Below are 144,179 nucleotides of genomic sequence, written 5' to 3' on the forward strand. Positions count from 1 at the left end.
TTCACTCTGAGATTCTTTCATTTTCAGGATATACTAAAGAGCGTTTCCAAATGTTTTTTTCTCAGATTCCACAGAAACAGTGATTTGAAACTCCTCATTCTGAAGAATGATTATCTCTATGAGATGAATACAAACATCACAAAATAGTTGCACAGAAAGCTTCTCTCCAATTTTCGATGGAAGAAATTTCCTTGCTTGACACAGGCCTCCGGTTGCCACTTAGTATCTCTTCGCAGAACCGTCAAACACCAACTTTCAAACTGGGAAATGTAGAGGAAACTTTAACTCTGTGAAAAGAATGGACAGGTCAGAGAGCAGTTTCTTCGAGTGCTTCTTTCTGTTTTTTATTGGACAACATTCCACTTTTTGCCATAATCTTCAATGTCCTCTGAATGTCACTGTTTTGGTTTTACAGGAACAGTGTTCAATCTGTGCCTTATGAGGACAAAGTTACAACTCCCTGAGTGGAATGTTCACATCATGAATCAGTTTCTCAGAAAACTTCTCTCCAATTTTTATCTGACTATATTTTCTATTTCTCCATAGGCCCAAATGTGATCCGACGTATCTCTTCATGGATGAATCCGTGAGGGAGTTTACAAGCTGCGTAATGTAAAGAAAGCTTCATCTATGTGAGATGAATAATCATAGCACAAAGGAGATTCACAGAAAGCTTCTTACCAGTTTTTATCTGAAGATGTATCCTTTTACACCCTAGTCTTGTATGTGTTCCCAAAGGTCCCTTTGTGGATCTGTCCATGACAGTCTCCAGGCTGCATAATGTAAAGAAACCTTTACCTATGTGAGATGATTACACATACCACTGAGTAGTTTCCAGGAAAGCTTCTTTCCTGTTTTTGTCTGAGGCTATTTCCCTTTTCACCATCAGCATCAACATGCTCCCGAATATCACTTGGTACCAGTTTCTCCAAAAGGGTTTGCCGACACTGTATGAGAAGAGACTTATAACACTCTGGGTGGAATGCACACGCCACAAAGCATTTCCTCAGAAAGCTTCTCTCCAGTTTCGGTCTGAACATATTTCCTTTTTCAGCATAAGCCTCAAAGTGCTCCCGAATAACCCATCACACGCTAACCACACACAGGGTTAGAAAACTGCTCAATGAAATGAGAGGCTTAACTGAGTGAGAGCAATTAAGACGACACAGAAGTGTTTCACAGAAAGCATCCTACTGGATTTTTCTTGAGGATATTTCTTTCTCCTTATTCTAAGTATCGTTCCCAAATGTCCTTCCTCAGATTCCACAAAAACAGTGATTTCAAGCTGCTCAATCCAAAGAATGGTTTATTGCTATGAGACGACGACACACATCACAAAGAAGTTGCTCAGAACGTTTCTCTGCAGGTTTCATCGGAACATGTTTCCACACTCACGGCGAGCCTCCCGGCGTCACTAAATATCCCTTCACAGATTCTTCAAACACAGAGTTTTGAAACTGGGCAGCATAGAGTAAGCATTGACTCTGTGAAGTGAATGCATATATCAGAGAGCAGATTCTTGGAAGGCTTCTTCCTTGATTTTATTTCAGTATATTTAACTGTTCACCAAAGTCCTCAATGCTTTCTGAAATATAACTTTTTCAGTTTCAGAGGAACAGTGTTCAAACACTGACTTGTGAGAAAACAGGTATAACTCCCTGAGTGGAATGCATACATCACAAAGTAGTTTCTCAGAAAGTTTCCATCAAGTTTTTATCTGAAGATATTTCCTCTTTCACCATAGGCCCGAATGTGCTCCCGAATGTCCCTTCGCGCATCTGTGCATGACGGAGTTTCCAAACTGAGTAATATAATTAAAGTTTTAACTATGCGAGACCAATAAATATATGTAACACAAAGCAGTTTCACAGAAATCTTCTTTCCAGTTTTTGTCTGAGGATATTTCCTTTTTCACCATAGTCGTCGCTATACTCCCAAATATCCCTCGCTAGCTTTTTCTCCAAAAGGGATCCCAGAATCCCCTAGGAGAAGAAGAGGTATATTTCTGTGTGTGGAATGCGCACATCACAAAGCAACTCCTCGGCAGCTTCTCTCCAGTTTCTATTTAAGGACGTTTCCTTTCTCACCGTAAGCCTCAAAGGGTTCCAGAATATTCCTTTGCAGACTAAACAAAAAAGTGTTATGATACTGCTCTATGAAAAGTTTAGCTTAACTGTGTGAGCAGAAGTCACATGACACAGACCAGTTTCAGAGAAAGCTTCCTTCTTGTTTTCTCTGAGGTGACTCCTTTTTCAGGATGTTCTAAAGAGTGTTTCCCAGATGTCCTTTCTCAGATTCCACAGAAACAGTGATTTTAAACAGCTCAATCCAAAGAATCATATAACGCTATGAGATGAATACAAACATCACAAAAGAGTTGCACGGAAAGCTTCTCTCCGATTTTTGATGGAAGACTTTTCCTTACTTCACACAGGCCTCCTGTCACCACTTAGTATCCCTTCACAGAAACCTCAAAGACCGACGTTGAAACTGGGAAATGTAGAGTAAGCTTTAACCCCTTCAAAAGAAAGGACATGTCAGAGAGCAGGTTCTTTGAGTACTTCTTTCTTTTATTTATTGGACGACATTTCACTTTTTGCCCTAGTCTTCAATGTGCTCCGAATATCACTCTTTTGGTTTTACTGGAACAGTGTTCAAACTGTGTCTTATGAGAAGAAAGTTATAACTCCCTGAGTGGAATGCACACATCACCAAGCAATTTCTCAGAATGCTTCTCTCCAGTTTTTATCTGACTATATTACCTTATTCACCGTAGACCTGAATGTGATCCCAAACATCCATTCACAGATCCATACACAAGGGAGCTTCCAAGCTGCGTAATGTAAAGAAAGCTTCATCTATGTGAGATGAATAAACATAGGAAAAATCAGATTCACAGGAACCTTCTTTCCAGTTTTTATCTGAAGATATTTCCTCTTTCACCCAAGTCCAGAATATGCTCCCGAAGGTCCCTTCATGGATCCGTCCATGACAGTTTCCAAGCTGCGTAATGTAAAGAAAGCTTTATCTATGTGAGATGATTACACATATCACAGAGTTGTTTCCTAGAAAGCTTCTTTCCACTTTTCCTCTGAGGCTATTTCCCTTTTCATCATCGGCATCAACATGCTCCCCAATATGACTTGGTACCTGTTTCTCCAAAAGGGTTTCCACAATGCTCAATGAGAAGAGAGGTATAACACTGTGACTGGAATGCACACGGCACAAAGCCATTCCTCGGAAAGCTTCTCATCAGGTTCGGTCTGAACATATTTCCTTTTTCACCGTAAGCCTCAAAGTGCTCCCGAATATCCCATCACACCCTAAACGTAGACAGGGCTAGAAAATTGTGCAATGAAAAGAGAGTCTTAAATGAGTGAGAGGAATTAAGACGAAACATAGCAATTTCACAGAAAGCTTCCTTCTGGATTTTACCTGAGAATATTTCTTTCTCCATATTCTAAGGATCGTTCCCAAATATTCTTCCTCAGATTCCACAAAAACAGTGATTTCAAGTTGCTTAATCCAAACAATTGTTTAACTCTAGGAGGCAAATACACACATCGCAAAGCAGTTGCTCAGAACGTTTCTCTTTCTCTGCAGGTTTCATCGGAAGACGTTTCCTTGTTCACTACAAGCCTCTGGTCGTCACTAAATATCCCTTCACAGGTTCTTCAAACACAGAGTTTTGAAACTGGGCAACATAGAGTAAGCATTAACTGTGTGAAGTGAATGCACATATCAGAGAGCAGATTCTTGGAATGCTTCTTCCTCGATTTCATTTCAGTATATTTCACTATTCGCCATAGTCCTCAACTCCTTCCAAAATATCACTTTTTTGGTTTCACAAGAACAGTGTTCAAACACTGGCTTGTGGGAAAAGAGGTGTAACTCCCTGATTGGAATGCATACATCACAAAGTAATTTCTCAGAAAGCTTCTATCCGGTTTTTATCTGAAGATATCTCCTCTTTCACCGTAGGCCTGAATGTGCTCCCGAAAGTCCCTTCACGTGTCTTTGCATGATGGAGTTTCCAAACTCTGTAATATAGTTAAAGTTTTAACTATGTGAGATGAATAAATATATCTAACACAAAGCAGTTTCACAGAAATGTTCCTTCCAGTTTTTGTCTGATTATATTTCCTTTTTCACCATAGTCGTCGCTATACTCCCGAATATCTCTTGGTAGCTTTTTCTCCAAAAGAGATTCCAGCATCCTCTAGGAGTAGAAAGGTATATTTCTTTCAGTGGAATGCACACGTCAGAAAGCAGCTCCTCAGAAAGCTTCTCTCCGGTTTCTATCTGAAGAGGTTTCCTTTCTCACCGTAAGCCTCAAAGCCCTATAGAGTATCCCTTTGGGGACTAAACAAAAACAGTGTTATGATACACTTCAATGAAAAGAGAAGCTTAACTGTGTGAGTTGAATTCACGTGACACAGTGCAGATTCACAGAAAGCTTCCTTCTTCTTTCTCTCTGAGGTTATTTCTTTTTCAGGATATTCTAAAGAGCGTTTCCAAATGTCCTTTCTCGGATTCCACAGAAACAGTGATTTCAAACTGCTCTATCCAAAGAATGATTTATCACTATGAGATGAATACAAACATCACAATAGAGTTGCGCAGAAATCTTCTCTCCGATTTTTGATGGAAGACATTTGCTTGCCTCACACAGGCCTCCGGTTGCCACTTACTATCACTTTGCAGAACCCTCAAAGACCGACTTTCAAACTGGGAAATGTAGAGTAAATTTTAACCCTATGAACAGAATGGACATGCCAGATAGCAGTTTTTTCAAGTGCTTCTTTCTGTTTTGCATTAGACGACATTTCACTTTTTGCCATAGTCTTCAATGTGCTCTGAATATCACTGTTTTGGTTTTACAGGAACAGTTTTTAAACTGTGCCTTATGAGAAGACAGTTAAAACTCCCTGATATGACTGCTCACATCACCAAGCAGTTTCTCAGAAAGCTTCTCTCCAGTTTTTATCTGACTATATTTCCTATTTCACCATAGGCCCGAAGGTGATCCTAAATATCCCTTCGCGGACCCATCCACGAGGGTGTTTCCAACCTGTGTAATGTAAAGAAAGCTTCATCTATCTGAGTTGAATAAACATGGCAAAAACAGATTCACAGGAATCTTCTTTCAAGTTTTTATCTGAAGATATTTCCTTTTTCACTATAGTCCTGAATGTGCTCCCGAAGGTCCCTTCATCAATCTGTCCATGAGAATTCCCAAGCTGCATAATATAAAGAAAGCTTTAGGTATGTGAGATGATTACACATATCAGAGAGTAGTTTCCTGGAAAACATTTTTCCAGGTTTTGACTGAGGCTATTTCCCTTTTCACCTTCGGCATCATCATGCTCCCAAATATCACTTGGTACCTATTTCTTCAAAAGGGTTTCCCCAGCGCTGCATGAGAAGAGAGATATATCAGTGTGAGTGGAATGTACACGTCACAAAGCAGTTCCACTGAAAGCTTCTCTCCGGTTTTGCTCTGAAGATATTTCCTTTTTCACCGTAAGCGTCAAAGTGCTCCTGAATAACCCATCACACGCTAAACATACACAGGGCTGGTCAATTGAAAAGAGTGGCTTAACTGAGTGAGAGGAATTTCATGACACAGAGTAGTTTCACAGAAAGCTTCGTAATGGATTTTTCCTGAGGATATTTCTTTCTCCATAATCTAAGGATCATTTCAAATGTCCTTCCTCAGATTACACAAAGAAGTGACCTCAAGCTGCTCGGTCCAAGGAATGGTTTAACTCTATTTAAGGAATATACACATCACAAAGCAGTTGCTCAGAAATTTCTCTGCAGGATTCATCAAAAGACGTTTCCTTATTCACCAGAAGTCTCTGGGCGTCACTAAATATCCCTTCACCGATTCTTGAAAGACAGAGTTTCGAAACTGGGCAACATTAATTCTATTAAGTGAATGCACATATGAGAGAGAAGATTCTTGGAATGCTTCCTCCTCGATTTTATTTCAGTATATTTCACTATTTGCCATAGTCCTCAATGCGCTGTGAAATATCACTTTTTCGGTTTCACAGGAACAGTGTTCAAACGCTGCCTTGTGAGAAAAGAGGTATAACTTCCTGATTGGAATGCATACATCACAAAGTAGTTTCTCAGAAAGCTTCTATCCTTTTTTATATGAAGATATCTCCTCTTTCACCGTAGGGCTGAAAATGCTCGCGTATTTCCCTTCCCGGATACTTGCATGATGGAGTTTCCAATCTGCGTAATGTAATTAAAGTTTTAACTATCCGAGATTTATAAATATATCTAACACAAAGCAGCTTCACAGAAATCTTCTTTCCAGTTTTTGTCTGAGGATATTGTTTTTTTTCACCATAGCCCTCCCTGTACTTCCGAATGTCTCTTGGTAGCTCTTTCTCCAACAGGGATTCCGTAATCCTGTAGGAGAAGGAAGGTATATTTCTGTTTGTGGAATGCACACGTCACAAAGCAGCTCCTCAGAAAGCTTCTCTCCAGTTTCTATCGGAAGATGTTTCCTTTCTCACCGTAAGCCTCAAAGCGCTCCTGATTATCTCTTCTTACACTAATCAAAAAACAGTGTTATGACACAGCTCAATGGAAAGAGAAGCTTAACTGTGTGAGGTGAATTCACGTGACACAGAGCAGTTTCACAGAAAGCTTCCTTCTGGTTTCTCTCTGAGATTATTTCTTTTTCAGGATATTCTAAGGAGCATTTCCAAATGTGCTTTCTCAGAGTCCACAGAAACAGTGGTTTCAATCTCCTCAGTCCAAAGAATGATTTAACTCTATGAGATGAATGCAAATATCACAAAAGAGTTGCACAGAAAGCTTCTCTCCAATTTTCGATGGAAGACATTTCCTTGGTCGACACAGTCCTCTGTTTGCCACTTACTATCCCTTCGCAGAAACCTCAAAAACCAACTTTCAATCTGGGAAATGTAGAGACTGCTTTAACCCTTTCAAAAGAATGGAAATGAGAGAAAGCAGTTTCTTCGAGGGCTTCTTTCTCTTTTTTTTAGACGACATTTCAGTTTTTGCCATAATCTTCAATGTGCTCGAATATCACTCTTTTGGTTTTACAAAAAAAAAGTGTTCAAACTGTGCCTTAGGAGAAGAAAGTTAAAAGTCCCTGAGTGGAATGCACACATCACCAAGCAGTTTCTCAGAAAGATACTTTCAAATTTTTATATGACTACCTTTCCTATTTCACCATAGGCCCAAATGTAATCTCAACTTTCCCTTTGCGAATTCATCCACGAGGGAATTTCCAAGCTTCATCTATTTGAGATGAATAAACATAGCAAAAAGCAGATTGACAGAAAGCTTCTTTCCAGTTTTTATCTGAAGATATTTCCTTTTTCACCATAGTCTGGAATGTGCTATGGAAGGTCCCTTCGTGGATCCGTACATGAGAGTTTCCAAACTGTGTAATGTAAAGAAAGTTTATCTATTTCAGATGATTACACATATCACAGAGTAGTTTCCTAGAAAGCTTCTTTTCAGTTTTTGTCTGAGGCCAGTTCCCTTTACACCATCAGCATCAACATGCTACCGAATGTCACTTGGTACCTGTTTCTCCAAAAGGGTTTCCCCGACGCTGTATGAGAAGAGAGATATAACACAGTGACTGGAATTCACACGTCACAAAGCAGTTCCTCGGACAGCTTCTCTCCTGTTTCGGTCTGAACATATTTTCTTTTTCGCCGTTAGCCTCAAAGGGCTCCCGAATATCCCATCACACGCTAAACATACACAGGCCTAGAAAACTGTTCAATGAAAAGGGAGGCTTGCCCATGCCTATGTCCTGAATGGTACTACCTAGATTTTCTTCTAGGGTTTTTATGATATTAGGTCTAACATTTAAGTCTCTAATCCATCTTGAATTAATCTTCACATAAGGAGTAAGGAAAGGATCCAGTTTCAGCTTTCTACTTATGGCTGGCCAATTTTTCCAGCACCATTTATTAAATAGGGAATCCTTTCCCCATTTCTTGTTTCTCTCAGGTTTGTCAAAGATCAGATGGTTTTAGATGTGTGGCATTATTTCTGAGGGCTCCATGTCTAAAACACCAAAAGCAACGGCAGCAAAAGCCAAAGTTGACAAATGGGATCTAATTAAACTAAAGAGCTTCTGCACAGCAAAAGAAACTACCATCAGAGTGAACAGGCAACCTACAGAATGGGAGAACATTTTTGCAATCTACTCATCTGACAAAGGGCTCATTTCCAGAATCTACAAAGAACTCAAACAAATATACAAGAAGAAAACAAACAACCCCATCCAAAAGTGGGCAAAGGATATGAACAGACATTTCTCAAAAGAAGACATTCATACAGCCAACAGACACATGAAAAAATGCTCATCATCACTGGCCATCAAAGAAATGCAAATCAAAACCACAATGAGATACCATCTCACACCAGTTAGAATGGCAATCATTAAAAAATCAGGAAACAACAGGTGTTGGAGAGGATGTGGAGAAATAGGAACACTTTTACACTGTTGGTGGGATTGTAAACTAGTTCAACCATTATGGAAAACAGTATGGCGATTCCTCAAGGATCTAGAACTAGATGTACCATATGACCCAGCCATCCCACTACTGGGTATATAACCAAAGGATTATAAATTATGCTACTACAAAGACACATGCACACGTATGTTTATTGTGGCACTATTCACAATAGCAAAGACTTGGAATCAACCCAAATGTCCATCTGTGACAGACTGGATTAAGAAAATGTGGCACATATACACCATGGAATACTATGCAGCCATAAAAAAGGATGAGTTTGCCTCCTTTGTAGGGACATGGATGCAGCTGGAAACCATCATTCTTAGCAAACTATCACAAGAAGAGAAAACCAAACACCGCATGTTCTCACTCATAGGTGGGAACTGAACAATGAGCTCACTTGGACTCGGGAAGGGGAACATCACACAATGGGGCCTATCATGGGGAGGGGGGAGCGGGTGGGCTTTCATTGGGGAGTTATACCTGATATAAATGATGAATTGATGGGTGCTGACGAGTTGATGGGTGCAGCACACCAACATGGCACATGTATACATATGTAACAAACCTGCACGTTATGCACATGTACCCTAGAACTTAAAGTATAATTAAAAAATAATAATAATAAATAAAAAGAGAGGCTTATCTGAGTGAGTGGAATTAAGACGACAGAGAGCAGTTTCACAGAAAGCTTCCTTCTGGATTTTACCTGAGGGTATTTCTTTCTCCATATTATAAGGATCGTTCCCAAATGCCCTGCCTCAGATTCCACAAAAACAGTGATTTCAAGCTGCTCAAGGCAAGGAATGGTTTAACACTATGAGACAAACACACACATCACAAATCAGTTGCCAGAAAGTTTCTCTGCAGCTTTCATTGGAAGGCGTTTCCTCACTCACCACAAGCCTCTGGGTGACACTAAATATCCCTTTCCAGATTCTCCAAAGGCAGAGTTTCGAAACTGGGCAACATAGGGTAAGCATTAGCACTGTGAAGTGAATGCACATATCAGTGAGTAGATTCTTCGAACACTTCTTCGTCGATTTTATTTCAGTATATTTCACTATTTGACATAGTCCTCAATGCGTTCTGAAATATCACATTTTTGGTTTCACAAGAACAGTGTTCTAACACTGCCTTTTGAGAAAAGAGGTAAATCTCCTTGAGTGGAATGCATACATCACAAAGTAGTTTCTCAGAAAGGTTCTATCCAGGTTTTATCTGAAGATATCTCCTCTTTCTCTGTAGGCCTGAATGTGCTCCCAAATGTCCCTTCGCGGATCTATGCATGACCGAGTTTACAAACTCCATAAAATAATTAAAGTTTTAGCTACACGAGACGAATAAATACATCTAACACAAAGCAGTTTCACAGAAATCTTTCCAGTTTTTGTCTAGGATATCTCCTCTTTCACCATAGTCGTCGCTATACTCCCGAATATTTCTTGGTAGCTTCTTCTACAAAAGGGATTCCAGAATCCTCCAGAAGAAAGGTATATTTCTGTGAGTGGGGTGCACATGTCACAAAGCAGCTCCTCAGAAAGCTTCTCTCCAGTTTCTATCTGAAGATGTTTCCTTTCTCAAGGTAAGCCTCAAAGCCCTCCAGAATATCCCTTAGCAGACTAAACATAAACAGTGTTATGATACAGCTCAATGGAAAGAGAAGCTTATCTGTGTGAGTGGAATTCTAGAGACACAGAGCAGGTTCACAGAAAGCTTCCATCTTGTTTGTCTCTGAGGTTATTTCTTTTTCAGGATATTCTAAAGAGCGTTTCCAAATGTCCTTTCCCAGATTCCACAGAAACAATGATTTCAAACTGCTCAATTCAAAGAATGATTTAATGCTATGAGATGAATACAAGCATCTCAAAAGAGTTGCGCAGAAAGCTTCTCTCCGATTCTCGATGGAAGACATTTCATTGCCTCAAACGGGCCTGCGGTCACCACTTACTATCTCTTCACAGAACCCTCAAAGACCGACATTCAAACTCGAAATGTAGAGTAAGCTTTTACGCTGTGAAAATAATGGACATGTCAGAGAGCAGTTTCTTCAATTCTTCTTTCTGTGTTTTGTTGGACGACATTTAACTTTTTGCCATAGTCTTCAATGTGCTCCGAATATCACTCTTTTGGTTTTACAATAACAGTGCTCAAACTCTGCCTTATGAGAAGAAAGTTACAGCTGCCAGAGTGGAATGCATACATCACCAAGCAGTTTCTCAGAAAGCTTCTCTCCAGTTTTTATCTGACTATATTTCCTCTTTCACCATAGGCCCGAAGGTGATCCCAAATATCCCTTCACAGATCCATCCTCGAGGGAGTTTCAAAGCTGTGTAATGTAAAGAATGCTTCATCTATGGGAGATGAATAAACATAGCAACAATCAGATTCACAGAAAGCTTCCTTCAAGTTTTAATCTGAAGATATTTCATTTTTCAGCACAGTCCAGAATGTGCTCCCGAATGTCCCTTCGTGAATCTGTCAATGACAGTTTCCATGCTGTGTAATGTAAAGAAAGCTTTATTTATGTGACATGATTACAAATATCACAGAGTAGTTTCCTTGAAAGTTTCTTTCCAGTTTTTGCCTGACTCTATTTCCCTTTTCACCATCGGCATTGACATGTTCCCAAATATCACTTGTTACCTGATTCTCCAAAAGGGTTTCCCCGATGGTGTATGAGAAGAGAGGTGTAGCACTGTGACTGGAATGTACACGTCACAAAGCAGTTCCTGGAAAACTTCTCTCCAGTTTCGGTCTGAACATATTTCCTTTTTCAACGTTAGCCTCAATGTGCTCCCGAATATCCCATCACACGCTAAACATACACAGGGCTAGAAAACTGCTCAATGAAAAGAGAGGCTTATCTGAGTGAGAGGAATTTAGATGACACAGAGCAGTTTCATAGAAAGCTTCCTTCTGGATTTTACCTGAGGATATTTCTTTCTCCATATTCTAAGGATCGTTCCCAAATGTCCTTCCTCAGATTCCATAAAAACAGTGATTTCAAGCTCTTCCATCCAAAAATGGTTTTACTTGATAGGACGAATACACACATCACAAAGCACTTCCTCAGAACGTTACTCTGCAGATTTCATCAGAAGACGTTTGCTCGTTCACCACAAGACTCTGGGCATCACAAAATATCCCTTCACAGATTCTTCAAAGACAGAGTTTCAAAACTGGGCAACATAGAGTAAGCATTAACTCTGTGAAGTGAATGCACATATCAGATAGCAGATTCTTGGAGTGCTTCTTCCTCGATTTTATTTCAGTATATTTCACTATTCGCCATAGTCCTCAATGCGTTCTGAAATATGACTTTTTCCGTTTCACAGGAACAGTGTCCCACTGCCTTTTGAGAAAAGAGATATAACTCCCTGAGTATAATGCATACATCACAAAGTAGTTTCTCAGAAAGCTTCTATCCAGTTTTATTCTGAAGATGTCTCCTCTTTCACCGTAGGCCTGAATGTGCTCCCGAATGTCCCTTTGTGGATCCTTGCATGACAGCGCTTCCAAACTGTGTAATATAAGAAAAGTTTTAACTACCCGAGATTAATACATATATCTAACACAAAGCAGCCTCACAGAAATACTCTTTCCAGTTTTTATTCTGAGGATATTTCCTTTTTCACCATAGCCCTCCCTGTACTTCCAAATATCTCTTGGTAGCTCTTTCTCCAACAGACATTCCGGAATCCTTTAGGAGAAGAGAGGTATATTTCTGTGAGTGGAATGTACACATCACAAAGTGGCTCCTCAGAAAGCTTCTCTCCAGTTTCTATCTGAAGACATTTCCTTCAACCCAGTAAGCCTCAAAGCCCTGCTGATTATCCTTTCACAGACTAAACAAAAACATCGTTATGATACAGCTTAATGAAAAGAGAAGCTTAACTGTGTGAGAGGAATTCACGTGACACAGAGCACTTTCACAGAAAGTTTCCTTCTGGTTCTCTCTGAGATTATTTCTTTTTCAGGATATTCTAAAGAGCGTTTCCAAATGTCCATTCTTAGATTCCACAGAAACAGTGCTTTCAAACCGCTCAATCCAAAGAATGAATTACGATATGAGATGAAGACAAACATCAAAAAAGAGTTGCGTACATATCTTCTCTCCAATTTTCGATGGAAGACCTTTCCTTGCATCACATGGGCCTCCAGTCACCACCTGCTATCTGTTCGCAGAACCCTCAAAGACCGACTTTCAACCTGGGAAATGTAGAGCAAGCCTTAACCCTGTGAAAAGAATGGACATGTCAGAGAGCAGTTTCTTCGAGTGCTTCCTTCTGTTTTTTATAGGACAACATTTCACTTTTTGCCGTAGTCTTCAATGTGCTCCGAATATCACTCTTTCGGTTTTACAGGAGCAGTGTTCAAACAGTCCCTTATGAGAAGAAAGTTACAGCTGCCGGAGTGGAATGCACACATCACCAAGCAGTTTCTCTGAAAGCTTTACATTATGCTTTACATTATGCAGCTTGGAAACTCCCTCATGGATGTATCTGCGATGGGATATTTGGGATCACATTCGGGCCTATGGTGAAACAGGAAGTATAGTCAGATAAAAACAGGAGAGAAGCTTTCTGAGAAACTGCTTGGTGATGTATGCATTCCACTCTGGCAGCTGTAACTTTCTTCTCATAAGGCACTGTTTGAAATCTGTTCTTTTAAAACCAAAAGAGTGATATTCGGAGCACATTGAAGACTATGGCAAAAAGTCAAATGTCGCCCAATAAGAAACAGTAAGAAGCACTTGAAAAAACTGCTCTCTGACATGTCCATTCTTTTCAGAGGATTAAAGATTCCTCTACATTCCCCAGTTTGTAAGTCGGTCTTTGAGGTTCCTGCGAAGGCATAGTAAGTGGCAACTGGAATCATGTGTCAAGCAAGGAAATGTGTTCCATCGAAAATCAGAGAGAATCTTTCTGTGCAACTCTTTTGTGATGTTTGTATTCATCTCATAGTGTTATATGATTCTTTGGATTGAGCAGTTTGAAATCTCTGTTTTTGTGGAATCTGAGATAGGACATCTGGAAACGCTCTTTAGAATATCCTGAAAAAGAAGTAACCTCAGAGAAAACAAGAAGGAAGCTTTCTGGGAAACTCCTCTGTGTCACGTGAATTCTGCTCACACCGTTAAACTTCCCTTTTCATAGAGCAGTATCATAACAGTGCTTTTGTTTAGTCTGCAAGGTGTTATTCTGGAACCCTTTGAGGCTTATGGTGAGAAAGGAAATGTCTTTAAATAGAAACTGGAGAGAAGTTTTCTGAGGAGCTGCTTTCTGACATGAGCATTCCACTCACAGAAATATACCCTTCTTCTCATATAGGATTCCAGAATCCCTTTTGGAGAAAAAGCTACCAAGAAACATTTGCGAGTATAGGGACAACTACGATGAAAAAGGAAATATCCTCAGAGAAAAACTGGAAAGAAGATTTCTGTGAAACTGTTTTGTGGTAGATATATTTATTCATCTTGCATAGTTAAAGCTTTTCTTATATTATGCAGTTTGGAAATTCCTTAAGACACGGATCCACGAAGGGATATTCGGGAGCACATTCAGGCTTATTGTGAAAGAGGAGGTATTTTCAGATAAAAACTGGATAGAAGCTTTCTTAGAAACTACTTTGTGATGTATGGATTCCACTCAGGGAGTGATACCTCTTTACTCACAAGGCAGTGTTTGAACACTGTACCTGTGAAACTGAAAAAGTGATATTTCGGTTCACATTGAGGACTATGGCAAATAGTGAAATATACTGAAATAAAATGAGGAAGAAGCGTTCCAATAATCTACTCTCATATATGTGCATTCACTTCACAGTGTTAATGCTTCCTCTGTGTTGCCCAGTTTCGAAACTCTGTCTTTGAAAAATGTGTGAAAGGATATTTAGTGACGCCCAGAGGCTTGTGGTGAACAAGGTAACGTCTTCCGATGAAACTGGCAGAGAAACTTTCCAAGCAATTGCTTTGTGATGTGTGCATTTGTCTCAAAGAATTAAACCATTCTTTGGATTGAGCAGCTTGAAATCACTCTTTTTATGGCATCTGAGGAAGGACATTTGGGAACGATCCCCAAATATGGAGAAAGAAATATCCTCCGGAAATGTCCAGTAGGAAGCTTTCTGTGAAACTGCCTCGTGTCATCTTAATTTCTCACGCTCAGTTAAGCCTCTCCTTTCATTGAGCAGTTTTCTAACGCTAATCTGAGTGAGAGGAATTAAGACGACACAGAGCAGTTTCACAGAAAGCTTCCTTCTGGATTTTACCTGAGGATATTTCTTTCTCCATATTTTAAGGATCGTTCCCAAATGTCCTCCCTCAGATTCCACAAAAACAGTGATTTCAACCTGCTCAATCCAATGAATTGTTTAACTCGATGAGGCGAATACACACATTGCAAACAGTTGCTCAGAACGGTTCTCTGCAGGTTTCATCGGAAGGTGTTTCCTCGCTCACCACAACCCTCCGGGCTTCACTAAATATCCCTTCACAGATTCTTGAAAGACAGAGTTTCGAAACTGGGCAACATGGAGTAAGCATTAACTCTGTGAGGTGAATGAACATATCAGATAGACGATTCGTGAAACGCTTCTTCCTGGATTTTATTTCAGTGTATTTCACTATTCGCCATAGTCCTCAATGCGTTCTGAAATATGACTTTTTCGATTTCACAGGAACAGTGTTCAAACACTGCCTTGTGAGAAAAGAGATATAACTCCCTGAGTGGAATGCATACATCACAAAGTAGTTTTTCAGAAAGCCTCTATCCAGTTTTTATCTGAAGATATCTCCTCTTACACCATATGCATGAATGGGCTCACGAATGTCTCTTCGCGGATCCTTGCATGACAGTGTTTCCAAACTGTGTAATATAAGAAAAGTTTTTACTATTCGAGATTAATAAATATACCTAACACAAAGCAGCTTCACAGAAATTTTGTTTCCAGTCTTTGTATGAGAATATTTCATTTTTCACCATAGCCCTCCCTGTACTTCCGAATATCTCTTGCTAGCTCTTTCTCCAAGAGGGATTCCGGAATCCTCTAGGAGAAGAAATGTATATTTCTGTTAGTGGAATGCACACGTCACAAAGCAGCTCCTCATAAATCTTCTCTCCAGTTTCTATCTGAAGACATTTCCTTTCGCACCGTAAGCTTCCAAGCTGTCCAGAATATCCCGTCGCCAACTAAACAAAAACAGTGCTATGATACAGCTCAATGAAAAGAGAAGCTTAACTGGGTCAGTGGAAATCACGTGACACAGAGCAGTTTCACAGAAAACTTCCTTCTGGTTTGTCCTTCAGGTTATTTCTTTTTCAGGATATTCTAAAGAGCGTTTCCAAATGTCCTTTCTCAGATTCCACAGAAAGAGTGATTTCAAACTGCTCAGTACAAAGAATGTTTTAACTCTATATAATGAATAGACACCTCACAAAAGAATTGTGCAGAAAGCTTCTCTCTGATTTTCAATGGAAGACATTTCCTTGCCTTACACAGGCCTCCGGTCGCCACTTAATATCCCTTCACAGAAACCTCAAAGATCGTCTTTCAAACTCGGAAATGTAGAGTATGCTTTAACCCTGCGAAAAAAATGGACATGTCATAGAGCCGTTTCTTCAACTGCTTCTTTCTGTTTTTTATTGGACTACATTTCACTTTTTGCCACAGTTTTCAACGTGCTCCGAATATTACTCTCTTGGTTTTACAGGATCAGTGTTCAAACTGTGCCTTATGAGGAGAAAGTTATAAATCCCTGAGTGGAATGCACACATCACCAAGCAGTTTCTCATAAAGCTTTTCTCCAGTTTTTATCTGACTATATTTCGTCTTTCACCATAGGTCTGAATGTGATGCCAAATATCCCTTCGCAGATCCATCCACGAGACAGTTTCCAAGCTGCGTAATGTAAAGAGAGCTTCATCTATCTGAGATGAATAAACATAACAAAAAGCAGATTCACAGAAAGCTTCTTTCCAGTTTTTATCTGAAGATATTTCCATTTTCACCTTAGTCCAGGATGTGCTCTCGAAGGTTCCTTTGTGGATCCGTCCATGAGAGTTTCCATGCTGCGTAATGTAAAGAAAACTTTATCTATGTGAGATGATTACACATATCACAGTGTAGTTTCCCAGAAAGCTTCTTTCCAGTTTTTTGTCTGAGGCTATTTCCCTTTTCACCATCAGCATCAACATGCTCCCAAATATCACTTGGTATCTGTTTCTCCAAAAGGATTTCCTCGACACTGTATGAGAAGAGAGGTATAACACAGTGACTGGAATGCACACATCACAAAGCAGTTTCTCGGAAGTTTCTCTCCTCTTTTGGTCTGGACATATTTCCTTTTTCACCATCAGCCTCAATGTGCTCCCGGATATCCCATCACGTGCTAAACATACACAGGGCTAGAAAAGTGTTCAATGGAAAGTGAAGCTTATCTGAGTGAGAGGAATTAAGGCGACACAGAGCAGTTTCACAGAAAGCTTCCTTCTGGATTTTACCTGAGGATATTTCTTTCTCCATATTCTAAGGATGGTTCCCAAATGTCCTTCCTCAGATTCCACAAACACAGTGATTTCAACCTGCTCAATCGAAATAATAGTTTAACTCTATGAGATGAATACACACATCACAAAGCAGTTGCTCAGAACATTTCTCTGCAGGTTTCATCCGAAGAGATTTCCTCGCTCACCACAAGCCAATGGGCATCATTAAATATCCCTTCACAGATTCTTGAAAAACAGAGTTTTGAAACTGGGCAACATAGAGTAAGCATTAACTCTGTGAAGTGAATTCACATATCAGAGAGCAAATTGTGGAAAGCTTCTTCCTCGATTTTATTTTGGTATATTTCACTATTCGTCCCAGTACTCAATGCGTTATGAAATATCACATTTTCGGTTTCACAGGAACAGAGTTCAAACACTGCCTTGTGAGAAAAGAGGTATAATTCCCTGAGTGGAATGCATACATCACAAAGTAGTTTCTCAGAAAGCTTCTATCGAGTTTTTATCTGAAGTTATCTCCTCTTTAACAGTAGGCCTGAATGTGCTCCCGAATGTCCCTTCGCCGATCTGTGCATGACGCAGATTCCAAACTGTGTAATATAATTAAAGTTTTTTCTATGCGAGATGAATAAATATATCTAACACAAAGCAGTTTCACAGAAGTCTTATTTTCAGTTTTTCTCTGAGGATATTTTCTTTTTCACCATATTCATGGCTATACTCCCGAATATCTCTTCATAGCTTTTCTCCAAAAGGGATTCCGGAATCCTTTAGAAAAAGAAAGGTATATTTATTTTTTTCTTTCTTTTTATTATTATACATTAAGTTCTAGGGTACGTGTGCACAATGTGCAGGTTTGTTACGTATTTATACCTGTGCCATATTGTTGTGCTGCACCCATCAACTCGTCAGCTCCCACCAATTTGTCATTTATATCAGGTAGAACTCCCAATGCAATCCCTCCTCCCACTCCCCTCACTATGATAGGCCCTGATGTGTGATGTTCCCCTTCCTGAGTACAAGTGATCTCATTGTTCACTTCCCACCTATGAGTGAGAACATGTGCTCTTTGGTTTTCTGTTCTTGTGATAGTTTGCTAAGAATGATGGTTTCCAGCTGTATCCATGTCCCTACAAAGGATGCAAACTCATCCTTTTTATGGCTGCATAGGATTCCATGGTGTATACGTGCCACATTTTCCTAATCCAGTCTGTCACTTATGGACATTTGGGTTGGTTCCAAGTCTTTGCTATTGTGATTAGTGCCACAATAAACATACGTGTGCATGTGTCTTTAGAGCAGCATGATTGAGAACAAAGCTGAAGGCATCACGCTACCTGACTTCAAACTATACTACAAGGCTACAATAACCAAAACAGCATGGTACTTGTACCAAAACAGAGATATAGACCAATGGAACACAACAGAGTCCTCAGAAATAATACCACGCACATCTACAGCCATCTGATCTTTGACAAACCTGGGAGAAAGAAGAAATGGGGAAAGGATTCCCTATTTAATAAGTGGTGCTGGGAAAATTGGCTAGCCATAAGTAGAAAGCTGAAAATGGATCCTTTGCTTACTCCTTATATGAAAATTAATTCAAGATGGATTAGACACTTAAATGTTCGACCTAATACCATAACAACTCTAGAAGAAAATCTAGGTAGTACCATTCAGGACATAGGCATGGGCGAGGAATTCGTGTCTAAAACATCAGAAGAAAAATATATTTTTGTGAGTGAAATGCACACGTCACAAAGCAGCTTTTCAGAAAGCTTCTCTCCAGTTTCTATCTGAAGACGTTTTCTTTCTCATTATAAGCCTCAAAGCCCTCCAGAATATCCCTTCACAGACTAAACAAAAACAGTGTTAGGATACAACTCAATGAAAAGAGAAGCTTAACTGTGTGAGTGGTATGCAAATGACACAGAGCAGGTTCACAGAAAGCTTCTTTCTGCTTCTCTCTGAGGGTAGTTCTTTTTTAGGATATTCTAAAGAGCATTTCCAAATGTTCTTTCTCAGATTCCACAGAAACAGTGATTTCAAACTGCTCAATCCAAAGTATGATTTAACCCTATGAGAAGAATACAAACATCACAGAAGAGTTGCGCAGAAAGCTTCTCTCTGATTTTCGATGGAAGTCAATTCCTTGCCTCACACAGGCCCCCAGTCGCCAATTAATATGACTTCACAGAACCCTCAAAGACCGACGTTCAAACTGGGTAGTGTAGAGTAAGCTTTAAGACTGTGAAAAGTATGGGCCTGCCAGAGAGCAGTTTTTTCCAGTGCTTCTCTCTGTATTTTATTGGATGACATTTCACTTTTTGCCCTAATCTTCAATGTGCTCTGAATATCACTCTTTTGGTTTTACAGGAAGAGTGTACAAACTGTGTCTTATGAGAAGAAAGTTATAACCCCTTGAATGGAATACACACATCACGAAGCAGTTTCTCAGAAAGCTTCTCTCCAGTTTTTATCTGACTCTATTTCCTATTTCAGCATAGGCCTGAATGTGTTCCCAAATATACTTTCGAGGATCCATACATGAGGGAGTTTCCAAGCTGCGTAATGTAAAGAAAGATTCATCTATGTGAGATGAATAAACATACCAAAAGCAGAATCACAAAAATCTTCTTTCCAGTTTTTATCTGCAGATATTTCCTTTTTCAACATAGCCCAGAATGTGCTGACTATCCAGATCCAGAAGGTCCCTTCGAGGATCCATCCATGACAGTTTCCAAGCTGCGTAATATAAAGAAAGCTTTATCTATTTGTGATGATTACACATATCACAGAGAAGTTTCCTAGAAAGATTATTTCCAGTTTGTATCTGAGGCTATTTCCTTTTCACCATCGGCATCAACATGCTCCGGAATATCACCTGGTACCTGTTTCTCCAAAAGGTTTTCACTGACGCTGTATGAGAAGAGAGGTATGAAATTGAGACTGGAAAGCACACGTCACAAAGGAGTTCCTCGGAAAGCTTCTGTCCAGTTTCGGTCTGAACATATTTCCTTTTTCACCGTTAGCCTCAATGTGCTCATGAATGTCCCATCACACGCTAAACATACACAGGGCTAGAAAACTGCTCAATGAAAAGAGAGGCTTATCTGAGTGAGAGGAATTAAGACGACACAGAGCAGTTTAACAGAAAGCTTCTTTCCAGATTTTACGTGAGGATATTTCCTTCTCTATATTCTTAGGTTCATTCCCAAATGTCCTTCCTCTGATTCCACAAAAACAGGGATTCCAAGCTCCTCAATCCAAAGAATTGTTTAACTCTATGAGACGAATACACACATCGCAAAGCAGTTGCTCAGAACGTTTCTTTGCAGGATTCATGGGAAGACATTTCCTCGCTCACCACAAGCCTCCAGGAGTCACTGAATATCCCTTCACAGATTCTCCAAAGACAGAGTTTAGAAACTGGGCAACAAAGAGTAAGCATTAACTCTGTGAAGTGAATGCACATAGCAGAGAGCAGATTATTGGAACGCTTCTTCCTCAATTTCCTTTCAGTATATTACCCTATTCGCCATAGTCCTCAATCGTTACAAAATGTGACTTTTTCAATTTCACAGGAACAGTGTTCAAACAATGCCTTGTGAGAAAAGAGGTATGATTCCCTGAGTATAATGTATACATCACAAAGTAGTTTCTCGAAAACCTTCTATCCAGTTTTTATCTGAAGATATCTCCTCTTTCACCATAGGCCTGAATGTGCTCCCGAATGTCCATTCACGGAGCAGTGCATGACGGAGTTTACAAACTGCATAATAAATTTAAAGTTTTAACTATGCGAGACGAATACATATATCTAACACAAAGCAGTTTCACAGAAATCCTCTTTCCATGTTTGTCTGAGGATATTTCTATTTCCCCATAGTTGTCGCTATCTCCCGAATATCTCTTGGTAGCTTTTTCTCCAAAAGGGATTCCAGAATCCTCTAGGAGAAGAAAGCTGTATTTCTCTGAGTGGAATGCACACATCACAAAGCTGCTCCTCAGAAGCTTCTCTCCAGTTTCTTTCTGAAGACATTTCCATTCTCACCGTAAGCCTCAAAGACCTCCGGAGTATACCTTAGAAGACTATACAAAAGCAGTGTAATGATACAGCTCAATGAATAGAGAAGCTTATCTGTCTGAGCAGAATTCACGTGACACAGAGCAGTTTCACAGAAAGATTCCTTCTGGTTTCTCTCTGAGGTTATTTCTTTTTCAGGATATTCTAAAGATTGTTTCCAAGTGTCCTTTCTTAGATTCCACAGAAACAGTGATTTCAAACTGCTCAATCCAAAGAATGATTTAACTCTATGAGATGAATACAAACATCACAAAAGAGTTGCGCAGAAAGCTTCTCTCTGATTTTCGATGGAAGACATTTCCTTGCCTCACACAGGCCTCCGGACATCACTTACTATCCCTTCACCGAACCCTCAAAGACCAACATTCAAACTGGGAAATGTAGAGTAAGCTTTATCCCTGTGAAAAGAATGGACATGTCAGAGAGCATTTTCTTCGAGTGCTTCCTTCTCTTTTTTATTGGACAACATTTCACGTTTTGCCGTAGACTTCAATATGCTCTGAGTATCACTCTTTTGGTTTTACAGGAACAGTCTTCAAACTGTGCCTTATTAGGAGAAGGTTACAACTCCCTGAGTGGAATGCACACATCACCAAGCAGTTCCTCAGAAAGCTTCTCTCCCGTTTTTATCTGACTGTATTTACTATTTCACCATAGCCCCAAATGTGATTCCAAATATCCCTTCGCAGATCTCACCAAGTGGGAGTTTCCAACCTGTGTAATGTAAAGAAAGCTTCATCTATGTGAAACGAATGAACATAGCAAAAAGCAGATTCACAGAAAGCTTCCTTCCAGTTTTTATCTGAAGATATTTCCTTTCTCACCATAGTCCAGAATGTGCTACCGAAGTTCCATTCATGGATCCGTCCATGACATTTTCCAAGCTGCGCAATGTTAAGAAAGCTTTATCTATTTGAGATGATTACATTTATCACAGAGTAGTTTCCTAGAAAGCTTCCTTCCAGTTTTTGTCTGAGACTTTCTCTTTTCATCTTCGGCATCAACATGCTCCCGAATATCACTTGGTATCTGTTTCTCCAAAAGGGTTTCCCTGATGCTGTACGAGAAGAGAGGTATAACACTGTGAGTGTCACAAACACTTTGTAACACTGTCACAAAGCCGTTCCTCGGAAAGCTTCTCTCCAGTTTCGGTCTGAACATAATTCCTTCTCCACCGTTATCCTCAGAGTGAACCGAAATATCCCATCACACGCTAAACATACAGAAGGCTAGAAAGCTGCTCAATGAATAGAGAGGCTTATCTGAGTGAGAGGAATTTAGACAACATGGAACAGTTTCACAGAAACCTTCCTTCTGGATTTTACCTGAGGATATTTCTTTCTCCGTATTCTAAGGAGAATGTCCTTCCTCAGATTCCACAAAAACAGGGATTTCAAGCTGCTCAATCCAAAGAATGGTTGAACTCTAGGAGACGAAGACACACATCGCAAAGCAGTTGCTCAGAATGGTTCTCTGCAGGTTTGAACGGAAGCCATTTCCTCGGTCACCAGAAGCATCCGGGCGTCGCTAAATAATCCTTCACAGATACTTCAAAGACAGAGTTTTGAAACTGAGCAACATAGAGTAAGCATTAAATCTGTGAAATGAATGCACATATCAGAGAGCACATTCTTCGAACGCTTCTTCCTCGATTTTATTTCCGTATATTTCACTATTCACCATAGTCCTCAATGCGTTCCGAAATATCACTTTTTCGGTTTCACAAGAACAGTGTTCAAACGCTGCCTTGTGAGAAAAGAGGAATAACACCCTGAATGGAATGCATACATCACAAAGTAGTTTCTCAGAAAGCTTGTATCCAGTTTTTATCTGAAGATATCTCCTCTTTCACCGTAGGCTTGAATGTGCTCTCGAACGTCCCTATGTGAATCTGTGCATGACGGAGTTTCCAAATTGTGTAATAGAATTAAAGTTTTAACTATGCTACACAAAGAAATATATCTAACACAAACCAGTTTCAAAGCAATCTTCTTTGCAGTTTTTGTCTGAAGATATTTCCTTTTTCACCACAGTCATTGCTATACACCCGAATAACTCTTGTAAGCTTTCTCTCCAAAAGGGATTCCAGAATCCTCTAGGAGAAGAAAGGTATATCTCTGTGAGTGGAATGCACACGTCACAATGTAGCTCCTCAGAAAGCTTCTCTCCAGTTTCTATCTGAAGACATTTCCTTTCTCACGGTAAGCCTCAAAACCCTCCAAAATATCCCTTCGCAGACTAAACAAAAACAGTGTTATGATACAGCTCAAATTAAAGAGAAGCTTAACTGTGTGAGTGGAATTCAGGTGACAGAGAGCAGTTTCACAGAAAGCTTCCTTCTGGATTTTACCTCAGGATATTTCTTTCTCCATATTCTAAGGATTGTTCCCAAATGTCCTTCCTGAGATTCCACAAAAACAGTGATTTCCAGCTGCTCAATCCAAAGAATGGTTTAACGCCATGAGATGAATACACACATCGCAAAGCAGTTGCTCAGAATGTATCTCTGCAGGTTTCATCGGAAGACGTTTGCTCGCTCACCACAAGCCTCCAGGCGTCACTAAATATCCCTTCACAGATTCTTCAAAGACAGAGTTTCGAAAGTGGGCAACATAGAGTAAGCATGAACCCTGTGAAGTGAATGCACAAATCAGAGAGCTGATTCCTGCACAGATTCTTCAAAGACAGAGTTTCAAAACTGGGTAACACAGAGTAAGCATTAACTCTGTGAAATGAATGCACATATCAGAGACCAGATTCTTGGAATGCTTCTCCCTCGATTTTATTTCAGTACAATTCACTATTCGCCAGAGTCCTCAATGCGTTCTGAAATGTCACTTTTTCGGTATCACAGGAACAGTAATCAAACACTGCATTGTGAGAAAAAAGGTATAACTCACTCAGTGGAATGCATACATAACAAAGTTGTGTCTCAGAAAGCTTCTATCCAGTTTTTATATAAATATATCTCCTTTTTCACTGTAGACCTGAATGTGCTCCCGAATGTCCCTTTGTGGATCTGTGCATGACGGAGTTTCCAAACTGCGTAATATAATGGAATTTTTTACTATGCGAGACGAATAAATATATTTAACACAAAGCAGTTTCACAGAAATTTTCTTTCCAGTTTTTGTCTGAGGGTATTTCCTGTTTCACCACAGTCGTCACTATTCTCCCGAATATCTCTTGGTAGCTTTTTCTCCAAAAGCGATTCTGGAATCCTCTAGGAGAAGAAAGGTATATTTCTGTGAGCTAAGTGCACACTTCACAAAGCAGCTCCTTCAAAAGCTTCTCTCCACTTTCTATCTGAAGATATTTCCTTTCTCACCATAAGCCTCAAAGCCCTCCAGAATTTGCCTTCACAGACTAAACAAAAACAGAGTTGTGATACAGCTCAATGAAAAGAGAAGCTTAACTGTGTGAGCGGAATTCATGTGACACAGAGTAGTTTCACAGAATGCTTCCTTATGGTTTCTCTCTGAGGTTATTTCTTTTTCAGGATATTCTAAAGAGCGTTTCCAAATGTCCTTTCTCAGATTCCACTTGAACAGTGATTTCAAACTGCTCAATCCAAAGAATGATTTAACTCTATTAGATGAATACTAACATCACTAAAGTGTTGCACAGAAAGCTTCTCTCCGATTTTTGATGGAAGACTTTTCCTTGCCTCACACAGGCCTCCGGTCGTCACTTACTATCCCTTCACACAACCCTCAAAGACTGACTTTCAAACTTGTAAATATAGAATAAGCTTTAACCCTGTGAAGAGAATTGACAAGTCAGAGAGCAGTTTCTTGGAGTACTTCCTTCTGGTTTTTATTGGACGACATTTCACTTTTTGCCATAGTCTTCAATGTGCTCCTAATATCACTCTTTTGCTTTTACAGGAACAGTTTTCAAACTTTGCCTTATGAGAAGAAACTGATAACTCCGAGATTGGAATGCACACATCATCAAGCAGTTTCTCAGAAAGCTTCTGTCCAATTTTTATCTGACTATATTTCCTATTTCACCATAGGCCCAAATGTGATCCCAAATACCCCTTCGCAGATACATCCACGGGGGAGTTTCCAAGATGCTTAATGAAAAGAAAGCTTCATCTATGTGAGATGAATAAACGTATCAAAATGTATATTCACAGAAATCTTCTTTCCAGTTTTTATCTGAAGATATTTCCTTTTTCACCATAGTCTAGAATGTGCTCCCGAAGGTCCCTTTTTCTATCCCTCCATGACAGTTTGCAAGCTATGTAATTTAAGAAAGCTTTATCTATGTGAGATGATTACTCATATCACAGAGTAGTTTCCTACAAAGTTTCTTTCCAGTTTTTGTCTGAGGCTATTTCCCTTTCCACCATCGGCATCAACATGCTCCCGAATATCACTTGGTACCTGTTTCTCCAAAAGGGTTTCCCCAACGCTGTATGAGAAGAGAGGTATAACACTGTGAGTGGAATGCACACGTCACAAAGCATTTCCTTGGAAAGCTTCTCTCCATTTTCCGTCTGAACATATTTCCTATTTCAACGTTAGCCTCAAAATGCTCCTGAATATCCTATCACATGCTAAACATGCACAGTGCTAGAAAGCTGCTCAATGATCAGAGAGGCTTATCTGGGTGAGAGGAACTAAGACAACACAGAGCATTATCACAGAAAGCTTCCTTCTGGATTTTACCTCAGGATATTTCTTTCTCCATATTCTAAGGATTGTTCCCAAATGTCCTTCTTCAGATTCCACAAAAACAGTGATTTCCAGCTGCTCAATCCACAGAATGGTTTAACGTGATGAGATGAGTACGCACATTGCAAAGCAGTTGCTCAGAATGTTTCTCTGCTGGTTTCACCGGAAGACGTTTCCTCGCTCACCACAAGCCTCCGGGCATCACTAAATATCCCTTCACAGATTCTTCAAAGACAGATTTTCAAAACTGGACAACATAGAGTAAGCATTAACCCTGTGAAGAAAATGCACAAATCAGAGAGCTGATTCCTGCACAGATTCTTCAAAATAGAGTTTCGAAACGGGGCACCATAGAGTAAGCATTAACCAGGGAAATGAATGCACATGTCAGAGAACAGATTCTTCGAACGCTTCTTCCTCGATTTTATTTCAGCATATTTCACTATTCGCCATAGTCTTCAATGCGTTCCGAAATATCACTTTTTCGATGTCAGAGGAACAGTGTTCAAACACTGCATTGTGAGAAAAGAGGTGTAACACCCGGAGTGGAATGCTTATATCACAGAGTAGCTTCTAAGAAAGATTCTATCCAGGTTTTATCTGAAGATATCTCCTCTTTCACCACAGGCCTGAATATTCTCCTGAATGTCCCTTCGCAGATCTGTGCATGACGGAGTTTCCAAACTGCATATTATAAGAAAAGTTTTAACTGTGCAAGATGAATAAATACATCTAACACAAACCAGTTTCACAGAAATCTTATTTCCAGTTTTTCTCTGAGGATATTTCCTTTTTCACCATAGCCCTCCCTATATTCCCGGATGTCTCTTGGTAGCTATTTCTCCTAAAGGGATTCCGGAATCCTATAGAAGAAGACAGGTATATTTCTGTGAGTGGAACACACATGTCCCAAAGCAGCTCCCCAAAAAACTTCTCTCCATTTTCTATTTAAAGACATTTCCTTTCTCACCATAAGCTTCAAAGGGTTCCAGAATATCCCTCTTCAGACTATACAAAAACAGTGTTATGATACTGCTCTATGAAAAGTGAAGCTTAACTGTGTGAGCGGAATTCACATGACACAGAGACGTTTCACAGAATGCTTCCTTCTGGTTTTCTCTGAGGTTACTCCTTTTTCAGGATATTCTAAAGAGCGTTTCCAGATGTCGTTTCTCAGATTGCACAGAAACAGTGATTTCAAACTGCTCAATCCAAAGAATCTTATAACGCTATGAGATGAATATAAACATCACAAAAGAGTTGCACAGAAAGATTCTCTCCTATTTTCAATGGAAGACATTTTGTTGCTTGACACAGGATTCCGGTTGCCACATACTGTCCCTTCGCAAGAACCTAAAAGACCAACTTTCAACCTGGAGAATGTAGAGGAAGCTTTAACCTTGTGAAAAGAATGGACATGACAGAGAGCAGCTTCTTCGAGTGCTTCTTTCTGTTTTTTATTGGGTGACATTTGACTTTTTGCCATAGTCTTCAATGTGCTCCGAATATCACTCTTTTGGTTTTACCAGAACAGAGTTCAAACTCTGCCTTATGAGAGGAAATTTAGAGCTGCCTCAGTGGAATGCACACATCACCAACCAGTTTCTCAGAAACCTTCTCTTCATTTTTTATCTGACTATATTTCCTATTTCACTGTAGGCCCGAATGTGATCCCAAATATCCCAATGTGGATCCATCCACGAGGGAGTTTCCAAGCTGTGTAATGTAAAGAAAGCTTCAACTATGTGAGATGATTAAACATAGCAAAAAGAAGATTTACAGAAAGCTTCTTTCCACTTTTTTTCTGAAGATATTTTCATTTTCACCATATTCCTGAATGTGCTCTCGATGGTGCCTTCGTGGATCCGTCCATGACAGTTTCCAAGCTGCGTAATTTAAAGAAAGCTTTATCTATGTGAGACGAATACACGTATCACAGAGTACTTTCCTAGAAAGTTTCTTTCCAATTTTTGTCTGAGGCTATTTCCCTTTTCACCATCGGCATCAACATACTCTCGAATATCACTTGGTACCTGTTCCTCCAAAATGGTATCACCAACGCTGTATGAGAAGGGAGGTATAACACTGTGAGTGAAATGCCCATGTCACAAAGCAGTTCCTCGGAAAGCTTATCTCCAGTTTCGTTCTGAACATATTTCCTAGTTCACCGTAATCTTCAAAGTGCTCCCGAATATGACATCACACGATAAATATACACAGAGCTAGGAAACTGATCAATGGAAAGAGAGGCTGAACTGACTGATAGGAATTAAGATGACACAAAGCAGTTTCACAGAAAGCTTCCTTCTGGATTTTACCTGAGGATATTTCTTTCTCCATATTCTAAGGATCGTTCAGAAATGTCCTTTCTCAGATCCCACAAAAACAGTGATTTCAACCTGCTCAATCCAAAGAATGGTTTACCTCCTTGAAACGAATACACACCTCAAAAGCAGTTGCTCAGAAAGATTATCTGCAGGTTTCACCAGAAGACATTTCCTCGCACACCACAAGCCTCTGGGAGTCACTAAGTATCACTTCACAGATTCTTCAAAGACAGAGATTCGAAACTGAGCAACATAGAGTAAGCATTAACTCTTTGAAGTGAATGCACATATCAGAGAGCAGATTCCTGGAACGCTTCTTCCTCAATTTTATTTCAGTATATTTCACTATTCGCAATAGTCCTCAATGCGTTCCAAAATATCACTTTTTTGGTTTCACAGTAACAGTGTTCAAACACTGCATTGGAGAAAAGAGGTATAATTCCCTGAGTAGAATGTATAAATCACAAAGTAGTTTCTCAGAAAGTTTCTATCTAGTTTTTATCTGAAGATATCCCTTCTTTCACTGTAGGCCTGAATGTGCTCCCGATTGTCCCTTTGCGGGTCTGTGCAAGACAGAATTTCCAAACTGCGTAACATAATTAAAGTTTTAAATACGTGAGATGAATAAATATATCTAACACAAAGCAGTTTCACAGAAATCTTTCCAGGTTTTGTCTGAGGATATTTCCTTTTTCATCATAGTCGTCGCTATACTCCCAAATATCTCTTGGTAGAATTTTCTCCAAAAGAGACTCCGAAATCCTCTAGGAGAAGAAAGGTATATTTCTGTGAGAAGAATGCAAACTTCACAAAGCAGCTCCTCAGAAAGCTTCTCTCCAGTTTCTATCTGAAGACGTTTTCTTTCTCACCATAAGCCTCAAAGCCCTCCAGAATATCCCTTCACAGCCTAAACAAAAACAGAGCTATGATACAGCTCAATGAAAAGAGAAGCTTAACTTGTGAGTGGAATTCATGTGTCACAGAGTAGTTTCGCAGAAATCTTCCTTCTGGTTTCTCTCTGAGGTTATTTCTTTTTCAGGATATTCTAAAGAGCGTTTCCAAATGTCCTTTCTCAGATTCCACTTGAACAGTGATTTCAAACTGCTCAATCCAAAGAATGATTTAACTCTATGAGATGAATACTAACATCACAAAAGAGTTGCGCAGAAAGCTTCTCTCTGATTTTCGATGGAAGACTTTTCCTTGCCTCACACAGGCCTCCAGTCTCCACTTACTATCCCTTTGCAGAAATCTCAAAGAGTGACTTTGAAACTGGGAAATATAGAGTAAGCTTTAACCCTGTGAAGAGAATGGACATATCAGAGAGCAGATTCTTCTAGTGCTTCTTTCTGTTTTTTATTGGACGACATTTCACTTTTTGCCATAGTCTTCAATGTGCTCCGAACATCACTTTTTGGTTTTACAGGAACAGTGTTCAAACTTTGCCTTATGAGAAGAAAGTTATAACTCCCTGATTGGAATGCGGACATCACCAAGCAGTTTCTCAGAAAGCTTCTGTACAGTTTTTACCTGACTATATTTCCTATTTCACCATAGGCCCGAATGTGATCCCAAATATGCCTTTGAGATCAATCCACGAGGGAGTTTCCAAGCTGCGTAATCTAAAGATTGCTTCATCTATGTGAGATGAATAAACCTATCAAAATGTATATTCACAGAAATCTTCTTTCCGTTTTTATCTGAAGATACTTCCTTTTTCACCATAGTCCAGAATGTGCTCCCGAAGGTCCCTTCCTCGATCCTTCTATGACAGTTTCCAAGCTGCGTAATGTAAAGAAAGCTTTATCTATGTGACATGATTACTCATATCATAGAGTAGTTTTCTACAAAGTTTCCTTCCAGTTTTTGTCTGAGGCTATTTCCCTTTCCACCATCGGCATCAACATGCTCCCGAATATCACTTGGTACATGTTTCTCCAAAAGGGTTTCCCCAACGCTGTATGAGAAGAGAGGTATAACACTGTGAGTGGAATGCACAACTCACAAAGCATTTCCTCGGAAAGCTTCTCTCCATTTTCCGTCTGAACATATTTCCTATTTCAACATTAGCCTCAAAGTGCTCCCGAATATCCCATCACACACTAAACATGCACAGGGTTAGAAAACTGCTCAATGAAAAGAGAGGCTTATTTGGGTGAGAGTAAATAAGACGACACCCAGCAGTTTCACAGAAAGCTTCCTTCTGAATTTTACCTGAGGATATTTCTTTCTCTATATTCTAAAGGTCATTCCCACATGTCCTTCCTCACATTCTACAAAAACAGTGATTTCAAGCTGCTCAATCCAAAGTATGGTTTAATGCGATGAGATGTATACACATATTGCAAATCAGTTGCTCTGAATGTTTCTCTGCAGGTTTCATCGGAAGACGTTTCCTCGCTCACCACAAGCCTTCAGGCGTCACTACATATCCCTTCACAGATTCTTCAAAAACATAGTTTCGGAAGTGGGCAACACAGAGTAAGCATTAACACTGTGAAGTGAATGCACAAATAAGAGAGCTGATTCCTGCATTGATTATTCAAAGACAGAGTTTCAACACGGGGCAAAGCCCTCCAGAATAAGCCTCAAAGCCCTCCAGAATATCCCTTCACAGACTAAACAAAAACTGTGTTATGATGCAACTGAATGAAAAGAGAAGCTTAAATGTGTGAGCGGAATTCACAGGACACAGAGCAGTTTCACAGAAAGATTCCTTCTGCTTTCTCTGTGAGTAATTTCTTTTTCAGGATATTCTAAAGAGTGTTTCCAAATATCCTTTCTCAGATTCCACAGAAACAGTGATTTCAAACTACTCAATCCAAAGAATGATTTGATGATATGAGATGAATAGAAACATCACAGAAGAGTTGCGTGGAAAGCTTCTTTGCAATTTTCGATGGAAGAAATTTCCTTGCCTCACTCAGGCCTCCGGTCTCCACTTACTATCCCTTCGCAGAACCCTCAAAGACCGACTTTCAAATTGGGAAATGCAGAGTAAGCTTTAAACCTGTGAAAAGAATGGGCATGTGAGAGAGCATTTTCTTTGAGTGCTTCTTTCTGTTTTTTGTTGGACAACATTTCACTTTTTGCCATAGTCTTCAATGTGCTCTGAATATCATTCTTTTGGTTTTACAGGAACAGTGTTCAAAATGTGCCTTATGAGAAGAAAGTTATAACTCCCTGAGTGGAATGCACACATCACCAAGCAGTTTCTGAGAGAGCTTCTCACCATTTTCTATCTGACTATATTTACTATTTCACCATAGACCTGAATGTGATCCCAAATATCCCTTTGCGCATCCATCCACGAGGGAGGTTGCAAGCTGTGTAATGTAAAGAAAGCTTCATCTATGTGAGATGAATAAACGTAGCAAAAAGCAGATTGACGGTAAACTTCCTGGCAGTTTTTATATGAAGATATTTCCTTTTTCACCATAGTCCAGAATGTGCTCCCCAAGGTCCCTTCGTGGATCCGTCCATGACTGTTTCCAAGCTGTGTAATGTAAAGAAAGCTTTATCTATGTGAGATGATTACAGATATCACAGAGTAGTTTCCTGGAAAGTTTCTTTCCAGATTTTGTCTGAGGCTATTTCTCTTTTCACCATCAGCGTCAACACGCTCCCGAATGTCACTTTGTATCTGTTTCTCCTAAAGGGTTTCCCTGACGCTGTATGAGAAGAGAGGTATAACATGGTGACTGGAATGCACATGTCACAAAGCAGTTACTCGGAAAGCTTCTCTCCATTTTCGATCTGAACATATTTCCTTTTTCACTGTTAGCTTCAAAATGCTCCCAAATATCTCATCACACAAAAAACATACACAGGGCTAGAAAACTGCTCAATGAAAAGAGAGGCTTATCTGAGTGAGAGGAATTAAGACGACACAGAGCAGTTTCACAGAATGATTCCTTCTGGATTTTACCTCAGGATATTTCTTTCTCCATATTCTAAGGATCAATCCCAAATGCCCTTCCTCAGATTCCACAAAAACAGTGACTTCAAGCTGCTCAATCCAAAGAATGGTTTAACTCTATGAGAAGAATACACACATCACAAAGCAGATGCTCAGAATGTTTCTCTGCAGGTTTCATGGAAAGACGTTTCCTTGCTCACCACAAGCCTCCTGGTGTCACTAAATATCCCTTCACAGATTCTTCAAAGACAGAGTTTTGAAACTGGCAACATAGAGTAAGCATTAACTCTGTGAAGTGAATGCACGTATCAGAGAACAGATTCTTGGAACGCTTCTCCCTCGATTTTATTTCAGTATATTTCACTATTTGCCATAGTCCTCAATGCATTCTGAAATATCACATTTCCGTTTTCTGAGGAACAAAATTCAAAAAAAAACTGCATTGTGAGTAAAGAGGCATAATTCCTTTAGTGGAATGCATACATCACAAGGTAGTTTCTCAGAAAGCTTATATCCAGTTGTTATCTGAAGATATTTCCTCTTTCGCCATAGGCCTGAATGTGCTCCACATTGTCCCTTTGCTGATCCGTGCATGACGGAGTTTCCAAACAGTGTAATATAAGAAAAGTTTCAACTGTGTGAGATGAATAAATATATCTAACACAAAGCAGTTTCACAGAAATATTCTTTCCAGTTTTTGTCTGAGGATATTTCCTTTTTCATCATAATCATCGTTATACTCCTGAATATCTCTTGGTAGCTTTTTCTCCAAAAGGGAATCCTCTAGGTGAAGAAAGGTATATTTCTGTTTGTGGAATGCACACGTCACAAAGCAGCTCATCTGAAAGCTTCTTCCACTCTCTATCTGCAGGCGTTTTCTTTCTCATCGTAAGCCTCAAAGCCTTCCAGAATAGGCCTTCGCAGACTAAACAAAACGAGTGTTATGATACGGCTCAATGGAAAAAGAAGCTTCACTGTGCTAGTGGAAATCACGTGACACAGAGTAGTTTCACAGAAAGCTTTCTTCTAGTTTCTCTCTGAGGTTGTTTCTTTTTCAGGATATTCTAAAGAATGTTTCCAAATGTCCTTTCTCAGATTCCACAGAAAGAGTGATTTCAAACTGCTCAATCCAAAGAAAGATTTAACTCTATGGGATGAATACAAACATCACAAAAGGGTTGCTCAGAAAGCTTCCCTCCAATATTCGATGGAAGGGATTTCCTTGCCTCACACAGGCCTCCGGTCTCCATTTACTATCCCTTCCCAGAATGCTCAAACCCCCACTTTCAAACTGGAAAATGTGGAGTAAGCTTTAACCATGTGAAAAGAATGGACATATCAGAGAGCAGGTTCTTCGAGTGTTTCTTTCTGTTTTTTATTGGACGACATTTCACTTTTTGACATAGTCTTCAATGTGCTCCCAATATCACTCTTTTGGTTTTACACGAACAGTGTTCAAACTGTGCCTTATGAGAAGAAAATTATAACTCCCTGAGTATAATGCACACATCACCAAGCAGTTTCTCAGAATGCTTCTCTGCAGTATTTATCTGAGTGTATTTCCTCTTTTACCATAGTTCCGAATGTGATCCCAAATATCCCTTAGTGGATCCATCAACGAGGGAGTTTCCAAGCTGCGTAATGTAAAGAAAGCTTCATCTATGTGAGATGAATAAACATAGCAAAAAGAAGATTTACAGAGAGCTTCTTTCTAGTTTTTCCTGAACATATTTTCTTCTTCACCAAAGTCCAGAATGTGCTCCCAAAGGTGCCTTCGTCGATCCGTCCATGACAGTTTTCAAGCTGTGTAATGTAAAGAAAGCTTTATCTATGTGAGATGATTACACATATCACAGAGTACTTTCCTAGAAATCTACTTTCCAGTTTTTGTCTGAGGCTATTTCCCTTTCCACCATTGGCATCAACATGCTCCCGAATATCACTTGGTATCTGTTTCTCCAAAAGGGTTTCCCCGACGCTGTATGAGAAGAGAGGTATAACACTGTGAGTGGAATGCACAACTCACAAAGCATTTCCTCGGAAAGCTTCTCTCCATTTTCCGTCTGAACATATTTCCTATTTCAACATTAGCCTCAAAGTGCTCCCGAATATCCCATCACACACAAAACATGCACAGGGTTAGAAAACTGCTCAATGACAAGAGAGGCTTAACTGTGCAAGAGTAATTAAGACAGCACAGAGCAGTTTCACAGAAAGCTTCCTTCTGGATTTTGCCCGAGGATATTTCTTTCTCCATATTCTAAGGATCGTTCCCAAATATACTTCCTCAGATTCCACAAAAACAGTGATTTCAAGCTGTTCAATCAACAGAAGGGTTTAACTGTATAAGATAAATACACAGATCCCAGAGCAGTTGCTCAGAAAGTTTCTCTGCAGGTTTCATCAGAAGACGTTTCCTTGCTCACCACAAGCCTCTGGGCGTCACTAAATAACCCTTCACAGATATTTTTAAGACAGAGTTTCTAAACTGGGCAACAAAGAGCAAGCATTAACACTGTGAAGTGAATGCACATATCTGAGAGCAGATTCTTGAAATGTTTCTTCCTCGATTTTATTTCAGTATATTTCACTATTCGCCATAGTCCTCCATGCGTTCCGAAATATCACTTTTTCGGTTTCACAGGAACAGTGTTCAAACGCTGCCTTTTGAGAAAAGAGGCATAACTCCTAGAGTGGAATGCATACATCACAGAGTAGTTTCTCAGAAAGCTTCTATCCAGTTTTTATCTGAAGATATCTCCTCTTTCACCATAGGCCTGACTGTGCTCCTGAGCATCCTTTTGCAGATCCGTGCATGATGGAGTTTCCAAACTGCGTATTATAATAAAAGTTTCAACTATGCGAAATGAATAAATATATCTAACACAAAGCAGTTTCACAGAAATCAGCTTACCAGTTTTTGTCTGATGATATTTCCTTTTCACCATAGCCTTCCGTATACTCCCGAATGTCTCTTGATACCTTTTTCCTGAAAAGGGATTCCAGAATCGTGTATGAGAAGAAAGGTGTACCTCTGTGAGTGGAATGCACATGTCACAAAGTAGCTCCTCAAAAAGCTCTCTCCAGTTTCTATTTAAAGACGTTTCCTTTCTCACTGTAAGCCTCAAAGGTTTACAGAATATCCCTTTGCAGACTAAACAAAAAACAGTGTTATATGATACAGCTCAATGAAAAGAGAAGCTTAACTGTGTGAGCGGAATTCACGTGACACCGAGCATTTTCACAGAAAGCTTCCTTCTGGTGTTCTCTGAGGTTACTCCTTTTTCAGGATATTCTAAAGAGCATTTCCAGATGTCCTTTCTCAGATTCCACACAAACGGTGATTTCAAACTGCTCAATCCAAAGAATGATTTAACTCTATGAGATGAATACAAACATCACAAAAGAGTTGTGCAGAATGTTTCTCTCCAACTTTCAATGGAAGACATTTCCTTGCCTCACACAGGCCTCCGGGTGCCACTTACTATCCCTTCCCAGAACCCTCTAAAACCGACTTTGAAACTGGTAAATGTAGAGTAAGCTTTAACCTGTGAAAATAATGGACATGTCAGAGAGCAGTTTCTTCGAGTGCTTCTTCCTGTTTTTTATTGGACGACATTTCACTTTTTGCCACAGTCTTCAATATGCGCTGAATATCAGTCTTTGGATTTTACAGGAACAGTGATTAAACTGTGCCTTATCATAAGAAATGTATAACTCCCTGAGTGGAATGCATACTTCAACAAGCCGTTTCTAAGAAAGCTTCTCTCCACTTTTTATCTATGTTTCCTATTTCACCATAGGGCGAATGTGATCCCAAACATCCATGAGGGAGTTTCCAAGCTGCGTAATGTAAAGAAAGCTTCATCTATGTGAGATGAATAAATGTAGCAAAAAGCAGATTCAGAGAAAGCTTCTTTCCAATTTTTATCTGAAGAAGTTTCCTTTTGCACCATTGTCCAGAATGTGCTACAAAAGATCCATTCGTGAATCCGTCCATCACAGTTTCCAAGCTGTGTAATGTAAAGAAAGTTTTATCTATGTGAGATTATTACACATATCACAGAATATTTTCCTAGAAAGCTTATATCCAGTTTTTGTCTGAGGCTATTTCCCTTTTCACCATCAGCATCAACATGCTCCTGAATATCACTTGGTAGCTATTTCTCAAAAAGGCCTTCCCGATGCTGTATGAAGAAAGAGATATGCCACTGTGACTGGAATGCACACGGCACAGAGCAGTGACTCAGAAAACTTCGCTCCAGTTTCGTTCTGAATATATTTCCTTTTTCACCGTTAGCTTCAAAGTGCTCCCGAATATCTCATCACACGCTAAACATACACAGGGCTAGAAAACTGCTCAATGAAAAGAGAGGCTTATCTGAGTGAGAGGAATTAAGACGACACAGAGTAGTTTCACAGAAAGCTTCCTTCTGGATTTTACCTGAGGATATTTCATTCTCCATATTCTAAGGATCGTTCCCAAATGTACTTCCTCAGATTCCACAAAAACAGTGATTTCAAGCTGCTCAATCCAAAGAATGGTTTATCCCTAGGAGATGCAAGAACACATCACAAAGCAGTTTCTCCAAACGTTTCTGTGCATTTTTCATCGAAAGACGTTTCCTCGCTCACCACAAGCCTCCGGGCATCACTAAATATACCTTCACAGAGTTTTCAAAGACAGAGTTTCGAAACTGGACAACATAGAGTAAGCATTAACTCTATTAAGTGAATGCACATATCAGAGAGTAGATTGTTGGAATGCTTCTTCCTCGATTTTACTTCAGTATATTTCCCTGCTCGCCATAGTCCTCAAGGCATTTTGAAATATCACTTTTTCGATTTCACAGGAATGGTTTTCAAACACTGCCTTGTGAGAAGAGAGGTATAACTCCCTGAATGGAATGCGTACATCACAAAGTAGTTTCTCAGAGAGCTTCTATCCAGTTTTTATCAGAAGATATCTCCTCTTTCACCATTGGCCTGAATGTGCTCCCGAACGCCCCTTTGCGGATCTATGTGTGACGGAGGTTCCAAACTGCGTAATATAACTAAAGTTTTAACTATGTGAGATGAATAAATATATCTAACACAAAGCAGTTTCACAGAAATCTTTCCAGTTTTTGTCTCAAGATATTTCCTTTTTCACCATAGTTGACTCCCGAATATATCTTGGTAGCTTTTTCTCCAAAAGAGATTCCCCAATGCTCTAGGAGAAGAAAGGTATATTTCTGCCAATGGAATGCACACGTCACAAAGCAGCTCCTCAGAAAGCTTCTTTTCAGTTTCTATGAAGAAGTTTCTTTTCTCAACATAAGCGTCAAAGTCCTCTAGAATATCACTTCGCAGACGAAACAAAAACAGTGTTATGATACAGCTCAATGAAAAGAGAAGCTTAACTGTGTGAGTGGAATTCACATGTCACAGAGCAGTTTCACAGAAAGCTTCCTTCTGGTTTCTTTCTGAGGTTATTTCTTTTTCATGATATTCTAAAGAGCGTTTCCAAATGTCCTTTCTCAGATTCCACAGAAGTAGTGATTTCAAATGCTCAATCCAAAGAATGATTTAACTCTCTGAGATGAATACAAGCATCACAAAATTGTAGCCCAGAAAGCTTCTCTCCGATTTTCGATGGAAAACATTTCCATTCCTCACACAGGCCTCCAGTCGCCCCTTACTATCCCTTTGCAGAACCCTCAAAGTCCGACTTAAAAACTGGAAAATGTAGAGTAAGATTTAACCCTGTGAAAAGAATGGACATGTCAGAGAACAGCTTCTTTGAGTGCTTTTTCTGTTTTTTATTGGGCGACATTTGACTTTTTGCCCTAGTGTTCAATGTGCTCTGAATATCAGTCTTTTGGTTTTACAGGAACAGAGTTCAAACTGTGCCATATGAGAAGAAAGTTATAGCTGCCTGAGTGGAATGCACACATCATCAAGCAGTTTCTCAGGAAGCTTCTCTCCAGTTTTTATCTGACTCTATTTCCTATTTCACTGTAGGTCCGAACGTGATCCCAAATATTCCATCGCGGATCCATCCACGAGGGAGATTCCAAGCTGTGTAATGTAAAGAAAGCTTCAGCTATGTTAGATGATTAAACATAGTAAAGAGCTGATATACAGAAAGCTTCTTTCCAGTTTTTTTCTGAAGATATTTCCAGTTTCACCATAGTCCTGAATGTGCTTTCGATGGTCTCTTCGTGGATCCGTCCTTGAGAGTTTCCAAGCTGCATAATCGAAAGAAAGTTTATCTATGTGAGATGAATACACATATCATAGAGGAGTTTCCTAGAAAGCTTCTTTCCAATTTTTGTCTGAGGCTATTTCCCTTTTCACCATCGGCATCAACATGCTCTCGAATATCACTTGGTACCTGTTCCTCCAAAAGGTTTCACCGATGCTGTATGAGAAGGGAGGTATAACACTGTGAGTGGAATGCACATGTCACAAAACAGTTCCTCGGAAAGCTTCTCTCCAGTTTCTCTCTGAACGTATTTCCTATTTCACAAAAAGCTTCAACGTGATCCCGAATATGGCATCACACGCTAAACATACACAGGGTTAGAAAACCAATCAATGTAAAGAGAGGCTGAACTGACTGATAGGAATTAAGAAGACACAAAGCAGTTTCACAGAAAGCTTTCTTATGGATTTTACCTGAGGATATTTTTTCTCCATATTCTAAGGATCGTTCCCAAATGTCCTTTCTCAGATTTCTCAAAAACAGTGAGTTCAAGCTGCTGAATCCAAAGAATGGTTTAACTCCTTGATGCGAATACACACATTGAAAGCAGTTGCTCAGAAAGATTCTCTGCAGGTTTCATCGGAAGACGTTTCCTCGCTCACCACAAGCCTCCAGGTGTAACTGAATATCCCTTCATAGATTCTACACAGACAGAGTTTCAAAACTGGGCAACATAGAGTAAGCATTAACTGTCTGAAGTGAATGCACATATCAGGGAGCAGATTCCTGAAACGCCTCTTCCTCGATTTTATTTCAGTATATATCACTACTGGCCTTGGTACTCAATGCATTCATAAATATCCCTTTTTCGGTTTCGCAGGAACAGTGTTCAATCACTGCCTTGTGAGAAAAGAGGTATAACTCCGTGAGAGGAATGCATGCATCACAAAGTAATTTCTCAGAAAGCTTCTATCTAGTTTTTATCTGAAGATATCTCCTCTTTAATCATAGGCCTGAATGTGCTCCCGAATGTCCCTTCATGGATCTCTGCACGATGGAGTTTCCAAATTGCATAATTATAATTAAAGTTATAACTATGTGAGCCGAATAAATATATCTAACACAGAGCAGTTTAACAGAAATCTTTTTCCAGTTTTTGTCTGAGGATATTTCCTTTTTCACCATAGCTGTCGTTATACCCCAGAATATCTCTTGGTAGCTTTTTCTCCAAAAGGGATTCCGGAATCCTCTAGGAGGATAAAGGTATATTTCTGTGAGTGGAATGCACACGTCATGAAGCAGCTCCTCAGAAATTTTCTCTCCAGATTCTATCTGAAGATGATTCCTTTCTCACCGTAAGCCTCAAAGCCCTCCAGAATATCCCTTCGTGGATTAAACACAAACAGTGTTATGATACAGCTGAATGAAAAGAGAAGCTTACCTTTGTGAGCGGAATTCTCGTGACACAGAGCAGTTTCACAGAAAGCTTACTTCTGTTTCTCTCTGAGGATTTTTTTTTCCAGGATATTCCAAAGAGCGTTTCCAAATGTCCTTTCTCAGATTCCACAGAAACACTGATTTCAAACTGCTCAATTCAAAGAATGATTTAATGCTATGAGATGAATAAAAACATCACAAAAGAGTTACGCAGAATGCTTCTCTCTGATTTTCAATGAAAGACATTTTCTTGCCTCACACAGACTTCAGGTTGCCACTTATTATCTCTTTGCAGAACCATCAAAGACCAACGTTCAAACTGGGAAATGTAGAGAAAGCTTTAACCCTGTGAAAATAAGGGACATGTAAAAGAGCAGTTTCTTCGAGTGCTTCATTCTGTTTTTTATTGGACGATATTTCACTTTTTGCCATTGTCTTCAATGTGCTCTCAATATCACTCTTTTGGTTTTACAGGAACAGTGTTCAAACTGTGCCTTATGAGAAGAAAGTTATAACTCCCTGAGTGGAAGGCACACGACCCCAAGCAGTTTCTTAGAAAGCTTCTCTCCAGTTTTAATCTGACTATATTTCCTTTCACCATAGGCCCGAGTGTGATCCCAAATATCCCTCCGTGCATCCATCTAAGAGGGAGTTTCCAAGCTGCATAATTTAAAGTCAGCTTCATTTATGAGAGATGAATAAACATAGTAAAAAGCAGATTCACAGAAAGCTTCTTTACAGCTTTTATATGAAGATGTTTCCTTATTCGCATAGTCCTGATTGTGCTCCCGATGGTCCCTTTGTGGATCTGTGCATGACAGTCTCCAAGCTGCATAATGTAAAGAAAGCTTTATCTATGTGAGATGATTACACATATCACAGAGTAGTTTCCTAGAAAGCTTCTTTTCAGTTTTTGTATGAGGCTATTTCCCTTTTCACCATCAGCATCAACATGCTTCTGAGTATCACCTGGTACCTGTTTCTCCAATAGGGTTTCCCCCACGCTGTATGAGAAGAGAGGTATAACACTATGACTGGAATATTCAGGAGCCATTTGAGGCTTATGGTGAGAAAGAAACGTCTTTAGATAGAAAGTGGAGAGAAGTTTTCTGAGGAGCTGCTTTGTGACATGTGGGTCCCACTCAAAGAAATACACCTTTGTTCTCATAAAGGATTATGGAATGTCTTTTGGAGAAAAAGCTACCAGGAGATATTTGGGAGTATAGCAATGACTATGGGGAAAAAGAAATATCCTCAGACAAAAACTGGAAAGGAAATTTCTGTGAAACTCCTTTGTGTTAGATATATATATTTTTTTATCTCGCATACTTAAAACTTTACTTATATTGTGCAGTTTGGAAACTCCCTCATGCACGGATCCACGAAGGGACTTGTGGGAGCACATTCAGGCCTACGATAAAGAGGAGATATCTTCAGATAAAAACAGGGGGAGTTATACCTCTTTTCTCACAAGGCCGTGTTTGAACACTGTTCCTTTGAAACCGAAAAAGTGATATTTTGGAACGCATTGAGGACTATGGCAAATGGTGAAATATACTGAAATAAAATCGAGGAAGAAGCGTTCCAAGAATCTGCTCTCTGATATGTGCATTCACTTCACAGAGTTAATGCTTACTCTATGTTGCCCAGTTTTGAAACTCTGTTTTTGAAAAATCTGTGAAGGGATATTTAGTGACTCCTGGAGGCTTGTGCTGAGCAAGGAAACGTGTTCCAATGAAACCTGCAGAGAAACGTTCTGAGCAACTGCTTTGTGATGTGTGTATTCGTCTCCTAGAGTTAAACCATTATTTGGATTGAGTAGCTCGAAATCACTGTTTTTGTGGAATCTGAGGAAGGACATTTGGGAATGATCTTTAGAATATGGAGAAAGAAATATCCTCGCATAAAATCCAGAAGGAAGCCGATTTGTTTTTCTAAGACAAACAGAGAGAGGACAAAAGAACCAGCGAGTAGGCAAGGCTAAAAGCAAAACCGAAAATTTATTCTTTGGTCATCTAGCTTCAGGGAAGAAGGTGTGCAAAGCGATGTCTGTCAGCCTTGGCAAAGGAGGCCAAGAGTGTCACCTGGTAGAGCTCTTGGGCAGAGTTCCTGATGCAGTCCCAACAAGAATGGGGCCTGAGGAAGCCCGCGCCATGTGTCTGCCAGGAGCGGCTTTTCTAGGAGTGAAAGGGCAATAGGTGTGGCACGGACGTGTCGGGGAGGGTGAGGGGCAACACAGGTGCCACCAGGTAAATTTTGGTCTCTTCGGATTGACATCACCTGGCGCATGCCTGATTGGTCTGCACCTTCCTGGGCGCCAGCTACATTTTAGCACTCACAGGAAAAGTTGATGATGTAGAACCCGGAACTGTGCCATCTTGCCTCCATTCGTCAAAACAGTCCAACCTTTTATTGATAATAGTGATAAGGGGACGCCGTGATCTGTCTGGTTACATCCTGCTGTTAAGGGGCGTCGTTAAGGTCAGAACATATGGTTGGTATTTGGACGTACGGATGAAGAAGCATTTGGTTGAAGGTGATGCAAGTGATTTCTTGGATCTTGGTGTGGCAATCAGACATCCAGTGTCCTTCCTGTTGGCAGAGAGAAATTTGATCAAAATGGAGGCAAAACATAAAATAAGGCACAGTATTACTGTAAGAATGAGGAACGGAAGCATTCATTGGAAGGATAGTCCTGCTTTAAGGTTTTTAAATTGGCTAGGAGGCACCCTAAAGGGGTGCTATTTAGAAATTTGAACTGGGGGTTTTGCATTTGTTTCCTCTTTACTTACACAACGGAGACCTCTGCCTGACTTCAAAGCGTCCTTTGAAATCACCAGAGACAGACTGGAGGCTCTTGGAGCCAAGGTGGAGATTGCCTTCAGGCGACAGACGTCTCTGTCTTGAATGGGTCTCCCGAGCCAATTGGTGGCTCAAAAGTAGGCCTCGGACATGTGCAGGATTTTTGGCTGATGGAGGTAAAGAGGAGACAAGGACACTTACCCCAGAGAGGCCGTGAGAGTGAGGAAAACGGATCTCAGGTCCTGGTCCATCTGCGGTGTGGAAGCAGGAGGAGGTTCCTCAACCCTTAGCGACCTGAGGAGGGGTTTCCTCCCGGGTTCGGCACCAACTGATGTGTTTTTCTAAGGTCACCAGAGAGAGCACAAAAGAACCAGCGAGTAGGCAAAGCTAAAGGCAAAATTGCAAATTTAATCTTTGGTCATCTAGCTTCAGAGAAGAAGGTGTGCAAGGTGAGGTCTGTTGGCCTCCGGCAAAGGAGGCCGAGAGAGTCGCCAGATAGAGCGCTCAGGCGGAGTTCCTGATTCAGTCCCAACAAGAATGTGGGCTGAGGAAGCCCGTGCCAAGTGTCTACCAGGAGTGGCTTTTCTAGGAGTGGAAGGGCAATAGGTGGGGCACGGACATGTCAGGGAGGAGGAGAGGCTCCACAGGTGCCACCGGGTAAATCTTGGTCTCTTCAGACTGACATCACCTGGCACATGCCTGATTGTTCTGCACCTTCCTGGGTGCCAGCTACATTTTTGCGCACACGGGAAAAGTTGATGATGAAGAACCTGGAAGTGCACCATCTTGCCTCCGTTCATCCAAACAGAAGCTTTCTGTGAAACTGCTCTGTGTCGTCTTAATTCCTCTCGTTCAGTTAAGCTTATCTTGTCACTGAGCACTTTTCTGTTTCTCTTTTCAGAGAACAGTATCATAACACTGTTTTTGTTTAGTCCGCAAAGGGATATTCAGAAGATATGTGTTCCCGAATATCACTTGGTACATGTTGCTGCAAAATAATTTCCCCAATGCTGTATGAGACGAGAGGTATAACACTGTGAATGGAATGCACACGTCACAAAGCAGTTTCTCAGAAACCTTCTCTCCAGTTTATATCTGTCTATATTTGCTACTTCACCATAGGCCTCAATGTGATCCCAAATATCCCTTCACGAATCCATCCACGAGGGAGTTTCCAATATGGGTAACGTAAAGAAAGCTTCATCTATGTGAGATGAATAAACACAACAAAAAACAGATTCACAGGAAACTTCTTTCCAGTTTTTATCTGAAGATATTTCCTTTTTCACCATAGACTTGAATGTGCTCCCGAAGGTCCCTTCGTGGAGCCATCCATGACAGTTTCCAACCTGCATAATGTAAAGAAAGCTTTAGGTATGTGAGATGATTACCGATATCACAGAGTAGTTGCCTAGAAAGCTTCTTTCCAGTTTTTGTCTGAAGCTATTTCGCTTTTCACCATCGGCACCAACATGCTCCCGAATATCACTTGTTACCTGTTTCTCCAAAAGGTTTTACCTGACACTGTATGAGAAGAGAGGTATAACACTGTGACTGGAATGCACATGTCACAAAGCAGTTCCTCGGAAAGCTTCTCTCCACTTTCGGTCTGAACATATTTCCTTTTTCACCATAAGCCTCAAAGTGCTCCCGAATATCCCATCACACCCTAAACGTACACAGGGCTAGAAAGCTGCTCAATGAAAAGTTAGGCTTAACTGAGCAATAGGAATTAAGACGACACAGAGCAGTTTCACAGAATGCTTCCCTCTGGATTTTACCTGAGGATATTTCTTTCCCCATATTCTAAGGATCGTTCCCAAATGTCCTTCCTCAGATTCCACAAAAACAGTGATTTCAAGCTGCTCAAACCAAAGAATGGTTTAACTCTATGAGACGAATACACACATCGCAAAGCAGTTGCTCAGAATGTTTCTCTGCAGGTTTCATCGGAAGACGTATCATCGCTCACCAACAGCCTTCAGGCATCACTAAATATCCCTTCACAGATTCTTCAAAGACAGAGTTTCGAAACTGGGCAGCATAGAGCAAGCACTAACCCTGTGAAGTGAATGCACATATCAGAGAGCAGATTCTTGGAATGCTTCCTCCTCGATTTTATTTCAGTGTATCACTATTCATCATAGTCCTGAATGCGTTCCAAAATATCACTCTTTCAGTTTCACAGAAACAGTATTAAAACACTGCCTGGTGAGAAAAGAAGTATAACTACCTGAATGTAATGCATACATCACAAAGTAGTTTCTCAGAATGCTTCTTTGCATGGTTATCTGAAGATATCTCCTGTTTCAGTGTTGGCCTGAATGTGCTCCTGAAATTTCCTTCGTGGATCTGTGCATGACGGAGTTTCCAAACTGTGTAATATAATTAAAGTTTTAACTATGCCAGACGAATAAATATATGTAACACAAAGCAGTTTCACAGAAATCTTCTTTCCAGTTTTTGTCTGAGAATATTTCCTTTTTCACCATAGTCGTCGCTGTACTCCCGAATAATTCTTGGTAGCTTTTTCTCCAAAAGGGATTCAGGAATCCTATCAGAGAAAAAAGATATATTTCTGTGAGTGGAATGCACCCATCACAAAGCAGCTCCTCAGAAAGCTTCTCTCCAGTTTCCAACTGAATTCGTTTCCTATCTCACCGTAAGCCTCAAAGCGCTCCTGAATATCCCTGCGTACACTAAAAAAAAAAAAAAAAAAAAAAAACAGTATTAAGATACTGATCAATGAAATGGGAAGCTTAACTGTGTGAGCGGAATTCATGTGACACAAAGTAGTTTCACAGAAAGCTTCCTTCTGAATTCTCTTTGAGATTATTTCTTTTTCAGGGTATTCTAAGAAGTTTTCCAAATGTTCTTTTCAGATTCCACAGAAGCAGTGATTTCAAACTGCTCAATCGAAAGAATGATTTAACTCTCTGAGATGAATGCAAACATCACAAAAGATTTGCCCAGAAAGCTTCTCTTCGATTTTCGATGGAAGATATTTCCTTGCCTCACTCAGTCCTCTGGTTACCACTGACAATCCCTACGCAGAACCCTCAAAGACCGAATTTCAAACTGGGAAATATAGGGTAAGCTTTAACCCAGTGAAAAGAATGGACATGACAGAGAGCAGTTTCTTTGAGTGCTTCTTTCTGTTTTTTATTGGACGTCACTTCACCTTTTGCCATAGTCTTCAATGTGGTCTGATTATCAGTCTTTTGGTTTTACAAGAACAGTGTTCAAACTGTGCCTTATGAGAAGAAAGTTATAACTTGCTGTGTGGAATGCACGTGACACCAAGCATTTTCTCAGAAAGCTTCTCTCCAGTTTTTATTTGACTATATTTGCTATTTCACCATAGGCCTCAATGTGATGCCAAATAACCCTTCGCGAATCCATCCACGAGGGTGTTTCCAACATGTGTAATGTAAAGAAAGCTTAATCTATGTGAGATGAATAAACATAGCAAAAAGCAGATTCAAAGAAAGCTTCTTTCCAGTTTTTATCTGAAGATATTTCCTCTTTCACCATAGGACCGAATGTGCTCCTGAACGTCCCTTTGCGGATCTGTGCATGAAGGAGTTTCCAAACTGTGCTAAATACTTAGAGTTTTAACTATGCGAGATGAATGAATCTATCTCACACAAAGCAGTTTCACAGAAATCTTCTTTCCAGTTTTTGTCTGTGGATATTTCCTTTTTCACCATAGTCGTCGTTATACTCCCGAATATCTCTTGATAGCTCTTTCTCAAAAAGGGATTCCATAATCCTCTAGGTGAAGAAAGGTATATTTCTGTGAGTGGAATGCACACGTCACAAAGCAACTCCTTAGAAAGCTTATCTCCAGTTTCTATCTGAAGACGTTTCCTCTCTCACTGTAAGCCTCAAAACCCTACAGAATATCCCTTCGCAGATGAAACAAAAACAGTGTTATGATACAGCTCATTGAAAAGAGAAGCTTGACTGTGCGAGTGGAATTCACGTGACACAGAGCAGTTTCACAGAAAGCTTCCTTCTGGTTTCTCTCTGAGGTTATTTCTGTTTTCAGGATATTCTAAACAGCATTTCCAAACGACCTTTCTCAGATTCTACAGAAGCATTTATTTCAAACTGCTCAATCCAAAGAATCATTTAACTCTATGAGATGAATACAAACATCACAAAAGAGTTGGATAGAAAGCTTCTCTGCGATTTTTGATGGAAGATATTTCCTTGTCTCACACAGGCCTCTGATCGTCACTTTCTATCGCTTCGCAGAAACCTCAAAGACCGACTTTCAAACTGGGAAATATAGAGTAAGCTTTAACACTGTGAAAACAATGGACATGTGAGAGAGCAGTTTTTTCGAGTGCTTCTTTCTGTTTTTATTGGACGACATTTCACTTTTTGCCATAGTCTTCATTGTGCTCCGAATATCACTCTTTCGATGTTACAGGAACCGTGCTCTAACTGTGCCTTATGGAAAGAAAGTTATAATTCCCTGAGTGGAATACACACATCACCAAGCAGTTTCTCAGAAAGCTCTTCTCCTGTTTTTATCTGACTATATTTCCTATTTCACCAGAGATCCTAAAGTGATCGCAAATATCCCTTCGTGGATCCTTCCACGAGGGAGTTTCCAAGCTGCATAATGTAAAGAAACCTTCATCTATGTGAGATAAATAAACATAACAAAAAGCACATCCACAGAAATCTTCTTTCCCGTTTTTATCTGAAGATATTTCTTTTTTCACCATAGTCCAGAATGTGCTCCCGAAGGTCCCTTCGTGGATCCGTCCATGACAGTTTCCAAGCTGCATAATATAAGGAAAGCTCTATCTATGTGAGATGATTACACATATCACAGAATAGTTTCCTAGAAAGCTTCTTTCCAGTTTTTGTCTGAGGCTATTTCCCTTTTCACCATCAGCATCAACATGCTCCCAAATATCACTTGGTACCTGTTTCTCCAAAAGGGTTTCCCCGACGCTGTATGAGAAGAGAGGTATAACACTGTGACTGGAATGCACACATCACAAAGCAGTTCCTTGGAAAGCTTCTCTCCAGTTTTTGTCTGAACATATTTCCTTTTTCACCATAAGCCTCAAAGTGCTCCTGAATGTCCCATCACACGCAAGACATACACAGGGTTAGAGAACTGCTCAATGAAAAGAGAGGCTTAACTGAGCAAGAGCAATTAGGACGACACAGAGGAGTTTCACAGAAAGCTTCCTTCTGGATTTTACCAAAGGATATTTCTTTCTCTGTATTCTAAGAATCGTTCCCAAATATCCTTCCTCAGATGCCACAAAAACAGTGATTTCAAGCTGCTCAATTCAAAGAATGGTTTGACTCTAGGAGATGAATACACACATCGCAAAGCAGTTGCTCAGAACGTTTCTCTGAAGGTTTCATCGGAGGACGTTTCCTCGCTCAACACAAACCTCTGGGTGTCATTAAATATCCCTTCACAGATTCTTCAAAGAAAGAGTTTGAATACTGGGCAACATATAGTAAGAATTAACTCTGTGAAGTGAATGCACTTATCAGAGAGCAGATTATTGGAACGATTCTTCCTCGATTTTATTTCAGTATATTTCACTACTCGCCATAGTCTTCAATGGGTTCCAAAATATAACTTTTTCGGTTTCACAGGAACACCTTTCAAACACTGCCTTGTGGGAAAAGAGGTATAAATCCCTGAGTGGAATGCATACACCAAAAAAGATATTCTCAGAAAGCTTTTATCCAGTTTTTATCTGAAGTTACTTCCATTTTCACCGTAGGCCTGAATATTATCCTGAATATCCCTTCGTGGATCCATTCATGATGGAGTTTCCACATTGCGTAATATAAGAAAAGTTTTAACTAGGCAAGATGAATAAGTATATCTAACACAACGCAGTTTCACAGAAATCTTCTTTCCAGTTTTTGTCTGAGGATGTTTCCTTTTTCACCATATCCATCCCTATACTCCTGAATGTCTCTTGGTAGCTTTTTCTCCAAAAAGGAATTCCGGAATCCTCTATGATAAGAAGGGTATATTTCGGTGAGTGGAATGCACATGACACAAGGCAGCTCCACAGAAAGCTGCTCTCCAGTTTCTGTCTAAAGTTGTTTGTTTTCTCACCATAAGCCTCGAAATGATCCAGAATATCCCATTGCAGACTAAACAAAAACAGTGTTATGATACTGATCAATGAAAAGAGAAGCTTAACTGTGTGAGCGGAATTTACATGACACAGAGTAGTTTCACAGAAAGTTTCCTGCTGAACTCTCTTTGAGGTTATTTCTTTTTCAGGGTATTCTGAAGAAGGTTTTCAAATGTTCTTTCTCAGATTCCACAGAAGCAGTGATTTCAAACTGCTCAATCCAAAGAATGATTTAACTCTCTCAGATGAATGCAAATATCACAAAAGAGTTGCCCAGAAACCTTCTCTCCAATTTTCGATGAAAGATATTTCCTTGCCTCACTGAGTCCTCCGATTACCACTGACAATCCATTCACAGAACCCTAAAAGACTGACTTTCAAACGTGGAAATGTAGAGAAAGCTTTAACCCAGTGAAAGAAGGGACATGTACGAGAGCAGTTTCTTTGAGTGCTTCTTTCTGTTTTTCATTGGACGACATTTCACTTTTTGCCATAGTCTTCAATGTGCTCTGAATATCAGCCTTTTGGTTTTACAGGAACAGTGTTCAAACTGTGCCTTTTGAGAAGAAAGTTATAACACACTGAGTGGAATGCACATGACACCAAGCAGTTTCTCAGAAAGCTTCTCTCCAGTTTTTATCTGACTATATTTTCTATTTCACCATAGGCCCGAATATGATCCCAAATATCCCTTCATGGGTCTATCCACAAGGGAGTTTCCAAGCTGCATAATGTAAAGAAAGCTTCATCTCTGTGAGATGAATAAACATAGCAAAATTAGATTCACAGAAATCTTATTTCCAGTTTTTATCTGAAGATATTTCCTTCTTCACCATAGTCCTGAATGTGCTCCCTAAGGTCCCTTCATGGATCTGTCCATGACAGTTTCCAAGCTGAGTAATATAAAGAAAGCTTTATCTATCTGAGATGATTACACATATCACTGTGTAGTTTCCTAGAAAGCTTTTTTAAAGTTTTTGTCTGAGGCTATTTCCCTTTTCATCATCGGCATCAACATGCTCCCGAATATCACTTGGTACCTGTTGTTCCAAAACAATTTCCCCGACGCTGTATGAGATGAGAGGTATAACAATGTGAGTGGAATGCACACGTCACAAAGCAGTTTCTCAGAAACCTTCTCTCCAGTTTTTATCTGACTATTTTTCTTTTTCACCATAGGCCTCAATGTGATCCAAAATATCCCTTCGGGAATCCATCCACGAGGGAGTTTCCAAGATGCAAAATGTAAAGAAAGCTTCATGTCTGCGTGATGAATAAACAAAGCAAAAAGCAGATTCACAGAAAGCTTCTTTCCGGTTGTTATCTGAAGATATTTCCTTTATCACCATAGTCCTGAATGTGCTTCCGATGGTCCCTTCGTGGATCCATCCATTACAGTTTCCAAGCTGCATAATGTAAAGAAAGCTTAATCTATGTGAGATGATTACAGATATCATAGAGTAGTTTCCTAGAAAGCTTCTTTCCAGGTTTGTCTGAGGCTATTTCTCTTTTCACCCTCGGCATCAACATGCTCCCGAATATCACTTGGTACCTGTTTCTCCAAAAGGGTTTCCCCGACGCTGTATGAGAAGAGAGGTATAACACTGTGAATTGAATGCACACGTCACAAAGCAGTTCCTCGGAAAGCTTCTCTCCAGTTTCGGTCTGATCATATTTCCTTTTTCACCGTAAGCATCAAAGTGCTCCCGAATATCTCATCACATGCTAAATATACACAGGGCTAGAAAACAGCAAAATGAAAAGGGAGGCTTAACTGAGTGAGAGCAATTAAGATGACAGAAAGCAGTTTCACAGAAAGCTTCCTTCTGGATTTTACCTGAGGATATTTCTTTCTCCATAAGCTAAGGATCGTTCCCAAATGTACTTCCTCAGATTCCACAAAAACAGTGACTTCAAGCTGCTCAATCAAAGGAATGGTTTAACTCTATCAGACGAATACACACATCGCAAAGCAGTTGCTCAGAACGTTTCTCTGCTAGTTTCATCGGAAGACGCTTTTGTGCTAGCCACAAGCCTCCGGGCGTCAATAAATATCCCTTCACAGAATCTACGAAGACAGAGTTTTCAAACTGGGCAACACAGAGTAAACATTAACTCTGTGCAATGAATGCACATATCAGAGAGCAGATTCTTGGAAGGCTTCTTCCTCGATTGTATTTCAGTATATTTCACTATTCACCATAGTCATCAATGCGTTTGAAATATCAGTTTTTCGGTTGCAAAGGAACAGTGTTCCAACGCTGCTTTGTGAGAAAAGAGGTAAAATTCCCTGAGTGGAATACGTACATCACAAAGTAGTTTCTGAGAAGGCTTCTATCCAGTTTTTATCTGAACATATCTCCTCTTTCCCTGTAGGCCTGAATGTGCTCCCGAATGTCCCTTCACAGATCTGTGCATGACAGAGTTTCCAAATTGTGCAATGTAATTAAAGTTTTAAGTATGTGAGACGAATAAATATATCTAACACAGAGCAGTTTCACAGAAATCTTTCCATTTTTGTCTGAGGATATTTCCGTTTTCACCATAGTCATCCCTCTACTCCCGAATATCTCTTGGTAGCTTTTTCTCCAAAAGGGATTCTGGAATCCTCTAGGAGAAGGAAGGTATATTTCTGTGAGCGGAATGCACACGTGACAAAGCAGCTCCTCAGAAAGCTTCTCTCCAGTTTCTATCTGAAGACGTTTCCTTTCTCACTGTAAGCCTCAAGGGCTCCATAGTATCCCTTCGCAGACTAAACAAAAACAGTGTTATGACACAGCTCAATGGAAAGAGAAGCTTAACTGTGTCAGTGGAAATCACTAGACACAGAGCAGTTACACAGAAAGCTTCCTTCTGGTTTCTCTCTGAGGTTATTCCTTTTTCAAGATGTTCTAAAGAGCGTTTCCACATGTCCTTTCTCAGATTCCACCGAAACAGTGCTTTCAAACTGCTCAGTCCAAAGAATGATTTAACTCTATGAAATGAATACAAACATCACAAAAGCGTTGCGCAGAAAGCTTCTCTCCGATTTTCAATGAAAGACATTTCCTCGCCTCACACAGGCCTCCGGTCGCCACCTACTCTCCCTTCACAGAAACCTGAAAGACTGACCTTCAAACTGGGAAATGTAGAGTAAGCTTTAACCCTGTGAAAAGAATGGACATGTCAGAGAGCACTTTCTTTGAGTGTTTCTTTCTATGTTTTATTGGACGACATTTCACTTTTTGCCATAGTCTTCAACGTGCTCCGAATATCACTCTTTTGGGTTTACAGGAACAGTGTTCAAACTGTACCTTATGAGAAGAAAGTTATAAATTCCTGAGTAGAATGCACACATCATCAAGCAGTTTCTCAGAAAGTTTCTCTCCAGTTTCTATCAGACTATATTTCTTCTTTCACTGTAGGACTGAATGTCATCCCAAATATCCCTTCGCAGATCCATCCACGAGGGAGTTTCCAAGCTGTGTAATGTAAAGAAAACTTCATATGTGTGAGAGGAATAAACATAGCAAAAAGCAGATTCACAGAAAGCTTCTTTCCAGTTTTTATCTGAAAATATTTCCTTTTTCACCATAGTCAAGAATGTGCTCCTGAAGGTCCCTTCATGGATCTGTCCATGACACTTTTCAAGCTGTGTAATGTAAAGAAAACTTTACCCGTGTGAGATGATTACAGACATCACAGAGTAGTTTCCCAAAAAGCTTCTTCCCAGTTTTTGTCTGAGGCTATTTCCCTTTTCATCATCTGAATCAACATGTTCCCGAATATCATTTGGTACCTCTTTCTCCAAAGGGGTTTCCCTGAGGCTGTATGAGAAGAGAGGTATAACACTGTGAATGGAATGCACACATCACAAAGCAGTTCCTCAGAAAGCTTCTCTCCAGTTTCAGTCTGAACAAATTTCCTTTTTCACTGTTAGCCTCAAAGTGCTCCCAAATATCCCATCACACGCTAAACATACACAGGGCTAGAAAACTGCTCAATGAAAAGAGAGGCTTATCTGAATGAGAGGAATTAAGACGACACAGAGCAGTTTCACAGAAAGCTTCCTTCTGGATTTTACTTGAGGATATTTCTTTCTCCATTTTCTAAGGATCGTTCCCAAATGGCCTTCCTCAGATTCCACAAAGACAGTGATTTCAAGCTGCTCAATCCAAAGTATGGTTTATCTGTATGAGACAAATATTCACATTGCAAAGCAGTTTCTCAGAACGTTTCTGTGCAGGTTTCATCAGAGGATGTTTTCTCGCTCACCAGAAGCCTCCGGGCGTCTCTAAATATCCCTTCACAGATTCTTCAAAACAGAGTTTCGAAACTGAGCAACATAAAGTAAGCATTAACTCTGTGAAGTGAATGCACATATCAGAGAGCAGATTCTTGGAGCGCTTCTTCCTCGATTTTATTTCATTATATTTCACTACTCGCCATAGTCCTCAATTCATTCCGAAATATCACTTTTTCGGTTTCACAGGAAGATTGTTCAAACACTGTCTTGTGAGAAAAGAGGTATGACTCCCTGAATGGAATGCATAAATCACAAAGTTGTTTCTCAGAAAGCTTCTAACCAGTTTTTATCTGAAGATATCTCCTCTTTCACCATTGGCCTCAGTGTGCTCTGGAACATCCCTTCATGGACATGTGCATGACAGAGTTTCCAAACGGCATAATAAAATTAAAGATTTAACTATGCGAGATGAATGAATATATCTAACACAAAGCAGTTTCACAGAAATCTGCTTTCCAGTTTCTATCTGTGGATATTTCCTTTTTCACCATAGCCTTCCATATACTCCCGAATGTCTGTTTTGTAGCTTTTTCTAGAAAATGTTTTCCGGAATCCTCTAGGAGAAGAAAGGTATATTTCTGTGAGTGGAATGCACACGTCACAAGCAGCTCCTCAGAAAGCTTCTCTTCTGTATCTATCTGAAGATGTTTCCTTTCTCACCATAAGCCTCAAAGCCTTCCAGATTATCCCTTTGCAGGCTAAACAAAATCATTGTTATGATACAGCTAAATGAAAAAAGAAGCTTAACTGTGTGACTGGTATTCACATGACACAGAGCAGTTTCACAGAAAGCTTCCTTCTGGTTTCTCTCTGAGGTTATTTCTTTTTCAGGATATTCTAAGAAGCTTTTCCAAATGTCCTTTCTCAGATTCCACAGAAACATTGATTTCAAACTGCTCAATCCAAACAATAACTTAATGCTGTGAGATGAATACAAACATCACAAAAGAGTTGCTCAGAAAGCTTCTCTCCGATTTTCAATGGAAGACATTTCCTTGCCTCCAACAGGCCTTCGGATGCCAATTAATATCCCTTCGCAGAAACCTCAAAGACCGACATTCAAACTGGGAAATGTAGAGTAAGCTTTAACCCTTTGAAAATAATGGACATATCAGAGAGCAGTTTACTGGAGTGCTTCTTTCTGTTTTTTATTGGACGACATTTCACTTTTTGCCATAGTCTTCAATGTGCTCCGAATATCACTCTTTTGGTTTTACAATAACAGTGTTCAAACTGTGCTCTATGAGAAGAAAGTTATAATTCCCTGAGTAGAATGCACACATCACCAAGCAGTTTTGAAGAAAGCTTCTCTCCAGTTTTTATCTGACTATATTTGCTATTTCACCATAGGCCAAAATGTGATCCCAAATATCCATTCGCGCATCAATCCCCCGAGGCAGTTTTCAAGCTGCGTAATGTAAAGAAATCTTCATCTACGTGAGATGAATAAACAACACAAAAAGCACATTCACAGAAAGGTTCTTTAAAGTTTTTATCTGAGGATATTTCCTTTTTCACCATAGTCCTGAATGTGCTCCCGAAGGTCTCTTCTTGGATCCGACCATGACAGTTTCCAAGCTGAGTAATGCAAAGAAAGCTTTATCTATGTGAGATGATTACACATATCACAGAATAGTTTCCTAGAAAGCATATTTCCAGTTTTTGTCTGAGGGTATTTCCCTTTTCACCAATGGCATCAACATGCTCTTGAATATCACTTGGTACCTGTTTCTCTGAAAAGGTTTCCTGACGCCGTATGGGAAGAGAGGTATAAGACTGTGAGTGGAATGCACACGTCACAAAGCAGCTCCTCGGAAAGCTTCTCTCCAGTTTCGGTCAGAACATATTTCCTTTTTCACCATTAGCCTCAAAGTGCTCCCAAATATCCCATCACACGATAAACATACACGAGGTTAGAGAACTGCTCAATGAAATGAGAGGCTTAACTGAGTGAGAGGAACTAAGAGAATGGAGACCAGTTTCACAAAAAGCTTCCTACTGGATTTTTCCTGAGGATATTTCTTTTTCCATAGTCTAAGGATCATTCCAAAATGTCCTTGCTCAGATGCCACAAAAACAGTGATTTCAAGCTGCTCAATTCAAAGAATGGTTTTAATCTAGGAGACAAATGCACACATCGCAAATCAGTTGCTCAGAACGTTTCTCTGCAGGCTTCATCGCCATAGTCCTCAATGCGTTCCGAAATATCACTTTTTCGGTTTCAGAGGAAAAGTGTTCAAACACTACCATGTGAGAAAAGAGGTATAACTCCCTGAGTGGAATGCATATATCACAAATTAGTTTCTCAGAAAACTTCTATCCAGTTTTTATCTGAAGACATCTCCTCTTTCACCGTAGGCCTGAATGTGCTCCAGAACATCCCTTCGCAGTTCCCTGCATGACAGAGTTTCCAAACTGCTTAATATAAGAAAAATTTCAGCTATGCGAGATAAAAAAATAAATCTAACACAAAGGAGTTTCACAGAAAACATTTTTCCACTTTTTGTCCGAGTATATTTCCTTTTTCTCCATAGCAGTCCCTATACTCGTGAATGTCTCTTGGTAGCTTTTTCTCTAAAAGACATTCCGGAATCCTCTATGAGAAGAAAGGTATATATCTGTGAGTGAAACGCACATGTGACAAAGCAGCTCCTCAAAAAGCTTCTCTCCACTTTCAGTCTAAAGATGTTTCCTTTCTCACCATGAGCCTCAAAGGGCTCTAGAATATCCCTTTGCAGACTAAACAAAAACTGTGTTATGATACTGCTCTATGAAAAGAGAAGCTTAACTGTGTGAGCGGAATTCACGTGACACAGAGCAGTTTCACAGAAGGCTTCCTTCTGTTTTCTCTCTGAGGTTATTTCTTTTTTAGGATATTCTAAAGAGCGTTTCCAAATGTCCTTTGTCAGATACCACAGAAAGAGTGATTTCAAACTGCTCAATCCAAAGAATCATTTAACGCTATGAGATGAATACAAACATCACAAAAGAGTTGCGCAGAAAGCTTCCTTCCAATTTTCGATGTAAGACATTTCTTTGCCTCACACAGGCCTCCAGTCGCCACTTACTATCCCTTCGCAGAAGCCTCAAAGACAGACTTTCAAACTGGGAAGAGTAGAGTAAGCTTAAACCCTGTGGAAAGAAAGAACATGTGAGAGAGTAGTTTCTTTGAGTGCCTCTTTCTGTTTTTTATTGGATGACATTTCACTATTCGCCATATTCTTCATTGTGCTCTGAATATCACTCTTTCGGTTTTACAGGAACAGTGTTCTAACTGTGGCTTATGGGAATAAAGTTACAATTCCCTGAGTGGAATGCACACATCACCAAGCAGTTTCTCAGAAAGCTTCTCTCCAGTTTTTATCTGACTATAATTCCTATTTCACCATAGGCCCAAATGTGATCCCAAATATCCCTTCACGGATCCATCCACGAGGGAGATTCCAAGCTGCATAATGTAAAGAAAGCTTCATGTATGTGAGATGAATAAACATAGCAAAAAGCAGATTCACGGAAAGCTTCTTTCCAGTTTTTATCTGAAGATATTTCCTTTCTCATCATAGTCCAAAATGTGCTCCCGAAGGTCTCTTTGTGGATCCGTCCATGAGAGTTTCCAAGCTGTGTAATGTAAAGAAAGCTTTATCTATGTGAGATTTTTACACATATCACAGAGTAGTTTCCTAGAAAGCTTCTTTCCTGTTTTTGTCTGAGGCTATTTCCCTTTTCACCATCGGCATCAACATGCTCCCAAATATCACTTGGTACCTGTTTCTCCAAAAGAGTTTCCCTGACGCTGCATGAGAAGAGAGGAATAACACAGTGACTGGAATGCACACGTCACAAAGCAGTTCCTCAGAAAGCTTCTCTCCAGTTTTGGTCTGAACATATTTCCTTTTTCACCATTAGCCTCAAAGTGCTACCAAATTTCCCATCACAGGCTAAACATACAAGGGCTAAAAAACTGCTCAATGAAAAGAGAGGCTTAACTGAGTGAGAGAAATTAAGACGACACAGAGCAGTTTCAAGGAAAGCTTCCTTCTGAATATTACCTGAGGATAATTCTTTCCCCATATTCTAAGGCTCGTTCCCAAATGTCCTTCCTCAGATTCCTCTAAAAAAGTGGTTTCAAGCTGCTCAACCCAAAGCTCATTTACCTCTATGAGACGAATGCACACATTGCAAAGCAGTTGCTCAGAACGTTTCTCTGCAGGTTTCATCGGAAGGCGTTTCGTCGCTCACCACAAGCCTCTGGGCATCACTAAATATCCCTTCACAGATCCATCAAAGACAGAGTTTCTAAACTTGGCAACATAGAGTAAGCATTAACACTGTGAAGTGAATGCATGTATCAGAGAGCAGATTCCAGGAACGTTTCTTCCTCGATTTTATTTCAGTATATTTCACTATTCGCCATAGTCCTCATTGTGTAACTAAATATCACTTTTTTGGTTTCACAGGAACAGTGTTCTAACACTGCCTTGTGAGAAAAGAGGTAAAACTCATTGAATGGAATGCATACATCACAAAGTATTTTCTCAGAAAGCTTCTATCCTGTTTTTATCTGAAGATATCTCCTCTTTCACTGCAGGCTAGAATGTGCTCCTGAACGTCCCTTCGCAGATCTGTGCATGTTGGAGTTTCCAAACTGTGTAATATAATTAGAGTTTTAACTGTGCGAGACGAATGAATGTATCTAACAGAAAGCAGTTTCACAGAAATGTTCTTTTCAGTATTTGTCTGAGGATATTTCTTTTTTCACCATAGTCGTCACTATACTCCCGAATATCTCTTGGTAGCTTTTTCTCCAAAAGGGATTCCATAATCTTCTAGGAGAAGACAGGTGTACTTCTGTGAGTGGATTGCACACGTCACAAAGCAGCTCTTCAGAAAGCATCTCTCCAGTCTGTATCTGAAGAAATTTCCTTTCTCACCATAAGCCTCAAAGCCCTTCAGAATATCCCTTCGCAGACTAAATAAAAACAGTGTTATCATACAGCGCAATGAAAAGAGAAGCTTAACTGTGTGAGCGGAATTCACGTGACACAGAGCAGTTTCACAGAAAGCTTCCTTCTGGTTTCTCTCTGAGGTTATTTCGTTTTCTGGATATTCTAAAGAGTATTTCCAAATGTCATTTCTCAGATTCCACAGAAAGAGTGATTTCAAACCACGCAATCCAAAGAATGACTTAACGATATGAGATGAATACAAACATCACAAAAGAGTTGCGTAGAAATCTTCTCTCCAACTTTCGATGGAAGATATTTCCTTGCCTCACACAGGCATCCGGTGGCCACCTGCTATCCCTTCGCAGAACCCTCAAAGACTGACTTTCAAACTGGGAAATGTATGGTAAGCTTTAAAACTGTGATAAGAATGGATCTGCCAGAGAGCAGTTTTTTTGACTGCTTCTCTCTGTTTTTTATTGGACGATATTTCACTTTTTACCATACTCTTCAATGTGCTCTGAATATCACTGTTTTGGTTTTAAAGGAACAGTGTTCAAACTCTGCCTTATGAGAAGAAAGTTATAACTCCCTGGGTGGAATGTGCACATCACAAAGCAGTTTCTCAGAGAGCTTCTCTCCAGTTTCTATCTGACTTTATTTCCTCTTTCACCATAGGCCCAAATGTGATTCCAAATATTGCTTTGTGGAGCGATCCGCGAGCGAGTTTCCAAGCTGTGTAATGTAAAGAAAGCTTCATCTATACGAGATGAATAAACGTAGCAAAAAGCAGGTTCACTGAAAGCTATTTTCCGGATTTTATCTGAAGATATTTGCTTTTCACCATAGTCCAGAATGTACTCCTGAAGGTCCCTTCGTGGATCCGTCCATGACAGTTTCCAAGCTGTGTAATGTAAAGAAAGCTTTATCTATGTGAGATGATTACACATATCACAAAGCAGTTTCCTAGAAAGTTTCTTTCCAGTTTTTGTCTGAGGTGATTTCCCTTTTCACCATCGGCATCAACATGCTCCTGAATATCTCTTGGTATCTGTTTCTCCAGAAAAGTTTCGCGGACCTTGTATGAGAAGAGAGGTATAACATTGTGACTGGAAAGCACATGTCACAAAGCAGTTCCTCCGAAAGCTTCTCTCCAGTTTCGGTCTGATCATATTTCCTTTTTCACCGTAAGCCTCAAAGTGTTCCCGAATATCCCATCACAAGCTAAACATACACAGGGCTAGAAGACTGCTCAATGAAAAGGGAGGCTTAACTGAGTGATAGGAATGAAGACGACACAGAGCAGTTTCACAGAAAGCTTCCTGTTGGATTTTTCCTGAGGATATTTCTTTCCCCATATTCTAAGGATTGTTCCTGAATGTCCTTCCTCAGATTCCACAAAAACAGTGATTTCAACCTGCTCAATCTAAAGAATGGTTTAACTCTAGGAGACGAATACACACATCACAAAGCAGTTGCTCAGAACGTTTCTCTGCTAGCTTCATCGGAAGACGCTTTTTGCTAACCAAAAGCCTCCAGTCCTCAATAAGTATCCCTTCACAGATTCTTCAAACACAGATTTTTGAACCTGGACAACACAGAGTAGAAATTAACTCTGTGCAATGAATGCAGATATCAGAGAGCAGATTCTTGGAACGATTCTTCCTCAATGTTATTTCAGTATATTTCACTTTTGGCCATATTCCTCAATTCGTTCTGAAATACACATTTTCTGTTTCACAGGAAACGTGTTCAAACGATGCCTTGTGAGAAAAGAGGTATAACTCCCTGAGTGGAATGCATATTCACAAAGTAGTTTCTCAGAAAGCTTCTATCCACTTTTTATCTGAAGATATCACCTCTTTCACCATAGGCCTGAATGTGCTCCCGAATGTCCCTTCGCAGATGTGTGCGTGACGGAGATTCCAAACTGCATAATATAACTAAAGTTTTAACTATGCTAGATGAATAAAGATATCTAACACAAAACAGTTTCACAGAAATCTTTCCAGATTTTGTCTGAAGATATTTCATTTTTCACCATAGTCGTTGCTATACTCCAGAATATTTCTTGGTAGCTTTTTCTCCAAAAGGGATTCCAGAATCCTCTAGGAGAAGAAAGGTATATTTCTGTGAGTGGAATGCACATGTCACAAAGCAGCTCCTCAGAAAGCTTCTCTCCAGTTTCTATCTGAAGACGTTTCCTTTCACACCGTAAGCCTCAAAGTTCTCCAGAATATTCCTTCACAGACTAAACAAAAACAGTGTTATGATACATCTCAATGAAAAGAGAAGCTTATCTATTCGAGCAGAATTAACGAGACACAGAGAAGTTACACAGAAAGCTTACTTCTGATTTCTCTCTGAGGTTATTTCTTTTTCAAGATATTCTAAAGAGCACTTCCAAATGTCCTTTCTCAGATTCCACAGAAACAGTGATTTCAAACTGCTCAACCCAAAGAATGATTTACCTCTATGAGATGAATAGCAACATCACAAAACTGTTGTGCAGAAAGATTCTCTCCAATTTTCGATGGAAGACATTTCCTTGCCTCACACAGGCCTCCTGTCTCCACTTACTATTCCTTGGCAGAAACCTGAAAGACCGACTTTCAAACTATGAAATGGAGAGTAAGCTTTAACCCTGTGAAAAGAATGGACATGTCGAAGAGCAGTTTCTTCGAGTGCTTCTTTCTGTTTTGTATTTGATGACATTTCACTCTTTGCCATAGTCTTCAATGTGCGCCGAATATCACTCTTTTGGTTTTACAGGAACAGTGTTCAAACTGTGCCTTATGAGAAGAAAGTTATAACTCCCTGAGTGGAATGCCCACATCACCAAGCAGTTTGTCAGAAAGCTTCACTCCATCTTTTATCTGACTATATTTCCTATTTCACCATAGTCCCGAATGGGATCCCACATATCCCTTCACGAATCCCTTCACGAGGGAGTTTCCAAGCTGCATAATGTAAAGAAAGCTTCATCGATGTAAGATGAATAAACATAGGAAAAAGCAGATTCACAGTAAGCTTCTTTCCAGTTTTTATCTGAAGATATTTCCCTCTTCACCATAGTCCCGAATGTGCTCCCGAAGGTCCCTTCGTGGATCCGTCCATGACAGTTTCCAAGCTGCGTAATGTAAAGAAAGCTTTATCTATGTGAGATGATTACACATATCACAGAGTAGTTTCCTAGAAAGTTTCTTTCCAGTTTTTGTCTGAGGCTATTTCCCTTTTCACCATAGGCATGAACAGGCTCCCGAATATCACTTGGTACCTGTTTCTCCAAAAGGGTTTCCCCGACACTGGAGGAGAAGAGAGGTATAAAACTGTGACTGAAATGCACATGTCTCAAAGCAGTTCCTTCAAATGCTTCTCTCCAGTTTTGATCTGAACATATCCCCTTTTTCACCATTAGCCTTCAAGTGCTCGCGAATATCCCAGCACACGCTAAACATACACAGGGCTAGAAAACTGCTCACTGAAAAGAGACGCTGAGAGGAATTAAGACAACACAGAGCAGTTTCACAGGAAGCTTCCGCAGATTCCACAAAAACAGTGATTTCAAGCTGCTGAATCCAAAGAATGGTTTAACTCTATGAGACGAATACACACATTGCAAAGCAGTTGCTCAGAACGTTTCTCTGCAGGTTTCATCGGAAGACGTTTCCTCACTCACCACAAGCCTCCGGGCATCACTAAATATCCCTTCACAGAATTTTCAAAGACAGAGTTTTGCAATATGGCAAGACGGAGTAAGCATTAACTCTGTGAAGTGAATGCACATATCAAAGATCAGATTATTGAAATGCTTCTTCCTCGATTTTATTTCAGTATATTTCACTATTCGCCATAGTCCTCAATGCATTCCGAAATATCACTTTTTCAGTTTCACTGGAACAGTGTTCAAACACTGCCTTGTGAGAAGAGAGGTATAACTCCCTGAGTGGAATGCATACATCACAAATCAGTTTTCAGAAAGCTTCTATCTAGTTTTTATCTGAAGATAGCTCCTCTTTCACTGTAGGCCTGAATGTGTTCCAGAAAGTCCCTTCGTGAGTTTCTACATGACGGATTACAATTAAAGTTTTAACTAGGTGAGACGAACGAATATACCTAAACAAACTAGTTTCACAGAAATCTTCTTTCCAGTTTTTGTCTGAGGATATTTCCTTTTTCACCATAGCCTTCCCTATACTATAGAATATCTGCTTTGTAGCTTTTACTCCAAAAGATTTCCGGAATCCTACAGGAGACGAAAGGTATATTTCTGTGAGTGGAATGCATACGTCACAAAGCAGCTCCTCAGACAGCTTCTCTCCAGTTTCTATCTGAAGACGTTTCCTTTCTCACCGCAAGCCTCAAAGCCCTCCAGAATATCCCTTCGGGGACTAAACAAAAACATGTTATGATTCAGCTCAATGAATAAAGGAGCTTAACTGTGGGAGCAGAATTCATGTGAAACAGAGCAGTCTCACAAAAGCTTCCTTCTGGTTTCTCTCTGAGGTTACTTCTTTTTCAGGATATTCTAAAGAGCATTTCCAAATGTCCTTTCTCAGATTCCACAAAAACAGTGATTTCAAACTGCTCAATCCAAAGAATGGTTTAACGCTATGAGATGAATACAAACATCACAAAATTGTTGTGCAGAAAGCTTCTCTCCGAGTTTCGATGGAAGACATTTCCTTCCCTCACACAGGCCTCTGGTCACCACTTACTATCCTTTCGCAGAACCCTGAAAGACCCACTTTCAAACTGGGAAATGTAGAGTAAACTTTAACTCTGTGAAAAGAATGGACATGTCAGAGAGCACTTTCTTCAAGTGCTTCTTTCTATTTTTTATTGGACGACATTTCACTTTTTGCCATAGTCTTCAATGTACACTGAATATCACTCTTTTGGTTTTACAGGAACAGTGTTCAAACTGTGCCTTATGAGAAGAAAGTTATAACTGCCTGAGTGGAATGCGCACATCACCAAGCAGTTTCTCAGAAAGCTTCTCTCCAGTTTTTAATCTGACTATATTTCCTCTTTCACCATAGGCCCGAATGTGAACCCAAATATTCCTTCCCAGATCTATCCACGAGGGAGGTTCCAAGCTGTGTAATGTAAAGAAAGCTTCATGTATGTGAAATGAATAAATACAGCAAAAAGTAGATTCACAGAAAGCTTCTTTCCAGTTTTTATCTGAAGATATTTCCTTTTTCCCCATAGTCCAGAATGTGCTCCCGAAGGTCCCTTCATGGATCCATCCATGACAGTTTCCAAGCTGCGTAATGTAAAGAAAGCTTTATCTATGTGAGATGATTACAGATATCAGAGAGTAGTTTCCTAGGAAGCTTCTTTCCAGTTTTTGTCTGAGGCTATTTCCCTTTCGACCATCAGCATCAACATGCTCCCGAATATCAACTGGTACCTGTTTCTCCAAATGGGTTTCCCCGAGGCTGTATGAAAAGAGAGGTATAACATTGTGACTGGAATGCACATGTCACAAAGCAGTTCCTCGGAAAGCTTCTCTCCAGTTTCGGTCTGCACATATTTTATTTTTTTTTCACCGTTAGCCTCAAAGTACTCTGAAATATCCCATCACATGCCAAACAAACACAAGGCTAGAAAACTCCTCAATGAAAACAGAGGCTTATTTGAGTGAGAGGAATTAAGATGACCCAGAGCAGTTTCGCACAAAGCTCCCTTCTGGATTTTAACTGAGGATACTTCTTTCTCCATATTCTAAGGATCATTCCCAAATGTCCTTCCTCAGATTCCACAAAAGCAGTGATTTCAAGCTGCTCAACCCAAAGAATGGTTTAACTCTAGCAGACGAATACACACATTGCAAAGCAGTTGCTCGGAACGTTTCTCTGCAGGTTTCATCGGAAGGCGTTTCCTTGCTCACCACAAGCCTCTGGGCATCACTACATATCCCTTCACAGATTCTTCAAAGACAGAGTTTCGAAACTGGGCCACATAAAGTAAGCATTAACTCTGTGAAGTGAATGCACATATCAGAGAGCAGATTCTTGGAACGCTTCTTCTTCGATATTTTTCATTATATTTCACTGTTCGTCATAGTCCTCAATGCGTTCCAAAATAGCAATTTTTCGGTTTCACAGGAACAGTGTTCAAACAGTGCATTGTGAGAAACAGGTATAACTCCCTGAGTGGAATGCATACATCACAAAGTAGTTTCGCAGAAAGCTTCTATGCAGTTTTATCTGAAGATTTTTCCTCTTTCATCTTTGGCCTCTATGTGCTCCCGAATGACCATTCGTGAATCTGTGCATGACGGAGTTTCCATACCGCATAATAAAAGAAAGGTTTATCTATGCAAGATGAATATATATAGCTAACACAAAGCAGTTTTATAGAAATCTTCTTCCAGTTTTTGTCTGAGGATATTTCCGTTTTCACCATTGCCCTCCCTATACTCCCAAATGCCTTTTGGTAGCTTTTTCTGCAAACAGGATTCTGGAATCCTCTAGGAAAAGACAAGTATATTTCTGTGAGTGGAATGCACACGTCATAAAGCAGCTCCTCAGAAAGCTTCTCTCCAGTTTCTATCTGAAGACGTTTCCTTTCTCACCGTAAGCCTCAAAGCACTCCTGAATATCCCTTCGCAGACTAAACAAAAACAGTGTTATGATACAGCTGAATAAAAAGAGAAGCTTAACTGTGTAAGTGCAATTTACCTGACACCGAGCAGTTTCACAGAAAGCTTCCCTCTGGGTTCTCTCTGAGGTTATTTCTTTTTCAGAATATTCTAAGGAGCATTTCCAAATGTCCTTTCTCAGATGCCACAGAAACAGTGATTTCAAACTGCTCAATTCAAAGAATGTTTTATCTCTACAAGATGAATACAAACATCACAAAATTGTTGCACAGAAAGCTTCTCTGCGATTTTTGATGGAAGACAAATCCTTGCTCGACATAGGCCTCCGGTTGTCACTTATTATCCCTTTGCAGAAACCTCAAAGATGGACTTTCAAACTGGGAAATGTAGAGGAAGCTTTCACCCTGTGAAAAGAAAGGATGTGTCAGAAAGCAGTTTCTTTGAGTGTTTCCTTCTGTTTTTTATTGGACGACATTCCACTTTTTGCCATAGTCTTCAATGTGCTCCGAATATCATACATTTGGTTTTACAGGAACAGTGTTCAAACTGTGCCTAATGAGAAGAAAGTAACAACTCCCTAAGTGGAATGCACACATCACCAGGCAGTTTCTCAGAAAGCTTCTCTCCAGTTTTTATCTGACTATATTTCTTATTTCACCATAGGCCCGAATGTGATCTCTAATATCCCTTCATGGATCCATCCACGAGGGAGTTTCCAAGCTGCGTAATGTAAAGACAGCTTCATCTATGTGAGATGAATAAGCATAACAAAAAGCAAACTCACAGAAAACTTCTTTCCATTTTTTATCTGAAGATATTTCCTTTCTCACCCTAGTCCAGAATGTGCTCCCGATGGTCCCTTTGTGGATCCGTCCGTGACAGTTTCCAAGCTGTGTACTGTAAAGAAAGCTTTATGTATGTAAGATGATTACAGATATAACAGAGTAGTTTCCTAGAAAGCTTCTTTCCAGTTTTTGTCTGAGGCTCTTTGTCTTTTCACCATCAGCATCAACATGCTCCTGAATATCACTTGCTACCTGTTTCTCCAAAAGTGTTTCCCCAATGCTGTATGGGAAGACAGGTATAACACCATGAGTGGAATGCACACGTCACAAAGCAGTTCCTCGGAAAGCTTCTCTCCAGTTTCAGTCAGAACATATTTCCTTTTTTACCGTAAGCCTCAAAGTGCTCCCGAATATCCCATCACACGCTGAACATACACAGGGATAGAAAACTGCTCAATGGAAAGAGAGGCTTATCTGTGTGAGAGGAATTAACACGACACAGAACACAGAGTAGTTTCACAGAAATCTTCCTTCTGGATTTTACCTGAGGATATTTCTTTCTCCATATTCTAAGGATCATTCCCAAATGTCCTTCCTCAGATACCACAAAAACAGTGGTATCACACTGCTTAATCCAAAGGATGGTTTAACTCTAGGAGACAAATACACACATCGCAAAGCAGTTGCTCACAAGGATTCTCTGCAGATTTCATCGGAAGACGTTTCCTCGCTCACCACAAGCCTCCAGAAGTCACTAAATATCCCTTCACAGATTCTTCAAAGACAGAACTTCGAAACTGGGCAGCATTGAGTTAGCATTAACTCTGTGAAGTGAATGCAAATATCAGAGAGCAGATTCTTGGAACGCTTATTCCTCGATTTTACTTCAGTGTAGTTCACTATTCGCCACAGTCTTCAATGCATTCCGAAATATCACTTTTTCAGTTTCACAGGAACAGTGATCAAACACTGCTTTGTGGGCAAAGATGTATAACTCTCTGAGTGGAATACATATATCACAAAGTAGTTTTTCAGAAAGCTTCTATTCAGTTTTTATCTGAAGATATCTCCTCTTTCAGCGTAGGCCTGAATGTGCTCTCGAAGATCCCTATGTGAATCTGTGCATGGCGGAGTTTCCAAACTGCGTAATATAATTAAGGTTTTAATTATGCGAGATGAATAAATATATCTAACACAAAGCAATTTCACAGAAATCTTCCTTCCAGGTTTTTCCTGAGGACATTTCCTTTTTCACCATTGTCGTTGCTACACTCCCAAATATCTCTTGGTAACGTTGCCTCCAAAAGGGATTCCGGAATCCTCTAGGAGAAAAAAGTTATATTTCTGTGAGCAGAATGCACACGTCACAAAGCAGCTCATCAGAAATCTTCTTTCCAGTTTCTATCTGATGACGTTTCCTTTCTCACCATAAGCCTTAAAGCCTTCCAGAATATCCCTTTCCTCAATAAACAAAAACAGTGTTATGATACAGCTCAATGAAAAGAGAAGCTTAACTGTGTGATTGGAATTCACGTGACATAGTGCAGTTTCACAGAAAGCTTCCTTCTGTGTTCTATCTGAGGTTATTTCTTTTTCAGGATATTCTAAAGAGCGTTTCCAAATGTCCTTTCTCAGATTCCACAGAAAAAGTGATTGCAAACTGCTCAATCCAAAGAATGATTTAACTCTATTAGATGAATACAAACATAACAAAATAGTTGTGCAGAAATCTTCTCTCCGTTTATCGATGGAAGACATTTCCTTGCCTCACACAGGTCTCCTGTCATCACTTAGTATCCCTTTGCAAAACCCTCAAAGACCGACATTCAAACTGGAAAATGTAGTGTAAGATTTAACCCTGTGAAAAGAATATACATGTCAGAGAGCAGTTTCTTTGAGTACTTCTTTCTGATTTTTATTGGACGACATTTCACTTTTTGTTGTAGTCTTCAATGTACTCCGAATATCACTCTTTTGGTTTTATAGGAACAGTGTTCACACTGTTCCTTATGAGAATAAAGTATAAACTCCTGAGTGGAATGTACACATCACCAAGCAGTTTCTCAGAAAGTTTCTCTTCAGTTTTTATCTGACTATATTTTCTATTTCACCATATACCCAAATGTGATCTAAATTTTCCCTTCACAGTTCCAACCACGAGGGAGATTCCAAGCTGTGTAAGTAAAGAAAGCTTCATCTATGTGAGATGAATAAACATAGCAAAAAGCAGATTCACAGAAAGCTTCTTTCCCGTTTTTATCTGAAGATATTTCCTTTTTCACCATAGTCCTGAATGTGCTCCCGAGGTCCCTTCGTGGATCCGTCCATGACAGTTTCCAAGGTGCGTAAAGTAAAGTAAGCTTTATCTATGTGAGATGATTACACATATCACAGAGTAGTTTCCTAGAAAGCTTCTTTCCAGTTTTTCTTTGAGGCTCTTTCCCTCTTCACCATCGGCATCAACATGCTCCTGAATATCACTTGGTAGCTGTTTCTCCAAAAGGGTTTCCTGGACGCTTTATGAGTAGAGAGGAATAACACTGTGACTGGAATGCACACGTCACAAAAGAGTTCCTCAGAATGCTTCTCTACAGTTTCAGGCTGATTGTATTTCCTTTTTCACCATAAGCATCATAGTGCTCCCGAATATCCCATCACATGCTAAACATACACAGGGCTAGAAAACTGCACAACGAAAAGGGAGGCATAACTGAGTGAGAGGAATTAAGACGACACAGAGCAGTTTCACAGAAAGCTTCCTTCTGGAATTTACATAAGGATATTTCTTTCCCATATTCTAAGGTTCGTTCAAAAATGTCCTTCCTCAGATTCCACAAAAACAGTGATTTCAAGCTCCTCATTCCAAAGAATGGTTTAACTGTAGGAGACGAATAGACACGTCACAAAGCAGTTGCTCAGAACGTTTCTGTGCAGGTTTCAACAGAAGACGTTTCCTCTCTCACAACTGGCCTCCGGGCATCACTAAATATCCCTTCACAGATTCTTCAAAGACAGAGCTTCGAAACTGGGCAACATAGAGTAAGCATTAACTCTGTGAAGTGAATGAACATTTCAGAGAGCAGATTCTTGGAACGCTTCTTCCTCGATTTTATTTCAGTATATTTCACTATTCGCATTGTCCTCAATGCGTTCTGAAATATCACATTTTCACTTTCACAGGAACAGTGTTTAACCACTGCCTTGTGAGAAAAGAGGTATAACTCCCTCAGTGGAATGCATGTATCACAAAGTATTTTCTTAGAATTCTTCTATCCAGTTTTTATCTGAAGATATCTCCTCTTTCACGGTAGGCCTGAATGTGCCCCCGAACGTCCCTTTGCGGCTATGTGCATGATGGCATTTCCAAGCTGCGTAATATAATTAAAGTTTTAACTATGTGAGACGAATGAATATATCTAACACAAAGCAGTTTCACAGAAATCTTCTTTCCAGTTTTTGTCTGAGGATATTTCCTTTTTCACCATAGCCTTCCCTATACTCCTGAATATCTGTTTTGTACCTCTTTCTCCAAGAGAGATTCCGGAATCCTCTAGGAGAAGGAAGGTATATTTCTGTGAGTGAAATGCACATGTCACAAAGCAGCACCTCAGAAAGCTTCTCTCCAGTTTCTATCTGAAGACGTTTCCTTTCTCACCGTAAGCCTCAAAGCCCTCGAGAATAACCCTTCACAGTCTAAACAAAAACAGTGTTATGATACAGCTCAATGAAAATAGGCTTAACTGTGTGAATGGAATTCACATGACACAGAGCAGTTTCACACAAAGCTTTCTTTTGGTTTCTCTCTGACGTTATTTCTTTTTCAGGATATTCTAAAGAGCGTTTCGAAATGACCTTTCTCAGATTCCACTTAAACAGAGATTTGAATCTGCTCAATCCAAAGAATGATTTAACTCTATTAGATGAAACATCACAAAAGAGGTGCGCAGAACACTTCTCTCCGATTTTCGGTGGAGGACTTTTCCTTGCCTCACACAGGCCTCCTGTTGCCACTTACTATCCCTTCGCAGAACCCTCAAAGACCGAATTTCAAACTGGGAAATGTAGATTAAGCTTTAACTCTGTGAAAAGAATGGACATGTCTGAGAGTAGTTTCTTCGAGTGCTTCTTTCTGGTTTTTATTGTACTCCATTTCACTTTTTGCCATAGTCTTCAAAGTGCCCTGAATATCACTCTTTTGGATATACAGGAACAGTGTTCAAACTGTGCCTTATGAGAAGACACTTATAACTCCTTGAGTGTAATGCACACATCACCAAGCAGTTTCTCAGGAAACATCTCTCCGGTTTTTATCTGACTATATTTCCTTTTTCACCATTGGCCAAAATGTGATCCCAAATATCCCTTCGTGGATCCTTCCACTGGGGAGTTTCCAAGCTGCGTAATGTAAACAAAGCTTCATCTATGTGAGAGGAAGAAACATAGCAAAAAGCAGACTCACAGGAACCTTTTTTCCAGTTTCTATCAGAAGATATTTCCTTTTTCACCATCCTCCAGAATGTGCTCCTGAAGGTCCCTTTGTGCTTCCGTCCATGACAGTTTCCAAGCTGCGTAAGATAAAGAAACTCCTTTGTGTTAGATATATTTTTTATCTCGCATAGTTAAAACTTTACTTATATTACACAGTTTGGAAACTCCCTCATGCACGGATCCACGAAGGAACATTCCGGAGCACATTCACACCTATGAGTAAAGAGGAGATGTCTTCAGATAAAAACTGGATAGAAGCTTGCTGAGTAACTACATTGTGATGTATGCATTCCAATCAGGGAGTTATATCTCTTTTCTCACAAGGCCGTGTTTGAACACTGTTCCTCTGAAACCGAAAAGTGATATTTCGGAATGCATTGAGGACTATGGCGAATAGTGAAATATACTGAAATAAAATCGAGGAAGAAGCGTTCCAAGAATCAGCTCTCTGATATGTGCATTCACTTCACAGTGTTAATGCTTACTCTGTGTTGCCCAGTTTTGAAACTCTGTTTTTGAAGAATCTGTGATGGGATATTTACCTGGAGGCTTGTGGTGATCCAGGAAACGTGTTCCAATGAAACCTGCAGAGAAACGTTCTGAGCAACTGCTTTGTGATGTGTGTATTCGTCTCATAGAGTTAAACCATTCTTTGGATTGAGCAGCTTGAAATCACTGTTTTTGTGGAATATGAGGAAGGACATTTGGGAACGATACTTAGAATATGGAGAAAGAAATACCCTCAGGTAAAATCCAGAAGGAAGCTAATTTGTTTTTCTAAGACCACCAGAGAGAGCACAAAAGAACCAGCGAGTAGGCAAGGCTAAAAGCAAATCTGCAAATTTATTCTTTAGTCATCTAGCTTCAGGGAAGAAGGTGTGCAAGTTGAGGTCTGTTGGCCTCCATCAAAGGAGGCTGAGAGCGTCTCCCGGTAGAGCTCTCGAGCGGAATTTCTGTTGCAGTCTCAACAAGAATGGGGGCTGAGGAAGCCCACACTGCGCGTCTGCCGGGAGTGGCTTTTCTAGGAGTGAAAGGGCAATAGTTGAGACACGGACGTGACAGGGAGGGTGAGGGGCTCCACAGGAGCCACCAGGTAATTCTTGGTCTCTTCGGATTGACATCACCTGGCGCATGCATGTTTGGTCTGCACCGTCCTGGATGCCAGCTATATTTTCGCACACACGGGAACAGTTGATGATGAAGAACCTAGAAGTGTGTCATCTTGACTCCGTTCATCCAAACAGTCCAACCTTTTATTGATAATAGTGATAAAGGGTTGCCATGATCTATCTGGCTACCTCCTGCTGTTAAGGGGCATTGTTAAATTCAGAACATATGGTTGGTATTTGGACGTACGGATGAAGAAGCACTTGGTTGAAGGTGACGAGAGTGATTTCTTGAAACTTGGCACAGAGAAATTTGATCAAAATGGGGGCAAAACATAAAATAAGGCACAGTATTACTATAAGAAAGAGGAATGGAAGCATTCGTTGGAAGGATAGTCCTGGCAAGGCTGGGGAGTATGAGATAGTTAAGAAAATTTAGTAAGTTTGAGGCGAGTGGGGGAAAGCCAAACTGATTTCCACTGATTGCTTTTGGTAGGGGCCCTTTTAGGCTGGGAATGAGGAACGAGTGTGCAAAGTAGTTGTTGGCCAGGCAGCAATTAAGGAGTGGAGTTTTTCATAGAGTAGATGGCTTTCCATCCACTCCTACTACAGAGATATTGGATGGAAGGCCAGGTCCAGAGAAGGGCGGCAAAACAGAATAAGTACCCCCGCTGTGGGTTAAAAAAATTGTCTTACCCACTCCCAGGAGAGTTACCCGCGGCTCGGTGAGGGTGTTGGAGGTCCCTGAGTCTCAGCACCTTCAGTTGTCATCGTCCAAATGTAGGAGCTGGAAGGATCTCCCAGAATCCTGGGAAAGGGGTTCACGTTGAGACATGGCACCTGTTCTCAGGGTGGGGCAATCAGACTTCCAGTGTCCTTCCTGTTGGCAAGCAGGGCAGGGGGTTGCTAGTGGACGAGGATTAGGACATTCACTGGTGCAATGTCCTGATGCCTTGCACTTATAGCAAGGCTGCGTTGGGGCTCGGGGACCTTGTGGACACTTGCTGGCATAGTGTCCTGCCTTGCCGCACTTGTAGCAGGCTCATTTTGTAGCCTTGGAATCTGCGGGGTGTGTACTCTCTGGTCTGGGGTTACGACTGGGCTGTAAAGCCGCTGCTAGGAGCTGCAGCTTCTGTTCAAGGCGAGCCTGCGACTGTGCCTCAGGTGTCTCCTCTCGGGAGTTATAGACCTTAAAGGCTAATTTAACTAGGTCTTGTATAGATGTCTGAGGACCATCCTCTACCTTCTGAAGTTTTTTACGAATGTCAGGAGCTGATTGAGAAATGAAATAAGACCCCAAAATGGTGGCCCCTGTGGGGGAGGCCGGATCTAACCTGATATATTGGGTTAGAACCTCAGTCACCCTATTTAAGAATGCGACTGGATTTTCTTCCAGTTCTTTAAATTTGTTAAAATTTACAGTTTTGTTTGAGGCTGCTCGCATACCAGCCAACAAACACTGGACCATTATTTCTCGTCTATGGCGCCCAGGCTGGCTTACTTGATAGTCCCAGTCTGGGTCTACCGAGGGGACTGCTTACTCCTCTAGTGGAATGGCAGCATCAGTTAAATGTACTTTTTTGCCGTGCTGCCTGGCGGCCGCTAAGAGGCGCTCTTGCTCCTCAGGGTTTCGGGTAGAAGTTAGGATCACCTGGAGGTCATGCCAAGTTAAGTCATAGGCCTGACAAAGATATCTAATTTCCTTTATGTATATGGTAGAATTAGCTGAGAAATCACCTAAATGCTTCTCAATTTTGGAAAGGTCGGCCAGTGAAAAACAGACATGTAATGTGACTACCCCCTCTGCCCCAGCTACCTCTTGCAAAGGTGCTAACACTGTAGGAGGGTGTGGGGCAGGAATGGGGGCATCAGCAGGGTAGTTAGAGCGGGTGTGGGCAGAAACAGGGGACTCAAGACAGCCAATTGGGGGCCCCGAAGGAGGCATGGGACTGAATGGATTACTAGTAGATAAAGAAGAGGAAGGAAGAGTCTTGGCGGGGGAAGAAGGAGGAGTGTAGGGCGTGGGTGAGTGTACAGAAACAGAAGGAAACCCTAGGTCCTCTGGCTGAACAGAAAGGAATAAAGACTCCTCTTTTTCAGGTTCCTGTGAGCCGGCGTCCTTGACCAGCATAACCTGGACCAAAGAACACTGGCTACACAAGTCGGAACGAGAGCGTAAGGCCCAAAAGCCTTGTATGTAACTAATTTCGGACGACTTGCCTAGCAGCTGGCAGAAATTGCTGAGGTTGATCAGAACATTACAGTCTAAGGTGCCCTCTGGTGGCCACTGAGACTGATTGTCTAGTTTGTATTGGGCCCACTCCACAGTGGAAAGAAAAATTAACCACTGTAAGGTTTTTAAATTTGCTAGGAGGCACTGTAAAGGAGTGCTCTTTAGAAATTTGATCTGGGGGGTTCCCATTTGTTTCCTCTTTATTTACACAATGGAGATCTCTGCCTGGCTTCAAAGAGTTCTTTGAAATCACCAGAGACAGACCTGAGGCTCTTGGAGCCGAGGTGGAGATTACTTTCAGGTGACAGACGTCTCTGTACTGAACTGGTCTCCCGAGCCACTTGGTGGCCCAAAAGTAGGCCTCGGAACTGCACAGGATTATTGGCCGAGGGAGGTAAAGAGGAGACAAGGGCACATACCCCAGAGAGGCCGTGAGAGTGAGGAAAGCGGGTCTCAGGTCCTGGTCCGTTAGTGGCGTGGGAGCAGGAGGAGGTTCCTCAACCCTTAGAGGCCTGAGGAGGGGTCTCCTCCCGGGTTCGGCACCAAATGATTTGTTTTTCTAAGACCACCAGAGAGAGCACAAAAGAACCAGTGTGTAGGCAAGGCTAAAAGCAAAATTGCAAATTTAATCTTTGGTCATCTAACTTCAGAGAAGAAGGTGTGCAAGGTGAGGTCTGTCAGCCTCCGGCAAAGGAGGCCGAGAGAGTCGCCCGATAGAGCACTGGGGCGGAGTTCCTGATGCAGTCCCAACAAGAATGGGGGTTGAGGAAGCCCACGCAACACGTCTACCGGGAGTGGCTTTTCTAGGAGTGGAAGGGCAATAGGTGGGGCACGGACGTGTCGGAGAGGAGGAGGGGCTCCACAGGTGCCACTGGGTAATTTTGATCTCTTCGGATTGACATCACCTGGGGCATTCCTGATTGGTCTGCACATTCCAGGGCGCGGACAACATTTTCGTGCACACGCGAAAAGATGATGATGAAGAACCCGGGAGTGTGCCATCTTGCCTCCATTCGTCCAAACAGAAGCTTTCTGTGAAACTGCTCTGTGTCCTCTTAATTCCTCTTGCTCAGTTAAGTCTATCTTTTCATTGAGCAGTTTTCTGCTTTTCTTTTCAGAGCACAGTATCATAACACTCTTTTTGTTCATTCCGCAAAGGGATATTCAGAAGATATATGCTCCCGAATATCACTTGGTACATGTTGCTTCAAAATGATTTCCCCGATGCTGTATGAGACGAGAGGTATAACACTGTGAATGGAATGCACACGTCACAAAGCAGTTTCTCAGAAACTTTCTCTTCAGTTTTTATCTGACTATATTTACTATTTCACCATAGGCCTCAATGTGATCCCAAATATCCGTTCGCGGATCTATCCACGAGGTAGTTTCCAAGATGCGTAATGTAAAGAAAGCTTCATCTATGTGAGATGAATAAACATAGCACAAAGCAGATTCACAGAAAGCTTCTTTCCAGTTTTTATCTGAAGATATTTCCTTTTTCACCATAGTCCTGAATATGCTCCTGAAAGTCCCTTCATGTATCCGTCCATGACAGTGTCCAACCTGCATAATGTAAAGAAAGCTTTATCTATCTGAGATGCTTACACCTATCACAGAGTAGTTTCCTTGAATGCATCTTTCCAATTTTTGTCTGTGGCTATTTTCCTTTTCATCATCAGCATCAACATGCTCCCGAATATCACTTGGTACCTGTTGTTCCAAAACGATTTCCCAACGCTGTATGAGACGAGAGGTATAACACTGTGACTGGAATGCATACGTCACAAAGCAGTTTCTCAGAAACCTTCTCTCCAGTTTTTATCTGACTATCTTGGCTTTTTCATCATAGTCTTCAATGTGATCAAAAATATCCCTTCGCGAATCCATCCACGAGGGAGTTTCCAAGCTGCGTAATATAAGGAAAGCTTTATCTATGTGAAATGATTACAGATATCACAGAGTAGTTTCCTAGAAAGCTTCTTTCCAGGTTTGTCTGAGGCTATTTCTCTTTTCACCCTTGGCATCAACATGCTCCCGAATATCACTTAGTACCTGTTTCTTCTAAAGGATTTCCCCGATGCTGTATGGGAAGAGAGTTATAACACTGTGACTGGAATGCACACATCACAAAGCAGTCCCGTGGAAAGCTTCTCTCAAGTTTTGGTCTGATCATATTTCCTTTTTCACCGTAAGCATCAAAGTGCTCCCGAATATCCCATCACACGCTAAATATACACAGGGCCAGAAAACTGCAAAATGAAAAGGAAGGCTTAACTTAGTGAGAGCAATTAAGACAACACAGAGCAGTTTCACAGAAAGCTTCCTTCTGGATTTTACCTGAGTATATTTCTTTCTCCATAATCTAAGGATCGTTCCCAACTTCCTCAGATTCCACAAAAATAGTGATTTCAAGCTGCTCAATCAAAAGAATGGTTTAACTCTATCAGACGAACACACACATCGCAAAGCAGTTGCTCAGAACGTTTCCCTGCTAGTTTCATCAGAAGACGCTTTCTTGCTAGCCACAAGCCTACGGCGTCAATAAGTATCCCTTCACAGAATCTACGAAGACAGAGTTTTCAAACTGGGCAACACAGAGTAAACATTAACTCTGTGCAATGAATGCACATATCAGAGAGCAGATTCTTGGAACACTTCTTCCTCCATTTTATTTCAGTATATTTCACAATTCGCCATAGTCATCAATGCGTTCCAAAATATCACTTTTTCGGTTTCAAAGAAACAGTGCTCCAACATTGCCTTGTGAGAAAACAGGTAAAATTCCCTGAGTGGAATGCATACATCACAAAGTAGTTTCTGAGAAGGCTTCTATCCAGTTTTTATCTGAACATATCTCCTCTTTCCCTGTAGTCCTGAATGTGCTCCTGAATGTCCCTTGGCAGATCTGTGCATGACGGAGTTTCCAAATTGCACAATGCAATTAAAGTTTTAAGTATGTGAGACGAATAAATCTATCTAACACAAAGCAGTTTCACAGAAATCTTTCCAGTTTTTGTCTGAGGATCTTTCCTTTTTCACCATGGTTTTCACTATACTCCCGAATATCTCTTGGTACCCTTTTCTCCAAAAGGGATTCCGGAATCCTCTAGGAGAAGAAAGGTATATTTCTGTGAGTGGAATGCACACGTCCCAAAGCAGCTCCTCAGTAAGCTTCTCTCCAGTTTCGATATGAAGACGTTTCCTTTCTCACCGTAAGCCTCAAAGTGCTCCATAATATCCCTTCACAGACTAAACAAAAACAGTGTTATGATACAGCTCAATGGAAAGAGAAGCTTAACTGTGTCAGTGGAATTCACAAGACACAGAACAGTTACACAGAAAGCTTCCTTCTGATTTCTGTCTGAGGTTATTCCTTTTTCAAGATGTTCTAAAGATTGTTTCCACAAGTCCTTTCTCAGATTCCACCGAAACAGTGCTTTCAAACTGCTCAGTCCAAAGAATGATTTAACTTTGTGAGATGAATACAAACATCACAAAACAGTTGCGCAGAAAACTTCTCTCCAATATTCGATGAAAGACATTTCCTTGCCTCACATATGCCTCCGGTCGCCACTTACCTTCCCATCACTGAAACCTGAAAGACCAACTTTCAACCTGGGAAATGTAGAGTAAGGGTTAACCTGTGAAAAGAATGGACGTGTCAGAGAGCACATACTTCGAGTGCTTCTTTCTGTGTTTCATTGGACGACATTTCACTTTTTGCCGTAGTCTTCAATGTGCTCCAAATATCACTCTTTTGCTTTTAAAGGAATAGTGTTCAAACAATGCCTTATGAGAAGAAAGTTATAAATCCCTGAGTGGAATGCACACATCATCAAGCAGTTTCTCAGAAAGCTTCTCTCCAGTTTTTATCTGACTATATTTCCTCTTTCTCCATAGGCCTGAATGTGATCCAAATATCCCTTAGCGGATCCATCCCCGGGGAGTTTCCAAGCTGTGTAATGTAAAGAAAACTTCATCTATGTGAGATGAATAAACATAGCAAAAAGCAGATTGACAGAATGCTTCTTTCCAGTTTTTATCTGAAGATATTTCCTTTTTCACCAGAGTCCAGAATGTGCTCCTGAAGGTCCCTTCGTGGGTCCATCCATGACAGTTTCCAAGCTGCGTAATGTAAAGAAAGCTTTAACTATCTGAGATGATTACAAATATCACAGAGTAGTTTCCTAGAAAGTTTCTTTCCAATTGTTTTCTGAGGCTATTTCCGTTTACACCATTGGCATCAACAGGGTCCCGAATATCTCCTGGTACCTGTTTCTCCAAAAGGGTTTCCCTGAGGCTGTATGAGAAGAGAGGTATAACACTGTGACTGAAATGCCCACGTCACAAAGCAGTTCCTCGGAAAGCTTCTCTCTAGTTTCTCTCTGAACATATGTTCTTTTTCACTGTAAGCCTCAAAGTCCTCCCGAATATCACATCACACGCTAAACATACACATTGTTAGAAAACTGCTCAATGAAAAGAGAGGCTTAACTGAGCGAGAGGAATTAAGACGACACAGAGCAGTTTCACAGAAAGCTTCCTTCTGGATTTTACCTGAGGATATTTTGTTCTCCATATTCTAAGTATCGTTCCCAAATGTCCTTCCTCAGATTCCACAAAAACAGTGATTTCAAGCTGCTCAATCCAAAGAATGGTTTAACTCTATAAGACGAATACACACATCGCAAAGCAGTTGCTCAGAACGTTTCTCTGCAGGTTTCATCGGAAGACATTTCCTCGCTCACCACAAGCCTCTGGGCCTCACTGAATATCCCTTCACAGATTCTTCAAAGACAGAGTTTCGAAACTGGGCAACATAGAGTAAGCATTAACTTTGTGAAGTGAATGCACATATCAGAGAGCAGATTCTTGGAACACTTCTTCCTCGATTTTATTTCAGTATATTTCACTATTGTCTGTAGTCCACAAAGTGTTCTGAAGTATCACATTTTCGGTTTCACAGGAACAGTGTTCAAACACTGCCTTGTAAGAAAAGAGATATAACTCCCTGAGTGGGATGCATACATCACAAAGCAGTTTCTCAGAAAGCTCCTATCCAGTTTTTCTCTGAAGATATCTCCTCTTTCATCGTAGTCCTGAACGTGCTCCCAAATGTCCCTTCATGTATCCGTGCATGACGGAGTTTCCAAACTGTGTAATATAATTAAAGATTTAACTATGTGAGATGAATAAATATATCTAACACAAAGCAGTTTCACAGAAATCTTCTTTCCTGTTTTTGTCTTAGGATATTTCGTTTTTCACCATAGTTGTCGCTATACTCCCAAATATCTCTTGGTAGCTTTTCCTCCAAAAGGGATTCCGGAATCCTCTAGGAGAAGAAAGGTATATTTCTATTTTTTTATTTTTATTTATTTATTTTTTTTTGAGATGAAGTCTTGCTCTGCCACCCAGGCTGGAGTGCAGTGGCCGGGTCTCAGCTCACTGCAAGCTCTGCCTCCTGGGTTCCCACCATTCTCCTGCCTCAGCCTCCCAAGCAGCTGGGACTACAGGCGCCCGCCAAGTCGCCCAGCTAGTTTCTTGTATTTTTTAGTAGAGATGGGGTTTCACCGTGTTAGCCAGGATGGTCTCGATCTCCTGACCTCGTGATCCGCCCGTCTTGGCCTCCCAAAGTGCTGGGATTACAGGCTTGAGCCACCGCGTCTGGCCAGAAAGGTATATTTCTATGAGAGGAATGCACACATCACAAAGCAGCCTCTCAGAAAGCTTCTCTCCAGTTTCTATGTGAAGACGTTCCCTTTCTCACGGTAAGCCTCAAAGCCCTCTGGAGTATCCCTTCGCAGACTAAACAAAAACTGTGTTATGATACAGCTCAATGAAAAGAGAAGGTTAACTATGTGAGCAGAATTGACGTGACACAAAGCAGTTTCACAGAAAGCTTCCTTCTGGTTTCTCTCTGAGGTTATTTCTTTTTCCGGATATTCTAAACAGCGTTTCCAAATGTCCTTTCTCAGATTCCACAGAAACAGTGCTTTCAAACTGCTCAATCCAAAGAATGATTTAACTCTATGAGATGAATACAAACATCAGAACAGAGTTGTGCAGAAAGCTTCTCTCCAATTTTCGATGGAAGACCTTTCCTTGCCTCACACAGGCCTCTGGTTGCCACTTACTCTTCCTTCGCAGAAATCTCAAAGATCGACTTTCAAACTGGGAAAAGTAGAGTAAGCTTTAACCTGTAAAAAGAATGGACATGTCAGAGAGCAGTTTCTTCGAGTGCTTCTTTCTGATTTTTGTTGGACGACATTTCACTTTTTACCATAGTCTTCAATGTGCTCCGAATATCACTCTTTTGGTTTTATAGGAACAGTGTTCAAACTGCCTTATGAGAAGAACGTTATAACTCCCTGAGCGGAATGCACACATCACCAAGCAGTTTCTCAGAAAGCTTCTCTCAGGTTTATATCTGACTATATTTGCTATTTCACCATAGGTCCGAATGTGATCCCAAGTATCCCTTCACGGATCCATCTATGAGGGAGTTTCCAAGCTGCATAATGTAAAGAAATCTTCTTCTATATGAGATGAATAAACATAGCAAAAACAGATTCAGAGAAAGCTTCTTACCAGTTTTTATCTGAAGATATTTCCCTATTAACGGTAGTCCAGAATGTGCTCCCGAAGGTCCCTTCGTGGATCTGTCCATGACAGTATTCAGGCTGCATAAAAATGTAAACTAGTTCAACCATTATGGAAAACAGTATGGCAATTCCTCAAAGATCTAGAACTAGATGTACCATATGAGCCAGCCATCCCACTACTGGGTATATACCCAAAGGATTATAAATTATGCTACTACAAAGACACATACACATGCACACGTATGTTTATTGTGGCACTATTCACAATAGCAAAGACTTGGAATCAACCCAAATGTCCATCTGTGACAGACTGGATTAAGAAAATGTGGCACATATACACCATGGAATACTATGCAGCCATCAAAAAGGATGAGTTTGCGTCCTTTGTAGGGACATGGATGCAGCTGGAAACCATCATTCTTAGCAAACTATCACAAGAACAGAAAACCAAACACCACATGTTCTCACTCATAGGTGAGAACTGAACAATGAGCTCACTTGGACTCGGGAAGGGGAACGTCATACAATGGGGCCTATCATGGGGAGGGGGGAGGGGGGAGGGATTGCATTGGGGAGTTATACCTGATATAAATGATGAATTTATGGGTGCTGACAAGTTGATGGGTGCAGCACACCAACATGGCACAAGTATACATATGTAACAAACCTGCACGTTATGCACATGTACCCTAGAACTTAAAGTATAATAAAAAATAAAAAATAAATAAATAAATAAATAAATAAATAAAATGTAAAGAAAGCTTTATCTATGTGAGATGATTACACGTATCACTGAGCAGCTTCCTAGAAAGCTTCTTTCCAGTTTTTGTCTGAGGCTATTTCCGTTTTCACCATCGGCATCAACATCCTCCCAAATATCTCCTGGTACCTGTTTCTCCAAAAGGTTTTCTCAGACACTGTATGAGAAGAGAGGTATAACACTGTGACTGGAACACACACATCACAAAGCTGTTCCTCAGAAAGCTTCTCTCCAGTTTCGGTCTGAACTTATTTCCTTTTTCACCGTAAGCCTCAAAGTGTTTCCGAATATCCCATCACACGGTAAACATACACAGGGCTAGAACACTGCTCAATGGAAAGAGAGGCTTATCTGAGTGAGAGAAATTGAGACGACACAGAGCAGTTTCACAGAAAGCTTCCTTCTGGATTTTTCCTGAGGATATTTCTTTCCCCATATTCTAAGGATTGTTCCTGAATGTTCTTCCTCAGATTCCACAAAAACAGTGATTTCAAGCTGCTCAATCCAAAGAATGGTTTAACACTAGGTGACAAATACACACATCTCAAAGCAGTTGCTCAGAATGTTTCTCTGCAGGTTTCATCAGAAGACGTTTACTCACTCACCACAAGCCTCCGGGTGTCACTAAATATCCCTTCATAGATTCTTCAAAGACAGAGTTTCGAAACTGGTCAGCATAGAGTAAGATTTACCTCTGTGAAGCGAATGCACATATCAGAGAGCAGATACTTGGAACGCTTCTTCCTCGATTTTATTTCAGTATATTTCACTACTCACCATAGTCCTCAAGGCATTCTGTAATATCACTTTTTTGGTTTCACAGGACAGTGTTCAAACACTGCCTTATGAGAAAAGAGGTATAACTCCCTGAATGAATGCATACATCGCAAAGTAGTTTCTCAGAAACTTCTACCCAGTTTTTATCTGAAGATATCTCTTCTTTCACCGTAGGCCTGAATGTGCTGCCGAATGTCCCCTCGTGGATCTATGCATGATGGAGTTTCCAAACAGCATAATATAATTAAACTTTTAACTATGTGGGATGAATAAATATATCTAACACAAAGCAGTTTCTCAGAAATCTTCTTTCCAGTTTTGTCTGAGAATATTTTATTTTTCACCATTGCCATCGCTATACTCCCGAATATCTCTTGGCAGCTTTTTCTCCAAAAGGGATTCTGGAATCCTCTAGGAGAAGAAAGGTATATTTCTGTGAGAGGAATGCACACGTAACAAAGCAACTCCTCAGAAAGACTCCAGTTTCTATCTGAAGAGGATTCCTTTCTCACCGTAAGCCTCAAAGCCCTCCACAGTATCCCTTCGCAGACTAAGCAAAAACAGTGTTATGATACAGCTCAATGAAAAGAGAAGCTTAAGTGTGTGAGTGGAATTGACATGTCACAGAGCAGTTTCATAGAAAGGTTCCTTCTGGTTTTTCTGAGATTATATATTTTTCAGGATATTCTAAAGAGCGTTTCCAAATGTCCTTTCTCACATTCCACACAAACAGTGATTTCAAACTGCTCAATCCAAAGAATGATTTAAAGCTATGAGATGAATACAAACATTACAAAACAGTTGCACAGAAAGCTTCTCTCTGATTTTCGATGGAAGATATTTCCATGCCTCACACAGGCCTCCGGTCGCCACATACTATTCCTTCACAGAACCCTCCAAGACGGACTTTCAAACTGAGAAATGTAGAGTAAGCTTTAACCCTGTGAAAAAAATGGACACTTCAGAGAGCACTTTCTTCGAGTGCTTCTTTCTGTTTTCTATTGGACGACATTTCACTTTTTGTCTTCAATGTGCTCCGAATATCACTCTTTTGTTTTACAGGAACAGTGTTCAAACTGTGCCTTATGAGAGGAAAGTTATAACTCCCTGAGTGGAATGCACAAATTACCAAGTAGTTTCTCAGAAGGCATCTCTCCCTTTTGTATCTGTCTATATTTCCTATTTCACCATAGGCTTGAATGTGATCTCAAATATCCCTTCGTGGATCCATCCACGAGGGAGTTTCCCAGCTGCATAATATAAAGAAAGCTTCTCTATGTAAGATGAATAAACATAACCAAAAGCAGATTCACAGAAAGCTTCTTTCCAGTTTTTATCTGAAGATGTTTTCTTTTTCTCCATATTCCAGAATGTGCTACAGAAGATCCCTTCATGGATCTGTCCATGACAGTTTCCAAGTTGCATAATGTAAAGAAAGCTTTATCTATGTGAGATGATTACACATATCACAGAGTAGTTTCCTTGAAAGCTTCTTTCCATTTTTTGTCTGAGGCTATTTCCCTTTTCACCATCGGCATCAACATGCTCCCGAATATCACTTGGTATCTGTTTCTCCAAAATGGTTTCCCCGAAGCTGTATGAGAAGAGAGGTATAACACGGTGACTGAAATGTACATGTCACAGAGCAGTTCCTCGGAAAGCATCTCTCCAGTTTTGGTCTGAATATATTTTCTTTTTCACCGTTAGTCTCAAAGTGCTCGCGAATATCCCATCACATGCTAAACACACACAGGGCTAGAAAACTGCTCAATGAAAAGAGAGGCTTGTCTGAGTGAGAGGAATTAAGAAGACACAGAGCAGTTTCACAGAAAGCTTCCTTCTGGATTTTACCTGAAGATATTTCTTACTCCATATTCTAAGGATCGTTCCCAAATGTCCTTCCTCAGATTCCACAAAAACTGTGATTTCAAGATGCTCAATCCAAAGAATGGCTTAACTCTAGGAGACGAATACACACATTGCAAAGCAGTTGCTCAGAACGTTTCTCTGCAGGTTTCATCAGAAGGCGTTTCCTCACTCATCACAAGCCTCTGGGCTTCACTAAATATACCATTCCAGATTCTTCAAAGACAGAGATTTGACACTGGGCAACATAGAGAAAGCATTAACTCTATGAAGTGAATGCACATATCAGAGAGCAGATTCTTGGAACGCTTCTTCCTCGATTTTATTTCCATATATTTCACTATTCGCCATAGTCCTCAATGCATTCTGATATATCACTTTTTTCGGTTTCACAGGAACAGTGTTCAAACTCTGCCTTGTGAGAAAAGAGATATAACTCCCTGAGTAGAATGCATACATCACAAAGTAGTTTCTCAGAAAGCTTCTATCCAGTTTTAACCTGAAGATATCTCCTCTTTCACCATAGGCCTGAATGTGCTCCCGAATGTCCCTTTGCAGATCTGTGCATGACGGAGTTTCCAAACTGTGTAATATAATTAAAGTGTTAAGTCTGTGAGACGAATAAATATGTCTAACACAAAGCAGTTTCACAGAAGTCTTCTTTCCAGTTTTTGTCTGAGGATATTTCCTTTTTCACCATAGTCGTTGCTATACTCCCAAATATCTCTTGGTACCTTTTTCTCCAAAAGGGATTAAGGAATCCTCTAGGAGAAGAAAGCTATATTTCTGTGAGTGGGATGCACACGTCACACAATAGGTCCTCAGAAAGCTTCTCTCCAGTTTCTATCTAAAGACGTTTCCTTTCTCTCCATAAGACTCAAAGCACTCCTGAATATCCCTTCACAGAATAAACAACAACATTTTATAATACTGCTCAATGAAAAGACTAGCTTAACTGTGTAAGCGGAAATCACATGACACAGAGCACTTTCACAGAAAGCTTCCTTCTCCTTTCTCTCTGAGGTTATTTCTTTTTCAGGATATTCTAAAGAGCGTTTCCAAATGTCCTTTCTCAGATTCCACAGAGAGAGAGATTTGAAACTCCTCATCCCATAGAATGATATAACTCTAGGAGATGAACACAAACATCACAAAATAGTTGTGCAGAAAGCTTCTCTCCAATTTTTGATGAAAGACATTTCCTTGCCTCACACAGGCCTCCGGTTGCCACTTAATATCTCTTCACAGAACTCTCAAAGACCGACTTTCAAACCGGGCAATGTAGAGTAAGCTTTAACCCTGTGAAAAGAATGCCCATGTCAGAGAGAAGTTTCTTCGAGTGCTTCTTTCTCCTTTTTATCAGACAACATTTCAATTTTTGCCATAGTCTTCAATGTGCTCCGAATACCACTCTTTTGGTTTTACAGCAACAGTGTTCAAACTGTGCCTTATGAGAAGAAAGTTACAACTCCCTGAGTCGAATGCTCACATCACAAAGCAGTTTCTCAGAAAGCTTCTCTCCAGTTTTTATGTCACTATATTTCCTATTTCACCATAGGCCCGAATGTGATCCCAAATATCCTTTCACGGATCCATCCATGAGGAAGTTTCCAAGCTGCGTCATGTAAAGGAAGCTTCATCTCTGTGAGATGAATAAACATAGCAAAAAACAAAGTCACCGAAAGCTTCTTTTCAGTTTTTATCTGAAGATATTTCCTTTTTCACCATAATCCTGAATGTGCTCCCAAAAGTCCCTTCGTGGATCAGTCCATGACAGTTTCCAAAGTGTGTAATGTAAAGAAAGCTTCACTATGTGAGATGATTACACATATCACAGAGTAGTTTCCTACAAAGCGTCTTTCCAGGTTTTGTCTGAGGCTATTTCCCTTTTCACCTTCGGCATCAACATGCTCCCGAATATCACTTGGTACCTGTTTCTGCAAAAGGGTTTCCCCGACCCTGTATGAGAAGAGAAGTATAACACTGTAACTGGAATGCACACGTCACAAAACAGTTCCTCGGAAAGCCTCTCTCCAGTTTCGGTCTGAACATATTTCCTTTTTCACCATTAGCCTCAAGGTGCTCCCGAGTACCCCATCAGACGCTAAACATACACAGGGTTAGAATACTGCTCGATGAAAAGAGAGGCTTACCTGAGTGAGAGAAATTAAGACTACACGGGGCAGTTTCCCAGAAAGCTTTTTACTGGATTTTTGTGGAGGATATCTCTTTCTCCATATTCTAAGGATTGTTCCCAAATGTCCTTCCTCAGATGTCGCAAAAAGGGTGATTTCAAGGTGCTCAATCCAAAGAATGGTTTAACTCCTTGAGACGAACACACATATTGCAAAGCAGTTCCTCAGAAAGTTTCTCTGCAAGTTTCATCGGAAGACATTACCTTGCTCACCACAAGCCTCCGGGTGTCACTAAATATCCTTTCACAGATTCTTCAAAGATAGAGTTTTGAAACTGGGCCACATAGAGAAAGCATTAACACTGTGAAATGAATGCACATATCATAGAGCAGATTCTTGGAACACTTCTTCCTCGATTTTATTTCACTATACTTCACCATTCGCCATAGTCCTCAGTGAGAACCGAAATATTACTTTTTTGGTTTCACAGGTACAGTGTTCAAACACTGCCTTGTGAGAAAAGAGGTATCACTCCCTGACTGGAGTGCGTACATCACAAAGTAGTTTCTCAGAAAGCTTCTATCCAGTTTTTATCTGAAGATATCTCCTCTTTCACCATAGGCCTGAATGTGTTCCCGAATGTCCCTTCGTGGATCTGTGCATGAAGGAGTTTCCAAACTGCATAATATAAGAAAAGTTTTAACTACGCAAGATGAATAAATATATATAAAACAAAGCAGTTTCACAGAAATCTTCTTTCCAGTTTTTCTCTGAGGATATTTCCTTTTTCACCATAACCCTCCCTATACTCCCTAATGTCTCTTGGTAGCGTTTTCTCCAAAAGGGATTCCAGAATCCTATATGAGTAGAGATGCATATTTCTGTGAGTGGAACGCACATGTTACAAAGTAGCAATTTCTTCGAGTTCTTCAGATCTTCGAGTTCTTCGAGTTCTTCTTTCTGTTTTTTATTGGACGACATTTCACTTTTTGCCATTGTCTTCACTGTGCTCCGAATATCACTCTTTTGCCTTTACAATAACAGTGTTCAAACTGTGCCTTATGAGAAGAAAGTTATAACTCCCTGAGTTGAATGCTCACATCACCAAGCAGTTTCTCAGAAAGCTTCTCTCCAGTTTTTATCTGACTATATTTGCTATTTAACCATAGGCCCAAATGTGATCCCAAATATCCCTTTGTGAATCCATCCACAAGGGAGATTCCAAGCTGCGTAATGTAAAGAAAGCTTCATCTATGTGAGGTGAATAAACATAGCAAAAAGCAGATTCACAGAAAGCTTCTTTCCAGTTTTTGTCTGAAGATATTTGCTTTCTCATTGTTGTCCAGAATGCGCTCCCAAAGGTCCCTTTGTAGATTGGTCCATGACAGTTTCAAAATTGCATAATGTAAAGAAAACACATTGACCCTGTGAAGTGAATGCCCATATCAGAGAGCAGATTCTTGGAACGCTTCTTCCTCGATTTAATTTCAGTATATTTCAATATTCGCCATAGTCCTCAATGTGCTCCAAATTATCACTTTTTTGGTTTCACAGAAACAGTGTTCAAACACTGCCTTGTGAGAAAAGAGTTAGAACTCCCTGAGTGGAATGCATACATCAGAATGTAGTTTCTCAGAAAGCTTCTATCAAGTTTTCACCTGAAGATATCTCCTCTTTCACTATAGGCCTGAATGTGCTCCCGAATATCCCTTCGCGGATCCGTGCATGATGGAGTTTCCAAACTGCATAATTTAAGAAAAGTTTTAACTATGTGAGATGAATAAATATATCTAACACAAAGCAGTTTCACAAAAACCTTGTTTCCAGTTTTTGTCTGAGGATATTTGCTTTTCACCATAGCCATCCCTATCCTCCTGAATGCCTCTTGGTAGCTTGTTCTCCCAAAGGGATTCCGGAATCCTGGAGGAGAAGAAAGTACTATTTCTGTGAGTGGAATGCCCACGTCACAAAGCAGTTCCTCGGAAAGCTTCACTCGAGTTTCGGTCTGAACATATTTCCTTTTTCACCGTAAGCCTCAAAGTTCTCCGGAATATCCCATCATACGCTAAACTTACACAGGGTTAGAAAACTGCTCAATGAAAAGAGAGGCTTAACTGAGCGAGAGGAATTAAGACGACACAGAGCAGATTCACAGAAAGCTTTCTTCTGGATTTTACCTGAGGATATTTCTTTCTCCATATTCTAAGGAGCATTCCCTAATGTCCTTCCTCAGATTCCACATAAATAGTGATTTCAACCTGCTCAATTGAAAGGATGGTTTAACTCTATGTGGTGAGTACAAACATCACAAAGTGGTTGCTCAGAAATTTTCCCTGCAGAATTCATTGGAAGACGTTTCCTTTCTCACCACAAGCCTCCAGGAGTCCCTAAATAGCCCTTCACAGATTCTTCAAAGACAGAGTTTTGAAACTGGGCAATATAGAGTAAGCAATAACTCTGTGAAGTGAACGCACCTATCAGAGAACAGATTCTTGGAACGCTTCTTTCTCGATTTTATTTCAGTATATTTCACTATTTGCCATAGTCCTCAATGCGTTCCGAAGTATCACTTTTTCGGTTTCACAGGAAGAGTGTTCAAACACTGCCTTGTGAGAAAAGAGGTATAACTCCCAGAGTGGAGTGCATACATCACAATGTAGCTTCTCAGAATGCTTCTATCCAGTTTTTATCTGAGGATATCTCCTCTTTCACCATAGGGCTGAATGTGCTCCTGAATGTCCCTTCACGGATCCATGCATGATGGAGTTTCCAAAGTGCGTCATATATGAAAAGTTTTACCTATGCGAGATGAATAAATATATCTAACACAAAGCAGTTCCACAGAAATATTTCCAGTTTTTGTCTGAGGATATTTCCTTTTTCATCGTAGCTGTCCCTATACTCCCGAATGTCTCTTGTTAGCTTTTTCTCTAAAAGAATTTCCAGAATCCTCTAGGAGGAGAAAGGTATATTTCTGTGAGTGGAATGCACATGTCACAAAGCAGTTATTTGGAAAGCTTCTCTCCAATTTCGGTCTGAACGCATTTTCTTTTTCACCGTAAGCCTCAAAGTGCTCCCGAAAATTCCGGCACATGCTAAATGTACACATGGTTAGAAAACTGCTCAATGAAAAAAGAGGCTTAATGGAGCGAGAGGAATTAAGGTGACACAGAGAAGTTTCACAGAAAGCTTTCTTCTGAATTTTTCCTGAGGATACTTCTTTCTCCATAATCTAAGGATCATTCCCAAATGTCCTTCATCAGAATCTAAGGATCATTCCCAAATGTCCTTCTTCAGATGCCACAAAAGCAGTGATATCAAGCTGCTCAATCCAAAGAATGGTTTACCTCCATGAGACGAATACACACATCACAAAGCAGTTGCTCAGAAAGTTTCTCTGCAGGTTTCATCGGAAGTCGTTTCCTTGCTCACCACAAGCCTCCGAGCGTCACTAAATATCCCTTCACAGATTCTTCAAAGACACAGTTTCGAAAATGGGCAACATTGAGTAAGCATTAACTCTGTGAAGTGAATGCACATATCAGAGAGCAGACTGCTGGAACACTTCTTCCTCGATTTTATTTCTGTAAATTTCACTATTTGTCATAGTCCTCACTGCGCTCTGAAATACCATTTTTTAGATTTCAGAGGAACAGTGTTTAAACACTGCTATGTGAGAAAAGAGGTATAACTCCCTGAGTGGAATGCATATAGCACAAAGTTGTTTCTCAGAAAGCTTCCATCCAGTTTTTATCTGAAGATATCTCCTCTTGCAGCGTAGGCCTGAATGTGCTCCCAAATGTCCCTTCGTGGATACTTGCCTGATGTTGTTTCCAAACTCCGTAATATAAGTTTTAACTGTGCGAGATGAATAGATATATCTAACACAAAGCAGTTTCACAGAAATTTCTTTCCAGTTTTTGTCTGAGAATATTTTCTTTTTCACTATAGCTGTCCCTATCCTCCCGAATGTCTCTTGGCAGCTGTTTCTCCAAAAGTGATGCCGGAATCCTCTAGGAGAAGAAAGATATATTTCTGTGAGTGGAATGCACACGTCACAAAGCAGCTGCTCAGAATGCTTCTCTCCAGTTTCTATCTGAAGACATTTCCTTTCTCAACGTAAGCCTCAAAGCGCTCCTGAATATCCCTTCACAGACTAAACAAAAACAGTGTTACGATACTGCTCAATGAAAAGAGAAACTTATCTGTGTGAGCGGAATTCACCTGACACAGAACAGTTTCACGGAAAGCTTCCTTCTGTTTTCTCTCTGAGGTTATTTCTTTTTCAGGGTATGCTAAAGAGCGTTTCCAAATGTCCTTTCTCAGATTCCACAGAAACAGTGATTTCAAACTGCTCAATCGAAAGAATGATTTAACTCTATTAGATGAACACAAATTTCACAAAAGAGTTGCGCAGAATGCATCTCTCCAATTTTCCAAGGAAGATATTTCCTTGCTCAACACAGGCCTTCGGTTGCCACTTACTGTCCCTTCGCAGAACCCTCAAAGACCAACTTTCAAATTGGGAAATGTATAGTAAGCTTTAACCCTGTGAAAAGAATGGACATGTCAGAGAGCAGTTTCAGCGAGTGCTTCTTTCTGTTTTTTATTGGACGACATTTCACTTTTTGCCATAGTCTTCAATGTGCTCCGAATATCACTCTTCTGGTTTTACAGGAACAGTGTTCAAACTGTGCGTTATGAGAAGAAAGTTTTAACCCCCTGAGTGGAATGCACACGTCACCAAGCAGTTTCTCAGAAAGCTTCTTTCCAGTTTTTATCTGACTATATTTCCTTTTTCACCATAGGCCCAAATGTGATTCACAGGTCACAATGCAGTTTCTCAGAACGTTTCTTTCCAGTTTTCATCTGAGGATATTTCCTTTTTCACAATAACTCTCACTGGGCTCCCAAATATTACTTTGCAAATTCCACAAGAACAGTCTTAGCATACCGCTTCATGAGGAGCAAGGTGTAACTCTCAGATAAATTCACAGATCTCAATGAAGTTTTGTCAGAAAGTTTCTTTCTCATTTTTATAGGAGTATATTTCCTTTGACCCTATTGTCTTCAAAGGGATCCGAAATATCAGTTCTCAGATTCCACAAAAACAGGGCTAGCCAATGGCTCCACGAAATACAGGAGTAACTCAGTGAGTTGAATTCACACATCACAGAGCAGTTTCTCAGAAAGCCTCTTTCTTGTTGGAGCTGAGGTTATTTGTGGTCTCGGAGCGCCACCGTGTGTCTTATTGCAGTTTCTGCGAAAACACTGTTAGCAAGTTTCTGAATGAAAACAATCATCTAATACTGTGAGCTGAATTCACCCACAACAAAGAAGTTTCTGAGAAGGTTTCTTTGCAGATTTGTCTGAAGATATTTCATTATTCACCATGGGATTCATCGATATCCAAGACTTCACTTCTGAGCTTCCACAAAGTCAGTGCTAGCAGACTCCTCCATTAAAGTGTGGTGTAACACTTTGAAATGAATTCACACATCACAAAGCAGTTTTTCAGAAAGCTTCATTCCATTTTCTCTCGCAGGATATTTCCTTTTTCACCATAGCCCTCAATGAGCTCCCAAATATCACTTTGCAGATTCCACGACAACAGTGTTAGCAAACTGCTTCATGAAGACAAAGTTGTAACTCGGTGAGATGAATTCACATATCACAAAGAGCCCTCAATGAGCTCCCAAATATCACTTTGCAGATTCCACGACAACAGTGTTAGCAAACAGCTTCATGAAGACAAAGTTGTAACTCGGTGAGATGAATTCACATATCACAAAGAAGTTTCTCAGAACGCTTCCTTCCAGTTTTTATCTGAGAATATTTCCTTTTTCACTATAGCCCTCAATGAGCTCCCAAATATCACTTTGCAGAATCCACGACAGCAGTGTTAGCAAACTGCTACAAGAAAGGAAACGTGAATCTCTGTGTTATGAATTCACACATCAGAAAGCAAGTTCTCAGAAAGCTTCTTTCTAGTTATTATCTGAGGATATTTCCTTTTTCACCATGGGCCCCATAGGGCTCCCAAATATCACTTAGCAGATTCCACCAAAAGAGTGTTAGCAAACTGCTTCCTGAGGACTAAGTTGGAACTCTGTGAGATGAATTCACAGATCACAAAGAAATTTCTCAGAGAGCTTCTTTCACGTTTTTAACTGATGATATTTCCTTATCAGCGTAGGCCTCAATGCGATCAAAAGTAGCCCTTCTCAGGTAACTCAAAGACAGTGTTAAAGGACTGCCCCACGAAACATAAGTGTAACTCTGTGAGATGAATTCACACATCACCAAGAAGTTTCTAAGAAAGCTTCTTTCTAGTTTTCATCTGAGGATATTTCCTTTGTCACCATAAGCTTCATTGCTATAAGAAGTATCACATTGCAGATTTCAAGAAAACTGTGTTAGCAAACTGATCACTGAAGAGAAACGTGTAACTCTGTGAGTTGCATTCACACATCGCAATGCAGTTTCTCAGAAGGCTTCTTTCCAGTTTTTCTCTGAGGATATTTCCTTTTTCACCGTAGCCCTCAATGAGCTCCCAAATATCACTTTGCAGAATCCACGACAACAGTGTTAGCAAACTGTTCCAAGAAGGGAAGGGTGGAACTCTGTGTGATGAAGTCACACATCAGAAAGCAATCTCTCAGAAAGCTTCTCTCTAGTTATTGTCTGAGGATATTTCCTTTTTCTCCATGGGCCCCAATGGGCTCCCAAATATCACTTAGCAGATTCCACCGAAAAAGTGTTAGCAAACTGCTTCATGAGGACTAAATTGTAACTCTGAGATGAATTCACATGTCACAAAGAAGTTTCTCAGAAAACTTCTTTCATGCTTTTAATTGAGGATATTTCCTTTATCAGTGTAGGCCTCAACGTGATCCAAAGTATCCCTTCTCACGTTCCCCAAAGACAGTGGTAATAGACTGCTCCATGAAACAAAGTGTAACTCAGTGAGATGAATTCACACATCACAAAGAAGTTTGTCAGAAAGCTTGTTTCCAGTTTTTTTCTGAGGATATTTCCTTTGTCACCATAAGCTTCACTATGCAAAGAAATATCCCATTTCAGATTTCAAGAAAACAGTGTTAGCAAACGGATCAATGAAAAGAAAATTGTAACTCTGTGAGTAGCATTCACATGTCACAATGCAGTTTCTCTGAATGCTTCTTTCCAGTTTTTATCTGAGGATATTTCCGTTTTCACCATAGGCCTCAATGCGCTCCCAAATATCACTTTGCAGATTCCATGAAAACAGTGTTAGCAAAATGCTTCATGAAGACTAAGTTGTTACTCTGTGAGATGAATTCACATATCACAAAGAAGTTTCTCACAAAGCTCCTTTCACGTTTTCAATTAAGGATATTTCCTGTAACAGCGTAGGACTCAATGAGATCCAAGGTAGCCTTTCTCAGGTTCCGCAAAGATAGTGTTAATCGACTACTCCATGAATCGTAAGTGTAACTCTGTGAGATGAATTCACACGTCACAAAGAATTCTCTAAGAAAGCTTCTTTCTAGTTTTTGTCTGAGGATATTTCCTTTGTCACCATAAGCTTCATTGCTATAAGAAGTATCACATTGCAGATTTCAAGAAAACTGTGTTGTCAAACTGATCATCGAAGAGGAAAGTGTAACTTTCTGCGATGCATTCACACATCGCAATGCAGCTTCTCAGAACGCTTCTTTCGGGTTTTTATCTTAGGATATTTCTTTTTTCACCATAGGCCTCAATGTGCTCCCAAATATCACTTTGTAGATTCCACGACAACAGTGTTAGCAAACTGGTTCGTGAAGACAAAGTTGTAACTCGGTGAGATGAGTTCATATATCACAAAGAAGTTTTGCACAAAGGTACTTTCTAGTTTTCATTTGAGGATATTTCCTTTGTTGATGTAAATTTTATTGTGCTAAGAAATATCCCAATGCAGATTTCAAGAAAACAGTGTTAGCCAACGAATCAATGAAAATGAAAGTGTAACTCTGAGTTGCATTCACATCTCACATTGCAGTTTCTCAGAGCGCTTTTTTTCCAGTTTTTATATAAGGATATTTCCTTTTCACCATATCCCTCAATTGGCTCCCAAATGTCATTTTGCAGAATTCCTGAAAACAATGTTAGCAAACTGTTACAAGAAGGGAAAGGTGAATTTCTATGTGATGAATTCATACGTCAGAAAGCAATTTCTCATAAGGCTTCTTTCACGTTTTTAATTGAGGACATTTACTTTATCAGCGTAGGCTTCAATGCAATCCAAATATCCTTTCTCTAGTTCCCTGAAGACAGTGGTACTAGACTGTTCCATGAAACGAAAGTGTAACTCAGTGAGATGAGTTAACACATCACAAAGAAGTTTCTAAGAAATCTTCTTTCTAGTTATTATCTGAGAATATTTCCTTTTTGAAAATGTGCGTTAATGCGCTCCCAAATATCACTTGGCGGGTTCCACGAAAACAGTGTTAGCAAACTGCTTCATGAAGACTAATTTGTAACTCTGTGAGGTGAATTCACATATCACAAAGAAGTTTCTCAGAAAGCTACTTTCTAGTTTTTATCTTAGGATATTACCTTTGTCACCCTATGCTTCATTGCGTTAAGAAATATCCCATTGCAGATTTCAAGAAAACAGTGCTAGCCAACGAATCAATGAAAAGAAAAGTGTAACTCTGTGAGTTGCATTCACATGTCTCAATGCAGTTTCTCAGAACGCTTCTTTCCAGTTTTTATCTGAGAATATTTCCTTTTTCACCTTAGCCCTCAATGAGCTCCCAAATATCACTTTGCAATTTTCATGACAACAGTAGTAGCGAATGGCTTCATGACGAGAAAGGTGAAAATTTGTGTGATGAATTCACACATCAAAAAGCGATTTCTCAGAAAACTTCTCTCTATTTATTATCTAAGGATATTTCCGTTTTCACCATGTGTGTCAATGAGCTCCTAATGTGACTGTGCAGAGTCCATGAAAACAGTGTTAGCAAACTGCTTCATGAAGACTGAGTTGTAACTCTATGAGAATTCACATATCACAAAGAAGTTTCTCAGATAGCTACTTTCTAGTTTTTATCTGAGAAGTTTTCCTTTGTCACTGTAAGCTTCATTGCACTAAGAAATATCCCAATGCAGATTTCAAGAAAACAGTGTTAGCCAACGAATCAATGAAAATGAAAGTGTAACTCTGTGAGTTGCATTTAAATGTCACAATTCAGTTTCTCAAAACGCATCTTTCGAGTTTTTATCTGAGGATCTTTATTTTTTCACCATAGAGCTCAATGGGCTCCCAAATATCACTTTGCAATTTCTACAAAAACAGTCTTAGCAAAAGGCTTCATGAGGAGAAAGGTGTCACTCTGTGAGATGAATTCGCAGATCACAACGAAGTTTCTCAGAAAGCTTCTTTCAAGTTTTTATCTGAGGATATTTCCTTTGTCACCGTAAGCTTCATTGAGCTAAGAAACATCCCATTGCAGATTTCAAGAAAACTGTGTTAGCAAAGTGATCAATGAAGAGAAAAGTGTAACTCTGTGAAATGCATTCACACAGCACAATGCAGTTTCTCTGAACACTTCTTTCCAGTTTTTATCTGATGATATTTCCCTTTTCACCATAGCCCTCAAAGAGCTCCCAAATATCACTTTGCAGATTCTATGAAAACACTGTTAGAAAACTGCTACAAGAAGGGAGAGATGAACGTTTGTGTGATGAATTCACACATCAGAAAGCAATTTCTCAGAAAGCTTCTATCTAGTTATTATCTGAGGATATTTCCTTTTTCACCATAGGCCTCAAAGCGCTCTCAAATATCACTTTGCAGATTCCACGAAAACAGTTTTAGCCAACTGCTTCATGAAGACTAAATTGTAACTCTGTGAGATGAATTCAGATATCACAAAGAAGTTTCTCAGGAAGCTTCCTTCATGTTTTTAATTGAGGACATTTCCTTTATCCGTGTAGGCCTCAACATGATCCAAAGTATCCCTTCTCACGTTCCCCAAAGACAATGGTAATAGACTGCTCCATGAAACAAAGTGTAACTCAGTGAGATGAATTCACACATCACAAAGAAGTTTGTCAGAAAGCCTGTTTCCAATTTTTTTCTGAGGATATTTCCTTTGTCACCATAAGCTTCACTGTGCTAAGAAATATCCCATTTCAGATTTCAAGAAAACAGTGTTAGCAAATGGATCAATGAAAAGAAAATTGTAACTCTGTGAGGTGCATTCACATGTCACAATGCAGTTTCTCCAAATGCTTCTTTCCAGTTTTTATCTGAGGATATTTCCTTTTTCACCATAGCCCTCAATGGGCTCCCAAATGTCTCTTTGCAAATTCCACAAGAACTGTCTTAGTGAGTGGATTCATGAGGAGAAATGTGTAACTCTGTGAGGTGAATTCACAGATCATAAAGAAGTTTCTCAGAAAGTTTCTTTAACGTTTTTATCTGAGGTTGTTTCCTTTTTCACCGTAGGCTTCAATGGGATCCAAAATATCCATTCTCAGATTCCCCAAAAAAATTGCTAACAAACTTCTCCATGAAAAGAAAAGTATAACTCTGTGAGATGAATTCACGGATTCCAGTTTCTCAGAAAGCTTCTTTCTAGGTGTTCTCTGAGGACTTTTTCCTTTGTCAACATAAGTTTCAATGCGCTCCAAAACATCCCAAGGCAGATTCCAAGAAAACAGTGCTAGCAAACTGTTCAATGAAAATACAGTGTAACTCTGTCAGGTGAATTAATACATTGCAAAGCAGTTTCTCAGAAGGATTCTTTTCTATTTTTACCTGAGGATATATCCCCTCTCACCAAAGCTTCAATACGGTCCCAAATATCATATTGCAGATTCCACCAATACATGGCTGTCAAAGTGCTCAATGAAAAGAATGGTGTAACTCTGTGAGATGAATTTCAACCTCACAAAGCAGTGTCTCAGAAAGCTTCTTTCTAGTTTTTATCTGGGGATATTTCTTTTTTCACTGTAGGCCTCAGTGTGCTTTGAAATATCCATTTGCAGTTTCCACAAAAACAGTGTTAACAAACTGCTGATTGAAGAGAAAGGTGTAACTCTGTGAGATGAATTCACATGTCACAAAGAAATTTCTCATAGTCTGCTTTGTAGTTTTTATCTGAGGAAATTTACTTTGTCACCCTATGCTTCAATGCGATCTAAAATATCCCTTCTGAGATACCCCCCCAAAAATGCCAACAAATTGCTCTGTGAAAAGTGTCCTACAACTCTGTGAGATGAATTAACACGTCACAAAGTGGTTTCTCAGGAAGAGCACTCCAAAGTATCTCATTTTAGATACCAAGAAAACAGTGCTAGCAAACTGCTCAATGAAAAGAACAGTGTAACTTTGTGAGATGAATTGACACATCACAAAGCAGTTTCTCAGAAAGTTTCTTTCTACTTATATATGAAGATATTTCCTTTTTCACTGTAGGCTTCAATGCGCTCACAAGTATCACTTTTCAAATTCCACAAAAACTGTCAGCACTGCTCCATGAAAAGACATATGTGACTCTGTGAGATGAATTCACACATCACAAAGAAGTTTTTAAGAAAGCTTCTTTCTAGTATTTATCTGAGGATATTTCCTTTGTCAGCATAGGCATGAAGGTGATCCAAAATGTCTCTTCTCAGATACCACAAAACCAGTGCTACCAAATTTCTCCATGAAAAGGAAGGTGTTACTCTGTGGGATAAATTCAGAAATCAGAAAGCAGTTTCTCAGAAAACTTCCTTCTAGTTTTTGTCTGAGGATATCTCCTTTGTCACGATAAGATTCAATGCGTTCTAATATATCCCAATGCAGATTACAAGAAAACAGTTTTAGCAAACTCTTCAATGAAAAGATCGTTGTAACACTGTGAGGTAAAGTCACAGATCACAAAACAGTTTCTCAGAAGGCTTCTTTTTGGTTTTTATCTGAGGATATATCTTTTGTCACCATAGGCTTCAGTGTGTTCCCAAATATCCTATTGCAGATTCCACCAAAACAATGTTATCAAATTTCTCAATGAAAAGAACAGTGTGTCACGCTACCTGACTTCAAACTATACTACAAGGCTACAGTAACCAAAACAGCATGGTACTGGTACCAAAACAGAGATATAGACAAATGGAACAGAACGGAGCCTTCCGAAATAATGCCACACATCTACAACCATCTGATCTTTGACAAACCTGACAAAAACAAGAAATGGGGAAAGGATTCCCTATTTAATAAATGGTGCTGGGAAAATTGGCTAGCCATAAGTAGAAAGCTGAAACTGGATCCTTTCCTTACTCCTTATACGAAGATTAATTCAAGATGGATTAGAGACTTAAATGTTAGACCTAATACCATAAAAACCCTAGAAGAAAATCTAGGTAGTACCATTCAGGACATAGGCATGGGCAAGGACTTCATGTCTAAAACACCAAAAGCAACGGCAGCAAAAGCAAAAATTGACAAATGGGATCTAATTAAACTAAAGAGCTTCTGCACAGCAAAAGAAACTACCATCAGAGTGAACAGGCAACCTACAGAATGGGAGAACATTTTTGCAATCTACTCATCTGACAAAGGGCTAATTTCCAGAATCTACAAAGAACTCAAACAAATATACAAGAAAAAAACAAACAACCCCATCCAAAAGTGGAGAAAGGATATGAACAGACATTTCTCAAAAGAAGACATTCATACAGCCAACAGACACATGAAAAAATGCTCATCATCACTCGTCATCAGAGAAATGGAAATCAAAACCACAATGAGATACCATCTCACACCAGTTAGAATGGCAATCATTAAAAAATCAGGAAACAACAGGTGTTGGAGAGGATGTGGAGAAATAAGAACACTTTTACACTGTTGGTGGGATTGTAAACTAGTTCAACCATTATGGAAAACAGTATGGCGATTCCTCAAGGATCTAGAACTAGATGTACCATATGACCCAGCCATCCCACTACTGGGTATATACCCAAAGGATTATAAATTATGCTACTACAAAGACACATGCACATGTATGTTTATTGCGGCACTATTCACAATAGCAAAGACTTGAAATCAACCCAAATGTCCATCAGTGACAGACTGGATTAAGAAAATGTGGCACATATACACCATGGAATACTATGCAGCCATAAAAAAGGATGAGTTTGCGTCCTTTGTAGGGACATGGATGCAGCTGGAAACCATCATTCTTAGCAAACTATCACTAGAAGAGAAAACCAAACACCGCATGTTCTCACTCATAGGTGGGAACTGAACAATGAGCTCACTTGGACTCGGGAAGGGGAACATCACACACTGGGGCCTATCATGGGGAGGGGGGAGGGGGGAGGGATTGCATTGGGGAGTTATACCTGATATAAATGATGAATTGATGGGTGCTGACGAGTTGATGGGTGCAGCACACCAACATGGCACATGTATACATATGTAACAAACCTGCACGTTATGCACATGTACCCTAGAACTTAAAGTATAATAAAAATAAAAATAAAAAAAAGAAAAGAACAGTGTATCTCTGTTAGATGAATTTACACATCACAAAGCAGTTTCTCAGAAAGCTTCTTTCAAGTTTTTATCTGAGAATATTTCCTTTTTCACTATTGGCCTCAAGGTGCTCAAAATCATCGCGTTGCAGAATCCAGGAAAAGTGTGTTAGCAAACTGCTCCCTAAAAGAAAGGTTTTGCTTTGTGAGAGAATTCTCATAACACAAAGTACTTCCTCAGAAAGTTTATTTCTGGTATTGATCTGAGGATCTGGTATTGATCTTTGTCACTGTAGGGTTCAATGTGATTCAAAATATCCCGTCTTAGATTCCCCAAAAGCAGTGCTACCACACTGCTTCATGAAAATAATCTTTTATCTCTGTGAGATGAATTCACAAATCACAAAGTGGTTTCTCAGATAGCTTCTTTCTAGATTTTGTCTGGGAATATTTCCATTGTCACTATAAGCTTCAATGTGCCACAAAATATCTCAATGCTGATTCCAAGTATACAGTGTTATCAAACTGCTCAATGAAAAAACAGCATAACTCTGAGAGATGAATTTACACATCACAAAGCAGTTTCTCAGAAAATTTCTTTTTTGTTTATCTCAGAATATTTTCTTTGTCACCATTGGCTTCAATGCACTCAGAAATATCCTATTGCAGATTTCCCTAAAAGTGTTGTCAAACTGCTCAAGCAAAGAAAGATGTAGCTCTTTGAGATGAATTCACACATCACAAGGTAGTTTCTCAGAAAGCTTCTTTGTAGTTTTTATCTGAGTATATTTAATTTTTCACTATAGGCATCAATGCGCTCCCAAATATCCCTTTGCTAATTCCATGAAAGGAGTGTTAGCAAACTGCTCAATGAAAAGAAAGTTGTAACTCTGTGAAATGAATTCATACATCACAAAGAAATTTCTCAGAAAGCTTTTCTCTACTTGTTATTTGAGGATATTTCCTTTATCACCTCAGGCTTAATGCAATCCAAAATATCCCTTCACAGATTCCCCAAAAAGAATGCTACCAATCTGCTCCATGAAAACAATCTTGTGACTCGGTGAGGTGAATTCACAAATCAGAAAGGGGTTTCTCAGAGAGCTTCTTTCTAGTTTTTCTCTGAGGATATTTCATTTTTCACGATAGGCCTCAATGTGCTCATGAATATCCCTTTGAAGACTCCACGAAAATAGTGTTAGCAAACTGCACAATGAAAAGAATAGTGTAACTCTGTGAGATGAATTAACACATCACAAAGCAGTTTCTCAGAATTCTTCTTTTTGGTTTTATCTGAGGATATTTCCTTTACCACCAGAGGCTTCAAAGCGCTCCCAAATATCCCTTCTTGGACACCACAAAAGCAGTGATGCTAAAGGGTTCCCTCAGCAGAAACATAGCTCTATGAGTCAAATGCACATATCACAAAGAGTTTCTCTGAAAGTTTCTCTCCAGTTGTTACCTGAAGAATTTTCTTTTTTCACCTCATGCCCCTGGGCACTCCAAAATATCCCTCTGCAGATTCCACAAAAACAGTGCTAACAAATTGCTCCATGAAAAGAATGATGTAACTCTGTGAGATAAATTGACCCATTACAGAGAAGTTTCTCAGAAAGTTTCTGCGTAGTTTTTATCTGAGGATATTTCCTTTTCCACCATAGGCTTCAATGCGCTCCCAAATATTCCTTCTCTGACAACACAAAAACAGTGATGCCAAAGTGTTCCCTCAACAGAAACGTTTAGCTCTATGAGCCGAATGCACACATCACAAATGAGTTTCTCCAAAAGATTCTCTCCAGTTTTTACCTGAAGAATTTTCTTTTTTCATCTTCAGCCTCTATGTGCTCCCAAATATCACACTGCAGATTCCACAAAAACAGAGCTAACAAACTATGCAATGAAAAGAATGGTTTAACTCTGTGAGAAAAATTCACCCATCACAAAGTAGTTTCTCCGAGACCTTCTTTCTAATTTTTATCTGAGGATATTTCCTTTTCAACCATAGACTTTATTGAATTCCCAAATATCCCTTCTAAGACACCAGAAAACTGTGATGCCAAAGTGCTCCCACAAGAGAAACATTTAGCTCTATGAGATGAATGCACATCACCAAGGAGTTTCTCAGAAAGCTTCTCTCCAGTTTTTACCTGAAGATATTTCCGTTTTCGCAATTGGACTCTATGTGTTCTAGAATATCCCTGGGGAGTTTTCAATAAAACAGTGTTACCAAACTGCTCAATGAAAAGAAAGGTGTAACTCTGTGAGATGAATTCAACCACCACAAAGCAGTTTCTCAGAAGGCTTCTTTCTAGTTTAAATATGAGAATATTTCCTTTTTCACCATAGGCTTCAATTTGATCCCAAATATCTCTTCTCAGATACCACAAAATCTGTGTTACCAAACTGCTCAATCAACAAAAAGTTTAAACTCTATGAGATGAATATACCCATTAAAAAACCATTTCTCACAAGCTTCTCTTCAGTTTTTATAGGAAATTATTTCCTTTTTCACTGTAGGCCTCTAGGAGCTCCTGAATATCCCTTTGTAGATTCCATAAAAACAGTGCTACCAAACTTCTCAAAGAAAACAAAGGTGTAACTCTGTAATGAATTCATCCATCACAAAGAAATTTCTTGGAAAGCTTCTTTCTAGTTTTTATCTGAGGATATTTCCTTTTCCACCATATGCTTCTTTCTAGTTTAAATCTGAGGATATTTCCCTTTTCAACATTGCAGATTATGTAAAAACAGTGTGATCACTCTGCTTCATGAAAAGAATCATGTAACTCTGTGAGATGACCTCAAAAATCACAAAAAAGCTTCTTTTTAGTTGTAGTCTGAGGATAGTTCCTTTGTCACCATAGGCTTCCATGCACTTCAAAATATCGTATTGCATATTACACGAAAACATTGTTACCAAACTGCTCAATGAAAAGAACAGTTTAACTCTGTGAGATGAATTCACACATCACAAAGCAGTTTCTCAGAAAGATTCTTTCTAGTTTTTATCTGAGGATATTTCCTTTTTCACTATAGGCCTCAATGCGTTCCCAAATATTCCTTTGCAGATTCCATGAAAACAGTGTTAGTAAACTGCTCCATGAAAAGAAAAGTGTAACTCTGTAAGATGAATTCACACATCACAAAGAACTTTCTCAGAAAGCTTCTTTCTAATTTTTATCTGAGGATATTTCCTTTGTCACCAAAATCTTCAAAGTGATCCAAAGCTTCCCTTCTCAGATTCAACAAAAATTGTACTACCAAACTGCTCCTTGAAAAGGATCGTGCAACTCTATGAGATTAATTAACACATCACATAGCGGTTTCTCAGAAATTGTCTTTCTAATTTTTATATGAGGATATTTCCTTTTTCACCATAGGACTCAATGCACTCCCAAATATCCCTCTGCAGATTCCACAAAAACAGTGTTAGTAAACTGCTCCATGAAAAGAAAGGTGTAACTCTGTGAGATGAATTAACACATCACAAAGAACTTTCTCAGAAAGGTTCTTTCTAGTTATGGTCTGAGGATATTTCCTTTGTCACCATATTCTTCAATGCGATGCAAAATATCCCATCTCCAATTCCCCAAAACAGTGCTAAAAAACTGCTGCATGGAAAGAATCATGTAACTCTGTGAGATGAATTAACACATAGCAAAAAGTTCCTCCGAATCCTTCTTTCTAGTTATTATATGAGGATATTTCCTTTTCCACCACAGGCTTCGATGCACTCCGAAATCTCCCTTCTCAGACACCACAACCACAGTGATGCTGAAGTGCTCCCTCAACAGAAACGATTAACTCTATGAGATGAATGCACACTTCACAAAGGAGTTTCTCAGAAAACTTCTCTCAAGTTTTTACCTGAAGATATTTAATTTTTCACTGTTGGACTACATGCACTCCAAAATATCCCATTGCAGTCTTCATAAAAACAGTGTTACCAAAATACTCAATGAAAAGAAAGGTGTAACTCTGTGAGATGAATTCACCTATCACAAAGCAGTTTCTCAGGAAGCTTCTTTCTAATCTTTTTCTGCGGATATTTCCTTTATCACCATACGTTTCAATATGCTCTGAATTAACCCATTGCAGATTCCAAGAAAACAGTTTTAGCAAACTTGTCAATGAAAAGAACATTGAAACACTGTGAGATGAATTCACACATCACAAAGAAGTTTCTCAGAAAGTTTCTTTCTAGTTTTTATCTGAGAATATTTCCTTTTTCACCATAGGCCTAAATGCTCTCCCATATATCCCTTTGCCGATTCCATGGAAACAGTGTTAACAGACTGCTACATGAAAAGAAATGTGTAGCTCTATGAGATGAATTCACAAATCACAAAGCAGTTTCTCAGGAAGCTTCTGTCTAGTTTTTTTCTGAGGATATTTCCTCGGTCACCATAGGCTTCAATGTGATGTGAAATATCACTTCTGAGATCCCCCAAAAACACTGCTACAAAATTGCTCCATGAAAAGTATTGTGTAACTCTGTGATATGAATTCACACATCACAAAGCAGTTTCTCAGAAAGCTTCTATTCGGTTTTTACATGAGGATCTTTCCTTTGACACCATAGGCTTCAATGTGCTCCCAAGTATTCTATTACAGATTCCACGAAACCAGTGTTATCAGACTGCCCATTGAAAAGTATGATGTAACTCTGTGAGACGAATTTACATATCACAAAGCAGTTTCTCAGACAATTTCTTTATAGTTTTTATTGGAGGATATTACCTTTTTCACTGGATTCCTCAATGCACTCCAAAATATCCCATTGCAGATTCCACGAAAACAGTGTATGAAAACTGCTCCACGAAAAGAAAGATATACTTCTGTGAGATGAATTCAACACATCACAAAGAACTTTCTCAGAAAGATTCTTTCTAGGTTTTATCTGAGGATATTACCTTTGTCACCATAGGCTTCATTGTGATCCAAACAATCCCTTCTCAGATTCCCCAAAAACAGTGCTAACAACTGCTCCATGAAAAGAATCATGTAACTCTGTGAGATGAACTCACACATCACAAAGCAGTTTCTCAGAAAACTTCTTTCTAATTTTATATGCGGATATTTCCTTTAAATGATAGACTTAAATGTGTTACCAAATATCCCTCCTCAGACACCATAAAAACAGTGATGCCAGAGTGCTCCCTCAACAGAAACATTTAGGTCTATGAGATGAATGCACAAATCACAAAGGATTTTCTGTGAAATCTTCTCTCCAGTTTTTACTTTTAGACTTCCCTTTTTTCATCTTGGTCCTCTATGTGCTCCAAATCATCCCATTACAGATTCAACAAAAACAGTGTTACCAAAATGCTCAATGAAAAGAAAGATTTAACTCTGTGAGATGAACTCACCCAACTCAAAACAGTCTCTCCGAAAGCTTCTTTCTAGATTTTATCTGAGGGTATTTCCTTTTTCAACATAGTCTTCTCTGTGCTCTGAATATCCCTTTGTAGATTCCACAAAATCAGGGTTAACAAACTGCTCAATTAAAAGAGTAGTTTACCTCTTCAAGGCAAATTCACCCATCACAAAGAAGTTTCTTGGAAAGCTCCTTTCTAGATTTCATCTGTGCAGCATATTTACTTTTCCACCATCAGCCTCAATGCATTACCAAATATTCCTTCTCAGACACCAAAAAAATTGATGCCAAACTGCTCAATCAAAAAGTGGTTTATCTCTCCGAGGTGAATACACACATCACAAAACAGTTTTTCAAAGACCTTCTCTCCAGTTTTTATCTGAAGATACTTCCTTTTTCACCATGATTCTCTATGAGCTCCCGAATATCCCTTTGCAGATTTCCCAAATACAGTGCTGCCAAACTGATCCATGAAAAGGATCATGTAACTCTATGAGATGAATTAACACATCACAAAGCAGTTTCTCAGAGAGCTTCTTTCTAGTTTTTCATTTATTACCATAAGTTTCAATGCTCTCCTAAATATCCCATTGCAGATTCCAAGAAAACTGTGTTAGCTAACTTCTCAATGAAAAAAGAGTGTAACTCTGTGAGATGAATTTACACATCAGAACGCAGTTTCTGAGAAGGCTTCTTTTAAATTTTATGTGAGGATATTTCCTTTTTCACCATAGGCCTCAAGACGCTCACAAATATCGCTTTGTGGATTCCAAAAGAACAGTGTTAGTAAGCTGCTACATGAAACGAAAGGTGCAAATCTGTGAGATGAATTCACAAATCTCAAAGCAGTTTCTCACAAAGCTTCTTTTTGGTTTTTGTCTGAGAATATTTCCTTTGTCACCATAGGCTTCAATGAACTCGCAAATATCGTATTGCAGATTCCATGAAAACAGTGTAATCAAACTGCTCAATGAAAACAGCAGTGTGACTCTGTGAGCTGAATTCACACATGATGAAGTAGTTTCTCAGAAATCTTCTTTCTAGTTTTTAATTGATCATATTTCTTTTGTCACCATGGGCTACAATGTGCTCCCAAATATCCTTTCTCAGACAGCACAAAAACAGTGATGTCAAAGTACTCTCTCAACAGAAAGCTTTAGCTCTATGAGACAATTGCACACATCACAAAAGAGTTATCAGAAACTTTCTCTCCAGTTTTTAACTGAGGATAATTCCTTTTTCAACATTGGACTCTATCTGCTCCCGAATATCCCTTTGCATATTCCACAAAAACAGTGTTAAAAAACTGCTAAATGAAAAGAAAGATTTAACTCTTTGAGATGAATTCACCCATCACAAAACAGTCTCTCAGAAGTCTTCTTTCTAGTTTTTATCTGTGCATATTTACTAATCCACCATCAGCCTCAATGCATTCCAATATCCCTTCTCAGACACCACGAAAACAGTGACGCCAAACTATTCAATCAACACAATGTTTCATCTCTATGAGGTGAATGCACATATCACAAAACAGTTTATCAAAAACCTACTCTCCAGAATTTATCTGAAGATAATTCCTTTTTCACCATATTCCTCTATGAACTCCCGAAAATCCTTTGCAGATTGCTCAACAACAGTGCTACCAAACAGAACAATGAAAAGAAAGATGTAAATCTGTGAGATAAATTCACATGTCACAAAGCAGTTTCTCAGAAAGCTTCTTTATAGTTTTTGTCTGAGGATATTTCCTTTTTCACCATAGGCCTCAAGGGGTTCCCAAATATCCCTTTGCAGACACCAGAAAAGCAGTGTTAGCAAACTGTTCCATGAAAAGAAAGTTGTAACAGTGTGAGATGAATTCACACATTACAAAGAACTTTCTCAGAAAGCTTCTTTCTAATTTTTATCTGAGGATATTCCTTTGTCACCATAGGCTTCAATGTGATCCAAAATATTCCTTCTCAGGTTCCCCAAAAACAGTGCTACCAAACTGATTCATGAAAAGAATCGAGTAACTGTGTGAGATGAATTAACACATCACAAAGCAGTTTCTCAGAAAAATTCTTTCTAGTTTTAATATGAGGATATTCCTTTTGTCACCATAAGCTTCAAAGCACTCCAAAATAGCTCATTGTGGATTCCAAGAAAACAGTGTTAGCAAACTGCTGAGTAAAAAGAAAGGTATAACTCTGTGTGATGAATTCACAATCACAAAGCAGTTTCTCAGAGAGATTCTTTCCAGTTTTTATCTGAGGATATTTAGTTGTTCACCCTAGGCCTAAAAGCACTCAAAATGTCCCTTTGCAGATGCCACGAAAACAGTGTTTGCCAACTGTTCCATGGAAAGAAAGGTGTAACTCTGAGTTGAATTCACACATCACAAAGAACTTTCTCAGAAAGCTTCTTTCTAGGCTTTATCTGATTATATTTACTTTGTCACCATAGGCTTCAGTGTGATCCAAAATATCACTTCTCAGATTCCCCGAAAACTGTGCTACCAAACTGCTCCCTGAAAGTAATGGTGTAACTCTGTGAGATGAATTCACAGACCACAAAACTGTTTGTCAGAAAACTTCTTTCTAGTATTTATCTGAGGATATTTTCTTTGTCACTATATGCTTCAATATGCTCCCAAATAAGCTATTGCATATTCCACAAAATCAGTGTTAGCAAAATGCTGAATGAAAAGAACAATGTAATTCTGTGAGATGAATTCACACATTACCAAGCAGTTTCTCAGAAAATTTCTTTCTAATTTTTATCTGAGGATATTTCTTTATTCACTATAGGCCTCAATGCACTCCCAAATACTCCTTTGCAGATCCCACGAAAACAGTGTTAGCAAACTGCACGATGAAAAGTAAGGTGTAACACCATGAGATAAATTCACACATCACAAACCACTTCCTCAGAAAGCTTCTTTCTATTTTTCATTTGAGGATATTTCCTTTTCCACCATAGGCTTCATGCAATCTCAAAAATCCCTTCTCAGACACTACAAAAACAGTGATGCCAAAGTGCTCCCTCAACAGAAACATTTAGCTTTATGAGATGAATGCAAAGAAGTTTCTCAGAAAGCTTCTCTCCAGTTTTTGCCTGAAGATATTTCCTTTTTCACCATTGGACTCTATGCACTCTTGAATATCCCTTTGCCGATTCCACAAAAACAGTGTTACCACACTGCTCAATGAAAAGAAAGGTGTAACTCTGTGAGATGAATTCACCCATCACAAAGCAGTTTCTCAAAAAGCTTCTTTCTGGTTTAAATCTGAGGAAATTTCCTTTTTTTTATCATAGGCTTCATTGTGCTCAAAAATAACTCCTCTCAGATACCACAAAAACTGTGATACTACTCCCTAGTTTTTATCTGAAGTTATTTCCATTTTTACCATAGGCCTCTAGGAGCTCCAGAACATCCATTTGCAGATTCCATAAAAATAGTGCTACCAAACCGATAAAAGAAAACAGAGATGTAACTCTGTATGATGAATTCACCCATCACAAAGAAATTTCTCAGAAAGCTTCTTTCTAATTTTTTCCTCAGGATATGTCCTTTTCCATCATTGGCTTCCATGCACTCCCAAATATGCGTTCTGAGACACCAGAAAAACAGTGATGCTAAACTGCTCTCTCAACAGAAAATTTTACCTGTATGAGATGAATGCACACATCACAAAGTAGTTATCAGAAACTTTCTCTATAATTTTTACTTGAAGATATTTCCTTTTTCAACATTGGACTCTATCCACTACCGAATATCCCTTTAAATATTCCACAAAAACAGTGTTACCAAACTGCTCAATGAAATGGATGATTTATCTCTGTGAGATGAATAGTAACATCAGAAAGGAGTTTCTCAGAAACCTTCTTCCAAGTTTTTATCTGAAGATATTACCTTTTCCACCATAGGCCTCAATATGCTCCCAAATATCCCTTTGCAGATTCCACAAAAGCAGTGTTAGCAAACTGTGCAATGAAAAGAAAGATGTAAAACTGTGAGATGAATGCACACATCACAAAGAATTTTCTCAGAAACCTTCTTTCTAGCTTTTATGTGAGGATTTTTCCTTTGTCACCATATGCTTCAATGCTATCTAAAATATCCTTTCTCAGATTCCCCAAAACAGTGCTACCAAACTGCTCCATGAAAAGAATGGTGTAACTCTGTGAGATGAATTCATATATCACTATGTTCTTTCTCACAAAACTTCTTTGTAATTTTTTTGTTTCTTTGAGATGGAGTCTCGCTTTGTCACTCAGGCTGGAGTGCAGTGGCCAGATCACAGCTCACTGCAAGCTATGCCTCCCGGGTTTATGCCATTCTCCTGTCTCAGTCTCCCAAGTAGCTTGGACTACAGGGGCCTGCCACCACGCAAAGCTAGTTTTTTGTAATTTTTAGTAGAGACGGGGTTTCACTGGGTTCTTTCTAATTTTTATCTCAGGATATTTCCTTTTTCACCATATTCTTCAATGCGATCTCGAATATCCCATTGAAGAATAAACGAAAAAAGTGTTAGCAAACCTCTCAATGAAAAGAACAGTGTAACTGTGTGAGGTGAATTCACACATCACAAGGTCACTTCACAGAAAGTTTCTTTTTGTTTTTTATCTGAAGACAGTTCCTTTGTCTGTTCCTTTGTCAGTTCCTGATGTCCATAGACATCAATGCAATGGAAAATATCCCGTCTCAGATTCCCCAAAAGCAGTGTTACCAAGCACTACATGGGAAAAATTCTGGAACTCTGTGAGATGAATTAACACATCACAAAGCAATTCCTCAGAAAACTTCTTTATAGTTTTTACATGAGGTTATTTTCTTTGTCACCATAAGCTTCAAAGTGCTCTGAAATATCAGATTTCAGATTCCAAAAACAGCAGTGTAAGCAAACTGCTCAATGAGAAGAATAGTGTAACTCTTTGAGATGAATTCACCCATCACAAAGCAGTTTCTCAGAACACATCTTTCAATTTTTATCTGAGGATATTTCCTTTTTCAAAATAGGACTCAGGGCACTCCCAAATATCCCTTTGCATATTCCAGGAAAACAGTGTTAGCAAACTGCTCCATGAAAACAAAAGTGTAACTCTGTGAGGCAAATTCACACATCACAAAGAACTTTCTCAGAAAGCTTCCTTCTAGCTTTTTTCTGAAGATATTTCCTTTGTCAACATAGGTCTCAATGAGATCAAAAATATCCCTTCTCAGATTCCCCAAAAACAGTGCTACCAAACTGATCTATGAAAAGAATCGTGTAACACTATGAGATGAGTTAACACATCACAAATCGGTTTCTCAGAAAGCTTCTTTCTGATTTTTTGTCTGAGGATATTTCCTTTGACACCATTGGCTTCAATGCGCTCAAAAATATCATATTGCAGATTCCACGAGAAGAGTTTCAGCAATATGCTCCATGAAAGGAATCATGTAACTCTGTGAGATCAATTCACACATCACAAAGAAGTTTCTTAGAAAGTTTCTTTCTAGTTTTTATCTGAGGATATTTTCTCTGTCAACCTAGGCTTCAATGCGATCCAAAATATCCCTTCCCAGATACCAAAAAAACAGTGCTACCACACTGCTCCATGAAAAGAATGGTGTAACACTGTGAGATAAATTTACACATCCCAAAGCTGTTTCTCAGAAAGCTTCTTTCTGGTTTTCATCTGAGGATATTTCCATTTTCACCATATTCCTCAATGCACTCCTGAATATTCAATTGCAGATTAAATGAAAAAAGTGTTAGCAAATTTCTCAATGAAAAGACCTTTGTACTCTATGAGACGATATCACACATCACAAAGCAGTTTCACAGTAAGCTTCTTTTTTTTTTCCTGAGGATATTTCCTTTGTCAACATAGACTTCAATGTGCTCTCAAGTATACTATTGCAGATTCCACGAAAACAGTGTTAGCAAACTGCTGAATGAAAAGAACAATGTAACTCTGTTAGATGAATTCTCACATTACAAAGTGATTTCTCAGAAAGCTTCTTTCTAGTTGTTATCTGAAGATATTTCCTTATTCGCTATAGACCTCAATGCGCTCCCAAATATTCCTTTGCATATTCCATGAAAACAGTGTTAGCAAACTGCTCCATGAAAAGGAAGGTATAACTCTGTGATATGAATTCATACATTGCTAACAGCTTCCTCAGGCAGCTTCTTTCTAGTTTTTATATGAGGATATTTCCTTTTCCACCATAAACTTCATGCGCTCCCAAATATCCCTTCTCAGACACCACAAAAACAGTGATGCCAAAGTGCTCCCTCAACAGAAATGTTTAGTTATATGAGAGGAATGCACACATCACAAAGGAGTTTCTCAGAATGATTCTCTCCAGTTTTTACCCGAGGATATTTCCTTTTTCGCCATTGGACTCCATGAGCTCCCATATATCCCTTTGCAGTGTGCACATAAACACTGTTACCAAACTGTCCCTTGGAAAGAAAGGGGTAACTCTCTGAGATCAATTCACATATAATGAAGAAGTTTCTAAGAAAGCTTCTTTCTAGTTTTTATCTGAGGATACTTCCTTTTGTCACCATAGGCTTCAATTCTCTCTGAAATATCAGATTGCAGATTCCAAGAAAACAGTGTAAGCAATCTGCTCAATGCAAAGAACAGTGTAACTCTGTGAGATGAATTCACCCATCACAAAGCAGTTTATCAGAAAGCTTCTTTCTAATTTTTATCTGAGGATATTTGCTTTTTCTATTTAGGCTTCATGGCACTCTTAAATATCCCTTGCAGCTTCCAGGAAAACAGCGTTAGAAAATGTCTCCATGAAAAGCAAGATGTAACTCCTTGAGATGAATTCACACATCACAAAGAAGTTTCTCAGAAAGCTTCTTTCTCGATTTTAACTGAGGATATTTCCTTTGTCATCAGAGGCTTCAATGCAATCCAAAATATCCCTTTTCAGATTTCCCTAAAACAGTGCTCCAAAACTACTCCATGAAAAGAAAGGTGAAACTCTGTGACATCAATTCACAAATCACAAAAGAGCTTCTCAGACATCTTTTTTATAGCTTTTATATGAAGACATTTCCTTTGTCACCACAGGCTTCATTTCGATCCAAAATATCCCTTCTCAGATTCCCCCAAAACAGTGCTACCAAACTGCTCCATGAAAAGAATTGTATAACTCTATGAGATGAATACACAAATCACAAAGCAGTTTCCCAGAAAGGTTCTTTTTCATTTTTTGCCTGAGGATATTTCCTTTATCACCATAGGCCTCAATGCACTCGTGAATATCCCTTTGCAGATTCAATGAAAACAGTGTAAGCAAACTATTCAATGCAAAGAACAGTGTAACTCTGTGAGATGAATTAACACCTCACAAAGCAGTTTCTCAGAAAGTTTCTCTTTGGTTTTTGTCTGAAGATATTTCCTTTTTCACCATAGTCTTCAATGTACTCCCATATATCCTATTGCAGATTCCATGAAAACAGTGTAAGCAAAGTATTCAATGCAAAGAACAGTGTAACTGTGAGATGAATTCACACATCACAAAGAAGTTTCTCAGAAAGCTTCTTTCTAGTTCTTATCTGAGGTTATTTCCTTTGTCACCATAGACTTCAATGCCATCCAAAATATCCCTTCTCAGAATACCCAAAAACACTGCTACCAAACTGATGCATGAACATAATCATGTAACTCTGTGAGATGAATTGACGTATCACAAAGAACTTTCTCAGAAAGTTTCATTCTACTTTTTATCTGAGGATATTTCCTTTGTCACCATAGGCTTCAATTCAATACAAAATATTCCTCCTCAGATGCCCAAAAACAGTGCTACCAAATTGCTCCATGAAATTAATCATGTAACGCTGTGAGATGAATTCAGAAATCACAAAACTGTTTCTCAGAAAGCTTCTTTCTAGTTTTTCTTTGAGGATAATTCTTTCATCACCATATACTTCAATGTGCTCCAAAATAGCATATTGCAGATTCCAGGAAAACAGTGTTATCAATTTCCTCAATGAAAAGAACAGTGTAACTCTGAGAGATCTATTCACACATCACAAAGCAGCTTCTCAAAAAACTTAGTTTTGTTTTTTATCTGAAGATATTTTATTTGTCACCATAGAATCCAATGCGCTCCCAAATATCCCATTGCAGATTTCATGAATACAGTTTTATCAAACTGCTCAGTGAAAAGAGTGGTTTAACTCTGTTAGATGAATTCACACATCATAAAGCAGTTTCTTAGAAAGGTGCTTTCAAGTTTTATATATGAACATATTTGTTTTTTTCACTATAGGCCTCAATGCACTCCCAAATATCTCTTGAAAGATACCACGAAAACAGTGACAACAAACAGCTCCATGAAAAAAAAAAGGTGCAACTCTGTGAGATGAATTCATACATCACACAAACAACTTGGTCAGAAAGCTTCTTTCTATTACTTATCTGAGAATATTTCGTATGTCACCATATTCTTCAATGCGATCTAACGTATCCCTTCTCAGTTTCCTCAAAACCACACTAACCAACTGATCCATGAAAAGAATTATGTATCTCTGTGAGATGAATTAGCACATCACAAAGCCATTTCTCAGAAAGTTTCTTTCTAGTTTTTATATGAGGATATTTCCGTTTTCACTGTAAGCTTCAATGAGCTCCAAAATATCAGATTGCAGAGTCCAAGAAAACAGTGATAGCAAATTGCTCAATGAAAATAACAGTGTAAATCTGTGAGGTGAATTCACACATCACAAAGCTGTTTCTCAGTAAGCTTCTTTTTGGTATTTTCGAATCATATTTCCTTCTTTATGATTTGCCTCAATTTGCTCCCAAATATCCCTTTGCAGATTCCACAAAAACAGTGTTAGCAAACTGCTCTGTGAATAGAAAGGTGTAACTCTTTGAGATGAATTCACACGTCATAAAGAACTTTTTCAGAAAGCTTCTTTCCCGTTTTTATCTGATGATATTTCCTTTGTTACGATAGGCTTCAACAAGATCCAAATTATCCCTTCTCTGATTCCCCCAAAACAGTGCCACCAAACTGATCCATGAAAAGAATCGTGTAACTGTGTGAGACGAATTAACTCTTCACAAAGCAGTTTCTCAGAATGCTTTTCTCTAGTTTTTATCTGAGGATATCCCCTTTGTCACCATAGCCTTCAATGCAATCCATAATATCACTTCTCATATTTCCCAAAAACAGTGCTACCAAAATGCTCCATGAAAATAACCATGTAACTCTCTGAGATGAATTCACAAATCACAAAGCAGTTTCTCAGAAAGCTTCTTTCTCGTTTTTGTCTGAGGATAGTTCCTTTTTCACCATTGGCCTCAAAGCACTCACAAATATCCCTTTGCAGAATCCACGAAAACAGTGTTAGCAAACTGCTCCATGGATAGAAAGGTGTAACTCTCTGAGATGAATTCACACATCACAAAACAGTTTCTCAGAAAGCTTCTTTCTGTTTTTTTTCTGGGGATATTTCCTTTGTCATCATATTCTTCAATGTGCTCCCAAATATCCTATTGTATATTCCACAAAAACAGTGTTATCAAACTCCTCAATGAAAACAATGTTGTATCTCTGTGAGTTGAATTCTCATATGCAAAAGTAGTTTGTGAGAAATCTTCTTTTTAGTATTTATCTGAGGATATTTCCTTATTTACCATAGGCCTCACTGATCTCCCATATATCACTTTGCATATTCCACAAAAACAGGGTTTGCAAACTGCTCCATGGAAAGAAAGGTGTAACTCTGTGAGACGAATTCGTACATCACAAATAACTTTCTCAGAAAGCTTCTTTCTAGGTGTTATCTGAGGATATTTGCTTTGTCACTAATGTCATCAATGCAATGCACAAGATCCCTTCTCTGATTCCCCAAAAACAGTGCTAACAAACTGCCCCATGATAAGAATAGTGTAACTCTGTGAGGTGAATTCACACATCACAAAGAAGTTTCTCAGAAAGCTTCTTTCTAGTTTTTATCTGAGGATATTTTGTTTTTCACTATTGGCCTGAATGTGCTCCAACATATCGCTTTGCAGTTTCCACGAAAACAGCGTTAGAAAACTGCTCCATAAAAACCAAGGTGGAACTCCCTGAGATGATTTCACACATCACAAAGAAATTTCTCAGAAAGTTTCCTTCTAGTTTTTATCTGAGGATATTTCCTTTGTCACCATAGGCTTCAATGCAATCCAAAATGTCACTTTTCAGTCTCCCCTGAAACAATGCTATCAAACTGATACATGAAAACTATCGTGTAACACTGGGAGATGAATTCACAAATCACAAAGCAGTTTCTCAGAAAGTTTCCCTCTGTATTTGTCTGAGGCTTTTTCCCTAGTCAAAATAAGCTTCAATGTGCTCTGAAATATCCCATTGCACATTCTAAGAAAACAGTATTAGAAAACGGCTCAATGAAAACAACAGGGTAACTCTGTGAGTTGAATTCGCACATCACAAAAAGTTTCTCAGAAAGCATCTTTCTAGCTTTTCTAAGGATATTTCCTTTTTCACCATACACCTCAATCCAATACATAGTATCCCTTTTCAGATTCCCCAAAAGGGTGCTACCAAACTTTTCCATTAATAGAATCATGTAACTCTGTGGAATGAACTCAAAAAACACAAAGCAGTTTCTCAGAAACTTTCTTTCTACTTTGTGTCTGAGGATATTTCCTTTTTTACCATAAGCTTCCATGAGCTCTGAAATATCCCATTACAGATTACAAGAAAACACTGGTAGCAAACTGCTCAATGAAAAGAACAGTGTAAATCTGTGAGATGAATTCACACCTCACAAAGCAGTTTCTTAGAAAGCTTCTTTTTGGTTTTTACCTTAGGATATTTTCTTTGTACTGTAGGCTTCAATGCACTCCCAAATATTCTATTGCAGATTCCACGAAAACGGTGTTAGCAAATAGCTCCATTAAAAGTACAGTGTAGCTCTGTGGAATGAATTCACACACCACAAAGCAGTTTCTGAGAAAGTTTCTTTCTAGTTTTTATCTGAGGATATTTCCATTTTCATGATAGACCTTTAGGTGCTCCCAAATATTCCTTTGCAGACTCCACAAAAATAGTGTTAGCAAACTACTCCAAGAAAGGAAAAGTGCAACTCTGTGAGATGAATTCATACCTCACAAAGAACTTTCTCAGAAAGCTTCTTTCTAGTTTTTATCTGAGGATATTTCCTTAGTCACCATAGGATTCAATACCATCCAAAATATCCCTTCTCAGTTTCCCCAAAAACGGTGCTACCAAACTGATCTATGAAAAGAATTGTGTAACACTGTGAGATGAATTAAGACCTCACAAAGTGGTTTCTGAGAAAGCTTCTTTGTAGTTCTTATATGAAGATATTTCCTTTGCCACCATAAGCTTCATTGCACTTTGAAATACCCCATTGCAGATTCCAAGAAAAACGTGTTAACAGACTGATAGATGAAAAGAAGACTGTAACTCTGTGAGATAAATTCACGCATCTCAAAGCAGTTTCTCAGAAACCCTCTTTATAGTTTTTACCTGAAGATATTTCTTTTTTAACTATAGACCTCAATGCACTCCCAAACATCCCTTTCCACATTCCACAAAAACAGTGTAAGCAAACTCCACCATGAAAAGAAATTTCTAGCTCTGTGAGTTGAATTCACACATCACAAAGAACTTTCTCAGTAACCTTCTATCTATTTTTTATTTGAGGATATTTCCTTTGTCACAATAGGCTTCTATGAAATCCAAAATATCCTTTCTAAGGTTCCACCAAAACAGTGCTAACAGACTAATCCATGAAAACAATTGTGTCACATTGTGAGATAAATTAACACATCTTGAAGATGTTTTTCCAAACGCTTCTTTCTAATTTTTATAGGGGATATTTCCTTTGTAACCACAGACTTCAATGTGATCCAAAATATCACTTCTAAGATTCCCCAAAAACAGTGTTACCAAACTGCTCCATGAAAAGTATCATGTACCTCTGTGAGATGAATTCACAAATCACAAAGCAGTTTCTCAGAAGGCTTCATTCTAGTTTATATCTGTGGATATTTCTTTTTTAACTATGGACCATCATGTGCTCCCAAATATCCCTTTGCAGATTCCAGGAAAACAGTGTTAGCAAGCTGTTCCATGAAAGAAAGGTGTAATTCTGTGAGATGAATTCACATATCACAAAGAACTTTCGCAGAAACTTTCTTTCTAGCTTTTATCTGAGGATATTTCCTATGCCACCATAGGCTTCAATACGATCCAAAATATCCTCTCTCAGATTCCCCCAAAACAGTGTTAACAGACTGATCCTTGGAAAGAATCGTGTAATTCTGTGATTCATTCACCAACACAAAGATATTTCTCAGAATGCTTTCTTCTAGTTTTTATCTGAGAATATTTTCTTTTCCATGATCAGCTTCCATACGCTCCTAAATATCCCTTCTCAGATACCACAAAAACAGTGATGCCAAATTGCTCTCTCAACAGAAAGCTTGACTTCTATGAGATGAAAGGAGTTATCAGAAATTTTCAGTCCAGTTTTTACCTGAAGATATTTCCTTTTTCAACCTTGGCCTCTATCCACTCATGAATATCCCTTTGCATATTTCACAAAAACAGTGGTACCAAACTGTTCAATGAAAACAGTGATTGAACTCTGTGAGATGAATTCACCCATCACAAAACAGTCTCTCAGAAAACTTCTTTCTAGTTTTTATCTGAGGGTATTTCCTTTTCCACCATAGGCTTCTCTGCAATCTGAGTATCCTTTTGTAGATTCCACAAAACGAGGTTACCAAACTGCTCAATGAAATGAATGGTTTACCTCTGGGTAATGAATTCACTCATTACAAAGAAATTTCTCAGAAAGCTAATTTCTAAATTTTATATGAGCATGTTTACTTTTCCACCATTAGACTGAATGCACTCCAAAATATCCTTTCTCAGACACCAGAAAAACAGTGATGTCAAACTGTTCCGTCAAAACAAATGGTTTATCTCCATGAAGTGAATCCACACATCACAAAAGAGCATCTCAAAAGCATTCTCTCAATTCTCAAAAGTTTTTAACTGAAGATTTTTCCTTTTACACCATAAGCCTCTATGAACTCCCAAAAACCCCTTTTCAGATTCCCTAAAAACAGTGCAACCAAACTGCTCAATGAGAAGAAAGGTGTAATTCTGTGAGATGAATTCACACATCACAAAGAACTTTCACAGAAAGCTTCTTTCTAGTTTTTATCTGAGGATATTTCCTTTGTCATCATAGGCTTCAATGTGATCCAAAATATTCCTTCTTAGATTTATCAAAAACAGTGCTACCACACTGCTACATGAAAAAAATCGTGTAACTCTGTGAGATGAATTCACAAATCTCAAGTAGTTTCTCAGAAAGCTTCTTGCTAGTTTTTGTGTTAGGATATTTCCTTTGGCGCCATAAGCTTCAATGTGCTATGAAAAATCCCATGCAGATTCCAAGAAAACAGTGTTGGTAAACTGCTCAATGAAAACTACAGTGTAACACTATGAGATGAATTCGCACCTCACAAAGCACTTTCTCAGAAAGATTCTTTCTATTTTTATCTGAGAACATTTTCTTTTTTCACCATAGACTTCAATGCACTCCAATATATACATTTGCAGATTCCACGAAAACAGTGCTAGCAAACTGATCAATTAAAAGAGCAGTGTAACTCTGCAAGATGAATTAACACATTACAAAGATGTTTCTCAGAATGTTTCTTTCTAGTTTAAATCTAAGGATATTTCCTTTGTCACCACAGGCTTCAATGGGATGCAAAATATCCTTTCTCAGATTCCCCAAAAACAGTGCTAGCAAACTGATCCATAAAAAGTATCAGGTTACTCTGTGAGATGAATTAACACATCACAAAGCAGTATTTCAGAAAGCTTCCTTGTAGTTTTTATATGACGATATTTCATTTTCCACCACAGGGTTCAATGTGCTTCCAAATATTCCTTCCCAGACACCACAAAAACAGAGATTTCAAAGTGCTCCCTCAACAAAAACCTTTAGCTCTATGAGATGAATGTACACATTACAGTGGAGTTTCCCTGAAATATTCTCTCCAGTTTTTACCTGAAGAATATTCTACTTTCACCTTTGGATTCTATGTGCTCCCAAATATCCCTCTGTATATACCACAAAAACAGTGCTACCAAACTGTTAAATGAAAAGAAAGGTTTAACACTGTGAGATAAATTCACCCATCGCCAAGCGGTTTCTCAGGAAGCTTCTATCTAGTTTTCATCTGAAGATATTTCCTTTTCCACCATAAGTTTCAGTGTGTTCCCCAAAATTCCTCCTCAAGTACCACAAAAACAGTGACAATGAACTGTGCAATCAACAAAAAGGTTAAACTCTATGAGCTGAATATACACAATGCAAAACCTTTCCTGAAAGAGCTTGTCTCCAATTTTTACCTGAAATTATTTCCTTTTTCACTGTAGGCCTCTAGGAGCTCTTGAATATCCCTTTGCAGATTCCATAAATATAGTGCTACCAAACTACTCAAAGAAAGCAAACGTGTAATCTGTGTGATGAATTCACCCATCCCAAAGAAATTTCTCAGGCAGCTTTCTAGTATTTATCTCAGGATATTTCCTTTTCCACCATCAGTTTCCATACGCTCCCAAATATCCCTTATCAGACACCACAAAAACAGTGATGTCAAACTGCTGTCTTAACAGAAAGCTTTACCTCTATGAGATGAATGCACACATCACAAAGGAGTTATCAGAAGCTTTCTCTCCAGTTTTTACCTGAAGATATTTCCTTATTCAACATTGGCCTCTATCTGCTCCCGAATATCCCTTTGCATATTCCACAAAAACAGTGTTATCAAACTGCTTAATGAAAAGGATGATTTATCTCTGTGAGATGAATTCACACACCACAAAGCAGTTTCTCAGAAAGCTTCTTTCCAGTTTTTATCTGAGGATATTTCCTTTTTCACCAAAGGCTTCAGTGTGCTCTCAAGTATCCCTTGGCACATTCTGTGAAAACAGTGTTAACAAACTGCACCATGAAAAGAAAGCTGCAAATGTGTGAGATGAATTCGCACATCACAAAGCAGTATCTCAGAAAACTTCTTTCTAGTTTTCATCTGAGGATATTTCCTTGGTCACCATAGGCTTCAATGTGATCCAAAATATGCCTTCTAGATTCCCCAAAAATGTGTTAACAAACTGCTCCATGAAAAGAAAGGTGTAATCCTGTGAGATGAATTCACAAATCAGAAAGCAGTTTCTCAGAAAGCTTCTTTCTAGTTTTTCTCTGAGGATATTTCCTTTGTCAACACAAGCTTCAATGCACTCTGAAACACCCCATTGCAGATTCCAACAAAACAGTGTTAGCAAACTGCTGAATGAAGACAACAGTGGAGTTAGGCGAGATGAATTCCCACATCACAAAGCAGTTTCTCAGAAGGCATCTTTCTACTTTTTATCTGAGGATATTTCCTTTGTCACCCTAGGCTTCAATGCAATCCAAAATATCCCTTCTCGGATTCCCCAAAAACAGTGCTACCAAACTGCTCCATGAAAAATATCAAGTATCTCTGTGAGATGAATTCACACAACACAAAACTGTTTCTCAGAAAGCTTCTTTCTTGTTTTCATACGAGGGTATTTCCTTTGTCACCATAAGGTTCAATGTGCTCCAAAATATACCATTGCAGATTACAAGAAAACAGAGTTAGAAAACTGCTCAATGAAAAGAACAGTACAACTCTGTGAGATGCATTCACACATCACAAATCAGTTTCTCAGAAAGCTTGTTTCTAGTTTTAGTCTGAAGATATTAACTTTTTAACCATAGGCCTCAATGTGCTCCCAAATATCGCTTTGCAGATTCCACGAAAAGGGTGTTAGCAAACTGCTCCATGAAAAGAAAGGAATAACTCTGTGAGATGAATTCACATATCACAAAGCAGTTTCTCAGAGAGATTCTTTCTCGTTTTTATCTGAGGATATTTCCTTTGTCACAATAGGCTTCCATGCAATCCAAAATATCCCTTCTCAGATTCCCCAAAAACCATCTTTAAAAAGTGATCTATGAAAAGAAAGGTGTAACTCTGTGAGCTGAGTTCACAAATAAGAAAGCAGTTTCTCAGAGACCTTCTTTCTAGTTTTTCTCTGAGGATATTTCCTTTGTCACCATAAGCTTCTATGCGTTCCGTAGTATCCCATTGTGGATTCCAAGAAAACAGTGTTAACAGACTGATTAATGAAAAGAACAGTGTAACACAGTGAGATGAATTCACAAATCACAAAGCAGTTTCTCAGAAAGATCTTTTTGGTTTTTATCTGAGGATAATTTCTTTGTCACCATAGGCTTCAATGCGATCCAAAATATTCCTTCTCAGATTCCCCAAAAACCGTGAAGCCAAACTGATTCATGAAAACAAACGTGTAGCTCTGTGAGTAGAATTAACACATCACAAAGCAGCTTCTCAGAAAGCTTCTTTCTAGTTTTTATACGAGTATATTTGCTTTGTCACCATAAGGTTCAAAGTGCTTCAAAATATCTCATTGCGGACTCCAAGAAAACAGTGTTAGCAAACTCCTCAATGAAAAGAATAGTGTAACTCTGTGAGATGAATTCACGCATCACAAAGCCGTTTCTCTGAAGACTTCTTTTTGGTTTTTAACTGAGGATATATCCTTTGTCACCATAGTCTTCAATGCGCTCCCAAACATCGTATTGCTTATTCCACAAAAAGAGTGTTAGCACACTGCTCTATTACAAGAATGGTGTAACTTGGTGAGATGAATTCACACATCACAAAGCAGTTTCACAGAAAGCTTCTTTCTGGTTTTTAACTGAGGATATTTCCATTGTCACCAGAGGCTTCAAGTCGAACCAAAATATCCCTTCTCAGATTTGCCTAAAAAAAGTGCTACCAAACTGCTCCATGAAAAGAATCATGTAACTCTGTGAGGTGAATTCACAAATCACAAAGCAGTTTTTCAGACAGCTTTTTTCTAGTTTTTGTCTGAGGATGTTTCCTTTTGTCACCATCAGATTCAATACGCTCCAAAATATCCCATTGTGGATTCCAAGAAAACAGTGTTAGCAAACTGCTCAATTAAAAGAACAGTGTAAGTCTGTGAGATAAATTGACACATCACAAAGCAGTATCTCACAAACTTCTTTCTAGTGTTTATCTGAGGATATTTCCTTTGTCAGCATGGGCTTCAACCCGATCCAAAATATCCCTTTTCAGATTCCCCAAAAACAGTGCTAACAAACTTCTCCAAGAAAAGAATCATGTAACTCTGAGATGAATTCTCAAATTAGAAATCAGTCTCTCAGAAAGCTTCTTTCTAGTTTTTCTCAAAAAATATTTTCTTTGTCTCCATGTGATCTGAAATATCCCATTACAGATTCCAAGAAAACAATGTTAGCAAACTGCTCAATTAAAACAACAGTGTAACTCTGTGAGATAATTGACACATCACAAAGCCACAAAGCAGTTTCTCCAAAAGCTTCTTCTTGGTTTTAATCTGATGATATTTCCTTTGTCACTATAGGATTCAATGCTCTCCCAAACATCCTATTGCAGGTTTTACGAAAACAGTGTTATCAAGTTTCTCTATGAACAGAATGGTGTAACTCTATGAGATGAACTCACACATCACAAAGCCGTTTGTCTGAAAGCTTCTTTCTAGTTTTTATCTGAGGATATTTCCTTTCTCCCTTTAGGACTCAATGTGCTGCAAAGTATCCCTATTCAAATTCTATGAAAACAGTGTTTAAAAACTACTTCAAGAAAAGAAAGGTGTACCTCTGAGAGATGAATTCACACATCACAGGGAGCTTTCTCAGAAAGCTTCTTTCTAGTTTTTCTCTGAGGATATTTCCTTTGTCACCATAGTTTTCAATGTGATCTAAAATGTCCCTTCTCACATTCCCCAAAAATATTGCTACTAAACTACTCCATGAAAAGAATCGTGTAACTCTGTGAGATGAATTCACAAATCACAAAGCAGTTTCTCAGAAATCTATTTTCTAATTTTTGACTGAGGATGTTTCCTCTTGTCACCATAAGCTTCAATACACTCCAAAATATTCCATTGCAGGTTCCAAGAAAACAGTGCTATCAAATGGCTGCATGAGCAGAATCGTGTAACACTGTGAGATGAATTCACAAATCACAAAGCAGTTTCTCAGAAAGCTTCTTTCTAGTTTTTGTCTGAGGATATTTCCTTTTTCAAAGTAGGTCTCAATGTGCTCACAAATATTCCTTTCCATATTCCACGAAAATAGTGTTAGCAAACTGTTCCATGAAAAGAAAGGTATAAATCTCTGAGATGATTTCACACTTCACAAAGTAGTTTCTCAGAAAGTTTCCTTTTGTTTTTTGTCTGAGGATAACTCCTTTGTCACCATAGGGTTCAATGTGCTCCCAAATATCCTATTGCAGATTCCCCAGAAACAGTGCTACAAAACTGATCCATGAAAAGGATCGTGTAACTCTGTGAGATGAATTAACACATCACAAAGCAGTTTCTCAGAAAGCTTCTTTCTAGTTTTTAAATGAGGATATTTCCTCTGTCACTATAAGCTTAATTGCACTCCAAAATATCCGATCCAGTTGCACATTCCAAGAAAACAGTGTTCGAAAACCACTCAATGAAAACATTGTATCTCTCTGAGATGAATTCAGACATCACAAAGCAGTTTCTCAGAAAGCTTCTTCCTAGTTTTTATCTGAGGATATTTCCTTTGTCACTATAGGCTTCAATGCGATTCAAAATATCCCTTCTCAAATTCCCCAAAAACAGTGCTACCAAACTGCTTCATGAAATGTGTTGTGTAATACTGTGAGATTAATTCTCACATGACAAAACTATTTCTCTGAAAGCTTCTTTCTAGTTTTTGTCTGAGGTTACTTTCTTTTACACCATGTTCATCAATGTTCTCCTGAATATCCCTTTGCAGGTTCCATGAAAACAGTTTTAACACACTGCTCTAAGAAAAGAATTGTGCTACTCTGTGAAATGAATACACACATTACAAAGCAGTTTCTCAGTAAGCTTCTATCTGGTTTTAATCTGAGCATATTCCCTTTGTTAACATAGGCTTCATTGCGATCCAAAATATCCCTTCTCATATTCGCCAAAAACAGTGATACCAAACTGCTCCATGAAAAGAATCATGTAAATCTGTGAGATTGATTCACGCATCATAAAGCCGTTTCATAGAAAGCTTCTTTCTAGTTTTCGTCTGAAGTTATTTCCTTTTTCAACACAGGCCTCATTGCCCTCATGAATATCCCTTTGCAGATTCCACCAAAATAGTGTTATCCAACTGCTCCATGAAAAGAAAGGTGTAAATCTCTGATATGAATTCACACATTACTAAGCGGTTTCTCAGAGAGCTTCTTTTTGGTTTTTGTCTGGTTATATTTCCTTGTCACTATAAGCTTCAATGCGATCTCAAATATCCTCTTGCAGATTCCATGAAAACAGTTTTACCAAACTACTCCAATAAAAGGATTCTGCTACTCTGTGAAATGAATACATACATCACAAGGCAGTTTCTCTGAAAGGTGATTTCCAGGTTTTATCTGAAGATATTTCCTTTGTCACCATAGGCTTCAATGTAATCTAACATTTCCCTCCTCAGATGCCCCCAAAACAGTACTGCCAACTGATATGAGAAAAGAATGGTATAACTATGTGAGATGAATTCACACATCACAAAGCAGTTTCTCAGAAAGCATCTTTCTAGTTTTATCTGAGAATATTTCATTTTTCACTGGAGGCCTCAATGTGTTCCCAAATATCCCTTTGCAGATTCCATGAAAACAGTGTTAGCAAACTGCTCCATGAAAAGAAAGGTGTAACTGTGTAAGATGAATTCACACATCACAAGGAACTATCTCAGAAAGCTTTTTTCTAGTTTTTATCTGAGGATATTTCCTTTGTCACCATAGGATTCAAGGGGATCCAAAATATCCTTTCTCAGATTAACAAAAAAAAAAAAAAAAAAAAAAAAAACAGTGCTAACAAACTGCTCCATGAAAAGAAAGGTGTGACACTGTGAGATAAATTCACATATCACAAAGAGCTTTCTCAGAACGCTTCTTTCTAGTTTTAATCTGTGGATATTTCCTTTGTCACAAAAAGTTTCAATGCGATCCAAAATATCATTTCTCAGAATCCCCAAAAACAATGCTACCAAACTGATCCATGAAAAGAATCGTGTTACTCTTTGAGATTAACACATCATAAAACACTTTCTCAGAAAGTTTCTTTCTAGTTTCTCTCTGAAGATATTTCCTTTTTCCCCATAGACCTCAATGTGCTCCAAAAATATCCATTGGCAGACGCCATGAAAATAGTGTTAGCAAGCTGCTCCATGAAAAGAAAGGTGTATCTCTGTAAGATGAATTCCCACATCACAAATAACTTTCTCAGAAAGGTTCTTTCTAGCTTGTATCTGAGGATATTTCCTTTGTCACCTTAGGCTTCAAGGCTATCCAAAATATCCCTTCTCAGATTTCCCCAGAAAAGTGCTAACAAACTGCTCCATGAAAAGAAAGGTGTAGCTCTGTGAGCTGAAGTCACAAATCTGAAAGCAGTTTCTCAGAAATCTTCTTTCTAGTTTTTGTCTGAGGATATTTCCTTTGTCAATATAAGCTTCAATGCACTCTGAAACACCCCATTGCAGATTCCAACAAAACAGTGTTATCAAACTGATCAATGAAAAGAACAGTGAAACTCTTTGACATGAAATCTCACTTCACAAAGCAGTTTCTCAGAAAGCTTCTTTCTAGTTTTTATCTGAGGACATATACCTTTTCACCCTAGGCTTCAATGCAATCCAAAATATCCCTTCTGAGATTCCCCATAAACAGTGCTACCAAACTGCTCTATGAAAATAATCATGTAACTCAGCGAGAGGAATTATCACATCACAAAGCAGTTTCTCAGAAAGCTTCTTTCTTGTTTTTTTTATGATGGTATTTCGTTTGCCACCATAAGTTTCAATGCGCTCCAAAATATCCCATTGCAGATTCCAAGAAAACAGAGTTAGCAAACCATCAATGATAAGAACAGTGTAGCTCTGTGAGATGAATTCACACATCACAAAGCAGTTTCTCTGAAGGCTCCTTTGTGGTTTTTAACTGAGGATATATCCCTTGTCACCATAGTCTTCCAATCACTCCCAAACATCCTAGTGCAGATTCCATAAAAAGAGTGTTAGCAAACTGCTCAATGAAAACAGCATTGTTACTCTCTGAGATGCATTCACACATCACAAAGCACTTTCTCAGAAAGTTTCTTTCTAGTTTTTATGTGAGGATATTTTCTTTTTCACCATAGGCCCCAATGTGTTCCAAAATATCCCTTTACAGATTCCAAGAAAGGAGTGTTAGCAAAATACTCCATGAAAGGATACATGTAGCTCTGCGAGATAAATTCATACATCAGGAACAAGTTTCTCAGTAAGCTTCTGTCTATTTTTTATCAGAGGATATTTTCTTTGTCAGCATATGCTTCAAGGTGATCCAAAATATTCCTTCTCAGATTCCCCAAAAACAGTGCTAACAACCTGCTCCATGAAAAGAAATTGTAACTCTGTGAGATGAATTCACAAATTAGAAAGTAGTTTGTTAGAAAGCTTCATTGTAGTTTTTCTCTGAGGATATTACCTTTGTCACCACAAGCTTTAGTACACTCTGAAATATCCCATTGCAGATTCCAGGAAAACAGTGTTACCAAACTGCTCAATGAAAAGAACAGTGTAACTCTTGGAGGCAAATTGACACATCACAAAGCAGTTTCTCACATAGCTTCTTTCCATTTTTATCTGAGGATATTACTTTTGTCACCTTAGACTTCAATGTGTGGCCAAATATTCCATTACAGACTCCAAGCAAACAGTGTTAGCAGACTGGTCAATGAAAATAATGGTATAATTATGTGAGATGAATTCACACATCACAAATAAGTTTCTCAGAATGTTTCTTTCTCGTTTTTATCTGAGGATATTTTCTTTGTCACCATGGGCTTCCTTGCGATCAAAGTATCCCTTCTCATATTCCCCAAAAACAGTACTAACAAACTGCTCCATGGAAAAAAAAAAGGTAATTCTATGTGTTGAATTAATGCACCACAAAGGACTTTCTCAGAAATCTTCTTTCTAGTTTTTACCTTAGTATATTTCCATTTTCACCATAAGCTTCAATGAGCTCCAAAATATCCCATTGTGGATTCCAAGAAAACAGTGCTAACAAACTGCTCCATGAAAAGAATCGTGAAACACTGTGAGGTAAATTTACAAATCACTAGGCAGTTTCTCAAATAGCTTCTTCTTATTTATTTCTGAGGATATTTTCGTTTTTCAAAAAAGGTCTCAGTACACTCGTGAATATCCATTTGCAGATCCCACAAAAATAGTGTTAGCAAACAACCCCATGAAACGAAAGGTGTAAATCTCTGAGAGGAATTCACACATAACAAAGTAGTTTCTCAAAAAGTTTCTTTTTGTTTTTTTTTTCTGAGCATGTTTCCTTTGTCATCATAGGCTTCAATACGCTCACAAATATCCTATTGCAGATTCCCCAAGAACAGTGCTAACAAACATACATGAAAATAATCGTGTAAATCTGTTAGGTGAATTAATACATCACAAAGCAGTTTCTCAGAAAGCTTCTTCTAGTTTTTATCTGGGGATAATTCCTTTGTCACCACAGGCTTCAATGCAATTCAAAACATTCCTTCTCAAATTCCCCAAAAACAGTACTCCCAAACTGCTTCATGAAAATTGTGGTGTAACACTGTGAGATTTCTCACATCACAAAACTGTTTCTCAGAAGGCTTCTTTCTAGTTTTTATCTGAGGATATTTCCTTTTTCACCATATTCCTCAATGTGTTCCTGAATATCACTTTGCAGACTCCATGAAAACAGCTTTAGCAACCAGTTCCAAGAAAAGAATCGTGCTACACTGTGGGATCAATGCAACATCACAAAGCAGTTTCTCAGAAAGGTTTTATATAGTTTTTATCTGAGAATATTCCCTTTGTCACCATAGGCTTCAATGCGATGCAAAATAGCCCTTCTCAGATACTCCAAAAACAGTGCTACCAAGATGCTCCATGAAAAGAATCGTGTAAATCTGTGAGATGAACTGACAAATCAGAAAGCAGTTTCATAGGAAGCTTCTTTCTAGTTTTTGTCTGACGATATTTACATTTTCACCACTGGCCTATTTGCGCTCGTGAATATCCCTTTGCAGAATCCACAAAAACAGTTTTATGAAACTGCTCCAAGAAAAGAATCATGCTACTCTGTGAGATGAGTACACACACAACAAAGCAGTTTCTCAGAAAACTTCTTTCTCGTTTTTATCTGAGGATATTTTGTTTTTCACAATAGGCTTCAATCTGATCCAAAATATCCCATCTCAGATTCCTCAAAAAGAGTCCTATTAAACTGCTCCATGAAAACAATGGTGCAACTCAGTGAGATGAATTCACAAATCACAAAGCAGTTTCTCGGAAAGCTTTCTAGTTTTTATAAGGTGATATTTTCTTTGTCATTGTAAGCTTCAATACACTCTCAAATATCCAATTGCAGATTCTAAGAAAACAGTGGTCATAAACTGCTCAATGAAAACAACATTGTAACTCTCTGAGATGAATTCACACATCACAAACAAGTTTCTCTGAAAGATTCTTTCTAGTGTTTGTCTGAGGATATTTTCTTTGTCATCGTAGGCTTCATTGAGATAAAAAATATACCTCCTCAAATTCCTCAAAAACAGTGCTACAAAACTGCTCTGTAGAAAGAATCGTGTAACTGTGCAAGATGAATTAACTCATCACAAAGCATCATCATATAGGGATATTTCCTTAGTTTTTTTATGACATTTCCTCTAGTTTTTATATGAGGATATTTCCTTTGTCACCGTAAGCTTCAATGTGCTCCAAAATATCCCAATGCATGTTGCAAGAAAACAGTGTTAACAAACTGCTGAATGAAAAGAACAGTGTAACTCTGTGAGATGAATTCACACATCACAAAGCAGATTCTCAGAAAGTTTACTGGTTCTTATCTGAGGATATTTTCTTTCTCACCACAGGCTTCAATGTGATCCAAAATATCCCTTCTCTGATTTCCCAAAAAGCAGGCTACCAAACTGATCCATGAAGAATCATGTAACTCTGTGAGATGAGCTAACACATCACAAAGTGGTTTCTCAGAAAACTTCTTTCTAGTTTTTATATGAGGATATTTCCTTTTCCACCATAGGCTTCAATATGCTTCAAAATATCCATTCTAAGACACCAGAAAAACATTGTTACCATTTAGCTCAATGAAAAAAATGTTGTCACTCTGTGAGATGAATTCACACATCACAAAGAAGTTTCTCATAAAGCTTTTTTCTAGTTTTTATCTGAGGACATTTCCTTTTTCACTATAGGTCTCAATGCACTTCCAAAAATCCTTTTTCAGATTGTACAAAAACATTGTTGGCAAACTGCTCCTTGAAAACAAAGGTGTAACACTGTGAGATAAATTGACACATCACAAAGAACTTTCTCAGAAAACTTCTGCCTAGTTTTTATCTCAGGATATTTCCTTTGTCTCCATAGGCTTCAATGTGATCCAAAATATCCCTTCTGAGATACTCTAAAAACAGTGCTACCAAAGTACTCGAGAAAAGTAAGGTGTAACTCTGTGAGATGAATTCTCAAATCATGAAGCCGTTTCTCAAAAATCTTCTTTCTAGTTTTTGTCTCAGGATATTTCCTTTGTCACCATGAGATTCAATGCACTCCAAAATATCCCATTCTAGATTCCAAGATAACAGTGTTAGCAAACTGTTCAATGAAAAGAACAGTGTAACTCTGTGAGATGACTTTACACATCACAAAGAAGTTTCTGAGAAACCTCCCTTTTGGTTTTTATCTGAAGATATTTCCTTTTCACCATAGGCTTCAATGCCATCCCAAATATTCCTTCTCAGATTCCCCAAAAACAGTGCTACCAAACTGACCCATGAAAAGAACTGTGTCACTCTGTGAGATGAATTAACACATCTGAAAGCAGTTTGTCAGAAAGCTACTTTCTGGTTTTAATATGAGGATATTTCCTTTGTCACCATAAGCTTCAAAGCACCCCAATATAGCCCATTGTGGATTCCAAGCAAACAGTGTTGGCTAACTGCTGAATGAAAAGAAACTTGTAGCTCTGTGTGATGAATTCACACATCACAAAGCAGTTTCTCAGAAAGATTCTTTCCAGCTTTTATCTGAGGATATTTAGTTTTTCACCGTAGGCCTAAAAGTGCTCAAAATGTCCTTTTGCAGATTCCATGAAAACAATGTTTGCCCACTGTTCCATGAAAAGAAAGGTGTAACTCTGTGAGTTGAATTCACACATCACAAAGAACTTTCTCAGTTCTTTCTAGTTTTTATTTGAGGATATTTACTTTGTCACCATAGGCTTCAATTTAATCCAAAATATCCATTTTCAGATTCCCCAAGAACAGTGCTACCAAACTGCTCCATGAAAGGAATGGTATAACTCTGTGAGATAAATTCACACATCACAAAACTGTTTGTCAGAAAACTTTCTAGTTTTTATCTGAGGATATTTCCTTTGTCACCATATGGTTCAATGTGCTCCCAAACATGCTATTGCATATTCCACAAAGACAGTGTTAGTAAAATGCTGAATGAAAAGAACAATGTAACTGTGAGATAAATTCACACATCTCCAAGCGGTTTCTCAGAAAGATTCTTTCTAGTTTTTATCTGAGGATATTTCTTTATCCACTATAGGCCTCAATACACTCCCAAATATTCTTTTGCAGATTCCACGATAACAGTATTAGCAAACTGCTCGATGAAAAGTAAGGTGGAACTTTGTGAGATAAACTCACACATCACAAACTACTTCCTCAGAAAGCTTCTTTCTAGTTTTCTTTTCTTTCTTTCTTTTTTTTTTTTTTTTTTTTTGAGACGGAATCTCACTCTGTCGCACAGGCTGGAGTGCAGTGGCCGGATCTCAGCTCACTGCAAGCTCGGCCTCCCAGGTTTAGGCTATTCTCCTGCCTCAGCCTCCCGAGTAGCTGGGACTACAGATGCCCGCCACCTCGCCCAGCTAGTTTTCTGTATTTTTTACTAGAGACGGAGTTTCACCGTATTAGCCAGGATGGTCTCAATCTCCTGACCTGCCCATCTCGGCCTCCCAAAATGCTGGGATTACAGGCTTGAGCCACCGTCCCTGGCCTCTAGTTTTCATTTGAAGATATTTCCTTTTCCACCATAGACTTCATGCATTCCCAAGTATCCCTTCTCAGACACCACAAAAACAGTGATGCCAAAGTGCTCCTGCAACAGAAAGAGACGAATGCACACATTACAAATGAGTTTCTCAGAAAGCTTCTTTCTAGTTTTTGCCTGAGGATATTTCCTTTGTCACTCTAAGGTTCAATGCTCTCCAAAAATCTCTCCAATGCTCTCCAAAAATCTCATTGTAGATTCCAAGGAAACAACGTTAGCAAACTGCTCAGTGTACAGTGTAACTCTGTGAGTTGAATTCACACATCACAAAGTAGTTTCTCCAAATGCTTCCATTTGGTCTTTCTATGAGGATATTTCCTTTGTCATAATAGGCATCAATGCGCTCTAAAATATCCTATTGCAAATTCCACGAAAACAGTGTTAACCAAATGTTCCATGAAAAAAGTGGTGTAATTATGTGAGATGAGTTCACACATCACAGGGAACTTTCTCAGAAAGCTTCTCTCTACTTTTTATCTGAGGATATTAAATTTGTCACCATAGTCATCAATGATATCCAAAATATCTCTTCTCAGATTCCCCAAAAACAGCATTACCAAAATACTACATGGAAAAATCGTGTAACTCTGTGACATGAATTAACACATCACAAAGTGGTTCCTCAGAAAAGTTCTTTCTAGTTTGTATATGAAGTTATTTCCTTTGTCACCCTAAGCTTCAATGTGCTCTGAAATATCAGGTTGCAGATTCCAAAAAAAACAGTGTAAGCAAACTGCTCAATGAAAAGAACAGTGTTACTCTTTGAGATGTATTCATGCATCACAAAGCAGTTTCCCAGAAGACTTCTTTCAAGTTTTTGTCTGAGGATATTTCCTTTTTCTAAATAAACCTCAAGGCACTCCCAAATATCCCTTTGCAGATTCCAGGAAAACAGTGTTAGCAAACTGCTCCATGAAAATAAAAGTGTAACTCTCTGAGGTGAATTCACATATCACAAATAACTTTCTCAGAAAGTTTCTTTCTAGTTTTTATCTGAAGATATTTCCTTTGTCACCGTAGGCCTCAATGCCATCCAAAATATCCCTTCTCAGATTCCCCAAAAACAGTGCTACCAAAGTGCTCCCTGAAAAGAATCATGTAACTCTGTGAGATGAATTCACAAATCACAAAGCAGTTTGTCAGAAATCTTCTTTCTAGCTTTTGTCTGATGATATTTCTCTTTTCACCATAGGCCTAAATGAGCTCGTGAATATCCCTTTGCAGATTCCACGAAAACAGTGTCACCAAACTGCTTCATGAAAATAACAGTGTAAATCTGCAAGATGAATTAACACATGACGAAGCAGTTTCTCAGAAAGTTCTTTTTGGCTTTTTGTCTGAGGGTATTTCCCTTAACACCACAGGCTTCAATGTGCTCAAAAATATCCTATTGCAGATTCCATGAGAACAGTGTTAGCAAACTGCTTCATGAAAAGAACCATGCAACTCTGAAAGATGAATTCACACATTACAAAGAAGTTTCTTAGAAACCTTCTTTCTAGTTTTTATCTGAGGATATTTGCTCTGTCCACCTAGGCTTCAGTGCGATCCTAAATATCCCTTCTCAGATACCAAAAAAACAGTGCTACCAAACTGCTCCATGAAAAGAATAGTGTAACACTCTGAGATGAATTTACACATACCAAAGCGGTTTCTCAGAAAGCTTTTGTCTAGTTCTCATTTGAGGATATTTTCATTTTCACCATATTCCTCAATGCGCTCCTGAATATCCAATTGCAGATTAAACGAAAAAATTGTTATCAAATTTCACAATGAAAAGAACTTTGTAACTCTGTGAGATGTTTTCACACATCATAAAGCAGGTTGACAGTAAGGTTTTATCTGTTTTTTACCTGAGGATATTTCCTTTGTCAACATAGATTTCAAAGTGCTCCCGAGTATACTATTGGAGATTCCACAAAAACAGTGTTAGCAAACTGCTGAATGAAAAGAACAAGATAACTCTGTTAGATGAATTCACACATTACAAAGCAGTTTCTCAGAAAGCTTCTTTCTAGTTTTTATCTGAGGATATTTCCTTATTTGCTATAGACCTCAATGCGCCCCCAAATATTCCTTTGCAGATTCCATGAACACAGTGTTAGAAAACTGCTCTATGGAAAGAAAGGTGTAAATCTGTGAGATGAATTCACACATCACAAACAACATCCTTAGAAAGCTTCTCTCCAGTTTTTACCTGAAGATATTTCCTTTTTTGCCATTGGAATCTATGCACTCCCAAAAATCCCTTTGCAGATTCCACAAAAACACTGTTACCAAACTGCTCCATGATCAGAAAGTGGTGACTCTGCGCCTTGAATTCACACATAATTAAGAAGTTTCTCAGAAAGTTTCTTTCTAGTTTTTATCTGAGGGTATTTCCTTTATCAAAATAGGCTTCAATTCTCTCTGAAATATCAGATTGCATATTTCCAGAAAACCGTGTAAGTAAACTGGTCAATGCAAAGAACAGTGTAACTCTGTGAGATGAATTCACCCATCACAAAGCAGTTTATCAGAAAGCTTCTTTCTAATTTTCATCTGAGGATATTTCCTTTTCCTATTTAGGCCTCTAGGCACTCCTAAATATCCCTTGCAGTTTCCAGGAAAATAGTGTTAGAAAACTTCTCCATGAAAAAGCAAGGTGTAACTCTTTGAGATGAATACAAATATCACCAAGAAGTTTCTCAAAAAGCTTCTTTCTAGTTTTTAACTGAGGATATTTCTTTTGCCATTGGAGGCTTCAATGCGCTCCAAAATATACCTTCTAAGATTCCCCAAAAACAGTGCTTCCAAACTGCTCAAAGAAAAGAAAGGTGTAACTCTGTGAGATGAATTCACAAATCAGAAAGCAGTTTCTCAAAAAGCTTCTTTCCAGTTTTTGTCTGAGGATATTTCCTTTGTCAATATAAGCTTCAATGCACTCTGAAACATCCCAATGTGGATTCCAAGAAAACGGTGTTAGCAAACTCCTTAATGAAAAGAATGGTGTAACTCTATGAGATGAATTCACACATCATAAAGAACTTTCTCAGAAATCTGCTTTCTAGTTTTTATCTGAGAATATTTTCTTTGTCACCATACGCTTCAGTGTGATCCAAAATCTCCCTTCTGAGATACCCCAAAAGTAGTGCTACCAAACTACTCCATGAAAGGTGAGGTGTAACTCTGTGAGATGAACTCACAAAACAAAAAGCAGTTTCTCAGAAAAATTGTTTTTGGTTTTTATCTGAGGATATGTCCTTTGTCGCCATATGCTTCAATGAACTCAGAAATATCCTATTGCATATTCCATGAAAACAGTGCTATCAAACAGATCAATGAAAAGAATGGTGTAACTGTGTGAGGTGAATTCCCATATCACAAAGAAGTTTCTCATAAAGCTTTTTTCTAGTATTCATTAGAGGATAATTAGTTTTTCACTATAGGCCTCAATGTACTCTGAAATATCCCTTTGCACATTCCACAAAAACAGTGTTATCAAACAGCTCCATGAAAAAAAAAATGTGTAACTCTGTGAGATGAACTCACACAGCACAAAGAACTTTCTCAGAAAGCTTCTTTCTATTGTTTATCTGAGGATATTTACTTTGTCACCACAGACTTCAATTCGATCCAAAATATCCCCTCTCAGATTCCCCAAAAGCAGTGCTATCAAACTGCTCCAAGAAAGGAATCATGTAACACTGTGAGGTTAGTTAACACATCAGAAAGCGTTTTCTCAGAAAGCTTCTTCTAGTTTTTATATGAGAATGTTTCATTTGTCACCAAAAGCTTCAATGTGCTCTGAAATATCCCTTTGCAGATTCCACGAAAACAGTGTTCCCAAACTGCTCAATCAGAAGTACTGTGTAACTCGTTGAGATGAATTAACACATCTGAAAGCCATTTCTCAGAAAGCTTCTTTCTAGTGTTTATGTGAGGATACTTGCTTTTTCACCATAGGCCTCAACGCGCTCCCAAATATCCCTTTTCAGATTCCACGAAAACAGTGGTAGCAAACTGCAAAATAGAAAGACAGTTGTAACTCTGTGAGTGAATTCACACATCACAAAGAAGTTTCTCAGGAAGCTTCTCTAGTTTTTATCTGAATTTATATCCTTTGTCATCGTAAGCTTCAGAGACATCCAAAATATCCCTTCTCAGATTCCCCCAAAACAGTGCTACCAAACTGCTCCATGAAAAGAAAGGTGTACCTCTGTGAGATGAATTCAAAAATCACATAGCAGATTCTCAGGAAGTTTCTTTCTACTTTTTGTCTGAGGATATTTCCTTTGTCATCATAAGCTTCAATGCACTCTGAAATATTCCATTGCAGATACCAAGAAAACAGCATTAGTGAACTGCTCAATGAAAAGAACAGTGAAACCCAGTGAGATCAATTCACACATCACAAAGCAGTCTCTCTGAAATCTTCCCTTTGGTTTTTGACTGAGGATATTTGCTTTGTTACCATAGGCTTCAAGGAGCTCCTAAATATGCTGCTGCAGTTTCCAGAAAGATGGTGTTATCAAACTGCTCAATGAAAAGAACCATGTACTTCTGTGATATGAAGCCTTGGAGCATGTTGAATCTTATGGTGACAAAGGGAATATCCTCAGATAAAAACTATAAAGAAGTTGTCTGAGAAAGTCTTTGGTGTGAATTCATCTCACAGAGATAAAATATAAAAACTAGAAAGAAGATTTCTGAGAAACAGCTTTATGCTGTTCTCTCACAGAGTTACACCCTTCTTTCTATGGATCAAGGTGGTAGCAGTGTTTTTCAGGAATCTGAGAGGGGATATTTTAGATTGTACTGAAACCTATGGTAACAAAGGAAATATCCTCCAATAAAAACCAGAAGGAAGCTATCTGAGAAACTTTGTTTTGATGTGTGAGTTCATCTCACAGTTTCTTTTCATGAAGCAGTTTGCTAAAACTCTTTTTGTGGAATCTCTGAAGGGATACTTGGGAGCGCATTGGGTCCTATGGTGAAAAAGTAAATATCCTCACATAAAAACTAGAAAAAGCTTTCTCAGAAACTGCTTTGTGATGTGTGAATTCATCTCGCAGAGTTACAACTTTCTTTTCATTGAGCAGTTTACTAACATTGTTTACATGGAATCTACAAAGGGATATTTGGGAGTGCATTGAGGCCTATAGTGAAAAAGGAAATATCCTCAGATAAAAAAGAGAAAGAAGCTTTCTGAGAAACTGCTTTCTGATGTGTGATTTCAACTCACGGAGTTACACCATTCTTTTCACTGAGCTGTTAGATAATACTGTTTTCGTGGAATCTGCAATAGGATATTTGGGTGCGCATTGAAGCCGATGGTGACAAAGGAAATATCCTCAGATAAAAGCCGAAAAGAAGCTCTCTGAGAAACTGCTTTGGGATATGTGAATTCATTTCAAAGTGTTACACCACACTTTCATGGAGGAGTCTGCTAACACTGACTTTGTGGAAGCTCAGACGTGATGTCTTGGATATTGTTGAATCCCATGGTGAATAATGAAATACCTTCAGACAAATTTGCAGAAAAGCCTTCTCAGAAACTTCTTTGTTGTGGGTGAATTCAGCTCACAGAGTTAGATGATTGTTTTCATTCAGAAGCTTGCTAACAGTGTTTTCGCAGAAACTGCAATAAGACACACGGTGGCGCTCCGAGACCACAAATAACCTCAGCTCAAACACGCTAGAAGCTTTCTGAGAAACTGCTCTGTGATGTGTGAATTCAACTCACTGAGTTACTCCTGTATTTCATGGAGCCGTTGGCTAGCCCTGTTTTTGTGGAATGTGAGAACTGATATTTCGGTTCTCTTTGAAGACTATAGGGCCAAAGGAAATATACTCCGATAAAAATGAGAAAGAAAATTTCTGAGAAACTTCATTGTGATCTGTGAATTCATCTCACAGTTACACCTTTCTCCTCATGAATCAGTTTTCTAAGACTGTTCTCGTGGAATTTGCAAAGTGATATTTGGGAGCCCAGTGAGGGTTATGGTGAAAAAGGAAATATCCTCAGATAAAAACTGGAAAGAAGCGTTCTGAGAAACTGCACTGTGACCTGCGAATATAACTCACAGAGTTACACTTTCCTTTTCATTGATCCGTTTGCTAACACTCTTTTCTTGAAATCTGCATTGGGATATTTCTTAGTGCAATGAAGCTGACGGTGACAAAGGAAATATCCTCAAATAAAAATTAGAAAGTAGCTTTCTGAGAAACTTCTTTGTGATATGTGAATTCATCTCACAGAGTTACAACTTTGTCTTCACGAAGCAATTTGCTAACACTGCTGTCTTGGAATCTGCAACTTGATATTTGGGAGCGCATTGAGGCCCATGGTGAAAACGGAAATATCCTCAGATAATAACTAGAAAGAAGCTTTCTGAGAAATTGCTTTCTGATGTGTGAATTCGTCACACAGAGATTCACCTTTCCCTTCTTGTAGCAGTTTGCTAACACTGTTGTAGTGGAATCTGCAAAGTGATATTTGGGAGCTCATTGAGGGCTATGATGAACAAGGAAATATCCTCAGATAAAAACTGGAAAGAAGCGTTCTGAGAAACTGCATTGTGACATGTGAATGCGACTCACAGAGTTACACTTTCTTTTTCATTGATCCGTTTGCTAACACTGATTTCTTGAAATCTGCATTGGGATATTTCTTAGTGCAATGAAGCTGACGGTGACAAAGGAAATATCCTCAAATAAAATCTAGAAGGTAGCTTTCTGAGAAACTTCTTTGTGATATGTGAATTCATCTCACCGAGTTACAACTTTGTCTTCACGAAGCAGTTTGGTAACACTGTTGTCGTGGAATCTGCAAAGTGATATTTGGGAGCGCATTGAGGCTCATGGTGAAAACGGAAATATCTTCAGATAAAAACTAGAAAGAAGCTTTCCGAGAAATTGCTTTGTGGTTTGTGAATTCATCACACAGTGTACACTGTTCTTTTCATTGAGCAGATTGCTAATACTGTTTTCTGGAATCCACAATGGGATATTTCGGATAGAATAGAAGCTTATGTTGACATACGAAATATCCTCAGATTTAAACTTGAAAGACATGTTCTGAGAAACCGCTTTGTGGCGTGTGAATTCATCTCAAAGAGTTACACCTCTCTTTTCATGGAGCATTTTGCTGACACTGTTTTAATTGAATCAGCAGTGTTGTATTATGGAGCACATTGAGGCCTACTGTGAAAAAGGAAATATCTTCATATAAAAACCAGAAAGAAGCATTTTGTGAAACCACTTTGTGATATGTTAATTCATCTCACAGAGTTACACGATTCTTTTCTTGGATCAGTTTGGTGGCACTGTCTTTGTGATGTGTTAGAAAGGATATTTGGGAGGACATGGCTGCCGATGGTCGAAAAATAGATATCCTTAGAAAAAAACTCGAAAGAAGTCTTCTGAGAAATTTATTTGTGATGAATTAATTCATCACACCAAGATACACCTTTTTTTTCATTGAGCAGTTGGGTAGCACTGTTTTTGTGGAATTAGCAAAGGGATATTCGGGAACACCTAGAGGCCTGTGGTGAAAAAGGAAACAACTTCAGATAAAAACTGGAGAGATGCTTTTTGTGAAATGGTTTTGTGATGTGTGTATTCATCTCATAGAGCTTGAACTTTTTGTTGATTGAGCAGTTTGGCATCACTGTTTTTTTTTTTGTTTTCTGAGAGAAGACATTTGGGAGCACATTGAAGCCTATGGTGAAAAAGGAAATATCCTCAGATTTAAACTAAAAAGAAGCTTTCTGAGAAACTGCTTTGTGAGGGGTGAATTTGTCTCACATAGTTATACTTTTATTTTCATTGAGAAGTTTGGTAAAACTGTTTTTGTGGAATCTGCAAAGGGATATTCGGGAGCCCTTAGAGTCCAATGGCAAAAAGGGAAATATCCTAAGATAAAAACTAGGAAGAAGCTTTCTGAGATATTCCTTTGTGAGGTGTGCATTCAACTCTAAGAGGTAAATGTTTCTTTTCAGACAGCACTTTGGAATCACTGTTTGTGTGGTGTCTGAAAAGGGATATTTGGGAGTGCTTTGAAGCCTATGGTGAAACAGGGAATATGCTCAGATAAAAACTAGAAAGAAACTTTCTGAGAAACCATTTTGTAATGTGTTAATTCATCTCACAGAGTTACACGATTCTTTTCATGGATCAGTTTTGTAGCAGTGTTTTTGGGGAATCTGAGAAGGTATATCTTGGATCACATTGAAGCCTATGGTGGCAAGGAAATATCCTCAGATAAAGACTTGGAAGACGCTTCCTGAGAAACTGCTTTGTGATGTCTACATTCATCACACTGCGTAACACCTTTATTTTGATGGAGCAGTTTGCTAACACTGTTTTTTTTTTTTTTTTTTTTTTTTTTTTGAATCTTCAATGGAATATTTCAGAGTGCATTGCAGCTTATGGTGACAAAGGAAATATACTCACACAAAAACTAGAAAGAAGCTTTCTGACAAACTTCTTTTTGATTTGTGAATTCATCTCACAGAGGTACACATTTCTTTTCATGGAGCAGTTTGGTAGCACTGCTTCTGGGGAATCTGAGAAGGGATATTTTGGATTGCATTGAAGCCTATGGTGACAAAGGAAATATCCTCAGATAAAATGTAGAAAGGATCTTTCTGTGAAACTGCTTTGTGACACGTGATTCATCTCACAGAGTTATACCTTTATTTTCATTGATAAATCTGCTAACACTTTTTTCGTGGAATCTGCAATGGGATATCCATGAGAGCATTGATGAATATGGTGAAAAAGGAAATATCCTAAAATAAAAACTAGAAAGAAGATTTCTGAGAAACAGCTTTGTGATGTGTGAATTCACGTCATAGAGTTACACCATTCTTTCATAGAGGAGTTTGGTAGCACTGTTTTTGGGGCATCTGAGAAGGGATTTTTAAGATCACATTGAAGCCTATGGTGACAATGAGGATATCCTCAGATAAAAACTAGAAAGAAGCTTTCTGAGAAACTTCTTTGTGATGTGCATATTCATCTCACAGAGTAACATCTTTCTTTTCAAGGAGCAGTTTGTTAACACTGTTTTTGTGGAACCTACAAAAGGATGTTTGTGAATGAGATGAAGCCTATGGTGAATATATTTCTTTAAATATCCACAGAAAAAAACTAGAAACAATCTTTGTGAGAAACTGCTTTGTGATGTGTAAATTCGTCTCACACACTTACACCGTTCTTTCCATTGACCAGTTTGATAACACTGTTTTCATGGAATCTGCAATAGGATATTTAGGAGTGCATTGAAGCCAATGGTGACAGAGGATATATCCTCAGATAAAAGCCAAAGAGAAGCCTTCTGAGAAACTGCTTTGTGATGTTTGAATTCGTCTCACAGAGTTACACATTTCTTTTCATGGAGCAGTGTGCTAATGCTGTTTTCATGGAATTTCCAAAGAGATATTTGGGAGTGCATTGACGCCCATGGTGGAAAGGAAATATCCTCAGTTATAAACTAGAAAGAGGCTTTCTGAGATGAATTCACATATCACAAAGAACTTTCTCAAAAATCTACTATCCAGTTTTCACCTGAGGATATTTCCTTTGTGACCATACACTTCAATGCAATCCAAAATAGCCCTTCTGAGATACCCCAAAAACCATGCTACCAAACTGCTCCATGAAAAGTATCGTGTAACTCAGTGAGATGAATTAACACATCACAAAGCGGTTTCTCAGAAAGCTTCTTTATGGTTTTTATAAGAGAGTATTTCCTTTGTCAGCATAAGCTTCAAAGCACTCTGAAATATCCCATTACAGATTCCAAGAAGACAATGTTAGCAAACTGATCAGTGTAAGGAACAGTGTAACACTGTGTGAGATGAATTCACACATCACAAAGCAGTTTGTCAGAAAGTTCTTTTTGGTTTTTATCATTGGATATTTCTTTTGTCACTATAGACTTCAATGAGATCCAAAATATCCCTTCTCAGATTCCCCAAAAACAGTGCTACCAAACTGATCCATGAACAGACTCGTGTAACTCTCTGAGATGAAATAACACATCAAAAAATTGTTTCTCAGAAATGTTCTTTCTAGTTTTCATATGAGAGTATTTCCTTTGTCACCATAAACTTAAAATGCACTTTGAAATATCCCATTGAAGATTCCAAGAAAACAGTTTTAGCAAACACTCAATGAAAAGAACAGTGTAACTCTGAGATTAATTCACACATCACCAAGAATTTTCTTAGAAAGCTTCCTTCTAGTTTTTATCTGAGGATATTTCCTTTGTCACCATAGTCTTCAATGCAATCTAAAATATCTCTACTCAGATTTCCCAAAAACAATGCTATCAAACTGCTCCATGAAAAGAAAGGTGTAATTTTGTGAGATGAATTCATAAATCTGAAAGCAGTTTCTCAGAAAGCTTCTTTCTAGTTTTTGGATATTTCCTTTGTCACCGTAAGGTTCAATGCTCTCCAAAACATCCCATTGCAGGTTCCAAGAAAACAGTATTAGCAAACTGCTCAATGAAAAGAACAGTGTAACTCTGTGAGGTGAATTCACACACCACAAAGCAGTTTCTCAGAAGGCTTCTTTTTGGTTTTTATCTGAGGATATATCCTTTTTCACTCTAGGGTTCAATGCACTCCCAAATATCCTATTGCAGATTCCACGATAACTGTGTTATCAAACTGCTCAATGAAAAGAAGAGTGTAACTCTGTGAAATGACTTTACACATCACAAAGCAGCTTCTCAGAAAGCTTCTTTCTAGTTTTTATCTGAGGATATATCCCTTTTCACTGTAGGCCTCAATGTGCTTCCAAATATCACTTTGCAGTTTCCACAAAAACAGTGTTAGCAAACTGCTCCATGAAAGAAAGGTGTAGCTCTATTAGATGAATTCACACAACATAAGGAACTTCCTCACAAAGCTTCTTTCTAGTTTTTATCTGAGGATATTTTCTTTTTCTCTATAAGCATGAAGGCACTGCCAAATACCCTTTGGCAGTTTCCAAGAAAAGGATGTTAGCAAACTGCTCAATAAATTGTACATTGTAACCCTGTGAGATGAATTCTCACATCACAAAGCAGTTTCTCAGAAAGATGTTTTTGGTTTTTATCTGAGGATATTTTCTTTGTCACCACTGGCTTCTATGTGATCCAAAATAACCCTTCTAAGATGCCCCAAAAACAGTGCTACAAAACTGATCCTTGAAAATAGTTGTTTGACTCTGTGAGCTGAATTCACCCAACACAAAGCAATTTCTCAGAAAGCTTATTTCTAGCTTTTGTCTGATGATATTTCCTTTGTCAACATGAGCTTCAATGCACTCCAAAATATCCCATTGCAGATTCCAAGAAAAGTGTTAGCGAACTGTTCAATGAAAAAACAGTGTAACTCTGTGAGATGAATTCACACATCACAAGGTAGTTTCTCAGAAAGCTTCTTTCTAGTTTTTATCTGAGGATATTCTTTGATCAATATAGGCCTCACTGTGCTACCTAATATTCCTTTGCATATTCCACAAAAACAGTGTTAGAAAACTACTCCACGAACCGAATGGTGTAATTCTGTCAGGTGAAATCAGAAATCACAAAGCAGTTTCTCAGAAAGCTTCTTTGTAGTGTTTGTCTGAGGATATTTACTTTGTCACCATAAGCTTCAATGCAAACGAAAATATCCCATCTCATATACCCCCAAAACAGTGCTACCAAACTGATCCAACAAGAGAATCCTGTACCTCTGTTAGAAAATTTGACAACAGAAAGAAGTTTCTCAGAAAGCATCTTTCTAGTTTTTGTCTGAGGATATTTCCTTTGTCACCATAAGGTTCAGTGTTCTCCGAAATATCCCATTGCAGCTTCCAAGAAACAAGTGTTAGCAAACTTCTCAAGGAAAAGAACAGTGCAAATCTGTGAGATGAATTCACACATCACAAAGCACTTTCTCAGAAAGTTCTTTTTGTTTTTTATCTGAGGATATTTCCTTTGTCACGATATCCTTTGACAAAGGATATTTCCTTTGTCAACGTGCTCCCGAATATCCTAATGTAGATTCCATGAAAAAAGTGTTATCAAACAGCTCAATGAAAAGAACTGTTTAACTCTCTGAGATGAATTCACCCAACACAAGGAACTTTCTCAGAAAATTTCTTTCTTGTTTTTATCTGAGGATATTTACTTTGTCACCAAAGGCTTCAGTGTGATAAAAGTATCCTCTTTCAGATTCTCCTAAAAAGGTGCTCACAAACTGCTCCATGAAAAGAATCTTGTAAATCTGTGAGATGAATTCACAGATCAAAAAGCAGTTTCTCCGAAAGTTTCTTTTTCTTTTGTCTGAGGATATTTCATGGTCATCCTAAGCTTCAATCTACTATGAAATAACCCATTGCAGATTCCATGACAACAGTGTTAGTCAACTGCTTAATGATAAGAAAACTCTATGAGATGAATTGACACAGCACAAAGCAGTTTCTCAGAAAGTTTCTTTAGAATTTTTATCTGATATTTCCTTTTTCACTGTAGGCCTCATTGCACTCCCAAATGTCCCTTCGTAGATTCCATGAAAACAGTGTTAGCAAACTGCCCCATGAAAAGAAAAGTGCAACTCTGTGATATGAATTCACACATTACAAAGAAGTTTCTCGGAAAACTTCTTCCTAGTTTTTATCTAAGGATATTTTCTTTGTCACCATTGACTTCAATGAGTTCCAAAATATCCTACCTCACATTCCCCAAAAACAGTGCTAGCAAACTAATCCATGAAGGGAATCATGTAACCCTGTGAGATGAATTTAGAAATCACAAAGCGGTTTCTCAGAAAGATTCTATCAAGTTTTTATATCAGGATATTTCCTTTGTCACCATAAGCTTCAAAGCACTCCAAAATATCTCTTTACAGATTCCAAAAAACAGTGTTAGCAAACTGTTCAATGTAAAGAACAGTGTATCTCTGTGAGATAAATTCACACATCAGAAATTAGTATCTCAGAAAGCTTTTTTCTAGTTTTTATATGAGCATATTTCTTTTGTCTCTATAAGCTTCAATGCACTCCAAAATATCAGATTGCAGATTCCAAGAAAACAGTGTAAGCAAACTTCCCAATGCAAAGAACAGTGTAACTCTGGGAGATGAATTCACACATCACAAAGTTGTTTCTCAGAATGCTTGTTTGTAGTTTTTGTCTGATGATATTTGCCTTTTCAACATATTCCTCAATGCACTCTGGAATATCCCATCACAGATTCCAAGAAAAAAGTGTTAGCAAACTTCTCAATGAAAATGACAGTGTAACTCTGTGAGATGAATTCACACTTCCAAAAGAAGTTTCTCAGAAATCTTCTTTCTAGTTTTTATATGAAGATATTTCCTTTGTCTCCATAACCTTCAATGCGCTCCAAAATATCACATTGCAGATTCCAAGAAAACAGTGTAAGCACACTGTCAAGGCAAAGAACAGTGTAACTCTGTGAGATGAATTCACACATCACATAGCTGTTTCTCAGAAAGCTTGTTTCTGGCTTTTGTCTGAGGATATTTCCCCTTTCACCATATTCCTCAAGGCACTCTGGAATATCCCATTGCAGATTCCAGGAAAAAATGTTTTATAAAACTTCTAAATGAAAATACCGGTGTAACTCCATGAGATGAATACACACATCTTAAAGAAGTTTCTCAGATATCTTCTTTCTAGTTTATATCTGAGGATATTTCCTTTGTCACCATAGGCTTCAATGCAATCCAAAATATAGCTTCTCATTTTCCCCAAAAAGAGTGCTACAAAACTGCTCCAAGAAAAGAACCATGTAACTCTGAGAGATGTATTCAGAAATC

This window comes from Piliocolobus tephrosceles, chromosome 11, assembly GCF_002776525.5.
Source record: "Piliocolobus tephrosceles isolate RC106 chromosome 11, ASM277652v3, whole genome shotgun sequence".
Lineage (NCBI taxonomy): Eukaryota > Metazoa > Chordata > Mammalia > Primates > Cercopithecidae > Piliocolobus > Piliocolobus tephrosceles.